Consider the following 144179-nt stretch of genomic DNA (forward strand, 5'->3'; position numbering starts at 1 on the left):
GTCGAAAGTAAAGCCAAAACAAACAGCATGCACTGTTTGAATCAGCAAGATTTCAACTCTCGAAATCGTAACTACAGGAACAGAACTGCCACGCGAAAACGCGCCTACCCGACTCACTAATGTGGACAGTCCCGCCCTGACCCTACCTACTTAGATTTAACACACATACCAGAAAGGAAGTTACCTACGTACTTGACCCTATATTTAAAAAATTGCAAAACGCATTCTCTCAAACACACACTCCACGGTTCTCATTCTTGATGTCCGAGCGCAACCTAAACTAGGGAGGAAACCCCGGGGTTCCTCCGACACCCGAACATTGCAAACATTCACACTCTAAGATACGTACCAGACCCTAAAATCGACTGACAAAGGCTAGTGATCTTTGTTTACTTATATTATATGTATCACGTTATTTTCATTTAACAAGATCTTTGGTAAAATATACTATTCTATGAATGCTATTGTCGTAATCGACTTCCTTCAGTTTGCTCTTGAAAATCAAGAAGCTATCTGTCATCAAGTATGCAAGATATATTTTATGAAATATGCAAAAAATATCTATAAGGTGAAATAAAATTATCTTTGTAGATTATAATGAATATTTTAAACGACGTAATCCCACATCCTAACCACAAACACACATATGTGAGAATTACGTCGCGCACGATACACTAGCCAATGTCAGTCGCATAAGTATATGATTATAAACTAAATCATCGTGCCCATTGCCTCCACTCACGCAAGTAACACCTGGGCACTTGGATGAGATTAAGTAATGAACACGGAAAAATAATCTGAAAATCCTGACTATAAAAAATGGTCAGAATTTGATTCATAACATAATAACGGACTAGATTTTCTCATTTCATTTTTATATTTGAAATTGATATTTAGAAAATGTATTTTAATGAGAAAGGTACACTAGTCAAAATTGAATTATATAAGAAAAAAAACTCTACTCGAGACTTTATAATAAATTACTTTGAAAATGTAAGATGAAGTATTTAAGCAAATTGATCAAAAACCCTCGGGCGATTCCGTCGTCAAAGACTGTTTTTAAAACGTGAAAATAGTACACAATGTTTGTTGCTTTGACTCTAGAATGTATCCGTCGCGAAATATCTTCTGGCACATTAATCTAATGGTATATTTTAATAAGTAAAGAAAGACTTTGTGTATCGAAGATATCGAAGATACACAAAGTCGTCAAATCAATTATGAAATTGAATGTAATTATTGAAGAATATAAAAGACAATCGAAAACTACATTCAACACTTATTCCAAAATGAATATAAGAGGTGATCGAAGCAAAAATTTATGGTTCTCTCAGACGAGACATAATCTCAGAGAGAGAGAGAACGAGAGACAGTTATACTCATTTTGAAATGAATGTCGTATTAAAAATAATTGATTATACTATGACATTTTCATCTTAAAAATCGCGGTGTGCAAGAAGATTCTAATTATAAGCAAAAGAACCTAACTAAGATAAAACAATATTTGTTACTACTCGCAGGTATAAAAATGCCCGCGGTCACTACACTTGCCAAAGAAAGCACGTATACAACCAGTCACCCTGATCGATTCGGACCTTTCGTCCTACGACATGATTGGGGACTAGAGGAATCAAAATCACATGCGACTCACCGATCGTTGGCTATGTTGGAGACTACCTTTGGGACACGTCTAGGATGTCACTGGCCAAGTCGTCTGCCTGGTCCTGTAGTAGTTATAGATTTGGAGACTAAAAAACTGTAAAGGATAAGAAAACAATTATAATTTCTTGTTAAAATTATCGAGTTTTAATTTCATATAAAACTCTCAACATATTCAAAACTGAGCGATACTTACATTTTTCTCTCGTGGAGAATCGCTCAAAACTCCTCTTCAGTGATGCACTGATTCTAATACCGATAGCGAATAAATTTAATTCTCAAAAAGAAAATTTTTAAATATGTGAAACAGCATTGAATTTTTAAATAATATACGCGTCCGAAAATCAACATCGACGAACAAATGACTCTACAGTCGCGATTCGTAAAGAAAAGAGCCCCGATGCTCTGCAGGACATTTCTATGTGCGCAATAAACACTGACTCTACTTTCGCGTGTCCCTAAAATCCGAACGATAATTTATTACAAGCAACTGTGCTTCGAAAAACACGAAACTCTAAACGACACAAGCACTGAATTTACTGACCGCATTGCGCTCGGTCAACAACATTCCTGAAAGAAACGGTGGAAAGGGAACACAAAAAATACATGTAAGCACGCCTGTGCTTTCCTACTTTCTTTTTCTTTCTTTTACTGTTAGTTTATCGACGGAAATACTGTTATCCTTTTAAAACTACAAAGACAGTTCTTTGTTGTTTGTATTGTAATTGTAGGAGATAAGTGCTGAAATTTTTCGGCGAAATTAAAAAATTTAAATTAATCGATTGATGCCTAATTCTGGATTGTACTGCTTTCATCCCGTTAAAAAATAATAAAATTTCTGTAATTTAATTTTCTGTCCCACTTCCTCTTGTGTTCATTTCTAAACTCGATGGTAACGTTGCGAGTGACACGAAAATGGTAATGGGGCTCTAGAGCCCCATGAAAATGGGCCGAAAAAATACATTGGGTGAAAGGTCTACTCGTATACCTCGTCTGTGATTTTGCTTTTAATGCGATATCAACAAAAGTTTCGATCAAAGATTATTTACGCATTGTACGGTCGTATGATCCTAAAGTCAAGATATTTTTACCACAGACGAGGTATATGAGTGGACCTTACATCCAATGTATTTTTTCGACACATTTTTATGGGGCTCTGGAACCCCATTACCAATTCCGTGTCACTCACAACATTACCAACAGATTACAGAAATGAACACAAGGGGAAGTGAGACAGAAAATGAAATTGCAGAAATTTTGTTTTTTGAATTTTCAGAATTTGACACCAATTGATTAATTCCATTGGAAATATAAAATCATTAAATATGGTCTTTAAACTTCATCACAATTTCAGTCAACTATTATTTTTGAAGTAGTACTGCTTTGATGAATTTCTTGGTACTCTTTATGATTATAAAAAAATGTTTAATAGTATTAAAATAAGCATGAAATATCGGGGAAACATTTCTAGCCACACATTATATGTTCGGTAAAGAATTTTTTTCTCAAAAGTGCATAGGATTTCAAGGGTATGTGTATTCACAAAAAATAATTGTAATTGATCCCCGCAGCCAAAAATAATTTTTCCAGAACGATTTGAAAGTTTTTAATTTTGTCGACTTTATCCACCTACTCGAATTTTTTTCTCGAAAATGCGTAGGATTTCGGGGGTGTCTTATCACCAAAAATGATTGTAATTGACCCCCGCAATCGAAAATAATTTTTCCAGAATGATTTGAAAATTTTCAATTTCGCCCAAAAATTTAGGCACCTACCCCCCTGTCGATTTTTCTTAAAAATTCGTTTTTGATTTTTAATAATTTTGTTTGACGCCCTACAGAAAAGTTGTCTAACACTTTTTTGTAGGTACCCATGAGCTCTACTTCAGAAAAAAGTTTCATTGAAATATATTCACAATTGTAGGAGTTATGACTGTTTGAAAATTGGACCATTTTGATGGGGTTTTTCTCATTTTGCGAGGTCAGGGACCAACTTTTCGAATATTTTTAGAATTTCTACAGATTCTACATAAAAATACGCGGCATTTGGCTTTTTGAACATTAAAATCGTCCAATCCGTTCAGAAATTATGACGTTTTAAAGATTCGCATGAAAATTCAGGCAGACATTTCTGGCCAGAAATTAGATTTTTGGTAACGAATTTTTTTCTCGAAAGTGCGTAGGATTTTGGGAGTATGTGTAATGACCAAAAATGATTGTAATTGACCACCGCACCCGAAAATAATTTTTTTAGAATGATTTAAAATTTTTTAATTTCACCGAAAAATTTTTGCGTCTACCTCGCATCGATTTTTCTTAAAAATCAATTTGTCAGATTTTGTGACTATCATATCATGTCACATCCTCGGAACATGTATTTTGTGTTATTATATCATAGTTTATTCGAAAACCGTTGTACATTATAATAAAATAAACTAATAAATACTCCTTAAAAATAAATGTTGCTTCAATTTTTTACTTACAAAACCTATAATTTCACATAAAATTATTTTGGAAATACATGTGTGACCAAAATAATATATTGTATATTACAAGTCTCTAAAATATAGAGAAACATACAGCATACGTTAAGATATTTCACAATGCGCGCGAATAAACATTATTCGCGGAAATCTTTGGTTTCATTTCAACGTAATAAGAATAGTTGAGTTGCAGAACGACGTATCGATTGTTCACGAAAGCTCGTTTAAAAGGGTAGGCGTTCCCTTGAAAAAGTACTGGGCAGAGGGGCGGTTTCCCTGCGGCCTTCGCGGTTCCATTGTCCACCACGTCCCATAGATCGACCATCTGACACCCGATCGGTCTAAAATAGAAGAATTCTTTAGTGTAAACACGAATCGAGAAGCTTCTTATTTAATTGTGTCTACTACTGCAACTGTTCAATTACACGTTCGCGAAGCCAAAACATAGCGGCTCTTCCAGTACAACGTAATCGACGCTCATGTTCTTCAGAGTGAAGTACACGGACGCGACATCTTTTCTACTGAAGATCTCGTACACTTTCATCGTTCGATCCCTGAAACATAGGGCAACCGACGATACATATCGAAACGATGAAAATGGAGATACCAGGATCACTGAAACGATCAGTGTACCTCATTTCTCTGCTCTCGTAGTAAGGATTGTTGACAACGGGCCTTCCTGTGGAGAGCATTAAATTCGCCATCAAAGACATCTTTCCGGCGAACACCGCGTGTTCAGGAGTGTTATTCTTTATCCAATAGAACAGTTCCTCCTGTTCAATATTGCTGTATTCGCCTATAGCACAAGGCAAGTAGGCTTAAGGACGACGACAGTACGTGTATTCCGGACGTTTTAACACGTTGACTGCCCACACATCGATTTCAAACAATTGTAAACTAGATAATCTAAAAGTTTCCTTAGTATTTATTTTTTTAATTTCGATAAAATTGATGAATCCTATCATAATTTATTTTCCTTAACCGTTTGCACTCCATTAGCGCCGCTACACACATAACATGTACCTATCATAGTCCATTTCAAACTTCATTTATGGTAATATAAATTGATATTATTATTTGATTTTTAAAAGTTGCACCACAAAATTGCATTGATATTACTAGTTGTTCGTATTAATAAATTCTTGGACTGCAAAAGGTTAACGTCTCGACTCAAGAATTCATTTTTTTAACTTCAAAGTGAAAAATCCTGCTACAGATATGTATGCGACAGTCAAAGTGTTAAAGCTTCGCGAGAACGGTATCATTACCTATGATACTACGTTCTTCCCTGAGATTCTCTAAACCATGATAGGACATCGCGGATATTAGTAAAAGTATAACAGCTGTCTTCTTCATGTTATTCTTCAAGCCAAGTTTCTCTAAGTACCTATTCGAGCAAACTGTGCCAGCTATTATACAGAGATGGGGATTCATGAACAGTTTTAGCCTCATAATGAAAACTGCCATAATAATGAAAGCACCAGTCTGTAGACCGTTGTAGGCTAGATCTGCATCTACGCACTTAGGGTAACCTTTGACTATGTAATTTCTGTACCAAAAATAAAGCGCCAACATACCGGCGAGTATCGCGGACGATAAAAGCAAAGTCTTTATGATCGCCTCGTAGCTTCTGTACTGCAAGAAATCGAACTCGGCCGAACACGTGTACAGCATAGTGTGAAAGTCCTTGTAATCGGTCAATTTTGCTTTCAGTATGTTGAAAACATGCTCGTCGTGTTCGGACATAAACTTACACGACTTCAATAATTTCGTGCATACGATTACGAAAAATATTTCGAGACTCGTTTGTAGTTTTGTACCCATACGCGACGATTGTTTGTGCAAAAGGCTTGAAACCGTACTGGTTAACAGAAGGCAGAAGTACAAAGAGGAAAGTAAAGACGTATCGTCCATCACGACGATTAATATTATCATTGGCCAAACGTGAATTCCGCAAATGCATTTAAAGAGATCGTTTGAGATTATTCTCATCCATTTAAGTATAAGTAGCGCGATGATTTGCGTGGCAAAAATAAAATGGGAAAATTGCCAACAGCGCAAACTGATTGCCGTCGATATACCCATCGTCTGAAAAAAATAGTCACGCGTTATTGCATTGGAAAAATTTTTCCAATTGATCGAAACGATCGATCGAACGCCTCGACGCACCAGACATAATTCCTTCGATACTTTGTTCAAGTTTTGTTGCGTACCCTCTCGAAGAATTATAGTCAGTATATACATCTGGCACAGTATAAAAGGGTATGCAAAAGTTTCTCGCAGCGGCGGTGTCCACTGGACACGCGTGCATTCATTGTGATTGTAAAAGAACAGTAGCACCGTGACGATTCCGCTGCTCACGCTGTTACTCAGGTACACGGAGTAATAAAACAGTATGGCTACCGTGAATATAGTAGATAACCACACAATCTCTAAATAAAAATAAATAGGAACACCTAGGCCTTCGCAACTTATCACCGGTGGCATACCATCTCCTCTTTCTATCTGAAAAAAATTTCTCTCTAGTTATCCTACAGGAGAAGCCATCTAGATTGTTTCTTCCAATCATAGAGAGTCGATCAACAGGTTGAGTGCAGAGTAAATTTCGTTCAAATTATTATGCAAAAGTTTCCATCGTTTTTATAGTAGATTTCACTATTAATATGTTATAAGACATACAATATTTTTAAAGGGGGGAACACTTATTATTTTAAGATTCGTTTTATTTGGGGGAACACTTATTTCGTTTTCTCGTTAATTTTTCATTTAATTTCTAAAGTTGTTGTCGACATAAAACTGATATTTTATTTTGAATTAGAATAATAAAGTACCATGGATGTTTTGTTTTGGCTGTTTCAAAGCTTTCCTATTTCTTCTTACGTAACAGTTTCGTTCTAAGAGGTTCACTAGCACTATACGAAAAGCAACATAAAAGAACAAAAACGCATTGCAATATCGTCTGTAATACAGAATCATCTATATTTGGGCGATGGAAATTTTTGCATATCTCTAATAGAAATAGATGATACTTCAATGGTGTACTTATTAATTCATAATATTTACCTACAAATTTTAGGATTTATTAATGGTAAACATTTTAAGATAACGTTGTACGTACATACATTAAAGCGCCAATCAACGGTAATTACTCAACCCATTAATAAACAGACTCTATATACCGTGTTAATAGATTTTGTAGGGCGTAATTATACTGTAGGGCGATCGAGAGAAATTCCAGCGAGATCAGAGGTAGGAAGGGGAAGCTACTCAATGTTACTCGTATTAAAAATTTTTTTATCCGATCTTGTAACCATCAAAGTAACATACAACCTCATTGTAAACTTTTTCCCAATATCTCTCACCGTTCTTGAGATATTCGACGAGAAAGATAATACTACATTTTCTTTAACACATTGTCTGCTACGCCAATATTTTATCCTCGATATTTGTTCAAATTATAGTAATATACGATTATTCAACGGTGTATCTGTTATTTTACAACATCCCTAATTACAGTAGCGTTATTTATCATTTCAAAAGTATTAGGATTTTTCCAACGCGTTTAAAATACTCACCAGTGACCACCATGACAATCAAAATATTAAGAAATTATTTCATCTCCTAAAAGTAAATTATGACAGGGAGAAAAATAGGTTTGTGTTACGGACGATCTATTCTACTTGTACACAAAGATTCGTAAGTTTTTGAATATCCAGGTTTTCAAATTTCAAATATTCGATCAAATAGTTTTTCAGTCTCGACGCATACTTCGACTGGAATTACTTTCCATCTTTTTATATTAGGTTTATATACCTAAAGGTGTTAATTCTCTAAATCTTAAACCTTCAGCAATTAACCCCTCACACAATGCATTTGTATAATTTGCACGCGTCATATATATCAGTTTCTATATTGTTCTAGAGCATAATTTACGATTGGCTGCTGTTTTATTATAATATTGGTTAATGAAACTTTATTGCCATGCAAAAGTAACTAACAGTTATGCCATCATAGATTTCTATGGTCACATTCTATAGAATACGTGCAAAGAATATATTTAAAAAGTTATTTTTAATACGTTATCGAAGAAAAATGATTAAACTTAGAAAATAATTTCAAGTTAAAATTTTAAAAGATGTTTCTTGATACCTTTATTAAAAATATGTTAATTATTCGTAATGAAAGCGAAGAAAAAATCTGATGGGTAGTTGAATTCAAGACCCCTTTTCTTAAAAAGTAAATGCTCTACATGCTCGCCCAACCCCATTTTCAAAAGTCTGGCAGCTACGCCGATTAGTAAACTTTAAATTTGATACGTTGAAGGGTTAAATGCCTTAGTGTGTGCAAATTTAATAGAAATAAGTCTCACTTGCCAACACTGGTCTATTGATATGATTCCTAGACTTTTAGCATAATGATAAAGCCACCCAGCTACCAACTGTAAATAATTAATTGTTATTCTTCCAGACTTGTACGCTACCTGATAAAAACCCACAAGCTGGAATAAAATACCTCTGGCAGTAACCTGTACTTTTGAGTAGCATCAATAATATTTCCATATTCTGAAATGTTATCGTTGCTGATTTTGTTTAAACCCTCCATGAATGTTTTTGACTCTGCGATTATCTTATAATACGAGTAATACATTCCCTGAAGTAAAAACAAAAGAAGTCATACGTGATGTCCTTACGAGAACTCCATCGATGCATCAAATCTTTGGGACAAATACAGTTTACTTTTCCCCTTTGAATTATTAGATTTCTTCAAAAACTAACCTAAACTCCACGAATACGAATCGTATGAAATTTTGAGTTAAACATTTTGAAATTGATTTCTCGAAATGAACAATTGGATAAATAACTTTATAAATCGATTTATAGTAAAAAATTCAAACTAAAATAAAGACATCGAATTCTGTTTTATTGAAGATATTATGCATTTTTTAAATAAATGATATGGGGAAAGTATACTGTATTTAAAGCCCAAATGTGATGGGTACTCGTACCATTTCCGTACGAAAAGACATTTCCCTCTCGATTTCAGACAGATGCGAGAAATGCCGATCATTTTCGAAGAGCGTGGAGACATGCCACCGATGAAAAAATCCAAAACTCCAACCTGTCGCAAAAAAATGAGAGAATTTAATGGCATGTTGGCGAGAAAATCATAAATTCTATGTCTTTCAATGCGGAGAGACACGTACCAATTAAATTCACTGCCAATTGATACAGATCGATGCTTCCACGATGCGCTTTGGTTCCTACTCTACGCTTCCTGTCACTTTCCGTCGCCATTTTTGGAAAACAATTATAGTTCCCATAGCGCCCCACACAAACTGCTTTGCGCGCCACTTTCCGCGTCATTTTAAAATGTCTATCGCTCATCTAAAAGTCGTTCTTTGTTTTTTTTCATTAAAAATATCACACGGAGATTGTGAATTATAACCTTGATATCTGAATAAAAACAATAAAATAAGTATGCACATTATTGAATATTCGTTCAGTATGAAACACATTAATTTACGTGAAACTTTGGGCCCAAAATTAGCAGAAATCCTTACCTGAACAAAGTAAGAGGACAACGTATATCATGCACGAGTAAAAACATGTAAGTAAAATAGCGGATGTATGCACATACATAAGTACACGATTAAAGAGTAAATAAAATAAATATGCATAGGTAAGGAGGAGAACAGTAAAACTAACAGAAATACATTATCACCACTCAATTATAAATACTTTGCTACTATTCTTGGTCCTGATCTCATTTCGCTTCGCGTGTACATATTATATATAGAATAGAAGCGATTTAATTAAAAATATAGAAGGAATTTAAGTTCCTTTAATCTCCTCGTTTAGTCTTACCAAGCAATTATTTCGTCAAAGAAAATGAAACAAGGTACTTAAGTTCAATCGTACAGGAAGAGGTTCCGCGTTTCCGAAAAGGGTTTCCCGTTTCTCCCAGCATCCTACCTCGACTCAGGACGGCTAACAAAGATAGGGATCCCGAGTCGAGATCTTCCACTGATTGGCGCACGACACAATTGCCGTGCACATCGAAATATTTTCAGAAAAGATGTAAAAAAAGAATCGAGTTTTTTGAAATTTTAGACAAAAACATCTCCTTAAATTTATTACTGTAAATTGGGGTTTCATTATCGCAATAAGGAACACACACACGAGCCTCAGGGAATAAGCAGACATAGTTAAATTGTGCATGGACCTGTTGGAACGAAATATAAAAAATCCAGAGTTGGGAAAATTTCATTTAAGAATAACGAATAAAAATTTTAATTCATCCGTAATTTAAAATCCATTAACAGATTCGTTAGACTGACATCCAGGCAAACGAAGTCACGGATAAAAGTTAGTTTAATATTTATTTGTTATCCGTGAATAAAAGTTGCCCGACTCTGTATGTACCTTTGCAGACTACGTAGACGGGATTTTCGAGGAGCGTTTTATTCTCGAGGCCGGAAATGAATTTTCGTCGACAGAAGGCAGTTTCTACGGCCCTGAATGCGCACGTATAGCAAAGCGTGCATTGGCACTCCCGCTATCGATCAGTCCCGTGTTAGTCCACCGTGACATGGAGGATCTCCTGCTGCAGATCGTCCGGGAATCGAGCAATGCGAAGTTACAAAATCTACGAAAATCAGCACAGGAAGCGTATGGTGAGTCGATCGCGTCAAATAATTCAAAACCGAATATTATTCGTGATGTCGTTGCCAAGAAGTATCGCTAGATTTCCCAACGATTCCAACTTAGCGGCCACGACTCGTTTAATAATTTACTACGATACAAAGTGAAATGCACACCGTTAAATTCCCTTGTTTGCATTCGATCGTGCGTGTAATCTTCGAATTAATTCGGTGTTCTCAGATGAAAAATTCGGTACTTTCCAGACTTCCTGGACAAGCAGCAAGGGTTGCTACGCGATCCACCCCACGAGCTGCGGGCAAAATGTCTACACACCTTTCAGCTAGCACTGGAAACGAAGAGAAGCAAATTCGTCGCGTTCGGCCTGTCCGGATTACACGTTCGTAATGGAACACGTTTTTTTAATCCTATTCCCCGTTCATATCGCGTACGCGTAAAGGACACATCCGCCCGTGTAAAGGAACTTGGCGATAACGCGACAGATACCGACGAACAGCTGTGACACTCGAAATTTTTCTCTATCAAACGTGTCTTTTGCCTTGAATATCGTTATACTATTTTTTTTTTCGTCATGACAGAAAGAACATTAATGCAAATTTAAGATTTCGTAACATTTGGAAGTGACACTCAGGGAAGTATAGGAAATCATTGATCTTCCACGCTTGAACCTTGAAGAAAATAGGTACATCGCAACTTGTCCATAGAAATGATAATAATTGATATCATGCACGGTACGAGAAATATTTTTATAAAACTAGTATTGAAATATATATGAAGATTTTCTTAGAGAATAATAGAGAAAGTAATAAATGTCTTCTTACACATAGATTTGATTAATCTTTCTTGTTAATTACTTCTCGTGTTGTTATTCATTCATTGACATTTAACGTATTCAAGAGCAAAAAGAAAGTAACAAGCTCATCACCACTAAATTCAAAGAACTTTAGATTAGGAACCATTACAATTTCTGGTCACCTAACAGCATGGATTCTCAATCTTCGTAAAAATACCTACTACAGACGCAAAAAAAATTAGTTTCCTAATATCTGTTTGCATGTTATAATTTCAAATTCAAGTTGAGCTTCATAATTTATTCTATATTCATTTTTTAAATGCAACAATTATTAGTTTCTGGTTATCTAGCAGGAGTCTTCAACTTTTTTTAAAGGCACGTGCTACGAATACTAAAGTATTTCTTAATATCTGTTTCCATATTACATAACTTCAAAATTAATTGGTATAATTATTATTAAGAAACTCTCGAACAGTGTAGCTAAAATGTGAATTATCTTTTTGAAAACCGTCTGTTCAAAAATTGATACAAATGCTGTGATTTAATAATATGACTATTATGATCATTTGCTATAGTATATCGCGTAAATTTTGCTTCATAAATATTCATCTGCATCTATTTTGTATATCGAATTCCTTTTAATATACTTTTTTCGTCTCTACAAGAAATTGTCGAAGAACCCATGCTTCAAAACTACTAATTTAAAAATTATTGCCATTTAAATACGTACAATGTAATTAAATTTTTTAATTGAAATAATGCAAACAAATGTATAAAATTAATATCAAAACGTGCATTTTAAATCATTTGATTTTACCATACGACATTTTTCTCTATCCGCAAGCATTTTACAGATATAGCTTGTCTCCGTTGCACAGGAGACCTTGTATACTTGCTCTAAAACATACTCTTCGTTCGAATTTTCATAGTCCATATTCTCGAAAGCGAAAAAATACTATTCTTCTTTATAGACTTATTTTTCTAGATAGAATACCATGATTGCCGAGATATCCCAGCCCCAATTTTCCCAAACGTCCCTTAACCAATCCTAACATAACGTTCTATGTTCAGAGGATGTTGAGGGACGACAGATTTCAATCGCCCTACGAGCCAGAGGACGATTCCCTCTGGCTACCCGCGCAAATGTTGCATGCGATGGGTTCGATGTTGTCACAGTCGGACGACACGCAGACGGATATGCTAAAAGTGAGTCGAAACTCATAATCATAGCAAAGACGATACTAACGTTTCCATAATTCTTCTCAGGTTTTATTGCAAGTCGCCTGTTCCTCGTATTGGACGATGAACGGCCGCTTGATAATCGCCATCCTCACTACCTGCTACGAAGCTTTCGAAAATGGGAATCAAGCGGTGAGAACCGCTGCCCAGGCTGCGACCAGTCAAACACTGCGATCTTTCTGTCTCTTCTTAGGTAACTGAAACAATCATTTCAAGATTTGAGGCTTTCTTAGTAGTAGTTAACGTTCGTGGTTCCTGGATAGATGTATCTAATCAAAATCTTATCCTCGTCGATCTGAGAAATTGTTGATGTTACGGAGATTCCCTGAAATCGATAAATTTTGTTTTTTCTCTGTTAATTCCCTGTTAGAGTTGTAAATTCCCTGAAATCGACTTTGGAGTTTTCTCTATTAAGTTACAAATTTTATCACCAATCTGATTATGTCGAACGGCACGAACGTACGGGATGACCTGATATTTTTAATACGAATTCGACAAAGTGACGTTTCGCTGGCACGAATCGTGTGCAGATGTCTTATCGGTGGCTCGATCGCGTAGCCCGACAAAAGTTTGATCGATAGGCTTCTTGTTCGCGTGACGGTTGGAATGCGGTTTACAAATTCCGTGATCGTCGCTCTTCCTTCGAGACAACTTGTCATCGGACTTCCACGCAAAATAGCAATTAAATTGGAACGATGTTTGTTTCAACACAGACGAGGAATGTCAAGAAATGGACGAGAACGCCAAGAAGAATAAAAATGTTTGGGAAAGGGGGGTCTCCTGTTTCAATGAGGCTCTACCGATACTACAATACATTTGCAGTAAACTGGACGAGGCTCAAAAGTAAGGGGAACAAAATTCATTCCGCTGCACAGTGATCTTGGGTGGTCAAAATTAAAATCGTATTTATTTCAATTTCCTTTGACACCAATGTATTCTTTCTTTAATGTATAATTTTAAGGCTGGCATTAGTTTCAAGAATGACTAGACTAATGAACGTACAAAGAGTCCTAGTATGGTGTAAATACCTGAAACTACAAAAGTTTTGTAAAAAAGCATATTCGTACGAAGAAAAGCTGCATAATATAATATTTATCGATAGAAAATGAAAAGAAAATCTCTTGTTAAGAATAGAGTATCTATCTCGTCCCTGACTGTATATAATAAGTAATTTATAAAAATAGTTTCATTTTTAGAGTATAAGGAACGTTGTCAAATCATTGGGGAAAACAGTTTTTTCGAAATATCGGAGTTGGAAAATCGGATCTGAAACACGCGAAGCTACCTTTCGAACCACTGTGCGCTGAAATGCCTTCGAATGTCTGACTTTAGGAAATCCTATTCCAGCAATGGCAGAAACGGTAACACAGTGGTGTTCCTATTGGAGTGTCTGCACACGCTGATCTCGTCCCTGCCGCAGAAAATTCACACGAATGCACACTTCACCACCTTCCTCTGGCAGAAGTTCTGCCCTGCGTTGATCGCCTTTCTGGGCACACCTAGAGTAGACAAAACCTTCATCTCCAGGGAGGGAAAGGAGAACGAGGTCGGGAGAGGCTCTGGATACCTGGCCACGTCTTTGAGCTTCGACAGCCATCAGGCAAAGACCGTCTACAGGCACGTCAACCTTCCTAAAAAAAATAACTGTGAAATTTCCATCGTTTCGTTACAATTTTTTCTATTTTTAATAATCACCGAATCTTTTATTTTTATTTTTACGTCAGTAGTTTTGATTATTGATCCTGTTTTTGTGTGCATCACAGCTTGGAACAAAGGTTGTAATAAAATGAATAATATTAAATGCAATTGAAACAAGCCATTTAGTATTTTTGTATAATGTTTCGGTCATCTTCGAAACTATCGAAATAGAATAATTCGAATTAAATGAACATTAAATTATATACAAATTAGTATTCTAGGTTCTTTTTAATTCAATTATGATATTCTAATAGTTTCGAGAATGGCCACAAATACGTTAACTAGAAATAACGAATGGTTTGTTACGACTACATGCTGTGTTAAAAATTAAAATGTTTATCAGTGGATGAGTCATATCAGCACGTGCTCGACATTATTCGAATAAACTCTAATAACTTGCTTCAGTTTACGCGGCTACAGTTTATCCAGACAAAAATGTCTGAATTTATGCATTTTTTAAACTTTTTCTTACGTTCATTATAAAGATGTAGAATTTGTATTTTGGCATCTTTGTTCTGTACTCGTCAGAAAGATATAAATTGGCGATTCACGTGACCCAATTTACGTTACTCGAATTCTTTATTTATATAAGCTTTAGCAGATAAAAATGTGTCGAACCCTGATGCATCTGTTGATTTGATTGCTATTGTTTACAGCATCGGGACGGAATTGGTGCGACTGGTAGGCTGTGTAGGTCCTCTCCGGCCAGTTCTGGAGTCCGTGTTCCACAGGATGTTGCTGTATCCGCCTCCCCAGCAGCGTTTAGAATCCCTGAAGGCTCTGAAGGAGCTTCTGCGTAGTCCTAGTCGAATAGTAGACTTTGCTGGCCCGTTGTTGGTGGAGGAAGACAAATGTAGCCATATTCAAAGCGACATGGCTCTAATGAGGCTGTAAGAAATAGTTTTTGCCCGAGAATATTCTGAATCCTAGGAACGGACACCATTTTGACTTTATTTTTTATTTTTTCTAACAGTGCAATGGACTCGATCGAGGAATCGACGACTGGTGGCTTGAGTATATTGCACGCTAGCGTGTCGTGCGTGGTTGCTATGTTGTCGGCGCTTCAGGAACTGTGCGAAGGAAAGGCCATTAATCATACTTACACGTGCACGATCAATAGTCTCTACGACGACCTGGAATCCTGTGACTATCGGGGACCTCTGACCTATCAGAGCATGGCACGGCTTCCAAAAACTTATAGGTAAACTTTGAATTAAACACCACGTTTAGGAGTCTTTGGGGAAGAGTACAAGCTGTTAGAATTCCTCTAGGTCTGAATAATCGCTTGTTTGAAAGGACCAGCTATAAGCAATTATTCAAATAAAATTTAACGAGAATTATATCAACGATGTTTGAGAAAACAATTTACCCTTTATTGATCTATTCCTTCAATGATCCGAACTGTAAAAAAGACTTTTATAACGAGAACTATAAGTCATCTTTTGCATTATTCTTCTGAAATTTTTTTGCGTCTTCCGATTACTTACACCCAGGCAATTATTCAGAGAAAGTTTAATGAAAATTGTATGAATGGTATTTGCGGAAAAAATTCGTTAATTTATTTTTAGTATTTTAAAGACCCTTCACCAGTTGGACGGTTTCTTCCGCAAGAAAGTTGAGAAACGGATTATTTTCCCCTATAATAGAGTATTTGTTCTAGCAGTTCAAATTCTTTCCCATAAAAAAAACTCCCTGGACAGAGTTTAGCAAACTATAGCAGTCCCTCGTTAATGTTCGCTAGTTTTTCCTTTGATATTGTTGGTGGAGTCATGGAATTGTAACAACGAGCTGAAAGTTGCAAGTCTGTTCATTAAATGTTCGTACATACTATTTTTTAATTGAACTACTATACGAAAATCATACAATTTGTAAAAAGCTACATATGTGCTTTGATCTCTGAATGAATTCAGAATCTGTAGAGTAAACAAACGTTGAACATTTCTCTCTATGTCAGTGTTTTTTACTTTTACTTGCAATGCGATCAAACCTAACACAGATAACAGTTAAAAGTTCCCAGAATAATATCTATTAACGATCACTGTACATGGGACTCTTTGTATTTACTTTTCTCGATTTCAGAGAGCAATTGGAGCTGATGAAGAAGGGCATAGGTTCCGATTCTGACTCTTCGGGTCACGGACCATCGGAAGATGGCGACTCAACGGACACAGAGGGTCCTCAGAACGAGTCCGATGAGAACCAAGAGGAGAACAGCTTGGAGGACAACGACTACGCCATTGAGAACGAAAGGGAGAGGCTACGATTAGAGAAGCTTCCAAAGTGTCTTCACGTGGGTCGTCAAGTAGCCCACGACTGTAACGTGGACGTGGAAAGACACAATGCCAGGAAGTTCGTCAGGACTCTTAAGAGCGATCTGATCCCCATGGCGTTGAGCCTCAGAAGCAATATAGAGGTAGACGAGGCGTTGCAAAACTTTGCCTCGGAGTATTGCCAAGGTACCAGAGTAGTAATTATATTACATATTACTAAGCGGCTGTGAAATGATTTTGGAATGTAACGTGTTTAGGCGTCTTCACGGCCCAGCAGAAACTCCAAGAGGAAACTGACACCAGCACAGACTCTTGCGCTCTGATCACGATCATGAACGCGGATGGAATCTACTTGGCCACTTACGCAGCGTTGCTTCTCAACTTGAAATTGATTAGGATCAGTTATTATCACGAAGACAGCCGCCAAGTTCCCATTAGCGAGGTATTATCGTCAGAATTCCCATTTACAATATTCACTTCTATTCTTATTGTTTGTTTTCTGAGAAAAATATGTAGCCTGTCTTGCCTAAAACGACAAATCTCACAAAATTTGGTATCAAATTCTGGTTATTCTACAGGGTGTTCGGCCACCCCTGGCAAAAATTTTAATGGGAGATTCTAGAAGCAAAAATAAGACGAAAATCAAGAATATCAATTTCTTAACTGAGGCTTCATTAAAAAGTTATTAAAAAATTAAATTCAAAAATTTCAAATCGTTCTGGAAAAATTATTTTCAGTTGCGGGGATCAATTACAATCATTTTTGGTGAATACACATACCTTCGAAATCCTTCACACTTTCAAGAAAAAAATTCAATAAGGTGCCTAAATTTTTCGACGAAAAAAAAAATTTTCAAATCGTTCTGGAAAAATTATTGTCGGTTGCGGGGATCAATTACAATCATTTTTAGTCATTAGACATATCCTCGAAATCCTACCCGCTTTCGAGAAAAAAATTCTAAGAGGTATGAATTTTTTCGACAAAATTAAAAAATTTCAAATCGTTCTGGAAAAATTATTTTGGGTTGCGGGGGTCAATTACAATAATTTTTGGTGAATATACCTACCCCCGAAATCCTACCCACTTTTTAGAAAAAAATTCAGTACGAGCGGAACTTAATAACTTTTTAACGAAGCCTCCATCAACAAATTAGTATTCTTGATTTTCGTCTTATTTTGCCCTCTAGAATCTTCCATTAAAATTTTTCCCAGTGGTGTACACCCTGTATAGCAAAGATGAAAGAGAATCTTCAGTTTCCACTGCTTTAGAACAGTCTAACAATGCGTATTAAAAATAGTTAAACTTTAGACGCGTGCAATTCCGAAACTACTAGAGTTTTATTAATAATTGAGCCATTGTTAGAAGCGGCAAGGCCTCCCCTTTAAAATGGTTTTTGGTTTTTGTCGATCCGACTTCCCGTTTTCGAGATATCGTAATTTATGTAAAAGGTAATTTTTAAAGTTTCGCTGCCTCTCGCTTCCCCGTGTTAGAAAAGGCTATTAACGCGTATTAAAAATACTAAAAGTTTAGACGCGTGCAGTTCCGAAACTACTAGTGTTTTCTCCATAATTAAGCCATTGTTAGCAGCGATAAAGCTTCCTCTTTAAAATGGTTTTTGGATTTTGTCGATCCGACTTTCCGTTTTCGAGATATCGTAATTTATGTGAAAGAGTATTTTTCTTAATTTGACTATCGCTGTCTTCGTCTGACGCGTCGCGTAGTACCTCCTTGTCGCACGTGAGACGTGACCGAGTGACCTAGTTTCGGGCGTAATATTTCCAAGAATTTACTACGCACTGTTTACTAGTGTCACGCGCGCGAGACGAATGAACTCGCGAGCGCGCATCGAAACGTAAACAAACCCTATCTCCGAAACTAACCACCGTATCGACTTGAAATTAAAATCGCTATATCTCCGGAACTAATAAAGCTATCGACAAGTTCGAACGCTCGTTTTAAAGGGCATTTCATCCCCTATCCGATGACCATATCAACTATCATTATTTATGTTGTCTTCTATGTTTATTTTAACATTTATTTTGACTCTACATACCCAAAGAAGTTTCGGTAATTTCTACTGATCCTACGACTAGTGTACGATAAAACTGGACCATAAATTGTTTATTTAATTGAAAATGAATTTAAATACAGGATGTTTGCGTAATTACTAACCAGTACTTTTTCTTAAATAGTTGTTTTTTCTAGAACTAACTAGGGTATCGATTTGGAACAAAATTCGTTTTCAAGGGCGTTTTATCCTCTATCCGATGAAAATTAAAAAATTTTCTAACATAAAAGAGAAGAATATCTTACGAATAAACATCAAAACACAACTTTCTATACTTATAATGGAAAAATTAGAAGTATGTTGCCTCGTAAAAGAGAAAAAAAAAGTCTGGTCATTTGGCAAACAATTAGAATAGAAGTGAATATTGAAAAATCTATTGTACGTATACTATAAGAAAAGTTGTCAAGTTAATTTTAAAAATGGTCATTTGACTGTATATTTAGTGTTAAGAACAAACGAAAGCATTGTTTGAAAGCCAACAAACGTCAAGAGAAAATAGATCTGTGCAAACTGTTACAAGGGTTTATGGGACAACCTAGTACCATGATTCTCGTCGATTTTGACGAATCCTCGTTTCAGGAACAATTTGTGGAGGAGGTGCACGGATCCGGAGTCCTTGTTTATTTGTCCGCGACTTGGCTGTCCGAACTTTATCAGCAGGTGTTAGCCTGCAACCTGTTGGAAAAGTGTGGCTACAATCCTCGCTACACGGAGAACAGTGCCCTGATAAACGTCCTTACCGGTGAATGAACGTCTTAGGAATCTAATAAAGACTTAGAAGTTTCTTATATTAATTTTTACCTTTGTCTTTTGTAAGATGTTGACGGGATTCCTGGTAGCCAGAGAGGCGGACAACTCTTGTCCGATTACATAAGGCTCGAGAAGGCTCAACTGTCCCGCAGCGAACCGACACCGGAAGCTGAAGCTGGCGCGAAACTCTCCAGGAGGGTACTGACCTGTTGCTGGGGAAGCATGATGACCGTTTTGACGACAGGACTGAATCCACCGAAGGAAGAGAACAACAAAGGCATCCTGAACAGGGATGGGGGCAGGAGGAGCATCAGGGATATCGTCATTTTGTCTCTGGAGGGTCTTCACAAAGCTGCCATTTTAAGCAACATACTTGGTTAATAAAATCCTTCGACTTATCGAGAACTTTCTAACAAGGAGAGTGCAAAAACGAAAGGGCAATGTTAAAAATGTTTGGTATAATCATTTAAACAGCTGGTTATAATTCCTTCAGTATTTTTAGAATTGTCTCATAATTTTTCAAATTCTCACGATTTAAAATACGCATCTATCAGGAAATGTGAAGAAGAAAAAATTATCTTATATGTCATTAAAGTCTAGTTATCTCACTTCATGAACAGTAAAAAAGAAGAAAATAGGAATACGTGAAAATATTTAAGAAATTTGCCCCAAACGATACAAATTTTCTTTATAATGGTCAAAAATGGGTTTGCATCTCTCTTGCTGCAAGGTCTTTGACTATCAATTTCTTTAATCGACAAAGTTTTCAAAGGCGTTAAGAAATTTCAAATAACTCAAAAAATATTGATTTCGTTCGAATCTATCCGAAGGTCACTCTCCTTGCAAGATGCACAGTGATACGTAATTGTTTTTACTTCGTTATTCAGGGCTGCAGAATCGTTGCGATTCCATCTTCGCTCTCCTGGTCAAAGCCGCTTGCACGGAACAGTCTATATCGAAGATCACCCGGACGAAGGACGTCCTACGTCTGAAATTGCAAAACAGGGCTACCAATATTCACACTTCGCACGCGTTGAGCATGGACGTGCTCCTGGGCAAGGGTTTGGAGCTGGGTAGCCACGGCAGCGATTGCTGGCCGCACGTTTTCACGTGAGAAATCGTTCGCGCTTGCCCAACGTACGAGAATCCGTACCGAGGATTTTATTTGTCCCTTTCAATTTTCTGAAAAGGTGCTGTTTGTACGTGAGCAAGCTGGAACACGATTTCTTCGGGAGAAATCAGAACCCGTCGCTGCCGAAAACACAGCAGAAGAAAGATAAGAAGGATGTCCCGAACGGAGATCCCAAGGGAAGCCAGGACAAACTTAGGCTCAATTTCAACATCGTCGACGAAGAGGAAACCTGGTGAGGCGTCGTCTACGAAATTCTTGTTCGTTATTCGAACAGTTCGTTTGATTGATCGAATCGACGTTACAGCGTCGACGTTTATAGCTTCCTCTCGAGCCCCTACACGCAAAACCCTAGCTCGGACGCCATTCCAGAGATTATCCAAGAATCGAACGCGGACAGTCAGTTCAACGGCATTTTACCCGCGGACTATGCGGCGAAGATCGTTTGCGTTCTCTCGCAACAAGTCGACAGACTGTTCGAGAACGCCGCGCTGAAGCTGAACCTTCGAGCTTTGTGCTTGTTCCTGACGGCTCTTTGCAAGGCCAGCAAAGCTCAGTTGTTCAAAACCACGGACGGTGGCAAGGACAACAAACGCTTCTGGTGGAGGAAGAGCAAACCCAGAGAGAACGAGATGAACGTGCTGCTCCTAACGCGATTAGGAGAGGTTATGTTAAAGTGCGTGAAGAGTGGCAGGCCACTGATTCATATAATGAAGGTGAGAATTTTAGTAGTATCGACGCACAGTGTGTCGCGCATAGGGGAATTAGAAATCATTTTAAATTAATTTTCCACATCAAACACATTAATTCCTTGATGTATTATTTAATTACTAGAGGTGTTGAAATATTTGAAAATTCAAGCTATATTTGGATTGTTTAAATCAAATCAAGTATTTGATTTTTTATGTAATCTTCGTTATATATTTTTACTTAATTATAGTACTATATTTGAGTTAATAAGTTCATTTTTGCTTGAACACATTAAATCATGACAACCAAACCAACAATGATGGATAAATGGCCATAACACAATATAAGAAAGTGATCAAAATATTTATAATTTACAAGTCTAAAATAATATTACTTTAACGTTATGGTTAAAATATAGTACAGTGTATATTAAATTCGAGTTTAATACAGTGCATATTCAATTTATGAAGTATACACCATGTTTCTTGTTGGTCCAACAAACGGTCTTAAGTAGATGGCAGCCATTGTACATAGATTACAGTTTTTTTTGCTTTTTTCCTTTATTGGATACACTGTGCGACGATTTCGATGAGATTTTGCAAAGGGACTCGGAACGAGGGTAATCTGAAAACTCTTATCCCAGGTTTGGAGCATTTGGGGCCCACACTTCATGGAAGCAGCCTGCCACAAAGATCGCAGCATCTCCAAGAAGGCGGTTCAATGCATTCACGACTCGATGGCGGCTTTACTGAACGAACAAGTCGAGCTGCCGCACTTCCATTTCAACGAAGCTCTTTTCAAGCCTTTTGAGAACCTCTTGTGCCTAGAACTCTGCGACAGCGATGTGCAGGACCAAGTAGGTCGTTTTGCTTCGTCAACCTAGTAGCGAACAGATTTGGAACTTGTCTTCAAAATTAATAGACGATTTCTTCAATTTTTTTGGCTTGTTACTTCACGATCCACAAAATAGAAAATTGTTTAAAAGAAATAACAAAAAATTTCAATTCTGAATTCATCCGAAAACACGATAAATTTATCCCTGCCAGATCGTCAGCTGTATCTGCGAGTTCGTCGAGACCAACCGAACAGAGATTCGTTCTGGATGGCGACCTCTGTTCGGGGCTCTGCGCGTAGCCTCCGTCGGTAATTCAGATTCCGTCGAATCGGCGCCACTGCTGGAGGTTTTCAGGGTCTTCCTATCAACGGACAATACGTTGGTCTTCGCCAATGCGGCGTTAGATTGCATCCTGTGCCTGCTGAGGCACGTGCGTGGCATCGGCGACGCGGAGGGTCACCAGGACGAGCAGAACCAGATCGATATAGCAGAATCGAGGCGCATGAGACTGTGCGTCGAGAGCCTCAAGTACCTTCTGAGCTGCAACGACATTCTGGCCTCCATGTACGGGATGCCAGCCTGCCCCATCTTCCATTCTGCCCAGAGGATCCAGGTCTCGACCATACCCCAATACGTCGACCCCAGCATACCGAACTCTGAGCTGATCAGATTCGACAAGCACGCCGAATCGTTTCAAGAAACTATGCCCGAACGGCCGCACGACGTCTTGATGGACAACGTTCACACGGTCACCACTTTGCAAAGCATGGACAAGCCCAGTGGCATCCTGAGGGTGTGGTACATCCTAATCGACGGTCTGGCTAGCGCCACGATGATATGCCCGAAACGTTATCAGCCTCATACCCTGGAAACTTTGTTCCACCTTCTACGAGACACGTTGAACGTCCCTGGACCAACGTTCGGTCTTTACTGCGTCAATCATTTGCTACTTCCGATGGTTCAGAATTGGCTGAGGAAGACGTCCAAGATCTTTAGGGGCTGGGACAACTTTGCACCGAACTTCAAGCAGTGTTGCGGCCTCACGACGGATTTGGTTGTCGATTACTTGACTCATTTGCAAGGTGATTGAATCATACTTGCATTCTTTAAGACCCGTCCAGACTGGCAGACAATTGTCTGCGAACAAGCGACATACAAGCAACGACTGGAAACTAGTTCCGTTCGATATTGTTCACCAACAGACTAGCTAAGAATTGCCGAAAATTATTTTCTATGAACAAATGTCACTATTTGTATGCGTCTCCAGACTTCTGTTATGTTCGTTATTTGCATGTCGCTTGTCCGTGAATTGTCGGGCCTTTAGGATAAAGTAGAATAGGGATTTATAGGTGCAAGTAACTGGGCCTCATTTCGTGACTTCTAGGTCCCGATGTTGTTCGAAACGATGCCTATTTGTCAGCCACGACGCTGATGTTGAAACAACTTTTACTGGTGATGGCGGAATGCGTCGTTCAGCCCACAGAGAGCATAGCTCGTTTGGGTTGCGCCTGTATCAGGTAAGCTTTTATCTTCGTGAATCGGCCATGGAATTATGTATTGGATTATGGGGAACAGAAGTATATCACACTCTTATGCCTTTCGAAAATATCTTTATCAAAAGAGTAAGATATATTTGAACTGAACGAACTCTCGGGAATGACTAATTTTCCACATTTTGAAGACTTGGAATAGAATTTGCAAGGTCCCTTATTTTCGATGCTTTAAACATCCAGCCCTCGGCTCTAAAACCTAAGTTCTAAGAACTAGTTCTAAAGAGAGATTAATTTTTGTAAATAAGCTCGTGGGGTGTACGTTGATTCAACACACTCTGATCTAGTCAGCTACCAATTAAAAGCTCCTCTTAATTGTATGAAAGACCCCTGGGAATCAACTTTAATGACTTAGTCTTGAATTAAGATCACTGGCTCGAATTCATGTTCCCAAATCTAACGACAATTGAACTATATTCCTAATACTGGCGTACGATAAAAGGAGAATAAAATAATAATAATAATTCTTTATTTAGCGGGTCGATTCCTCTTTCTATACATTTAAAAGATAAGAAGACTTAATGAAGCGAAAAGTAATCCAATGAAACCTCTAGTCTCGATGAAACTAAATTTCATGTTTAATTTCAATTTTGTGAGTTAAGGTCATTTCAAGGTCATGTCATTGTACATATTTCTTTCATTAGTTTTACCTCCACAAGCTGTCAAATTACTTTCGATTAGACTACCTTCCCACAACTTGATAATTTGCAACAAACGAAATGAAATGGACTTTTAACTATGACTTCTGTCAGACATCGAACTATCTGGGTATTTTCTACAGTACCCTATCATTGTTTGTAAATACTGGCACGAACGGGGACAATCTTTAACGAAATACACGATAAATAAATCGTATTGCGTTTCTGAGTAAACTTCAAATTCGATTTTCTCGAAAAAGAAGCCACGGATGAAGAGATTGTATACCACATTTTTTCTTTATTCTTTTACGACTTATATGACTTCTATCAGACATCGAACTATCTGGGTATTTTCTACAGTACTCTATCATTGTTTGTAAATACTGGCACGAACAGGAACAATCTTTAACAGAATACACGATAAATAAATCGTATTGCGTTCCTGAGTAAACTTCAAATTCGATTTTCTCGAAAAAGAAGCCACGGATGAAGAGATTGTATACCACATTGTTTTTTTATTATTTTACATAGAATGGCTCCTTTAGAATTACGATTCTCCACCCGCCCTGTATAGCATTTGGTAGCGAATAAACGCAAAAAGAAAGTTTCGTCCCAGGCCAGCACCTACCGGGGCACTGTGTGTCAATCGGAAAGGGACGGCGCTAGCGTGTCGAGATAGAGTAGAACGATCAGAAGAGAGAAAGGGTGAATCATAACGCGGAGGTTCGATGGAATGTACATCGACGGAGGTTAGATATATCGTCGTTACGGGCGTAGCGTGCGTGTAAGATGATAACGAAGCTTGACAGGCTGTCCGGTGGGATAAGGTAGCCACCGACACTCGACACCCCCGGAGCGTCGTGCCAACAACACACTCACACAAGGACACGTGAGTGTGGCACACACACGTTACAGCCCCCGTCTCGGGCATTCGTCTTTCTCTATCTCTGGCACGGCTGTATCCACTCGCGCGTTTTCTCCGTATTAATGCACGGCGTACGTCGAGCTGTGTAATTCAATCCTGACCGGGGTCGGTCGCGAGGTATCGATGTACAGGCGTGCGCGAAGTTTAAAAACGGGACAGGTTCGCGGGCAGATAGCTAGCCTGGCAGTGAATGACGAACGGGATCCTGATCTGAAATTCTAGAGTCACCCACTCTTGGTAGCAATCCGCTTCTCTCGGCGACCCGGACTTGGATTCGTTCCTCTCGCGCTTGCTTAGAGAGAAAACGAACCCTCCTAGGGGTCTGAACTTTGGGGGAAAGAACACCAATCGTCCGACCTCGATTTTAATGTGCTTTATGTATGTAAAATATTAGGCGTAGATGCTCAACAGTTTTTGAAATATAAATAATTCAAGTTACGTACCTTGATACCCTTTTAAAAGATCATTGATGGATTTTAATTTAGAGACTTTATAAATGAAACGTGGATAAAGTTCAGAAAGGTCCTAGGGACCGATCGTTGCGAGATTTGAAGCAGCAGGGGTGGATGAAGAATTAATGAAAAAAACTTGCCATAGAGTACGTCGTTTTTTGTAATAGTACTGTACTCAACTGTCGAATGACGCATAACGGTATCGAGCCTCGCTATAATGACCCGTTTGAAATTTACCCGTCTTTTGTTCAAGCTGCATTACATTTTAATTTCGGTGACCAAAAATGATTAAGTTACACCACCCGATACACTGTACTCACGGCAATGTTGAATAATAAAACCTCAGTTCCCAATCCCTGGATAAAATTATTCTATAAAGTGTCCTATAGGAAATTGGTTTTATGCCAAATTTAAATTTTGTTAGCCACAAAATGTTAGTTTGCAATATATTATTCTAGTTCAACTTAAACGCGTATAGTGTCGAAATGAAAAGTAACCGAACCTAACCTAATATCTCGAAAACTATTAAATTCCTGAAGCTAAAATTTTGTATTTTAGATCCGTATCTCTCCCCCTCCCTCTTCCCTAAATTTTGCGTCAATCGACCACTGGGGCTTTTTGGAAGTACATCCTGGAACGTAAACAGTAGTTTACGAGTGAATCTAAAATTTGTATTCGCCATTCGAGAATAACATTTGTCTTCAAAGTTGAGATTGAAAATACGAAAAACTCTAATAAACAATTTCCAACACCCTCTCTGACACAATCATGCGCATAACGTAGTGTTTACAGTTTCTTATAAACCATGTTTACCCATCTTGCCCCAACTTCCCCTACCCGGCCCAATAATAACAGTCTTTAGTACTTTGCATGTATCGATCGTCGGTGGTTCTTAAGGGCTATAACAGTAATAAGAGTTTGAAGACTGACATTTGAAGAGGCGAAATCTCGTTTTGCACAGGCACGTTCTCGTGAGCAGCGGTCCGCTTCTCACCCCAGAACAATGGGAGGTCTGCGGCGTCGCCTGTTACCGCGCTTGTTCAAATTCTCTGCAAGAATTGCACCAGCTGACCATGGCTTTCTCACCGAGATCAGAATCCTTTTACGGTGACGTTGCTCAGGTCAAGGTTGCCGCGCGACGGGATGCAACACTCGAGGAGTCGGAACGGCTACGACAGCTCGCCGCCCAGGTAGGTTGCCCCAATGTTGCTTCTATGTTTGAACATCACTATCTGGAAGGAAATATTTCACTTCTGGCTGTTTGACGTTCGTTGTGCTTCTTTGTGCCTTCACATTCGCCACGAGCTCTCGGCTGAGTGTATCCATTCGACTATCCTGACTATTCGGTGATCAGTGGACAGCACAAACTAAAGACTGATCCTTGTAATCGATGTTCCCTATCTTGCATCGAAAACATGGTGTTCAGGGTTGTAGGGTATTTGGAACTCGAGAGTGTGCAGGTGATTTCTAATCGTACGTAAGTACACGCGAACAACTCGAGAGGAATTAAATTTGGTATCATATTTAGCCTGGTAACCAGGTGGAACCACCTTTGAAAATAGATCCCGAAGTTCGTAATTTTGATATCTGCTGATAAAGGATGTTGAGAATCAGGGGACTGTAGACGATACTGTACTATTTTTGGACATCAGCATGTTAACTCTTATGTTAATAATCAGGGTACCTTATTTATCTAAAAGGTTAATAATCACCAAAAATTTTCAATTCTTATTCCTATTAGTTAAAATTTTACATGTAATAAACGATTTCGATTGCCCCTGTATTTGATCACCCAAGTGCACCTTTTGCGCCCCCCATCAAGAACAGCCTTGCATATACGTATAATAGATAGCAACACAAATTTTGGATATACATATAGTGTGAAATGATATTTGAAACATACCCATCTACGATAATTGTGTAAATATACGATGAACATATCTATAATGAAGAAAATAACTTTTCGGTATCCTAAAGTAACTTCTTCTTGCTGCTTTAAAATTACGATGTAAATGTTCTCTTTGCAAATATATCTTTTCCTTCTTTGGCACCTTTAATATCTCCTTTCTTTAAAGAGATACTGGTCTTACTTAGCACAGTTAAGCGTCTTGTACAAGTTTAAGTTAGCCACGTTATTGCATGCAGTTTACGAAAAGTGTGCGGTTGGCAAAGAGTTAAGGGCTCAGAGTATAGCAATTGTAAAACATGTCGGCGGCTTGTATCCTTAAGGCTATTGCTTTTCCACTCGAACGCGCGTCGAAGTATCCTTATAATACTTCGTCCAGAAGCTTTTCGCGATCCCTGTTGCCAGCAAGCATCGAAGTTACGAACTTCGATTTCATTTTTCGAAGACGTTCCTCGAATCGCACATTCTGAGGTTCGAAGTTCCCTAGAAGACTGAACATTGTCCTTTGTCGCTTTTGTACAAAATCAATTGACCATTCGACCATTTGTTCTCGATTGTAACTTTAGCGATCCGTTCGATGCTCTTTGTCAAAATTCCGTCGTTTCGGCGAGGTCGATCGATCGTACGCAAGCGAGTTCACGTATTTTTGTTTTTTTTTTTTAAATTTGTAACGTTCAAGTAACTTTGCTCAGGTGTCAATGTGAATGTGTGAGAGAGCGTTGTGCGCATATAGGGTGAGTCAATACGAACTATTGTCTAAAATGTTTTGGTATCTATTAGTTTTAATAAAAAAACATTTCGATAGATTTTGTTGTATTTGGAGACACTCGTAAGATGAGTTGAATCCTTTCCTTTATATTTGCTTTTTAATGAGACAGTAAGGTGACCAGAGTTTTTTGAAAGACAATGCTACATTGTAGCCAATAAGAAGATAAATTTAATGTTCTATAAGAATGTGATTGTTTTACGGAAAATGCTAGAAGAAATACTTCTACTACTTTGTTTAATTTTGAGGTTCAAGTTCATCTTATTGTAAATCGTTGGATTCGTATTTGTATTGACTACTACGCAGTACTGACCTTTAAAAAATTTAAGATTATTTTAATATCTCATTAACACGTTGATCATTACATCAACCATATATGGATAACAGAATTTTTCACTGATGATAATGAATCTGCATAGAATCCACGAATTTCGATGAAGTTACAAAAATATTTTACAATTGTTTAGAAACTAAATATTGAACTCGTAGAAAATTTCAGTTTGATATGGTAGACAGTGCTAAAAAACGAATTCCATCTATTTCGTGAGATTCTTCAAATACTGCAAAATCCTTTGAAACGTTTTTTAATAAAACTAATAGATCACAAAACGTTTTAGATAATAATTATTATCGACTGACCCTGTAGAGAAATAACTATAGGGTTTTCCAATAACAGCTATAGAACTTTGAATTGAAATAAAATCTACGAAAGATAATCTGGTGCTCGTTGCTTCATTTTGATGTACATGAAATGCAATTTAAACGGCCACCACGATTGCGTTTAGTGGAGCGAGTAAACCCAATTTTCAATTACTCTGGCACATAAATGGAACTCTATCTCGCCAATAACACGAATTATGTTTGCTTTGAGATCATCAATATTTATAGTTTGTTTGAATAATCGTGGCACCACAAGGAAAAATCTAATAACGTCTTGTCGCGAGATCTTGATGGCCAATTGACAGCTGAATTTCTCGAAATAATCTTATCAAAGCAATAGTTTCAACAAAATTCGACAATTTTACTTAGTAACAAAGCTATCGATTCAAAAGCGAGCTTCGTGTTTTTGGAAAAATCAGAATCAAAGCCCAATCAACAAATTGAAGTTGCATACGAAGATCAGCAGGCTTTGATTCTTGAGTTAATTGGATCTTGTAAGGACGAAGATCTAAATCTTTCTAAAGAATTCGCCACGCAGAAGTCTGAGACTAATTCTTGACAACGTCCTAAAACCGATAAATTTGTATTCTCAGTAATATTTCCCCTTACGATAGCAATATTCTCGTCATTTTTTGCACTACGTTGATCAACAACCGAATCAGTGACTTCGAATTTTTCCACTAAACGACTAATTGTGAGTTCTGTCGGTCGATTCCGTCGACCGTAATAACGTTGTTCGAATCGAATAAAAATTTTGATAATAAATCTTAACTTTGAAAGCACTACCGTATAGAATTGTCATGTGACTCGAACAATAAGAAATATGGTGGCCACGACGATTGAGAATTCTATCGCTCTTGTTGGAAAGCCCTATAAATTGGTAATTGCTTGCGAGAGAGACACACGTGGTGCCCTCCTGACCTGACTTGCTCTCAGGTGAGCCAGCTGCGCGAGGTATTGTCTGCCATCAAGAGGCAGAATGCGGCGTCACTGCCGACGACACCTTTCCAGGATTCGATGACCATTGAGACGACACTGCTCGACCAGCACACTACCTCCTACTCCGTCGGTTGTAGGCAGCACACGACACCCCCCGATTACACTAACACTTCGTCGAACACGGGCCCCCATTGGCTCTAGCCGCCCACGGTAACTCACGTCATGGATTTTAAGAAAAAAAAAAAAAAAAAACAATACCAACAAAAGAATTAATGAAAACGATAGGGCAAAGCAAACAGACGAACGAATGTACCGCATCGATTCTTCTTGTACCGACAACGGAATTTGGAAAATTATACGAAATTCTCTACCGAGGGATGAAAGACTCTCGCGACGCGATCGTCGTCGACAGGCCTGCTATCGATCCACGTTCATCGCGACGAAAAATCGACTGCAACCGCTTTCTGCCTTCGGAGACCGTTTCTCTGGAAAGGAATCCTCGCTCTCGCAAATTGTGATCGTAGACGATTTCTCAGATTCTCTATATAATTATTTTTCCTTTTGCTACGCCGTGCCTAAATGAATTGTGCGCTTTGCGTGTGTTCGAGCTTGCATCTATATGGCTGATGGCATACAGTGGCGTAGAATCCAAGTTTTTTCCCCCGAAATAAGTACAGTGGTGTCCAGATATATGACCAACGATGAGACGTTATATGATCGTATATCCGGAGAGGTGGATTTCCTAAAATTGCACGATACTCGGTCACCGGGTAGTGAAATATCGTACGACATCGAATATCCGTAAGAAATGGCACTAATACAACGGCAAAACTTTTTTAATTTTCATTCTTTTCTCGTAGAAATTTGTTAAACAGGTTCGTTACACTTTTCTGATTAAAACGAAACCAAACGCGACGTGATTTCGATACTATTTACATACTTATTTATTAGAGGTATGCAAAAGTTTCCATCGTTTGGACATAGGTGATTTTGTATGTTTTTAGCGTTTCAAATATCTTCAAACATGATTTTCATTTTAATCAGAAAAGTTTCTCTTGGCATGTTACTCAATCTTTTATTAATCAAAATTCGATAATGAAAGAGTTTTATAATTACACTAGATTTATAATACCGATACTCTGGCATTTATTCATTTGTGGCTGGTTTGTCGTCGTTGAAAAATGACACAGTACATTGTTGATTCGTTTATTGTTATGATTAGAACTATTGCTTCTTACTTTTTAATTTTTTTTTGTTACGCAAAATTAATGAAATCATATACATTGTTATGTCTTCGCTAATTCACCGTAAATTATGAAATCATAAATTTACTGAAATAATGGAGCTGAAAATATTACATTTGCATAAATTTAAGACTGCTTAATGTCGTTTGCGTCTATTTTTCAGTAACAGCCTGCTAAAATTGTAGATCTGGTAAAAAGCTATCGAATATAGAAGCCGAGAAACGTGACTCTTTTTTTTGTATTACAAAATTTCCACCTTTAATTTGTGTTTTAGAAAAACTATAGCCAATATTTTAATTTAATTTTAGAGACATAATAGGGACTAGAATTGACTGCTTGGACGAAGTGTTACAAAAAACAATTTTCATTCTAATTAGTAGCTTTTTGCAATTGAACATACACTCTTGTCCACCACGCAAATAGAACTTTTTTAAAAATAATTAATTGCCTATACGAATATTACAAAACTATTTTTTATATTTTATCCATGGCAATAAACGAGCCAAAAATTATATACAATTTTAGCCAGCAGTGCAAATAATGTTGAGGCTTGGCTCGACCCACCATCGCCAGAAACGAATAGATCGTGGTCACATAAGCGGACAAATTCGTTGTCATATATCCGGACACCACTGTACGTGTAAATATCCGTTGCGTTCGAGACGATTACTCGAATTCTATGCCGCTGCGCAGCGTTACAATTAGATGACTGTCAGAGTGTTCGAAGGGAAAAAAGATATTAACGAAACGATAAAACTTTTGTACGAGAGTGCACATTGTCGAGACTCTCGTGTCACGTTAAATGTGTATTTTTGTACCGCTCGATGCACACTGTGTCAAATACAGATGCTTTTATTATCTGCTGATTGGTTCTTGTATTGCACCCTCATTCCTTTTGAACGGCCTTCGCGACGGGAGCGAATGAGAAGGACGGGGAGGAATCGAAGTAAGCCTGTCGACGCTGAGACGAAACGATTGGTAAACCGATCACCTCGTTTAGATGTTTGCACTCGCTGGTAGAAGGCACAGGTCAGGCTGCAGAACCTCCTCGACGAGGTCCTTTGTCACAGAATTCATCCTCGTCCATGGAATCCTTCAAATTCTTCCATGCATTTAATCTACAAAGTACCGTAGACCTATTGGCAAACAAAATCATTCGAATAATTAACACGTTCACTGTCACGGTGGTCACCGATGGCTGACCCTTTGAACTCGCAACGTGTTGCTATATTTATTACAATGGCAGAATAAATTTCTGTTTCTCGCTCTAATTCGAACAAACGTCGACTGGCGTGGCAGTGAACGTGTTAACGCGTCTGGAAAAATTGATCGGAGCATAGAAGGACCCCGTCGTTGGCCGAGATATCATTTAAACTTAACTTGGCACGGTCTTGCGTATCACCATTAAAATCCATGGCTTGAGTCCATGGCTAGAATTTCACTGTCACATAATATGTACGTGATGAGATATACGACACCTATTCTAGAAGCTGCAGCTTTCGTAGAATGCACACGTATTTAACCGACCGATCGAATTAACGAAATCACGTTAGGTCGAGCTAGAACCACCGTCGATTACGTTTTACGATTAATCACGAACGGACCGTCATCCTTAGTCACGACATCACGATATCATTGCAACAGGCTCCAAACGTCACGCACGATAGCTTCCGTAGTTCCTCGAAGATCCCTAAAACTACCTAAACCGTCTAATGCGCGAATACCAAGTGTCCTTCGAGGATCTACGAAGAATCATGCGATGCAATGTCGCCCTCGATCGCCGAAGAGTTGACGTTCTTATGCTCGTCTCTTCAGGTGTTCCTCCTTGAGGAACAACGCACCGAAGACACATCAAGAACGTCCGACGACAGATCGTACGTGTTCCTCTTATATCCACCTTCGGTGGCCTCCACTCTCAACCCCGACCTCTATATTGTCAGAGTTCAGCTTAGAGCACTGGTGGTCGGTCTTTTGGTTCATCAGATGCTCCTCCATTGCATCGCCAGTGTGCTCTTGCAGGGCGCTGATTCGTCTTTCCCCAGGTACGTACTTTTCTCCAACAAAATTACACGCTGATCTTTGCAAATACACTACTGCACGGTTTACTTTTGCTAAAATTTGCACGGATAACTTTCCATTATTCATCCCACCCACTCAACGTCTCGAGCTCAACGAGACTTGACGCGACAAGAAAGGAAAGAGAGTTTCTTCTATAAAGCACCAACATTTTTGTTTGATATTAATGAAAAACTTTGGTACACAAACAAAACACTTCGTATATGACCGAAATTTATAATTAAAGCATTGTTTTTCATTTCAAGACCTGCACCAATACTTTTGTTCTGCACTACGATTCGCAAAAATAAAAATTTCCTGCCCTGCCAACGCCGTCGTAATTTCGTCCAAATTTTTAGTCTGTCGCACGTCATTCCGCATTCATCGTCATCGGCGTCGCCAAAGCCCTTCGTGCAAGGTTGTCTTTCGTGCCTGACCAGCCATCACGTGGACATTTTCTTCTCCGCGTTGGACCTCTCTTACGCAGCTGCCTTGAAGTTCGACTGCCGCCCTGGTTTGAAATTCTTGGTCCAGAAGGTGGTGAACCTCCGACAACCGGCGAACCTCTATCGCCAGGCCGGAGCAGCCTGGACCGTTAAGATAGTCACACTGTTCGAGCTGTGTCTGCGCGAAATGGACGACACCGAGGTGACTCTGGAGACGGTGAAATCGATGCTGACCTCGAGACCCGACGACAAGTGCTCCAAGACACCGAGCCTAAGGAAGCTGTCCAGGTACCTGAGACAGCTGCGCAACACGTTCGATGAACTTTGCGAGAGCTACGTGGAGGTGATCCTGGACGAGGACGGAAGACACACCAAAGTCGACAATTTCTCGGAGAGGAAGATATTTTTGTTGGTAGCACAGCCTGACGACTTTCCGGAGATCACGAGGAAGGAACCCATCAACGATAGAGCGATTCTGGCGCAATCACCGATAGTCGATTCGAAGGATCTGGCGGGCCAGGGGGAGCCAGAGGATATCGAGGACTACAATTTCAACCTGGACGACGAGAGTGGGCTGGAAGAACTCGGCCCGGAGTCTGACGAAGACGCTAGGCCCTTCCGACTGTCTGACCTAGTGGTGGAGTACTCTACTGACTCTGGTCCCGAGTCCGAACCGGAGACCGACGACTCCAGGCCAGTGTCCAGGTTGGGCTCGGTCACGGACAAGATCGTGTATCCTGATCGGTCCGGCGGCACTTCCAGCGAGGGATACATCGACGAGAAGTACAGTTCGACGACTCCGGCCCCGCCGCGGTTGATCAACAATCGCGACGACCTGTACTACAAGCTGAGCCCGCTGAGAAGAACCGAGTCCGCGGACTCTTTCGCGACGAACGCGCTCGAAGCAAAGGCGACCACTGCTAGTTTCACGTTCGACGAGTTCTCCGGGTATCGGAAACCGAGACCAGAGAGAAGGAAAAGCGACGCCTGCTTACTGGCTCGTAGAGACTTTTCTAAATTCGTCGATGCCGGCGAAACGGACGACGAGAAATTTGAACGCTTCGATGCGGCAGCGTTGAGATGCAGATCGGTGATGGAGCTGAGGAGGACACGGGGATCGACCGTGTCCAGCTCGTCCAACGATCTCGAGACGCCTCCTCGCGTGTCCCTGAAGATCGAGAGGAAAGATGAAAAAGGATCTTCAAAGTTTTTGGACAATATCGACGAACTGTTGCGCGATTACGAGTACAGCAAGAGAGGCTTCAGGACCAATCCCTTTCTCAAGGGCGGCGAAGAAGAGTCGAGCGTCGACAACCAGGACGTTCCGACGCGGGAAACCGCGTTCCAGAGGAAGAGTAACATCTACAAGGACAGCGAGGCGCACAGGAAGGCCTGGGCCGAAACTCTTAGCACCGTGTTGGATTGGACTTTGGCTTTGCCGGTGAGTTGGAAATATTTTCGATAATTTTCCCGTGGAAAATCAAGAACTTGTACCGATTATTTTTCGATCGTATAATACTTTCATAACTCTTATAAAAACCGATATCCGAGAATAAAGGTATATTTACCTACAGTTATTCCTGCTCATATTCGTACACTATAATGAAAAGAATCTTGTTTCTTATGAATTCTTTTCATTTATTTTTATTAAATGTTATTTATTGCATCGCGTTACTTATATTTATAAAGAAGTCTTTTTATGTTTGTTTTCTGATATTAACGGGAAAGTAATGCCCAATTACAAAACCGATAGAGATGTATAATATAAATAGTAAACGGTAATAATTGCCAACAATACGCAGTGTTCCAAAATGGTCACCCATTCAAGTACTATTGGGAGACGAAATAATGGCACACTACCTACAAACTAAACAACTCAACAGGCTCCACGTAATCCCCTCCATTTGTTAGATTCTTGGTTATTATTGAGTAAGTCGATCACGAATCAAGCTAAGAACCAAGATCGAGCCAAAAACCTAAACAGTGGAGGGCATTAGGGTTTAGCTTGTGGGAAGCGTGCTAACAGCTCGACTCCCAGTAGTACCAACCGCGCCCAACGTTGCTTAACTTCGGTGATCGGACGAGAACCGGTGCTTTCAACGTGGCATGATCGTTGGCAAGTTTTGTTTTTAATTTATTCAAATACAAACCCTTAAATATCAATGTATGAATAAATGAACTTTTACTAGTTTCAAAACAAACGGTTCAATTCATGAGAAACAAGCTTCATTTCATTTATAGTGCATTATCATTACAGAAATCACTAAATATTTACAGGTAATTTTTCCGGTTTTTAAATTTCATTATAATTTTCTAGATTATTTTTAAGCCGAGGTCAAAAACCGGTATTATTTTCTCGTCTTTATTATATTATACTTAACGGGAAGTCTCTCGTACCCATATAATACTGAGATTGCTATGATACTGAAACCAGAATAATTAGTATAATAATTACGATTCACTCGATAGATACGATTTTCTAATACTTTCAATCTAATAATCTTAACCCCTTGGCGTTCATATATTTTTTAAATTTAAATTTTTAACTTTTAAAGATAAAGGCATTAAAGTCGAAGGTCTCGTCGGAAATATTATAAAAACTTAGGAACGAAACAAATGAAAAAATACTAAAAAACAATTGTCAATTTTTAAAATACTTTTTGAAATATTTCCAGCGAGAACAGATAAATAAAATTTACTCGACTATGATTGCGTTCACGAGGTAAAAACGAAAAACTGTTTACAGGATGACCAACTGACCCCGTTACTTCCGGTTTTCGTGAGCGGCGTGCGAGTTCTCACGAGGCACGTGGTGGACCACGTCCTCAAGCAGCGTTTATCGGCCCTTTTCCACCGAATTGCCGTGTTATACGGGTTAACGAGCAATTAGGGGCAACTTCAATACATCTGGGAACAGATGTATTTCCACAAATCGTTCTGAAACCATTTCGGTGCCTACCAACGAACTCAAAAATGTCAATAGGACACCGAGTGAACATTTCTGTTAATCATCGAACACTTCGACTCGAGCAGCAACGTCTATTCAACTCCACGAACATCGTCGAATATTTATAAATCTTCTACATCTTCGCTCTCGAATATTCGAAGTATACTTTCGTACGCTAAATATATTACGAACAACAAAAGAACTGCGTTAACACTTCAATGGCCGCACGTTTCGCACGAAGACTATTATCTGTTGACAGTCAATCTGGTGGAAGCTCCCTAACTCTTTTTCGACCCGATATTTTCAACTTCAGTATTTTATAGATATTCAAATATTAGCTCCACAAGCAAACAGACGAATATCAATTTTATTCAATTGTTGATATTGGCGTAAATATTGAAGATAGTATCTTCGATATATACTATTTCTTCAGTCTCAGACACTTTCGTTACAAACTATTTCTGAATTTATGGAAGTTGAAATTTCTGATTAATTTCTTTGAATCTAAATCGACAAACTTTCAACTGCTTTCGTACGAGCAACAAAGTGAAGTACACGAAGATGCTAGAAATATTATTACAAGGAGTTATAAATGTTGGGGTACCATAACGAGTATACGAAATAAAAAACCTCGACAAACGTAACACCACACACGCGAAACAGTGGCCATGAAAGTGTTAAGAACTGTATTTATAATCGAGTCCCAAAGATCGTTCTTAAGAGAGGAGCAAAGAATGAATGGACCTAAGGTGGAAGATCGAGGACTATTCGAACGCCATCGTCCCTAACGAAGTTGAACATCGAATTCGAGTTTCAGATAGGAGTTCGAGGATCCCAGGTTCGCCGAAAGCGGCCGGAAGTGCAGTGCACACGACCGACAATAGCTCATCCTAGCGAAAGAAACGATGTCCCGTTTTCAGCTTGTCTCTAGTTCACCGCGCGCCCAGACGCGTCGACACGGAGAGACAAGGATTTTATTTACGATCCACTCTGCACGCACATCTCTCGATTCTCATTTTATGCTCTTTGCGCTTAACTGTAGTTTGCGGTCCAGTCGCGGAGTCGAATGTATCCGGAGCCTTGCTTCCAGCGTCGGGCGAATACGCGAGGCGTCGCGACGATCCCGATCGACGTCGCGAGCTGGTACCATCCCTCGAACTTTCGAGAAACAGCGTACAATTCTTACCCAAACGAAAACCCAACAACGATTCTTGGATGATTTTACCCCTTTTTAAGGGAGGGACAGACCCTTGGAGTAAACCCTAATTCCGAAATGGCGTACAGGGCGATTCTTAAGAAAGTGTACCTTCGTTGCAGGAAATAATTTTACTATTTATGTATTATTTCGTTGCGTAAGAATTGATCGAGGATTTATAAAAAATTGTTGTTTGCAACTTAGGACGAAGATCGCTAAATTTTGGAGCTCTCAAGCCAGAATGAAAGAAGGTAGCGTTTCTGGAAATTATATTTTAAAAAATCGAATCTAATCCAAACCTAACCCCATATTTGAATACATCACAAAATACGATATGTTTATATCGTCAAAGGTTGCTTCTGTGCCAATCGTTTACGTTTTTAAGCAGTTCATCTTCCTTTTACTAATTTGTGAAATCTAATAATTTCAAGTTTTTTTGGGCATCAAAGACTAAAGTTTGATCCAAACGTCGACAGATATTTTAGAATCGTCCTGCACACTTTCTTTTCAATCGTCAGCTGTATTTCCCTCCTTTACCTAAAAACCAATCCAAACGAATATCCAGGAATTAGTCTATTAAGGAAAATGGAGAATGGGAGTACTTATTAAGTTAAGAATTAACGAATGCTGTTGAATCTGGAAGTTAGAGAAACGTTTAGAGCAAAAAGTTATTATATTATTCGTGCGAATGGAGGGATTTCGAGGAATCCTCCCGATTTTGCCAAAAAAAAAGAGAACTGCAGAACTGTAGAACTGCAGCACGCGACAGAAAATAACAATGTTATATTTTATTGTAAATAATACTCTTGCTGCTGGTCCGTAGCGACTATCAACGAGAGAAGCTAGATATTTTTATCGTTAATTTTCATATTCTGATCTTTAGCGACTAGTCGACGATTTTCAGTTTATTTATTGCTTCGATATAATATATTATACATATATTTTGTATATCGTTTGTAAGTTAGTGAGAAAGAAAGATATAATTACCGACTGTTGTATAAATCGACTATTGCCACGCGAGTGTCTCCATTCTGTCCTGAATTCCATCGGTGTTATAAGTATTGTTGAATGTCAGATCGTTTAATGAAAACGCGGAGGTGTTAATAATTGATAATAAAACGTGCCTACGTAGACCCTGTTTCGTTTCTTTGTATTCTTCCGTCGGGGAGGATAAATTTCAAGATTTTAAAGCTGAACGTTTCGCCTAAGTGTACACAGTATGAACGAGTAAAACGTACATTTATAACGCACTGTTGCGGCAGTATTTTAAATTGTTGTACTCGACGGCCGAGTGAGAATGAGACGGCGATTAACGAACAATTGAAACTGCATGGACAAGGAATGTACGAACGTTGAATAATCAATTACTGCGAGTTAATAAAATTGTACGATCGAATATACGGTGTTGAAGTTTGAGAAATTTGATGCAGTGTAAAACTTTTAATTATATTACAACGTACGCTGTATCCAATTTCGCTTCAGTAGAACCAGACTTTTTTCCCCTCCACTCTTTGACACATCGACTGTCACGGTGGTCACCGGTGACCGACACTTTAAACGTATAATATTAAATTAAAACACTTGGAACGAGCAAACATTTGTAAACTTTGAAATTATGTTACTGTTATCAATAATGCTATAAAAAGAGAAATTGAATTTAATATTAACAAATGTTAAGCACATTCCTAAACGTTAAAAAGTAGCATTATCGATCGAACTTCTTCTACGAAATATGTTTAACATAAAGTAAAAATTATATTCTGTTTCTTTTTCATATTTACAACTCAGCGATTAGAAATCTTCAAAAAAATATTATGTAAGTATTTGTTCTTTTTTAAAAAATTCTGAAATTCATAGGAATAGATCAAACGTCACCAGCAGAAGAATTTTAACTGTGTTTGAAATTGATCGTTACTTCTTGATTTATTGTAGACATCTTACAAAATGGCCCCGTAAATCCGTAAGTTCTTCGAATTTGGTCCCACAATTTTGAAAGCGTCTGTTCTTAAAAATTATAAACATTGAAAAGTCGACTTTTCGAACCTGACGTTTTAAGGCTCCGGATTTTGGAGAACGGGTCCAAGTTCATTAGCTGACTTTCGGCCAGTCTTTGACACGAACCGCGATGGATGTCGTGTGGTATCGAAGGTGTCGACGATTTCTTGCGAGACGAAACGCGTTTTAGTTCATTTTAACGGGCGCAGAAAAGGGCGGGAGAGACTCTTCGTCTGCGGTCGAGTCATCCTCGTAAAGAGGAAAGCTTACGAGCGACGGCCGCCTCTAGGCCTATCCCATGCTTTTATTCCTGTCGTGACGTTCCATTCGCCGTGGCAGTAAACATCAGCGAAGAGGAAGCGTAAGAAGTCACCGGAAAGCGTTCCGTCCGCGAAGAGCAGACAATCGACGCGGGAAGGGCTGTATTTATTTTCAAAAAGTCCACGAGCAGGTACTTCTACAGCGAATGCTCCTCTGTTTTATAGAATCCTTTGTCCAGAACTTTTCCAATCTTTCCACGCGGGGATGACAACTTCATTACGTATTGCGTTGAAAGGCAATGGATAATGAATATTGATTCTAAAAAAGTTAGTGGAGAACTGTATTACGTTTAAAATATTCTGAATGTTGGAAGAGAAACATCTAAACGCGTATCTGTGACTTTTTTAAACTTTATGAAATTATTTTTCAATTTTGAATGAATCAATTTATTTTAATAAGGCCATAAACGACACTGAATGATAAATAACATTGGTTCTAAGAAAGTTAGTGGAGAATTATGCATTATGTACTTTTTAGAAGGTTCTAAAAGTACATTTGTGCTATTTTACGTATTATTAAATTATTCTTCAATTCATTATTCCTCATTCTTCTGGAACGAAAAAGACGAATTTAAATTTATACAGAAAGTTAATGGAGAATTATGTATTTTATATTATTTAGGAAATTCCTAGCCTATGATTGTGTCTGGTAAAATGAAAATTACGAATCTGGTGCTTTGTTCTTCATCTTGTCAGTTCTCAAATCTCTAAAATAAAAAAATTCCAAGTGTGTATTTGTGGCATTTGAAACTCCACGAAGCTTCTACCTGTACGAAGAAGATGAATTTTAATTCAGTACTGTCATGGAATAATGAAATGGCAGATTCTAATTCCGAGAAAGATACTAAAGAAATCCATCTTCAGAATTATGTAGTAGATTCTAAGTAGATACAGTGACACAGAAATTAGTCGTATAATCCCGTATTTTCTTTTACCGGATTTTTGTGACAATACTTTCTACAAACCGGAAGTTTCAAGGAATAAATATATCTTTGTCGTTTATTTTTTTTATCGATTTGCAGAAAGGAAGAACGCGGCCATTACAGTTTGGTAAAAGTTTAAAACCGGGAAATGGACAGCGCAGTTGCTTCAACCTCCTCATTAGAACGTTGATTCTAATCACGAAGATTGCTTCTTCGTTCTATACACGTAGCTCGACGATCAACGGATTATCTATTAATTCCTCATTCAGACAGTAATTTCGCTTGAAACTCAAGATTTAAGTAACTTTCTACTGATCGTTGCAATCGTTGCTCAATGCAGTCTTTCTAAACTCCAAATTCGTTGGAAGCAGCTCTTTAACCTCGTTCGAGGACTTCGAAATAAATAAAACCCATTTTCCGCGTACTCTTTGAAACAACTACACAACGTTTCAAGTTTCTAGCTCTCGAGAAGAATGAAGTAAATTAAATCCAGTCGAAGGACTTCGAAAAACATCGAAGAAATGTAATCGATTCTACAACTTTTAACCCGTTGACGCTCAAATATTTTTCAAACTTACGGTTTAAAATGTGCAAATTTTTTGTTTGCATAAATTCATGTCTTGTGGATGTCGTTACACGTCTTATGCATCTCTAGCGATGCACAAGTATTGTGCGTATTTTTATTTAAGTGTTTTATTTAAGTATTCTAGCTAGATTACAGAAGATTCTGCAAAAGAATTTGTTATATGTATAATGCAGTAACGATACCATAGTAGCAATAACAATAATAGTAACAAGAAGAAAAGAAAATAACGATAACAACGATAGAAATAGCTAAACTGGAAGACAGTGAAGTTATATAAATCATAAAACGAAAGAAACAATCATTTATCCATGACATTATAAAAGTAAAAATATGACTCATATTGCGTGTCACAGATTTTACCAAAATGTTACCGAGCAATTTAAATTTTTTTTTATGATTATATTAGCCACGTTTTGAATATTGAATATGTATATTTACGTATTGAATATGGACTAAGTAAACACTGATAGTACATACAACCTTTGACATTTTATTAGTTTTTCAGCTTTTGAGTGCAACGTTTATTGTGTTTTGCACTGTGAGTGGTTAAATTTAAAATTTAAAAATTCGCTACGAATCGAAATAAAATACACTTGTTGCACGATAATTCTCCGACGTTACATTGGTGATTCGTGAAACGTTAATAGAGTCGAAATGTAAAGTTTAATCGCACCAATAGTTAATAAACTTAGTACAATCAGGCTTTCATTTGTTTCTTTTTTCACGATTTCGAAATTTCATCGACTCGAAGAATAAGAACTTTCACTTTTTACCAGAACGGTGGAAAAAGGTGACAGAAAATGGTGAAAAATTCTTCGATTAAAAAGTATTATATAGATTGTAACATGTTAATAAAGATATCTCGAATAAAATATAAACTTTTGCATACACCGAATAATTTACGTACGAAATGTAAATAGAAGTTAATAAAGTTTACCCGACTCTGGATCGAACGAGCTGTCATATTGGACGTTTCGTATACGTCACGAACGTTAGGGGTTAAGGAATTCGTAACTTTTGTGGCGTAAAAATGGCGGGAAGGGGGGAAAATTTTAGCATAATTTTTAAGATTTAATTTTACCTCACGAGAGATTCTGGAAGCAAAAACGACGGTCCGGAAGAGTTCGCCAAAGTAAAACAGGGACAACAAAGCAGGGTGGATTGCTAATAAAGGGAGGTAGGACACTGTGAGCCTGGCCGGTGTAGACCGCAACTATCCGTCCGTTCGTCATTTCCAGCGTGCTTTAAATATTAAATAGAGCTCGCTGCGCTCGTGAAAAGGATTATCCGTGCCCCCTGTACCGAGAAACAGAGACAGACACAGACAGACCACCGCGCCTCTGTGGTTTGCTACCACGCTGCCAGCCGGATAAAAATTTTTCTACTTGAAACTACCGGAAAGGATCTATTCATCGTATTTCCTCGCTAATGAAGGGGATCTTTTGGTCGTTCATCTTTCTTGATTCTTCCTTCGATCGAGCTGTTTGTGCCCCGTTGAATTCACACAAACAAAGTCCTACCGTAGCTACATCCAAACACAGAGGCCATTTTTACTTCTGTCTTCGGATAATGCTAATTGAAATTAGTCTTCGACAAATTTTTTCGGTGCTCTAAAATGTTCTTTGTTCAAAAAATAGAAATTTTGTTCGCAAAACCTTCAGTACGTACTTTCAACGTGTGATATAGGACAAAATCGAACTAATCAATTTCTTTGCCTCAGTGACTTGTTGGACTCACTAGTGTTTGTTCAAGTTATAACGGTTGCAGAGTTGAATATTATAGTTCTACAGTTGGCATTTCTTGGTAAGCAAGAAAGTTTAATTTGGATAAATATTATAGGTGATTTAATGTAAGGGTCGAAAATTAATTTGTAGGAAATTAATATGAAAGAAGTGGACAAGTTAATTTCCAACGCGAGATGTTACGGAATATAAATTTCGATAGGGCTCATGAATTTCGACGAGGTTACAACGGTTAACACTACGATAAACGCTAAGATTAAGTAAATTTAAATTGTCTGAAACAAAACGTTGACCTCGTAGGAAACTTGATGGATTCGGTTATGGCAGTCAGCGCGTTGAACGAGTGACACGCCCAAGTGGGAATGTGACTATAGTCGGCTGGGCGCTCTATTGAAGCTGATAAATCTGGTGAACGGTGGGGATTCAGGAACCTGTTCAGGCAAGATTTTATTTCTTGGAAAATATCTGTGTATTTACAACGTTACATGGACTGTCTACCCGCTGGCTCGGTTTACAACACCGAATCGTTCGCTACTCCATCCCTATCGATCCTCTCAATCGCGATCAAGCAGTCCAACGAGATCCTTTCCAACATCTCAGACACTCTCGCCAGTTACCTCACTGTCGTCAGTATTATTCCACAAAACACTGATCACTCGCGCCTGGGCTTCGAAGCATCGAACATTCGAAAAAGACCTTGAGACATAAAATCTCCCACGAAAACAATCTGATTCCACCTGTGATCTGGTCGATGCGTTCGTTTCTCTCAGAGAATCCTTCCGCGACCGTGGAAACCATACAATCTGCAACCCACGAACACTACAGAGTCCCAAAAACTCAAGTTCTCCTATTTAGACGTTCTTTCGAACGTCCTGGCCGCTTCGAGCGACGAATCTTTCGTCGATATCACATTTATAACACCGGGTACAATTTCGAACGTTTACGAACTCAGCATCCCTGTCGTCAGGATCTCCTCAATAGGGCCTCCAGACGTCGTTCCGTTGTTCGCTCTCCTCGCCCAGGACCCCGATCTCCAGTCTGTTGCTGCTGATGGTGAGGTTGCTACCTGCTATGGTGACTTGTTCGTCGGTCAGGTCGCCGTGAAGGTGAAGATGGATCTGATTTTGGTTCACCGTGCTGTAGAGTTGCGGATAGAGAACCATAGGCGCCGGACTGATGTAGTTCTGGCTAGGGTTGTTATAGTAGCCCTGGTAATTAGGATTGTAGTTGTGCGAGGCGACCGGAACCGGCGTGGCTGGTGTCGGTGTCCAAGAACCATAGTGATAGCCGGGACTGCCACTTCCTGTTCCGCCTCCCGTAAAGATGTCCGGGTCGCTGGACTTGCTGGGCACTAGAGGCAGAGACGTAGATGATGTCCCGTGGCCTGGATACATGGAGACGCAGTTTGGAGTGTAAGTGTCCTGCTGGTTCTCCGACGAAAGCACTGTAAGATCGAAATAGGCTTTGTCCTATGGCATGGTCAGGCGGTTCGAAGCTGGGTCGAAGCGAGGTGGTTGAAGCTGGTGGCTGATGGAGATTCAGGAAGGTTATGGAAAGCAAATGTTACGTGTACATTGCTAATCCAAGACACGAAATCGATTTAAAGAATCGCAGAACTGTGAACCGATGGAGATCAGGAGGCACTGGGAACTTGGCAAACGTCGAACGATACACTCAGCGAAATTTCTACGAGAATCTGATTTATATTATAAAATTGTATGAACACTGCAGCATCATCATCGTAAAATAGTGGATGCAAATAAATTTGCGTGTTCTCAGTTTGGAAACAGAAATAATAAAATGCTGACCGAGGTCAGAACGAAATTCGTATGAAAAGGATTTGTTTTGTCACGAACAAGAAACGTCATCCGTATCTCAGAAAGAGTGAGTATTGACGTTGAAATAGAAAATTTTATAATATTCACATTGCGATATTGTAAATAATTTTGTATCAGAATCCCACAAGGAAAAGTCTGATGATGAAATACAAATACATAGATGAGTACTAGGATGCAGGATTCCTCCATTGGAGAAATAGCAAACAAGATTAATAAATTTAGTACTAGTATACAGGGTGTTCGGCCATCCCTAGGAAAAATTTTAATGAGAGATTCTAGAGGCCAAAATAAGACGAAAATCAAGAATATCAATTTCTTGATTGAGGCTTCGTTAAAAAGTTATTAAAAAATTAAATTAAAAAATTTCAAATCACTCCGGAAAAATTATTTTTGGTTGCAGGTGTCGATTACAATCATTTTTAGTCAATAGAGAAAAAAATTCTTTACCGAAAATATACTGTATGTCCAGAAATAACGAAGTTACCTTTTACCTGGAAACACAAAACTGCAAGAATTCGTGAAGAATCACATGATCCAAGATATAGAATGGAAAACTAATATTTCCTCCCTCCAAGACACACCCCATTATCTAATTTAATTACTGCTATTATAGTTTTGCAAATTATAAAGATCTTAGTGAATAGAAAAGGACTATTTGAGCCATCGAAAAATGAAAGAAGATTCGGTCGCCGATAGCTGTCAAAAATAGGAAAAATTGTAATAAAAATACGGAAATTTCATTGAGTGCATAGTATACTAGATGGTTGCAATCGTGAGATACAGCGGATTGACGACTGTTCCGAGCTGTTTGCTCCGTGGCACGTCATACCGCTCTTGCAACTCTCGATTACGTCACACAGAGGAAGAAGAGAACGCGTTCCTCGAATGCCTCCTGCGTCACAACAGTATCGGGACGTTACGCGTCGGTTTTTTCCTTTTTCAGCCTGACGCGGCATGCTCTCGCGAACTTTTCGAATGCTCACCAGCGGGTAACGGCACGGGTTCCGTGGTCGGGTGGTGAGAGAGGGATTCTCCTGGATAGGAAAACGCGCCGCCAGGTATCGGCGAAAAGGAACCACCGCTGCTCACCGGAGGCGCTGGATAAGATGGCGCCGCTGACGAATAGGCCCATTCTGTGGTGCCTGCGCCCGTATCTGCAACAAAATGTAGCGTGCTTCGTTAATTAACTGTTCTGCGTATCCCTTTGCACAACGCGAATGAATTAACAAAATAGCAACTTCCGGTTCCTGCAACTCCTCGGATGAGATTTTTATTTTAACACCTTAACACTTCGACAGCCACGTCATCCATATATGGGTAACAGGATTTACCATTATGGAACTAGAGAAACTAATTTTCAAGTTGAGACTTCGAGGGAAATAAATTTGGAAATAAATTTTAGGTTACGTATTTAGTTCACGATGGTTTAAACTCAAAATTTTGAGTGTTGTAAGTAATGTTAAAAACATTAAGTGCCTGGTTTTGTAAGAGTTTTGCGCAGGTGACGCAGTGAGAGAGGCTTGAACTTGAAAATATTTATGTATATAATAGGTACAGGTGAGTACATTACGATGCAAAGAATTCTTTACCTTGGCGTCGAAGCCATCGTTATACATTCGCCTTCGCGTTTTCATTATTTCGAAACTCCTTTCTACCAACTTTTCAAAGGACCGAACAAAAAGAAATCTGACGGATTATCGACGATAGGATCGCGCCAATGCTTTCGACGACTCAACTCGCGGCAATTACCCGATATTAATTAACATCTCGTGAAATATTTATCGCGGCCCGTCGCGACTTCCGTCGGACGTCCAATGAATGTCCAAATACCCCGGCGGGAACAGCGAGACAAGCAGCTTGGTAAAAGTTACGGAAACAGAGAGGAAAACGTTGCGCTCACGCATTGAGTCATCGATGATTCGGCGAAACTTTTTTACCGCCGCGTTGCTGACTCTCGATCGTTCATCGACAACGAATCAGAACCGATTATGAAATGCATATTCACGGCTCCGCGAGATCGAGAATAATGTTTCACGAAAAAGTCCGCGCACCGACACACAATACCTCGTGTCTTTTTCTTTATTCCCCTCGATGAGCCGTTTCAGCTTTCATTCGGCATCTGTAACACTAGAGTTTGCTTCCCGTCCCTGACGGCCTTCGTCTTATTATAAAACAACGTCTATTCCCCTAGGTTTTTTTAAATTTTTAAATTATTTTATTTCATTTACTTATCGTCCTGATGCAATTTATTAACGTACCGCTCGAGATATCTACCGGAGTGCAGTAACTAGCAAAGTATTGGTTTGCGTAATTGAAAAAGTTGAGACGAATCAATCCATTAACTAATGTGAGTTATCGAGAAGTCGACAGAAATACCTACATAATATCTTCAAAGTTTGCTGATAAAATGTTACAACACCAGTTCCAGACTGATCAAATTTTGGGCTCCGAAGCTTATTTTCGGTCAAGGTTCAATTTTTTCAAACGGAAACTCATTTTTTTATCGTTAATTTGTAGTGTACGTTCGGATAGGTTATTAGGGTATCAGTTATTCGATTGTTTTTAGAAGATACCCACGCTTTCTAATGAGGCAGATAAGGCCCGTAACATCTTTTAAGGTATACAGGGTGTTCGGCCACCCCTGGAAAAAATTTTAATGGGAGAGGCTAAAATAAGACGAAAATCAAGAATACCAATTTGTTGATGGAGGCTTCATTAAAAAGTTATTAACGTTTAAAGTTCCGCCCGTACTGAATTTTTTTCTCGAAAATACGCAAGATTTCGGGGGTATGTCTATTCACCAAAAATGATTGTAATTGAGCCCGGCAACCGAAAATAATTTTTCCAGAACGATTTGAAATTTTTTTTTTTTCGTCGAAAAATTTAGGCACCTACCCCCTGTCGATTTTTCTTAAAAATTCCTTTTTCGTTTTTAGTAATTTTGTTTGACACCCTACAGAAAAATTGTCTAATACTTTTTTGTAGGTACCCATGAGCTCTACTTCAGAAAAAAGTTTCATTGAAATATATTCACTATTGTAGGAGTTATGGCTGTTTGAAAAGTGGACCATTTTTATGGGGTTTTTCTCATTTTGCAGGGTCAAGGACCAACTTTTCGAATATTTTTGCGATTTGTATATATTCTCCACCAAAATACGCGTAGTTTTCTTTTTTAAACATTAAAATCGTCCAATCCGTTCAGAAGTTATGACGTTTTAAAGATTCGCATGAAAATTCGGGCGGACATTTCTGGCCTGAAATTAGATTTTCGGTAAGGAATTTTTTTCTCGAAAGTGGGTAGGATTTCGAGGGTATATCTAATGACCAAAAATGAGTGTAATTGACCCCTGCAACTGAAAATAATTTTTCCAGAACGATTTGAAATTTTTGAATTTAATTGTTAATAACTTTTTAACGATGCCTCCATCAACAAATTGATATTCTTGATTTTCGTCTTATTTTGGCCTCTAGAATCCCTCATTAAAATTTTTCCCAGGGGTGGCCGAACACCCTGTATAGATTGATGGAATTTGAAGCCACGAGGGTTAGACTTAGAGTCTTAAGGGTTGATGTTAGGTAGATCTGTGGAGGATTCAATGACATCAAATTTAAAAGAAAACTATTCATATCTGATTAAAATTACGACAAGAAAAAATATTCTGAACATCAAAACATTGATTATCCTCTCGTCTCTAAATCTCAAGAATCCTTCTAGGGGGTGTGTAACTTTGTGTGAAATAACTAACCCCTATCATGATTACGTAGTATCCATAAGATTCGAAATAAATAATTTAAAATGTGGTTACGCCTAAAAACCAGCGTGAGGCCCCAAACATCTTTCAGGTTCTCAATAAGTCTACTCGAGTAGGAATTGTCTTAGTATACTGGTTCAAAAAATTCTTAACGTCAGAACTGTTTTACGATTCAACGATGCCTCGTATCGCTAAGTTCTACTTGTAATTCATCATTTACCGACGACGAATGATCATATAATGCTTCCTTTCCCATTCGAAATGATAATAAAGAGGTATTATAGATTCGCGATAACGTAACGTATCGATGATTCGACGCGAACTTGACTGCAAAGTTCAAGGAACCGTCCGTCTCATAATCACAGAGCCGCATACATGATGTCTAGATTCCTTTAACGAGAGGAGCTGGTGGAAAGTCCAGGCATTGGTAATTCTCGGCGGACGCTCGATGACAAAACGCGCGTCCATCGTCCAATCGGTTCCAAGAACACCTCCAGTCTCAGAGAAACCTTGCAATTTTCAAACTTTACGACTCGTCTCCGCCAAAGATTTGGCAGAAAATAAATTTTCTCGCCTTAACTTTGCCCGCTCGCTCGAAGACGTAGCGACAGATTTGAACGAACGATGAAAATTAGTATTTTTTCTATTCCTACGAAGATCGATTGTAGGGTCCGTAAATAAATTTACACTTTATGCATTCTATAATTTAACAATTAGTAGATGCATTTACATTTGGGTTAACGCTAGATTTGTAGACATTTATCGTGTATCTATTCCTATTAAAACTTGTTATATTGATAGGCACATTAAAGTATGTTCTACAGTAATGATTCTTAAAATGAACCCAAACGTGATTCGTAAAGTTGAAGATCCACTTTGATATGAATATGTATTCATACCATTCCATCAAAGAAGTTCAACATAAACTGCTAAGAAGTAATATCTGTGATTTCTGCCACTTAAAGTAGGACGTTTAAAGTTTGTCAAATTGATAGGTTTCGTAGATCTTGAAGAAACTTTTCAAAGACCTAACGAAGTAGGAATTCAGTGGTATCGAGTCAGGAAAATCTGGAGATTAATCGCTGCTATCTTCCGTGAGTTAACCATATACTAGGCAACATATTTTTACTGTTTCGAACATCAGAAAATTCTTTAGAAATTATTCGCCGTTAAATAAACAAAACAAAACAAAAAGGGTTAAGTCTGAATGCTTTTCTCGAATTGACTGTAGTCGGTATAGCCAAGAAAAATATTTCTTCGAAGGAATTAAATAAAACGAAATATTTTTACGTTCTGGGACTTTCCCTGCTTTGGAGAAAATCGCGCAGAATCGCGAAAGTCCACCAGGATAAAAGCGTTTCGCGTCGATTATCTGCTCGCGAGCTCCTTTTTATCCGTTCGAAGCGAGAAACCTATATTTCACGGAGTTAATGGAAACCAACAGGTTCGCTGCAGCCGGGTCAAGGCGGGGAAGTCGCAGAGAGAATTGATTAGAAAACCGTCGATTTTAATAGCCGATAAATCTCGGGTTTCGCCATTGACTCGGCTGCACGCTTCGTAATTCCAACGCTTACGAGGGGCTGCAACGCGCAAGAAACAGACGGCGGTTTTGTAATTAACGGTTGCTAATTCCCTCGTAAACCTATAGGCAGGCCTTTAGATCTGCATTCGAGCAGATTAGAGTCTTTCGTATCGAATTATTTCAGATGTCAGCGCGGGACTTCGATGGACAATACACAGGTGCATCCATAAGAGAATTACATCGACCGTACCACTTTGATCTTAAGCATATTTTTTAAGACAATAAAATATACCACTGTAATCTTAAAGCACGAAGTTTGTATCATGACACACCTTCTCGTGTATCTTTAATTATTTATACCTTAGAAATTATCGAGAATCTATGTCTAATATCTTACATGCATCAAAAAGGGTCTTTCTACAAAAGTACATTAAAACCAGAATCGGACAATTTGTGTCTCTTGTAAGTACGTAAAATATATCTCACTTATTGATTTTATATTGTCTCTTTAAAAATAGTGTGCTTCAGAAGCTATACTAAAACTGTTTTCAGTCGATCGGTTACAACCTCCTGAATGGTGATTATGGTTTCTAAACAACGATCTTTGTGGTAGTTTTCTAGCTTTGAAAAGAAGCAAAGTCTCGTGGACTCAAATCTGTATGTTGGGCTGTGCTGTTAATCATTAGTAATTATATATAAAAAATGGAGAGCGATTTATATTTTTGAAAATGCCTGACACGATATCGTAAACTTTAATTGGCCGATTGATTTGAAATTTATAATAAACTAAGGATATTCAAATCTGGAATGTAATTTCATTCTTTTTAACCTCAAAGACGGAAAAGACGAGGAAAAATTGAACTTTAAAGTGAATTAACAATTTTAAAAAATTGAGTTATTGCATTTTTTTTAGTTCAAACTACAACTGTATCCTTACTAAGTACAATACATTTCGATTTCTTCGTTTCGGATGAGCAGAACATTCGCTCTGATATCAGCCATTTGAATCTGTTTTTCAAAAGAGCCTATATACACGTGTCATTATCGAATTCCTACATTTTTTACTATGTTATATTAAAAAAATTTGTGTGTTTTCTCAAAAAATGAGTAACAAAGTAAGCGAAACTCTCATATCGAGAAGTCTCATAGCTTTTCATTAAAAATTTGCAAAGAATCCTTATTTTTCATCTACTTTATCCGAAGTCCCCCTTAAGTTTGATAAAAAATTTAGTTGCATAACCCTGCTCAATACACTGCTATCGAATCGCACCTGTTATTTCATTCGAACTGAAACTTATACTGGAGATAGAGTACGGCTATACGTTTCAGTAACAAGCATACAGTATTGCCAGAGAATAGAAATCGGTCTGATTACTTCTTAGACGCAACTCGTAATTTGGAATCAAGCTTCTCTGTCAACGATCCATTTGCCCAAGGCGAAGATAGTCGATCTTCGAGATGAGGTCGAGGTCGCTGGTGGTGGGTCCCCTGGCAAAACTGTCGTTGCGCCTACCGGGGCCGAGGAAGGTCGAGGTCGTTTCGGAATTCTCAAAGGGGACCGCCTCGGGGATGGGGGCGTGCGGGTGATTACCGAAAATGGCCGTGTATTTGCCGCAATTACCGGAACAACGGTAACAAAACAAAGGCACGCCACTGCGGGTCGGCGTTCGGGCGACCATCTGTTGGATAATAGTCCGTTTCGAGCCTCTTCAGGAAAGACGAGGAAGAACCCGGTTCTATGAACTATAGGAGGAAGGGAGATCGATTCTACGGAGAAGAATCGGCAGGAAACCCTTGGCTGAGGATCGTCTCCTCTTTGACTCCTTTCATCGGGTGAATGTTCCTGCTCACGAACAACTTGGACGCTGGTCCTGTCTATTCTCGTTGGCTTAAAAGTAATTGCGTTTATTCCCATCTCTTGCAATACAAACATCATTCTAAACTGAACGTACATTGTATATTCTGATAGGCTATGGTTCTTGTTTTAGAAAAAAACTGTACGCAATTTCGTTATGATTTCAATATGGAAAATGACAGAATCGGTAAGTTTTTTACCAAGATTTGTTTCCACCGTAACTTTTATTACCAAGTTTGCTATCCCGTTCTAGCGTACGATAAATTAAATGTGGAAATGTTTTAGAATACAATCTTTTCGTCGTTGAGAGGTAGTACCGATTGGTGGTAACTATTTTGGAATTTTTGAAAATTGTAATGAAATAGAGAAACAGAGAAATCCCTCGTAAATGTTCGCTGCTTCTTTCAAGATTTTAATAGATTATTGTTAACAAAAATAATGTTATGTATCTTATACAAATATATGTATAATCACATTTTTATATTTGCGTTATAGTCCTACTTTTTTCTTAGTTTTATTGATATTTCTCACCTTACTAACATTACTATCACGATAAGTATATAATTTATTTTGCATTCCTTTTCTAATTCTTATCATACCGTTTCTATTGGAAAAAACTCACCAATGCAATTAAAATAATTCCACAGTTGTAAACTGGAAAATATAAAAATGTTATTTATGTTCTTTCGATGATTCTGATCACGATTTATAGATAATCGCCACGTCGAAGCAGTTCTAGAAATTGGTGGGGATAACTTTGCGAACAATATCGAGGGACGAAATAGCAAATATTAGCGAAGGGCCATTCTAAGTCCCGAAGTTAAACAGAGATATGAAGGAACTTCCAGGAGTTTGAGGTGTCTTGATTCGCAAGAAGTTAAATGAAAGACGAAAAGATTGTACGAAACCTTGCACGAGATAAGTTTATCATTCTCGACGCTGGGAACAAGTGTTAAGCATCACGATGATAATTATAGAAAGGTCACCAGTAAATTGTTCGGTATGACGCGGAACAAGAGTAAAGTAGATCGTAGATCAACGATCCATTCTCTCAGCTTTCCCATCGTTGACTCAGCATTCATTGATCGCCTTGGTGTCGTCACGGCGCTGGTCACCGTTCAACCGACTCTCAGGAAACTCTTTCAAGAATCGCAGAGGTGTAACCTCGCCGCGTCGATCCTGACCGAAGGAACGCACGAGTCCTGACCAAAGGAACTCCGAGTTGTTTACTACTTCCTTCTCTTCGTGTCTCTGTCTTCCTCTTTCTGTGTTGCTTTGCGGGTGTGAAACCACAGTGAGGTGGTTTTGGTGCTTAGTCCCCCGACCAGCCATCTACTTAACGAACCGTCCATCGACCGCCGTCATTTCGTCGTTTCTCGGTTTCTCTCCCACCTAACTCTGCCCCACACCCAGCTTCGCGCTACCGCTAGCTGGTGATTCGATCGACCTTATCTTCGTGCCTTGGTCATCGCTCGAGATTCCTTCGTTTTCTAATCACCCCAAAAATCGCGGGAACAGCTGTCTTGGAATGTTCGAACAAAAGTAGTACTACTGTCGCTTCACGTAATGCGTCAATCAGCATTTCCATTAGTCACCGACAGAGGTTTCTTAAATCCTATCTTCTTGCAGCACTCGATCTTCTTAGAATATGGAAATTCGAGCATGGGGCTAATCGTGACATCTGTTATCATACAATAGACATTGTATTGGTGCCACTTAGGCTTTATAAAAGTGCTGTGCACGTTGTCGACTTCTCTGTACAGTCTTGTGTCGGCAGTTAAAGCGAACACGTCTTTCTTCTGTCATAAAGTGTTGTGAATATACAATTGTGATCTTGTCAGTTATTTCACCAACCAACAGATCTGACACTTTATCTAACGAGACAGCAAACAAAAGCAACAAACTAAATGTTAATATTGAGTGTTGATAAATACAAACAGAATCTGTCTGTTGTCTCATCTCGTTGGGCAAAGTTTGAAAATCTCACGCAGACTGCATCTCAACCCTCTCGGCGCTTTCCATATCACTGAGGAAGGGTGCTTAAGCGTTCCAATCTTGACTCCAAGTACTATTGCAAGTATAGATGTTTTCTTTTGGGTTTTACTCATTTTAGACCAGTTTAACAGAAGTCCTGGAAGAATACTGTCGGTGTTCCAGGTAATCTGGTGCTCCAGGATACTTGGGGATAGAAACCTCCAAGTGGAAAGCAACGTAGCCTGGCAAAATTGCAAATCCTTTCCTGAATTCAGAATTATCAACCCTCTCGACGCTTTCCATATCACTGAGGAAGGGTGCTTCAATCTTGACTCCAAGTACTATTGCAAGTAAAGACGTTTTCTCTTGGGCCTTATTCATTCTGGTAGAGCCTACCAAAAGTTTTGGAAGAATTCTGTCGGTGTTCCAGGTAATCTGGTGCTCCAGGATACTTGGGGATAGAGACTTCCAAGTGGAAGGCAACATGGCCCGGCAGAATCGCGAATCCTTTCTTGAACGAGCATCGTGGAAAGGGGTGTCGCCGTCCGAAAGAGATCGAACGTTAAGAACAACGTCGAACAGACGAAGCCGTGGGGCTTCGTTTCCCACCGAGATAGATGCTCGTTTGGTCGTGTAACGTAAGTCGATATTGCGTCGTCTCGATATTCCCGGTCGACACGAATGTCGACACACGCGTACGCGCGTGTATGACACATATCGGCCCGTCCACACCCGTAAACCTGCATAACGTTCCGAGGAGAGAGAGAAGTCTTACGCATACGAGCGGCCCAGGAAACTCTTGTTGCCTCGCATATCACTTACCATCGGCGATTTCTTCTTGTACCAAGTATCCTGTGCCGAGGATAATGTTTCTCTCCGATGTCTTTGGGATCCGTGAAGAAGCTACCCAGCTTGCGCGCACTCCCTGTCGCAACTGAATAAAATTAGACTATTTTCTTCGTCGCGTTACTCATTTTTCTTTGGGACTCCGTGACACGACCCGAAGGTCAGTGTTTGATAAACCAGTTTAATCGTATGTTTCTTCGGTAAGGAAGCAGATCCGTCAGATAGTGGTTCAAAACTTAGAGTATCTCGAGTTCTGCTGGTTCGTAAAGGCAAAGTTGTATATTTATGATAATAACGATCACAATCGAAGAATTTCTCACAAAGACATTATTCGCTATTTAAGCATACGTCTAGATTTTAAGATGAATTACGACCATCGTTTGAGGTAGACAAAGCTCAAAAGGTATTTTTCACAAACGTTTTTTCTATTCAAAGGATCTTAACAATTCTGTTAAAATTCCTTGCCATTATCCTATCATAATCTATCATAACGCATGGTTATTCAATTTGGTTTAATATTAGAACCAGCAAAATGGAAAAATTAAAATTTTCTGTACGAAAATGCCTTGGAATATGCTTAGGTATAAATACATATCACCAGACTCCAATTTCACTAGATTTATCAGCAATCACAAATTTTACGAACGAGTTAAAATCATTTAGTCAATTAGGTTTGTTTTACTATACATAAATCTTAAATCGAGTCGTGATAGATATTATGTATGTCACCGTAGCAGCGTCATTGGAGTGCAAAGGGTTAATTTTTAACGAGTCTGACAGAATATACTCCTCCAGAATCGTTCATTTACTTAAACAGGGAAATAAACTATATTCAAAACAAAGGCAACTTTCCATTAATATATCATAAATCAGAAGGATAACTCCAACAAATTGGATACTTCAGCATCAAAGAGAAATGCAAACAAACAATTAAATAAGCTATATGTACTACCATGTGGTAGAATACTAGAAACTATAGTACCGTGTGGACAATTTCGCGAGTTACTCTAATTGGAAATAGCTGAAACGAAATATGAAGAATGTCTCGAACCGCAAAGTGTTAAGCTTTCCGGTGGCTTATGGACGAGAGTGTACGTTCTTCGACAATTCGTACTTTTCAAAGTCTGAAACGTGAGAAAGCACCGGACACATTGAAAGACCATAATCACGCCGTTTTGTAACTCGATCGATCGCGGCAGTTTCGTCGATTTTACCGGAGACAATTCTCAGTTCGTCAATTCCTTAAACGTCGACGATCTCAATGACCGTTACAGGCGATCATGCTCCATCCTGCTCTGCGTTTTCGCGACCTCGCCGTTTTCCATTCACGTCTCGCGCGTCCATTCATTCGGTCGGTCTTCTAAAAGACGGAAATCTGTTTAGCGCGGTACCTCGCCGTGTTTCGCACGCACGCATCGCCGCAATTTGCATTGAAACGGACAATGGACGTCAATACCTTCGACGCGGCTCGAAGAAAAAATCGACGCAGTTCCCCCACTTTATTTTTCTCACGGTTCTCCTGTTTTTCCCTTTGTCCGACGTCTTTCAGGACGTCTTTCGCAGTCCTCGTTCATCTCACGCTGGCGTCGTTCGCGCGCAATTTCGAGGGTGAATGAAGAGCATGAATGGAGGGCCCCACTGGCATGCCCGGAAACTCACGGGCCCCGTGTGATGATGATGCCCAGCGATTGTGCGCGATCGCTATCGCTCGACACGCGACCCACAATTACTTCTTTGTTTGTCAGCTGTTATCTGGGATCCTCTATTTTCTACATAGACGTGAGTATTCTAGTCCAGAGTATTTTTTTTAGTCTTCTTAGGAATTTTTTTTACAAAAAAGGTATAAATTTCTTAATTTCGACATTTTGCATACATATTTATCAATGTTTCATGAATGTTCACAATTTTTTTTCAAGTGAAAATACTCAAAACTGACTAAATTATATGTCTATGGTTAGTATGATGGTGTGTAGCAAAATGATAAAAAATGAATCTTCTTTATTGTTCTTTTAGCTCGTTAAACATGAAAAGAAGTCAAGAAAATCGATTTTCAATATTCAAACCGCCACCATTTTGTAAATTTTCACTATTTTGTTTTCTGTTTTGGTCCAGACCAATATTTTTATTCGTTAAAATAAACAACGTAAAATCAGGTATTCGTTATTTAGAATAGATTTATCGAATAATATTTGCTCCATTCTTTGAAACTTTTCAAGTTTCGTTTAGTTGTAACGATATTTGGGAGAGCAAAGCACTGGATCAAAACTAATTTCAAATAAAAATTTAAATTTTGAATCACCACAAATTCGATTACCAAATAACGAATGAAATTTTCACAACTCTGATAGCTAAGCAGATCTTGAACGATCTATTTCATGCTGGATTTTTATTTTTGGGGCTTCTTAAATACATTTAAAAATTCAAAATTCATTACCAGTGTTTGAATACTTTGATAATGTATACGAAACATTGTAATAATCAGAATATTTTAAAGATTGTGGAACTCTATGACGTTTACAGATTTATATTTAGATCGACTATAGTAATTTCAAGAATTTCCTGTACAAGTAAGTTGTAACTATAACTTGGGAACCTGTTCGAATACAGCACATGTTTACTCGAACTGTTTTCATTGTTTTTGTATCTTAAATTGACTATTGAAGTAGCTGTTCCGCGTTAGAATTCACCATGAATAAACGATCGAAGACTATTCAGTGTGACTAAACAGCGGAAACGGTGAATTAAAAAATCAAAGGGACTGGCAGTTATTCTTTCGTCTCCCAAATACTTCTCAGTCTCAAAGGCAGATCGCGTGTAGCCAGATTTCAAAACGTCGCTTTAGAGTCCATTCAAGCCCCGAATCTCCACAAATAATTGCACAAATGTCTCTGAATTCTCTGGACGCACCCTCCGTTATTATTTTATTTCTTATTATAAACGGTAAGAGCCCTTTCGTGAAGGTTAGATTACAGTAGACTCTGGGTCCATTTTGATCCAAATATAAATTTTATTATTTTACTTTTCAGTACAAGGTTGTTTTAAAAATCTTTATTCGTTACTATCGTTAACTTTAGAAGCTTATTCAGTATTGTTAGTGTTACTTGTTAAAAATGAAAACTTCTCGACTCTGGAATCAAATTTACACGGATCCAAAAGAACCAGGAAATCACTGTTCAAGATTTAAATCTCAAAATATAGAAATTTTCTGTTAGTTTCTGTGAGATTAGGGGTGTACAAAAGTTTGGAAAAACATTGGGAATGTATTTAAAATGCATTTACTATTATTTCCAATACTGCATTCTCCTAGAGAGAGGAATTTTCGAACATTTTCTAAAACTGCCACAATAAATCATAAATATCTTCAAAAACTTATACCTTCTCACTAAAGCACTATCGAATATAATTTTATACGAACTTTTTTTATGTATTTGACCCCAGTAACTCGAAGTATAAGTTTGGCCTCAACCTTTTTGGACACTATTTACGAATATCAAATGTAGAAATTAAATAAAAAATTGATGGAAGAACGCATCGATGACTTGTGAAACGTTAATAAAGTTGGAATGGCCACTTTGTGTTTGCTATTTTTCAAAGAATAGATCATAAAGATTGCAGTCAGCGAGAGATTCACGAGTTCAGAGAAAACGACATCGGTCGGTAATCAATTTATCACGCTCGGATCGGACCGTTGATTGGCGATCAATTATGTTTCGATTGAAAAAAAGACAAAGCCGCAGGCGAAAGAAAGGCCGTGCGTTCTTGTCGCTCTATTGGTTCCTCGTACGGGGCTTCCTTAGTCTCGATCCTCTGGATTCTGTTACAGTTTAGCGGCGAACTCAAACGGATCGTCCGTCGATCGCGGCTCGCTTTTTCAGATCGAATCGTCGCCCGGAACACGCTTTTTCATTCGTTGATCTTGCACGTACGGAACCATTTTCCGGTTTCGTTTCGAGTCGCCTGGCACCCACGGTCAATTCTCCATTCGACAGTTCAGCGAACCCGTTTACACGGTGTCAAGTCGATCACTGGGATTCTTTATGATGGACCATAGAGAGCACATCGGCTTTTTCAAACTGAACTCGAATTCAATTTAATCGCTAAACTGTCATTTAACTCTTTGACAGCAATTTGTCACGCGGTTTTACTGTTTCAGTAAAGAATGCATAATTTTTAGGATTATTTCTTCAACTCGTGATTGTAAAGTAATGCAGACGAATCTTTAAAATGTAATATACTAATGTTGTATTAATGTCACTCGATTATGTTAACGATAAGTGTCGCGCTGTGCAATCGTTTTGGAGTACAAAATTTATCGGTTCAGAAGTTGTCTAATATTTTGAAAACATCAACATTAACAATTATAATTTTAATCATAGTACATGCAAAACTTCCAGGATTATTGATTAGAAACAAAGTGATATTTCATCATGATACCTCAATGTTTGACATGAAGTAATAAAAAATTATGTGTATTTGGTTGGGAAATTTTTTGTTATACTTATTTTATTCTGCAGATAGTACTCTATACTATATATTAACGTGCTAAAAACAGTATTGAATAACATTTTAATGGAAAATCAAAACAGTTTTATGATAATGGCTTTGACGAACGAAAAACGATCGAGGATCTATTACAAGAACCTTCCTGGTGGCTCGTAAGCCGCTGCGATACAAGCTTCGATTGCGTAAAAAATTCGTTATAGTTCACGCCCACCAGCGTAATTCAATTTGGCTCGTATTGTTCGACATCTAATAAAGAAAACGAAAAACGACAAAGAGGGCGATAGACGACCAAAATCATCCGCAGGCAAAATGAGAGAGGATATCTCGAGAGATCAAGACGAGGATCCGTGCCCTTTCGAGCGTGGATCACGTAACTACCTTCTCTTCTCGATCGTCCCTCTTTCTCCCTCCTCTTCCTTCTCACGATGCCTTATTCCTGGCTTGCTTAGCCTCTTCTCTATTTTTTCCTTGTTCTCTCCCTTTCTCTCGACACAATTCAGCCAATGTACCTGCTGGATGTTACGAGTACAGGGATTTCGTGTATAAAAAAGAAGCCGGGAGCATGGGCTTCCTTTCGATCCTAATTCGTCCGCTCCGTCAGTACTTCCGTTCACTATTCCAGCGGCCTCTTTGCCCTCCTTCCATTCCAAACGATCTTCATTCTCTTCACTCTTTGTTTCTTCGCGCGAACGCAAATGAAGAGTATCGGAAGAGAACAGAGATCGTGCATCCTTTCGTCGGAATGATTCCGTGGTTTGTGAATGAAAGTACCGCGGAAGATCCTCCGTTATTCGATAATACAATACCTACTTTCCTGCCATTGATCATTTTGTATTCATGTTAAAATGAAAGGAAAAGAATATCAATATTGAATCCACTATCAAGTAAACTTATTTAGTTATTTTTAGAGAGATTTCAAATAGACTATAAAAAACATTAATTATATTACTACATTATAAAATTGATTCACTTGATCATTTTTATTCATTCAGCTTATTTTTATGTTCAGTTTATAGAAAATAAATATTTATTAATTCTCTCGTATCTCTCGATACTTTTCAAGCGTAATATTCAAGATTTTCGATCTTTTCCTGCAGTCTGTTCGACATTTTTTCCTGATGACGAGAGATTTCGATGCATGGTCGACGTTAACGTCGATTCCGGGATCTCAAGCATTTACGTGATGAAATTCAGGGAATTATCTATATGATATCGAAAATCAATAAAGAAACAGGTATATTCTAACAAACTCTGTACTGGGGGCTTCAATAAATTTTACAATATTTAAATCCATCAAATAAAGTTCAAAATTAAAATCAATCAAATTGGAAACTCCTATTTACAAAGCAAATTTTTTCAGCAAATAATGGATTATATTGATACCTAAATACATTACAAATTATAATAACTTATTTTTAGTAGAAGCATACACACATATATTACTCTATAATGCGTGTTGTCATTTTTTACCACATTGACTGCCATGCTTGTTTTCCATATCTAATGGAAATTATAGTGTCAAAAATGGAATCATTCAATACTTCTAACAAATTTTTTATATTATAGCATTCTTATATTTTAAAGCGAGTGTGACCAGTGACCGCCACAACAGTCAATGTGTAATAATGAGGGAAAAATAATTATACCGTCTGTGAGATTATTGTTGACGAATGGAACTAATTGCTTGGATGTTCGTCGATGTCAAAGGGTAAAATTAAAACTCGGACGATGCGGATCCAAATTCTTATTTTCGTTTTCGTCCATCAGAAACATATCGTCGTAACTGCGCGGTTGTGATTTATAAACCGAACGAGCAGCAGTCGCGGCGAGTTAGGAAACAGTATGGTAATTCGCCGTACTTCTGCGAACAACGGCGATTATAAGGAACATGGCGGGACCTTTAAATCCTCTTGCAAAAGCCAACGTCATTTACGGTTTAGAGAAATAACGGGAAGAAACGCGCGACGAATCGAGAATGAGACGAGGAACTCGTTATTAGAAGCTCTCGAGTTTCGTGAAACCACCTGCTAACTGACCTTTCGCCAGAAATTCTTCCCCTTTTAACCACTGACGACCATACTTGTCAATCAAGTCAACTGCATACGCTGTTTCATGCTGCGTGCCAGCATCGGTCACTCTTTTGCAAGCAATTTTTCTATATGTTAATTTTCCTGCAGATATTTTGTCCCTCGAAACGAGAAACACTCGTTTATTTATTTACATTATTTTCAGAATTATGGAAGGAGCTCGATAAATGCAACTCCGAGAATTATTTTAGAAGTGCGATACAAAATTTAAATACAAAGTTTTTTCTTCATAAAGAAAATATTCTCGAAATATTTTATAATACACTATTCTCGCTTGCAATATTTTTCTTATCGATTGGAGCATAAGGTGGCACAAACATAATTTTGTTATTTTCAATTTTTGTCTTATTTTAGCATGGAAAATCATCCCTTAATGTTTAGACCTGACTATATAATTTTGACGAGCAATTAATGGGAATTTCCGAATTACTTAATTTTGAGTAACTAAAAGCTGTTCGAAAAGACCTTAAAATTGACTGGGAATATACCGATGGGTTTTTCGATACACTTCTTAGTAAAATAATTCCCTGAAAGGTCGGTTTGTTTCTTTTAAATAATGATACGGTAGCTCGGTCGTTTTTGTTGGATTATTTAACCGCACTGCATAAACAAATTCGATGAGTAACCTCGTGGCGATTCGCAAAAATTCCAGCGCCGGATCGGCTGGGGCTCGCACGTCGGCCAGCGCCGAAAATCGAGGCGTCTGGGCAATCAGGATACTCGTTCGAATCGATTTGAGATGATCGAGGGACAATCTCGAGAGAGCAAATCGATCGAGGTCGATCTGCCGACTCGAAACGTTGAAAGAATTGAGCCAGACGAGCGAAGCGAGAAAGCGGTTCACGATCCAGAGGATCCTGACTCCGAGATCGTCATCCTACCGAAACATCGAAGCAAAAACTTTCGAAAATTCTCGGACAAAAAGTCTCCTGCTTTTTGTAATAATAATCGACTGCCTAGTCGACTGAAGAAACGGAAAAACAGCCTTGTATTTCGTTGTTAACGCTCTTTTATTTGGAACGATTTTTTCAACCGAAAAGAAAATCGAGATGCAATCAGCATGCACTTCTAAACCGCCTGATTGGATAATCTTCGTAGTCACTTTATTATTCAAAAAATTGCACATATCTAGAGAATTAATTCACCCAAACTCTTTGGTAAATTCTGATCTATCCAAGACAATTTAATCCCATAATTTAATCTAATTTCAATAATTTAATCTCGAATGACCAGGAATTTGCAGCAGCCAATATCGTGGGAAAAGCATGGATGCGTTCGAGCGAAAAGTTCGATTCAATCCACCCTCCGGAGAGTAGCACTTGTGCCAAAAACTCGTCTGTCTCATCCTAGATGCTCGATCTCCATTCATCGTACACCCTCCGGCAGTGAAACGACGAAAATAAATTTGCCACTTTCTTCTGTGATCCTATTTTCCTCCAGAGACGTAAATATCTACTTGTTGATATCCCATTTACAAATATCAACCAAATTAATACGATGGCTAATAAAATTGAAGAAATTTTAAGTTCGTAGTTCAATATTTTGTTAATTAAAACACGAGGAGCTTGTGAATGTACGATGATGCGAGCAAGTTTAGTTTTGATCAGAAGCTTATGTCGATGTCAAATTATGACACGAAAGCATTAACTTTGCAGTTAATAAAAACTGTTGAATTAAATATAGTCGCACAGGAAGCAATGAACCTCAAATTTTACTAATTATGACACGAATATAATTCGAGGGATTTTTATGTTGTGTTAAAACGTGATTTCGATACATCTTCGTATTTAAAATTTGTGTTTGAAGTTATTATCAGTACAAGTTATAGAGTAACGAGAATTCAGAAAAACAAGGTTCGATACTTTATTATAATAACTCTAGTATCACTTTACTCTTCAAGTATATTATCCTTTTCGATACATACGTAATTACCAAAAACATACAATCTATTCTAATTCCTAGAATAAGTTGTTTTCAGCTATTTAAATTCTCATGTTCCTATTGCTAAAGCAAAGGGGTTCATTTGTTTTCCAAAAAAACGGGCTCCAACAGTACAAATATCTTGGTGCCAGTTTATCTTGGAATTGTACTATTATACTATACTTGACGACTTAGTACTACATATTTTTATCATTAAAACAGAAGAAAAAGTTACAACTATGCATTGATAAACAAAGTCCTATATTCCACCAGAAAGAAATCATTTTGCACTTGGAGGTTTACTATTTTCCTTAAGACTTGAAATCACTGATGCTCAGCCAATTTGTAGATTTGAGAATAGTTTTCAACCCTTCCAAGTCCCAACTTCCTATCTCCAAAGCAGAGGAAACCTAGTTTCAGTTATCCATCAGAAAACAAGTTGGTTCGACCGCAATTTTTCTGGTAGCAGTTAATTCTGGAAGTTTATCGCCTGCCGGAGATTTACGGTCGGCTGTTGGTGTCGTAGCCACCAGGAAAGGGAAGGACATGCTTCCGGCTATCTGCGGAAGGGTCTTTCAGCAGATCCTGAGCATTCGAAAGGAGGTGCACGTGGAAACGGAACGCTCCGCTCGGCCTGGTTATTATCGCGGTGTGGGTTAAGGGGCCACTGCGGGTTTCCTTAAGCCGTCCACGAAGTACGCGCCTGATTGGACGGACACGAAGGATGTTGTAACACCAGGATACGCGATAAACCGACGGGCGATAAAGTTCACCGAGCACCGCAGCCCGGAGGATTTCTGAAATTCCACTTTGCGAAAGGCAAAGATTTCCTAGCAAAGCTTTGCTCGAGGAACGCCGGACGTCGCTGTCGAGGCTTCCATCTTGCCTCGGGCTCCTAGGGAACTTCTTAGTCCTGGTCAACTTCGTCCCACTCCTAAAACTCACCAGAAATGTGTCAAACGGACGCCTTTTGAATTTGAAGATTGCTGGAAGACTAAGTAGCTCCTTGTAAACTCGACGAGCAATCTTCGTTGACCAAATTCTTCGAATTCTATCATTAAAATCTACCTTTTACGAAACTCCCTTTTGATGAAGGGGACCAGTCAATTAAAATACATACGATAAATGTGACTTGGACAAAGATGTGGAGTCGAAAATAATGGGTATAAACAAGTTTCATGTAGGAAGATCCTCACTTCTCAGAAACACAGAAAAAAGACCTTTAGTGTACCCGTTTGGAAGATCGATGATGAAAGAAAAAGGAAAATTGACTGAACTTTTTGGTGAGCTGCTCAAAATTGATTCTTTAATTCCTGTTGAAGATGGTCGTCTTTGATAATAACTTCGTGACCTTCGTGAATTTCTATCGTGTTCCATCGATTTCGTTTTGACGTCTTAATTTTGATTTATTTTGTATCTTTCGTTTTGATTTATTTCAGATTGTCTGTTGGAGATGAGATTATAATCTGTTTATATTTTTGGTTACACAGACCACAGATTGGTGGATCTCTTTTTTAAATGAAGTATTCATGCGTAAGTTTGCAGTGAATATAGTTGATATTTCATGCGTTTTTGTTTTCTCGAAGGCAGTTGATATTATCTTCCGATAGTTGTCTTCCACGCGTCCACTTGAATTCCAGAAAATTACCCATGGAACGACCTGATACGTTTAAACCTGTATTCTCCAAACTAAGCGCGTGACTCTGATTGGAGGGCTACGACGAGGGAAATAAGCACCAAGACGCAACAACAGTCGTGGCTGTCTAGAACGATGGTGCCGACGGATTTACGAGTTTAATTAAGTTCTGCGGTCGCGTTCGTCATTTCAGCGAGCATCGAAGACTCGTTTGCGACCAAGTCCTTTCCAAGAGGCACGAATCCGGATAAAGAATGTCGCGAAGTTTGCGTTACGAACAGAAATTTATGCGAACGATATAAAAATACTTTCTCCGCGAAGAAGAGAAAAAAGAAATAGATTCAAAGATTTCGTAACACACGACGCGTTCCCACGAGTGAAAACCAAGTAATTTTTGGCGCGTTTAGAAAGGCGAGGATGCCAAGAAGGGTGTTAATTACACATTCTCTTAATGTGTCAGAGATCCTTTAGCATTCCCATAATAAGTTTAAGCCGCGTACGTTAATAACCTCCTGATAGGGTATGATAGGGGGTAGCCATGTTGTGAGGGAGGCTCGCGAAAGGAGTGTATGTGACACTTTCCTAATTGCCTCCTCACCCTTTAAGAAAGGCGCCTAACCCTAACCCTGATTCTCACCTCGTTGTTTTCAGACCTCCAAAATGGAGAAATTTAACCAAACACCGTACGCGACACTATTCAAATTAGAAACACAAGACGATCGAACGTTTCGACAGCTTCTTCGAAAAGGATCGAGTTCTCCGCGTATTGGAAACAAGAATAAACGTTCGTTTCTACGTTTCATTGTATGGACGTATGAAAATTACCGGTTCTGCGCTTTGCGTAACGTAATAATTTGCTTTCAGTAATGAAGGAAATAGCATTAAACACCGTGGTTGAGAATCAAAAAGAATATAATGGTTGGAACGGCTGTTTATAATGACGACATTGCTTTTATGCTACGATCGCCGATGTGAACCACCTACAAAGTCAATTTTTATTTTATACTTATTTAAGATTCCATACTTAAAGTTATAGAATCCATAAATATTATTTGCTAGCAATATTTGTTGAATTTTATTACTGTAAAGATGTAAATATACAGGGTGTTCGACCACCTCTGCGAAAAATTTTAATAGGAGATTCTAGAGGCCAAAATAAGACGAAAATTAAGCGTATTCGTACGTATGTATCGCAAATTTCAAATCGTTCTGGAAAAATTATTTTCGGTTGCGGGGGTCAATTGCAATCATTTTTGGTCATTAGACATACCCGCGAAATCCTACACCTTTTCGAGAAAAAAATTCGAGTAGGTGTGAAATTTTTCGGCAAAATTAAAAAATTTCAAATCGTTCTAAAAAAATTATTTTTAGTTACGGGGGTTCTTCACAATCGTTTTTGGCTAATAGACATACCCTCGAAATCCTAACCACTTTCGAAAAAAAAATTCCTTACCGAAAATATAATTTCTGGCCAGAAATGTCTGCTCGAATTTTCATGCGAATCTTTAAAACGTCATAACTTCTGAACGGATTGGACGATTTTAATGTTTAAAAAAGTAAACTACGCGTATTTTGGTGGAGAATATGTACAAATCGCAAAAATATTCGAAAAGTTGGTCCTTGATCCCGCAAAATGAGAAAAACCCCATAAAAATGGTCCAACTTTCAAACAGCCATAACTACTATAATTGTGAATATATTTCAATGAAACTTTTTCCTGAAGTAGAGCTCATGGGTACCTACAAAAAAGTATTAGACAACTTTTCTGTAGGGTGTCAAACAAAATTACTAAAAACAAAAAAGGAATTTTTAAGAAAAATCGACAGGGGGTAGTGCCTAAATTTTTCGACGAAATTAAAAAATTTCAAATCGGTCTGGAAAAATTATTTTCGGTTGCGGGGGTCAATTACAATAATTTTTGGTGAATAGACATACCCCCGTAATCCTACCCACTTTCTAGACAAAAATTCGACAAGGTGTAAAATTTTTCGACAAAATTAAAAAATTTCAAATCGTTCTGGAAAAATTATTTTCGGTTGCGGATGTCAATTACAATAATTTTTGGTGAATAGACCTACCCCCGAAATTCTATTCACTTTCGAGAAAAAAATTCAGTACGGGCGGAACTGTAAACGTTAATAACTTTTTAACGAAGCCTCCACCAACAAATTAGTATTCTTGATTTTCATCTTATTTTGACCTCTAGAATCTCCCATTAAAATTTTTCCTAGGGGTGGCCGAACACCCTGTATATTCCAATTAAAAGTAAAAATCTAGTTAATAAGTCGTACTTCAAACGATAGGCCTGAATGAGTTAAGAAACATATATGACCTATTATCTTTATAGAAGGAACAAGAAAATTTTGTATCAATTTATTTTAAAATAAATACTCGTATCTAAAAATGCAAAGGAGTAGGAAAATCTTTAGATCTTTGACTGTTCGAAAGTAGAATTGCATTTTCAACTGTAAATAGATGTTTTAAAAAAAGTGCAAGATTCTCAGTTTTTTTCGTCGAGATGGTCGATGTAAGGACTTCGTAATATTTACCTTTAACATTATATTGTAAATGATAAGAAAATGAAAGAGAAATATTTCTACAATAAACTTCGAAATCTATAATTTCAGTTACGATTCGTTTACGAAAACGCGCTTTCTACTCGTTAGTAACGAAGAAAAGAATAAAATAAATCATCGAGGTTTATTAATGCCCCTAGTTAAACACGAAATTTCACAGTTTATCCATCGCTACGTAAAGCAATTATCGTGTCACAAAAACTCTCTGGCTGCTAATTTAATTCTTCCCGATTAAAAGGGTTCACTTTCCTAAATCTGATGAACAGATTTACCACCCAATTCAACCTATTTTACCATACATTATATGTTTAAACAACTACTACTGTGACACTTTAATTAATACTCATATTACTTGTTAACGCCCACATTTTTGCTTATAACTCCCTTGGAGGAATTAATTGTAAAATACTTTACGTTGATAAAGAAAATTTCAAACATATTGCAAGTTCTTCTCTTGTTTGACAAATCTCACCCATTCTTTCAAGAAAGCCATTACACCGTCACTATAAAACTTCTTTAAATTTTTATCGAATATTCAATAATGTTTACCAATTAAAAAGTGTTGCAATGCACAAAAATAACTGATACATGGATGTGGTAACATCCATACTCTTTTTTTGTATATATATTAATAATTTTAAATATTGATTTTAGTAGTCTTTGACCACAGTATGTGTCGGACGTAGTCATATCATTGCTTCTTTATAATTTGAAAGACAGAGTACCATGATGCATAGAAGAAATTTAAGATGGTAGATTAGAATATCGTTAGAGTGGTTATCACATAAGATTGTCATATAAAATCCATTTCTAATCCACGCTACCATCAAGGATTCCGTAAACGTAGCTTGAGGAATAGCGGTACGAATTTATGGAACTACTAATTCTAGACGCGCAACCCTGAAAAACTGCGTCGCGGTTTGATAACAAATGACGAAGATTTATCTTTCAGCAGTATCGTTTAACTAAAATTCCCAACCGTTCCAAGGGCGGGGAGTAACAATTCCGTACAAGCACGCACTAGCCTTCCATTAAGTTCCGCGCAGCGACGGGCAAAATCCACGGCGAAGGCAAGAAACGTTGCGGGACAATCAGTAGGCGGAGAAAAAGGCCGAGAAACAGCCAGAAAGGTAGCCGCATTCTCTGCTATCCACGGAGGCACGTGGGAATCACAGAATCAACCCCTCTCTTCGACTTCTGGCTCAGTCTCTTTGTATTTTTTCAGCCTGCTGGCCAATTACTCTCGGTAAATAGGTAAAGAGATGTGCCTTTGTCCCTTTCTTCCCTGATCATCTCGCTAAAAGTTATTACTACCTTCGTCGGGGGTCGCCTGGTCATTTTTAGAAAATCCATCGAATGAAAACAAAGCAAGTTTTTATCGCGACAAAGAGAATAGACAACTTTACCAGTTGTTGCACAGTTTAAACGTTCAGAAACAATAACGTGAATTTGGTTGAGAAATGTCACAACTTTATGCCTCATAGAATACCTCCTACAATTATCACTTATTTTATCGGTTGCATCGCTTTTTCATGGGTAAACAATTTGAAATCAACATACTCAAGAACAGCGTTGAACAATTGCAAGAAAGAAGTTTCGTAGCGATGACATGATTAGGAGAGAGTTACCTAACGAGAAAGTGTTTACTGTTCTTTATTCATGATATGTTTGAAATGAAGCTAGTAAATTTGAGGTATTCGAAAGATTACTGATTCCCAAGTTTCGATGATAATTCCTATCTTAGGACTTCTGGAGATCAATCTGCGATCATGACTGGTATGAGAGTCCCACTTGTTGAGTCCCACTTGTTCATGTCCAGATTGATTGATACTAGTAGGTCTAGGGTTTTCAGAAAACAATTGATTCCCAAATTCCTCTGTCTTCTGGCATTCGGTTAGCCAATTTGAACAATCTTCGGTAATCTAAAAGTTCCAATTGCTGATGGCGCATTACAGCCTCGTTCACGATGTCTTTGGAACATTGTTCAGCCAGGTACATCGCAAATCTAATGTTCCGCGCAGTCGTTTCGAAACCGACTCCTTCGTCCAGCGTCGAAAGCAGCGAGGAAACAAGACAAATCCGCCGGTTTCGGTGTACGCAAGTAGACGTTGAGGCAGACAGAAGGACTCAGCGGAGAATATACAATCAGTGTGATTGTTTGACACCCCATAATCAGCGTCCTTACCCCTACCACGTCAGCATCTTTGTCTCTCCTGTCCCCTCTATACCGCGTCGTCTCTCCATTTCGCTTGGACCGACGCTACGGCGAAGAAGACTCGCCATCTTTCTTCTTCCCTCGCATCAACTCATCGGGTACTCGGGCCCGCTGCCACTGCCGGAGCCTCATTACCCCGATCACGACTCGAGATGAGACTCCAGGGAAGAAGACGAGAAACGGACACGGTTATATTATAAGAGACAGGAGTAATGCTCGCTTCCCTTTTTTCTTCGCTCGGAGACCTTCTGGCCGAGGTCGTTGCTGCCCTTCCATCGGACACAGTGTCCTCTCCTCTGCGTTTATGATGCGCGTAAGTGCGTGTTCCTTCGGGTCGCGAGTCCTCCATCTTTCCACGGACAGAAGCTCCTTCTGTGCAGAAAACTGGAGACTTGCGCTAAACTCCAATATAATTTGTTCTCTGTCTTTTTCTTTAAATTTCAATTTGCATTTTTGACTTCTTAGATCATCCGAAGTGATAAAAAAAAATTTAATTTAGACGGACCCGACGAATTTCATTCATATTAGCATCGCATTAAAAAAGAAAACAGATTTACAATTTCGTTCGACCTACAAACAGCATCTTTTGTACAACTTTGGCAACAAATTTGAATAGTTTGTAAACGTTGCTCGAGCAAGTATTTTTACAAAATTAAATGGCAAACTTACCAAATACAAATTCGAAAGGGAACAAGAAAAGTGTCAAATACGTGTATCGAAGGGGAATTCAAAAATGGCGCGTCCCTCTTGAGATACCCTTTAGGTAGAGCGCTGGAGATTGTCGAACGTTGCTTAGACGGTTCAATTCATACGGTAAACGCACGACCGATTCGCGATCGTCGTGTAGGTGAGATTCAGAGAGCAATCGGAGACCAGGAGTCGAGAGACAGAGAGACGAAACGGCGAGGCAGAAGATTGCCAGGAAGATGACGATGAAGAAGGAGAGATAGGTTCGATTCAACAACGTCTGGCATCGCAAGCGAACCGAGCCCGAGACAAAAGGAGGAGTCGGTGCGGCAGTGAAGGGCAAAAACAACATGGATCCAGCTCTGGATCGATCGAGAGGCGATCGATCGACCGATCGATCCCTGGTATTACGCAGACGTGCACGTGAGCTGTACGTGAGCGGCGTTGTAGGTTGCCCCGACGCCTCGAGAGAGGGCCTGAATCGGTGGGCAACTCGAAAAGAGCCGAGCTACTTGAAGGAGGAGGGCCAGAGGCGGAGGAGGGAGGAAGAAAATTGCATCCACCAACACTCGGCTCGCTCATTTCGCACTCTATGCTCGTTCGTACGTGTGCCCGGCCTCGGATCTGCTCATTAGGCGCGAAGAAGAAAGACGAGACCATCGTGGGGAGGATGCAGAAAAGAGAAGAGATGAATGGGCGACTAGTAAACGAACCATCTCGCGCTCGACTATTTCCCATTCATGTGATAGGTGTGAAAATGTTCGCATTACGCGTGGAGAACGAGAGAGAACGAATTTAAGCGAGGGAATCTCGAGGAACAGGTAGAAACGATTTGCAGATGGGTTTCTGCGAGCATCAGCCTGGAGAAACGCGATGCTGGATAAAGCGGTACGCGAAGGATATTACACGGAATCTGGGTCGTTTAGATCGAAAGATACATCCGTTCGCTGGATTCCCAGCGGAAGGAAGAATCGGATACTTCGATCAATCGCGTATTCCGGCGTTCAATGCGAAGACTGGTTTCTATAGGGGTTTTCGATTAGAGCAATAGAACTGTCAATATCGACTACGTCGACATGCGAAGCAACACTCACTGTTTGCTTTAAATAGTATACAGTTGTCTAAATTGAGCGTCGTATTTGTAAATTTACATAAAACACTAACTATTACAGAAGGTCTAAGTGAATGAAGCAATGATTTTTTTAACCGGGATATTAGCGACTTGAATTTGTTAATACGTTCACTGTCATGTCAATTTTACACGTTTATCAACAAATAGAATGACAGTAGCATTATTTGCTACAAATACTATGATTGTTCAATTATAAACAATTTTACAACACGATGTAAGTTTAAACTGTCACTAGTGATCACCGTGGCAGTCAACGCGTTGAATAAAAAAGTTTACGAATTGAAATATTTCCAAGAATATTTACACATGGACGTTACCTGTTTTAATAAATTATATACATTAATTAATAACAATCCTATGGGCCACTAGTAATGCATTTTTTCCTATCAGATTTAACGAACAACTGTGACGACAGGAATAACCGTCATTAAATATATTATAGAACGACAAATATATTTTCGTTCTCCGCTAACTTCACGTACTTTCCGCGCGAAAATCCTTCCGATCGTTCGCGATCCTACTGTTGTTGAAAGTTTCCACCTACGCCGAACTCGCCGTGTCAAAGAAAAGACACAGACTTCCGTCTTTCGCTACTCAAAGAAGGCAGGCGAAACTCTGCCTTGGATAAATGAGGTAATTACAATGGTGGCCGATCTGGGAAGGTGACACGGGCGCAGCAAAGTTCGCCCCGAAGGCAGCACACGGGGCTGATCGACGAAGAGGGTGGCAGAGGTCGGAGGCGGCGGAGATTAGGGCAAAGAGAAACCGCAACGTAGCTTCAAAGAGGTCTTGCCAGCCAGGGGCGCGTCTACTTAACTTTGATCAGGTCGAGACCGCTGATGCGAGACGAGCCGCGCAGAAATGAAGTGGCCGCCGACCTTTCCCGCCTTTTTGCGTCTTGAATTATCGGCACCAGATATCTCGACCTCCAAATATCGCTGGGAATTGCTACCGAGCAACTGTTACGCGAATTGGCCTATCCAGTCTGTCCAATCGACCAAGGCCCCTTCGTTTCGAAAAATATACTCCATTTCGAATCGCGAAAAAGTACTCCGTTGCTCTCGCGACGGGTTAACTATCTTTAGATTCCCATACGCTCCGATTCCTTAAATTTCAAACGTGGTTTTGGGTACATTATAGGATACAATAGGTTGTTGCATATGAAATGTCCGATTCGATGCTACTTGAACTTTTTACATTATTTAATGAGTTAAAGATATCTATTATACAGAATGAATCACGTAACTTGATCAGCTTAATTTATTCTGTTATTAGTGATTCAAAATGTTTTTTGTCTACTATAATATGGTTTAGGGGGAGCTTTACGATGAGTGTCATTCTTAGTTCTCGAGTCAGTTAGATTCTTACTTTCCATGTCTATTTATCTATCGATAGTCTTGGATGAGAGAAACATTTGGCACAGATGCATGATTCAATGCATTCAGACAGAGTATTCACTGTTTTGCAACCTTCGTTCATCTTCGAAATGTCGATAAAATACCTATTTCCCTTTTATTCTTATATTTACTCTCCCTCCCTTTTTCTATGCATATTTCTTTCATCGGACTGCCATTTCATCTATTATGTCATCTCATGAGTTCGTGTTATTCGACTTTCACGGATTAAAATAGGACATATCAAAGTATCAATCACTAATTTCAATGAAAGTTGGCACACTGACACGACCAAAAATATTTGATGTTGAATGGATGAAATTCACTCTCCAAATAGGGGTAAATAATACTGGAAAATTGTGAACGGATGAATTTTATATGTTTTATGGCGAATTTAACTGTACGGACGAATTGGTAAAAAATGCATTTGTTCAAATTATATATTGAAAAATGAACTTAAGAAGAAAAAGTTCCAGTAGAGAACTTATGGAACGACCTAGTATTTGCCTATCGGTGGCTTCGAATGGGATAAACGTTTGGCGCGGACCTCGATAAACTTCTTTTTCTCTGGATTCCAGCTATCGCGAATGTCTCGGAACAAGGAAAAGTGACGGACCGGTCGCCGGAAACGGTCGAATTCCGCGGGAATCCTGTTAACCAACGAGAACGTAACGCCACGAGAGGAGAGGACACTGTTGCCTCGTGCTAGGGAGATTCAACGGCGCTCCGTGGCGGGGATCAGCAAAAGAAGAGATGGAAACGGCAGGTTGAATGTCGTTATTACGTTGAATTAGAGGGTGCAGAGCCGGAACGAGGTATGAAACTATTACCTCGCGAAACGGCGAACCTCTCCTGCCTCTCGATTCCGCGCCATCGCTTCCCCTCCGCCCGTAGAGGGGGTGGGTGGGGTTGGCGCGTAGTTTTGAGTCGCTCCACGAGCCACGAGGATACTCGTCGGAAGATGATGATGCCCCCAAGAATATCCACTATCGAACGAAACAAGCAAACAGATCGGAAGACAGCGGCTTCTCTCGACTGTTACTTGGTTGAACGGTAGCGAGTCCGTGAAAGACGTTGATTCCAGGCGCGAAATCCGACGGTGCAATTAATTAGCAATGGGGATCAAATGTTTATGGATTGTTTTAATCGATCCGTTTCGTTGCAAGGTGCAATCATATCGAGAAATCGGTACGACCAACTTGTAGTCTCGAATAGGATTCGATTTCTAGTTCCCTGCTGTTGAATCGAATAATGATAGACTAACCCTTCGCGTTCCAAACCAGTTTTGATTTTTCGTTCGGCTACTTCCACTTACACCTGACCTTTTTCTACACGGTGAAAGCGAAGGATACAAACTATATAAAACGTAATTTAATTTCATGTAAAAAGATACCATGCAAAAAGAGGGTCAAGCGTAAATTGCTTATGTGTGCTTCTATATTTTAGTAAAAACGCCCCAATTTATAGCAATTTAACACCATTCCTAACGTGGTTTTACGCACTTATTTCGATCAAAAAGCGCCTTTCGATATCTCTGCATTTGGATGAAAATGATCGTAGACGTAATTGTTAAAAGAAATATTTTTATAAAGTCAAAAAATTAATCCACGAAAAATGATTAAATTTAGAAAATAATTTCAAGCTAAATTTTAAATGTTGTCTTTTGACATCTTTGGTAGAAAGTAATTATTTGCCGAAATACCCAGTTTGGATATCGATTGTATAGTTCTGTGTTGCACCAGATAAGTTTTAACTTCGCATTGTATGTCACAAAACTACACTCCTTGAAGATATGTAAAAGTATAATAGGACCAAAGATTTAGTTTAAGTGTCTCTTCCCTGACTCTTAGAATATTTCCCACCCAACAAATCTTTCTCACTGAAAGTAATACTCCCTCAAAAAGCAATTGCTTCCAAACATTTTGGAAGTCACGTACCTCCTAAAAAGAGAGAATCTTTGTTGAAGATTTATAGGCAAGCATTCTTATTATTTATTTTAATTATTTCACGATAAAGTTGCTTTAATTGATTCTTTGATAAATAAACTCTGGATTGGAAAACCTTGATTACAGGACTATGGTAACATTTACCTTGGCTATCAACGCACCTGTTAGTGCAAGAAGCATGAAGGTTCTACATATTCCATTTGCTTACCTCCAATATTTATATTTCCCAACACATAATAATATACACTAAAAGAAAGCAACAAAAGCTTTTTAGTTAACTTCAAGCGTTTATCAAAACACCATGTACTTTTCATTCGATACTATTCGCCAAGTTATTTATGACATAATGGTCATTAAAATAGATTAAACTTCCATACAAATGGCAAGAACGAAGTTTAAAAATAAGCAAGAAGAAATACAATACATACCGGATGTTGAACAAAAAATATTCGAGGTACCTAAAATAGTTAAAAGGCGTAACGTTATTAACAAATCAGTCTTCGCTATTTTAAAGTTGAACTATCATACGAGAATCATGAAATTTGTAAAAAACACATCTATTTCGAATTCTGAAAAATTTTAGAACCTGTGGTACCACCAATTAATGATTAACTACCCTCCTACAATTTGACCTACAGGGATTAACGCGTCGACCGACCCACTTGTGGGACGATTTATTTTTTAAGCAGATTCTACACCAGCAAAATGACAGCTTACGATAGATTTTAATTCCATCAAAACCGCTGACCTCGACGAGAAAAGGTGATCGAATTAGCGCAGAATGACCTCGTGGGTTATGCATAATTATAGCTGCGTCACAATGATACATAGAACAGATTGCAGAGATCGATTGCTATGAATATTTTATCGTCTCTCTGCGCGTTCGAGTCGTATTTACGATTCCAGATTCGAGTCACCGGCGCGTTAAAATTGAACGAATCTGCGTTCGAGGTTCCGGTAAATTTCCGAGTAGCCTGATCCGCAGGAATCGAGCCAGGTCAGTGAATGAACATCCACAGATCCGGAAGCAATGGTAGAAGTAGCAAGACTCACCGCCGTGTTGAGGGCTGTGCTTGTAGCAATCCTGATGAGCCGAGGAGCCGCCGGTAGCCCCGAGGTGTGTACTGGAAGCGGGCGATGCGGTCGGGTCGGTGTTGTTGGGGTTGCTGCAGGCACCACTAACCGAATTCGCGGTGACGTTGTTGCCGACGTGATGCTTATTCCTCCTGTACGGGTCCGGTTCTCGTAGGTAGGGGGTGAACGGGCTCGGTGCGTCGGGGAAGGTTCCTCGTGCCAGACCAGGGACTCGTGGCAATGCAGGAACTCGCGCCAGTCCAGGGATGTGTGTCTGTCCTGGAACAGTTGTTTTTTGAATCGCGTCACGCTACAACAACAAACAACTCGTCAGGTGTTCCAACTCATCTTTAGGGGTAGTTTGCGAGACAAGCACATTTATTTTAAGTAGTTAAATAGTATTTTTCATCCTACTTTCCACCACTTTTCTGGTTCGCCCATTTTTCTATCTCTAGAGATAACCCGTAATTTCTAATAAAATTTAAGAAATTTACTTGACTGAATTTTTGAGAATTTAGCATAGTTTCTTTATATACATTTCAGGTATCTATCATTTTAATTTCTATAGTACGAATAAATGCATCATAATTGTCGATTAAGTACTAGCCAGCAATAATTAACTGGTTGCAAACCTTTGCACTTAATTTTCGTTGCAGATAGATTAAGAGGAACTACAGAAAATAAAGCAAATACTTGCGAGCATGAAAATACCAACGCTTTTCATTTCTAATTTTACTAACACAGAATACTAAAATATGCTCAATAGAGAGAAAGCATGGATAACAAGGAAAATATATAGAAGGAATTTTTAATTGAAACTGGTCTGTTGAAGGTTACACAGCCATACGTACAGTGAGACAGACAAATAAACATTGCAATACAACAATGAAAACACATTTTATGCCATCCAGGTATGTTAATTACCTGGGATCTTCGTGAAGCCTAAATTTGACTAAAATCGTCGTTTGGCGATCACTATGCCCTATCAAACTCGATTCCAAAACGTCCCGACACCAATGTACAAACAATTTCTTTCTAACGCAAACAGTGGATCCCAACTCAGAGTGCTCTATTTGCCAAAGACACTCGTCAAGAAACTCGAATCTTATGGGAAATGTCTGTTCTTGGGCTGGACTCCTTTTCTTAGAGGTATCCTTTCAAGACTTTTGCAATGGCGAACGAAAACAACGGCGTCCAAGCGTTCGCTGGAAGGGGTCAAGGGTCAGATGTTTGTGCAATTAGCCCGATAGAGTGGGATAATTAAGAAACTCGACCTGGTCCGTGTACCGATCGACTTCAATAGCATTCCTCGCACATTCCAGCCCCCGTGAATTGATAGAACACCGAGCCAAGTATCGCAGCGCCTACATAGTACAGCGGACACGGCGACTCGCTATTGTGTCGGATCGCAATATGCATGTAGCCCGCGCGTGTCGTTATACGGCGATGCACATTATGCGCCACGTGCATAGGCTCGATTGCTTGCATAATCATTGGACAGGATATTTAGCGGGAAGATGACTCGACTACGTAACATCGGCATTTTGTCCGCGAAATACCGCACGGATCGAGCCCCTTTAACGGCCATTCTCGCAAACCCTTTGGGCCACTTCGAGGCTCCATCGTTCGCATCCCTCCGCGAACAAATCCGTGGAAAAACTGTTTCTCTACTTCCACTGATCTGTGAAAATTTAGCCTTCGGGTTGAGGCACTTGGGAGAGACGCAGTTACCAAATTGACACGAAATTATTTATCTCTTTGTTAGTGGAAAAATCTCCAGTATGTACAAAGTTGATGCTTCTTACTCAGATAATAAACCCTTCGTTCAAATATGATCGTTCGCGGAGAAATATGGGAACGATGTTGGGCAAATTCTAGATTTGTTTGTAGACGTTCGTAAATTAAAATCTATTAAATTTAATCAATATATATGATCAGTTATAGGTATAGTTCACCCTACTTTAAATGCAATAAATCGGAGAAATTTATATTGTATACTTTCTATCGTTTGTTTATGTTTGATTAGGTGGGTGACCATATAATTGATGCATATTCAAGCCGTAACCTTGCAAGTAAGCAGTAAAGCAATCGAATGCAATATGTATTGGTAAGGGTTGATGAATACCACTTGATGAAGCTAAAGGTTTTGTCAGCTTCTGCAACGATGATTTGAAGCAAACTCCCAAGTCACATATTTCAGATGTCGAAGATAAGACCGAGCCACTGGCTTTCTAGTCAAAACTAATTGGAAAAATGCTTCTGGACCTTACATATTTTATAATTTAATGTCATACCGTTACAAATCGGTTCGAGTTTGAAAAGGACGAGCGAAGCTCGCGGATCCAGTCGCGATCGACGTCGCCAATCGAGAGAAGTAGCGCGTCGTTCTGCTTTCATCTCTGAACGGGTCCAGTCGGTCGAGAGGAAGCCAAGAATGGGAGCCGAGGCGTAAATTGTTATTCCTCCGGCGGGGAGGAACCGAGACGAAGGGGACGAAGGAAGAAGAAGGCGCGCGATAAAGGAAGAAAATCGACGGCGTGGGGAAGGAGAGACTTCGGCCACGAGGGCGAACGACAAATAAAGTTCGACCGCAAACTGCACGAAATTGTCGGCGAGCCCAGATGGTCAGCTCCGGTGCACCAACCGATGCCTACAAGATTATCCCTCGCTACCGACTACAACGATCAGCCAGCCAGGAGAAACAAGGGAGCTCTGCCTTCGGCTCCACGACCGGATCCCACGACTTCTCACGTACCGGACGCTTGTAATGCACCAAACGTACCGGCCGACGCTCTTTTTGGATACCTCGATCGGCGTTTCCATTCAAGAGGAGCAAAGTAGAATGGGACGCAGAGAGGTACCGATAATTCATCTTGGATCCCCGTGTCTGCGAGGAGATCCTTTCGTACGGCGAAGAATATAAAAAAAAGTCAAATCGTGCCTTCTGACTGAGTCTCAACAGGATTTCGGTGTCTAATTATTGGGTCACCTGATAAGTTCATGCCGCTTTTTACGCCGAGAAACAAATGAATAAATATAATCTTCTTCTCTTTTTATCGTTTCTTCCCATTTGTTAGGTAAAGCCATTATTGCATCGGTGTAAAGCTTCTTGGGTGTTTTATTAAAATATTCTTGGAGACAACTTTGCATATGTTCAATATTGGCGAACTTTTTGCCTAATAAGAAGTGTTGCAATCCCCGAAAAAGGTGATAGTCAGACGGTGCATTAATTGGAGAATATGGTAGGTGTTGCAAAATTTTCCATCTAAATTCGTGTAATTTTTTTTGCATCATCTTTGCCACGTGGGGCCTCGTATTTTCATAGTGGATCAGCTATTGCTTCTTTCAATCTGTCCAACTGATTGCAATATATATCTGAGTTTATTGTTGAATTTTCTGGTCGTAACTCAAAATATAGGACCCTTGATGATTCCACTTGAAGAGACAAGTAAACTTGGGAGGTAGTAAAGCATCGTGTGAATAAAACTACCTGTCAAATTCATTTTAGCCCACTAGCCAAATTGCCCTTTGCTACCAGATATACATTTTATTGTCAAGAACTTAATTCTTCATTACTTCGGTATATAAACACCGTATAATAGGATAAAAATTCAATTTCCCTCTTTGAAAATCAAATTCGCCCATTTGCATATATTTTGCAATGTATCGATCGAGTAAACAGATTGCCATCGATAAGCGAGCCACCATAATTTTAGATTACTAAGTATTTACAAAAAATTACTCTTTCTTGTAAATTGTACAAATTCTAGATAAGTTATTAAATTACATACGCAATGAGAAAGGTACTACTAAATAAATGTGACCCAGAAAAATTTTTGCCGTGTCTTACGTGAAAAATTAAACAAGCAAATTTTTGTTTTAAAATGTACTCGTTTATCAAAATATGAACCTTCACATTTCACAATTTCTTTTCAACGATGTAATAACTTATCGATGTCAGTTTTATAAAAATCTGTTGTTTTACCGAGGAAAACCTTGACGCTTATTTTTTGACGTTTGTGTGTATCTGTGTCTCATTCAACGAACTATTATGATCAGGAATTATGCATATTTGTCTGAAACTAGTCCCGAATATCAACGTAAATTCTACCTTGAGAGTGTTTGAAAGTTCGAAAGAAGGAAAAAATACATTTGAAAGACGCCATACTAGATTCGCTAAGATACCGTCAAATAATTTGGGGAATTCCATGGATTCTATGGGAATCATGTCTGATAGAGCAGAAACAAAGAGTACTTCGTTTGGTAGGAAATACATATAAGGTCACAGTATGCTTCTTGGAACAGTGTTATCGGTTTCTCGGCTTAACTATATTTATCACTTCACTGATTACTTTGTAAGTTAAATGTTCGTTGCGCGTCCTTAGATATCTGGTTACTTATTCAGGAAGTGAAATTAAAGCACCTGTTTTGGACACAGCGTTACCCTAAATCACTAAAAGATTGCCGAAATTAAATAATAATGTAAATTCGTAACATGAAGTAAATGATAAAATTGCAAGAGCTGTACGTAATATCCAAACAAACGCGCCACATTATATCAAGAGAATATTAAGAAAACACTATCTCTCCGAATAGTACTATCTGTTTCTAGGTTCAATTACAATTTAGCAATTTTACTATGAATTTGGAAACTGAATTCTAGATCTCTCGTAACTTTTTAACAAGGTATCGTTGGACAATTTATTTACCTTGAATCTTCGAGTTCGATAGGGGTGCTCGAGAAAATTCTAAGTACTTCGAATATTCCTACTCGTTGCTCGATTTAGTTAGTTTAGATAATACTGTCTATAAGTTTGACCAAAAAGATAGGAAGAGATCACTTTGTTTCCTCAAATCATTCTATTATCTTTGGTGTTTAATTGCATTTACTAACTTTCTCGACTATTTTAAAGCCAGGTTTTAGTCTTCTGGTGTCTTTTTTATCATTTTAGCCACTACTTATTTAGAAAGAACAAAGCAGGGCTAGATTTAGCAGTTCAGAATTCCCTAGAGAATAGACTGAGACTATCTTATTTTTCTAAATATCTTCTAATACTAGTTTGTACATTTTCACAACTTCCATTTGAAAAGAGCAAACTGTAAAAGCCTGTAACAAGGTATCGTCTGTTAACACATTTTGGACCATTGAAATTATTGAATAATTCATCTTGATTCCTCGAGTAACTATAATACGTTTCTACCATTCATCGCCTGTAGGTTTAATCGCTTCTACGAAAAATGCTGGTCACGATTTCTGCCTGAAGAAAGATCGTCGAAGCTCGACTGAATTATCGCGGTAAACAGTAATCGCGTCTCGACTTTAGTCATCCTGGTTCGAAATCCTTGACGATCGTTTGGCCAAGTGCAGGGGACTCGGTGCGGCCCAAAATGTACCTGATATCCGAATCCAAGAGCGGAAAGTTGGTTAATTACAATAAACAAGAACCATTGTGATATAACACCTTCGCCGATTGCCCCTTTGGATTCGTGGAGCATGGTGAAGCAGAGAGAGAGCAATAATTCCAATCTCCGCAGCACGAGTGGTGGGCTTATCTAATCAAAGTGTGGCGGCCCCGGAGGACGGAAATAGCGTGGCTTTTTCCTCCTCTCTAATAACGGACCTCTCCCCTCCGCTCGTCTTACGTCCTCCTTGACGTTTCGAGAATTTCGCTCAAATCTTTTCTTCTCTCTCCTCTCTTGCACAACATTTCCATCGATGTCGAACATTCTGCATTCTCCTAAAAAGACGACTTTAAATCCGTCCTGTTTGAAACGTTGCTCCCTGGAATGGAGTGTTTCGTGTCTCGAAGGTGATCAATCTCTCTTTCTTTCTAATATCCCTAAGATAAAACACCCAACATTTGGACAGATCCCAGTACTTGAATGTATATAATGTTGATTATTATCTCTAATGTTCGTGATGTCCACTAAAGAATAATTTCATTTGGTTCCTTAATTATTTAAAAAAATGTGTTATTTTTTGTCAGCAAATTCGTCACATTTGTGGAAAAAAAATTCAAGTACTTATGCCAGGTTGGTTTTCATTGCTTTCATAGGGTCTTTAGATGATTTGTTAAGAAATTTCAACTTGCTCTTAAGCGAATCTAAATAATAATTGTAATTCGTTATAATAAAAATATTTTTTGGAAGATAGAACAATTTAACATTATTTGTTTCAACGAGAGATCGGAATTAAAATTCGTATCATTTTTAATCACGTGTCCAAATGGTTTAACAACAGTCTAACAGTCTTATCGTTGAGTGATTGCAGGAATTTATTTCCAATTATTATTTCACATTTTCTCAATATATCCTTTGGTATGTATGATATCAATCACGATCCTGTTCTGTATGTAACTCATTCCGAAATTCACGATCTTGGAGAACGATAGTTTTTCCAACATCCATTCAGTTCTATAATATCGTTCCCATCGGCTGTATTGTTCAGAGGTCATCTGATTGTACGTTCCAGCCACGAATTAAGACTGATTTTCCAGCGGAACAATTTCAATCCTCGTATGACCCTTACACTCTGACAGTAGTTGGATTCCGAATTTTTTTTCTACGAGGATGAGAAATCATTTCGGGTACGCTGTTCCCTTTAATCGACATTCCAAACGCGGACCAATTAACGGTCAAGCAAATTCAATTTCAACTTTTGACTGACAGCGGCCATCGATATTGTACTGGCGGGAATGTTCCGATGATTTTGGGCGACGGTAGGCGACCACTTTGTTTCGTGATCCCTTTCTCCGTTCGTTTGACTCGTTTTTCCGCGTTGCTTCGAATGCTTTCAGCACTGACCGACAATTCGAGGGGGATTCTCGAATAACAGCTTCAAAAGTAACTGATATTTACAAATCTTTTGGAAAAAAGCTATCATATGGTCAAATTACAGAAAACAATTTTTGTTTCGTACAAGATGCAATGCTAAAGTTTCTAAATTGATAATAGAACACCCCTTCTACTGGTTTTAAAGTAAATCTTGTCATGTTTGCTACAAGTAATATGTCTCTGTATCTGTCCTGAACAAGTAATTTTATTGAGTTGTTTATATACTGAAGAAAACAATATATTTTCATAAACTAAATTTGATAAATTATCATAGTTTCAAGCTGGAATACAAGAATATTAATTTCCAATCTTAAAAAATTCAAAGAACGAGACCCCAGTAGAGAGAAAAGAGAAATAAGAGTCTGCTACATTCTTGCAATTGTTTCTGGTCAAAAAAGGTATTGTACAAATTAACTATCCACTTTAATTGCCAAATTGCTGCAGCTTCGATTTTCAGTCACCTCTCGCGTTAGTTCTTCGCCCACGTTTCTTTCGTGCAAAACAAAGAAGATAATTTCAAAAACAAGCATCAAAGTTTAAAGTCATCTTTCGATCGGTCGCCCGTTCGTATCTCGCGACCCGTCTCTCTGAAAAGCTCCTAATGCTTTCGAACGGTTCCGGTCAGTCTATTACAGCCTTGGGAAGTCCGTTAATCCTGTTACGTGTCGTTCCTGGCCACGGTAGCCGCGTTTGCAGTATTTACACGCGCTGACGGCCGGCGAATTACAGAAATTGCACGATTACCGGCTCGCCCCGAAACGGCCAGTCGAAGCGAGGGAAAGAGAACCAGCCGATGGACGAGACGCGAAGAGAGAGGGAGGGTTGGTGATTTTCGATAACAAAAAGCTCACGATTATCCACGCAATAATGATAGCCGGCAGGTGTCTGCGGAGCGGCGCGCTTCGCATCGTTGCGAGCACAATGAAAGCGCCGGTTGTTTTGCCCGACGGCGCCCGTACGCTTGCTGGTCGTTACATAGATTGTCCCTGGTGCGTGCCAAGCCGAGGAGACACGCCACCGCTGCCAAAACCCGTATATGCAATATGTCGTGATGCGTGTCCTATCCGACAGGAGCGCCGGCCTCCACGCGACACGTCGTCCTTTTCATTCTCCGGCCGGAATTAGATCGGCCCCGACGTTTCCAGACTGGGACCGTCTTCACGAACTGTGACTCGTCTGGCTTTGGTCCACTTCCAGGCTACCGCCTTCATTGTTAGGGACCCCTGATCGTGGAAGATGGTGTTTCGACATCGGTACATTTTAGGCGATTCAGCTGCTCAACGATAAGTTTCTCATTAAAAAATGAACAGCGGAATAGAATTTCGTCTTCATCAACTGTGATGCATTTGACTTACATCCTCTTTCAGTCTACCTTCAACGATGTTAGGAGTTCTTGTCAAATATTGGAAGGATTTAGTTGATTTAAGGGCTTAATTGTTGATTTCACGTTCAATAATAAACAGTGAAATAGAATTTCATTTTCATCAACTGTAACTCATCTGACTTAGAGCCCCTTTTAGTCTACCTCCATCGTTGTTTGGGGTCTTTGATCGTTAAAAATAGTGTTTCGATATTGAAAGAATTCAGTTGATTTAGAGACTCAATTGTTGATTTCATGTTGAAGAATAAATAATAGAATAGAAATTCATCTTTACGAACTGTGTCTTGTCTGGCTTTAGTCCACTTCCAGGCTACCGCCTTCATTGTTAGGGACCCCTGATCGTGGAAGATGGTGTTTCGACATCGGTACATTTTAGGCGATTCAGCTGCTCAACGATAAGTTTCTCATTAAAGAATGAACAGCGGAATAGAATTTCGTCTTCATCAACTGTGATGCATTTGACTTATATCCTCTTTCGGTCTACCTTCAATGATGTTAGGGGTTCTTGTCAAATATTGGAAGGATTTAGTTGATTTAGGGGCTCAATTGTTGGTTTCACGTTCAATAATAAACAGTGGAATAGAATTTCGTCTTCATCAACTGTAACTCATCTGGCTTAGGCCCCCTTTTAGTCTACCTCCATCGTTGTTAGGGGTCTTTGATCGTTAAAAATAGTGTTTCGATATTGAAAGAATTCAGTTGATTTAGAGACTCAATTGTTGATTTTATGTTGAAGAATAAATAGTAGAATAGAAATTCATCTTTACGAATTGTGTCTCGTCTGGCTTTAGTCCACTTCCAGGCTACCGCCTTCATTGTTAGGGACCCCTGATCGTGGAAGATGGTGTTTCGACATCGGTACATTTTAGGCGATTCAGCTGCTCAACGATAAGTTTCTCATTAAAGAATGAACAACGGAATAGAATTTCGTCTTCATCAACTGTAATTCATGTGGCTCAAGCTATCTTTCACTCTACCTCCACCTTTGTTAGGCGTTCTTGATTGTTTAATATTAGAAGGATACAGTTGATTCAGTGATTCAATTGTTGGTTTCATGTTGAAGAATAAATAGTGGAATAGAAAAGTATTTTCATCAACTGTAATTCATCTGGCTTAGGCCCCAATTAAGTCTACCTCAATCGTTGTTAGGGGTTCTTGATCGTTAAAAATATTATTTCAATATTAAAATATTTCAGATGATTTAGGTTTCTTATTGACAAATAAATAGTGTAATACAATTGCAATTGAAAAGTTTAAAATTGTTGTTTCCGATGACAGATGGTCTTTTTCGCAGCCCATGTTTAAACACTTTAAGCAAGTAGATTGTATTTATATTTTCAACTTTTTCTTTTAATTTTCAGCTAAAATATTTGCAACAATTACTCGTATTAAATTTTCTTGTAATTATTTTTCTTTTCACTGAAGAAAACGCAACCTTCGGTCATAATATTTAAATATAATAATATTGTCTAAATTATGCTCGTCTCGATCATTGTCTTCCTTTTTAAAAAAATTTCAGCCTGCTAGAATTCGGCTTGTTTAATTCTGCTTCGTTTAAAACTAGTCCACGCCGAAGCTTTTTCATTCTCTACAATTGACAAGAAATCGTATAGAAACCTCGACAGGACCTTGGTATTAGCATAAATGCAACGCGTTAAAAAATGAAAGTGAGCCGGTAACAGGTTGTTTAGCCATGAAATATTTATTCCAAAAGGTGATTCAGAAACGGTGAGGATAACTACGCGGGGACAGGTATCGACCAATAATGAAAATAATTCCGTTGAATCCGCGCAAGCCAGAACGATTAAACTTCAGCGTTTTTTGATTATTCGTCGTCGGTTTTATATAATGGTTCCACAAAATGTAAATTTATTTCTCGGAATATTTGTCGACGAGACTCGTTTAAAACAGCAGATGATTCCGTGTACGTGTTCGGAGATTCGTAACAGTTGTTCCAGCTTAAGCGAGTTTTGCCACCTATTTCTGGCTTCGTCCATACGAACAAAAAAATAAAATGTCTGTTATTTCGATATCAGATTAATAGCCGCTGCGGAGTCGACCGCGAATACGGCAGCTTTTTGCGGACGTTTCGCATTTGTTGTATAAAGTATTGATAGGCGTAGGGCGACGCGTACCCGTTGGCCTCGCAGATTTTTTTTTTTCGAAATGGTCTACCGTGATTGATTTTACTAACGTTTTTTTTTTATCGTTCGTTTTGCTCCCGGCGAGCAATCCCTAGCTAACAGAGAAAACTATATAATATTCGTCAATTTTTCAGCGGTCGCAATGCGCGTATTTAATCGCCAAATTAAAGTTTTACAAAGCACCGAAGTAATTATACGCTATTTACGCATCATCGCCAAAGAGATGACAGCATTTTTCCACGCACTTAATTTGATATGCTTCGAGAAAACGGAAAAACGGATCCTTTTTACTCGTATTAAAAGAGTTGGCCAAATAATCAAGAAATTAATAAATAAAAAAACGGTGCTTTAGCGATGGTAAAATTATTCTTACGAAAAAGGGAGGCTCCTGGTTACGGTGTACTGTGGTGTATTTTCACAAGTGAAATAGAATTGTATTACTCAGGTTAAGGAATCAATATGAAACAATTTATCCTAATAATGAAAAAATTCTAGAATATTTTATGTAACTGTTGCTTATTTTTTTCGACAGTGATCACAAATCAAGAAACGGCTATTTTCCCTCCCCCGCACGCACCACCAAACACTTTATAAAACAGAGCTCATGCTTACATTAAAGACACAGTTATGCTCGATCAGGAGGATACAACCAGACACGAAAGAAAAACAAAATAACTTTCGAATGTAGCGAGATTTATGAACTCGGTGAAATTTGTAAAAAATTGCGGTTTCGGACGGTACAAGTAGTAACCATAGATAGAACCTAATAATAGATAGTAGTAGCCATAGACAGTGCAGATACTAGTAACCACAGGTAGTAACAGATAGTAGTGACCATAGATAGAGCAGATACACTGTGTAAGTGTGGTTCTCTCATTGGATTGATTACTTCGATAACTGCATAAATTTTCAGCCTAGTTTTACTGCAATTATCGAAGTTCCACTGCAATTCAGAACATCAAATACACAAGTATATTAACGTTACTCACTTTCCTGCAGAGCATTATAATGACGCACACAACGATCAATCGGAATTCAAGGGTGGAAAATTCCAAGCGAAAACGAATTCTCCAAACATTAGAAATTTTATGTATTATAAAAGGAATATGCAAGAGGTATTTTTGTTCTTTTATGTTGGTTTTTGAATAATGCCTCTATAGAAGAAGCGTCACATATTGGACCATTTTTATCTGAATGATTTCAAGCAGCCAAAGTGAAACTTTCATGATCGCGATGCTGTGAGTGGTTAAATTCAGGTCAAAATGTTACGACAGTTCTATATAATAAACAACTTCAGGAATTAGATACAACATTCGTGAGGAAACAAAATATTCGCGGTAATATGGAAGCTCATGATTCCTTTAGAAGAATCTTTCCACCGTAAAAATCGTTCCATTGCCAGAACAAAAAATTGTTTCGATAATAGGCTCGTTAAACTACATTTGTGGAAAATTTCAAATTCTTTTGAATTTTCAAAAGTACGTCGACTCGAAAAAAAAGACTTGCTTCATCTTTCGCGAGAACGGTGGGAAATGCTTTGATTAAAAATTATTATACGGTTTATAACGTATTAATAAAGACATCTCTAAAAACGATGGAAACTTTCGCATGCGCCTGGTAAAAGGGCGAACATCGTCGAATTAAACGACAATGGTTCCCGGTTATTTGTATATCAAGCCCCATGTCGCCAATACGCAACATGCGAGACCGGTTATTAAGCATGCCCAAGCATCAATAATTAACGGATATTTTTGGAGGTTTTCATAGGTATATTACGGTAAGTGGATTACTTTTCGCGCGTTAGTGTGCCCGGGTAAAAGCATTGTCTATGTAGCACGACCGGGTGAATAGCTAACCCGAAACACGCATACGCGCGGTACGCACGTCGACCACTGCATCATCGCGCACCATCTGCTCGGTAATGACTCCCCATTACCGCGTATAGGGACTTTCGTTGAATTATCGGTACATTTTCAGGGAATCCACGCTAGCAGCAGCCGGTGGCCGCGGATAGATCTCGCGGATAGATCCGCGGGGTTACGCAGAGTGCAAAATGTTCTACTCACTCGTTTTGGAACGTGGTTCTCTTGGTCCATCCACCGTCACCTTGATTGCTCTGGTGTAGGTTGCTACCTGGGGTGGTGTCGTTGACACCGTTATGGTGATACTGAAGCTCTTTCCTGTAAAGAAAAAACATTTAACACCGGTAAATGATGTGGTTACACCCTAAACAAATACCGAACAGTGGATGAAATTTCTGTAACAACGTTCTGATTTACTGCCAAAAGTTCATTTGTTCCATAAATACATGTTGGCAGCAAAGTAAGATGATAGAAAGTGGTCATTTTTGGCCTCGTCTGGAAATGAAAAATTCTTGCAGGACTATTTACAGTGTCATTCAAGGAACAAAAAATATCCGTATCACTTTGCCGAGAAACGATGGGAGAGTTGTCGAAAATGGATGCAAACATGCGAGTGTGACATGATCGAAATGATCTAAACCGTTAGACTTCACCTTAATCTTCTTCGATTACTACATTATCTGTTATTTATTTTGCGATTTTAAAGGAAAGCAGGGTGGTGTATTATTCTATAATAATCGCAGTTTCATAATATCAATGGGATTTTAAAGTTATTGTGCGTTTAACTGTAATATAATGAGAAAACAAAATTTGCAGTTTGCATATTTTGCAACATTAAATTTTTTGAAGACGCTAAGGGTGAATTGTGAATTCAATGTTTATCTTCAGGTTAAAAAATAAAAAGGGTATCTCATATTCCTAGCATTTTCTCTACAATAAGTGCGATATAAATGTAATATAATAAGTGTAATATAACGTAATTAATAATAAATGTAAATATATTATAAATGCAGTATAAGTGTAAATATAATAGTAACCGGACAGTAATCGAACAGAAAGATGGAAAAGATTTGTGCAACCTTAAATAAATAAAAGTAAATCAGGAATAGAAGTTGGTTGCTATTCCCACATAGCAACGATTTTATAGTATTTTGGTTTTGCTCGACGTCAATTTTCATTCAATTTACCTGCTGATTTTTTCATAAATTAATTCAAAGCTGGATCGATATCTGACAATTTAGGTAAGCTTGATCACTGTCACACTCATACGTTTGAATCCAGTTTTGACAACTTTCCTATCGTTTCTCGGCAAAGTAATAAGGACATTTTTTGTTCCTTGGATGCCACTGTAAATGATCTTACAAGATAATGGTCTTTATAAAAACTGCAGTATCATTAGCGTAAAACGCGTATTCTGACTTTAGAAACAAAAATATTAGTATGCTGATCAAGTTAAGAACGAAATTCGGATAAATATTCGAAATAAACAATATTATCCGTATTTCAAAATCACTCTCCATTCGAGAAGCAGCAAACAAGATTAATAGATCTGATACTTGCGTAGTAAAACGTTTCTCAGATTGTAAACACTGGGTACCTCGAATTTTTCAATCGCTGGTGGCACACTTTTCATTCAAACTGCGATAAAACGCCAACAAAAGATCGTAAATTGACTTTGAGGTGGTCGCTACAAATAGGAAACCTTTCTCTACAACCACATTGTAAAATGAATTGCAAAAAGAAATAATTAAGAGCCGTAGAGTTGTTTGAATTTAACGAAGTTTAAAAAAAAAACTACTTTCAATTGTTCACTCTATTGTTTGGTATAAGAAAATGTTCGAGAAACGATTCTTCGCGTACGTGAAAACAAAAACTTCAAGTTTTAAAACGAGCTCATGTCAGATGATTGTCAGACTTTTATACTTAGAAATTTAGCAATTCTAGAGGTTAAATTGAAAATAAATAGTAGTTAAATATATAAAAATAGGTGGCCATAGTTTATTATACTAATCAAAAACTCTAACCCACCAGTTCCTTCCAGCAATTTGGACGCGATGTTACAATCAGTACAGTCAAATATTTCCCTTACTTATCAACAGAAGTGTGTCAGCAAATTCTCTGACAGAAGAATAATGCGCAAAAGGTCTTGGTGCGTCTAGCCTAAGGGATGATAATTAATAAGCAACGAAACGCTAGTTTATCACTGAGACCAACAGCGAAAAATCAAACGATAGATTCGAAGACTGTGGTCAGAAGGGACTCTACCGAATCTCGATCCAAATAGTTTACGATTCCAGCAATTACATCAGCAACCATTAGATGTCTCGAGCGACCGCGAGTTTCTTCGACTGTCCAGACTTTAAGGGGAAGCGAAACGAACGCTCGGGGGTGGGGCACCGTTGTACATATATCACCGACGAAGGTCTCGAGGTTGAAGGTCCGGTATATTAATTCCCTCTCCATAAATGTCCGTCGCAGAGATTGACTACGCTCTCTTAAACGGGCTCTTCGCGCGCTAATATGCATTCGGTAATTCGCCGCTCGAACGAAGGAGCCCCCGTTGTCTTTTTTCGGCCGGCAAAGTCAACTGTGTTATACACCTTAGGTCCTTTCGGAGTTACTTTGTGTCGGCACGGTTTGGCCACTTAAAAATAGATTGGCTTTTTAGGAAGGAGGTGTTGATGGTATTGGGAATGCACGCTTACAAATAGGCAACACCCGAACTTTCGAAATTTTCGGATCGGCGGCAAGGCTTAGGATCCTTAAAAATATTCAAACACGTTGACGATTTTTATGAAAGATCAAACGATGCCCACAATTTGCGAGTTGTGGAAGGGCAGAAATGTTTATTTTATTCGTTAAGTGTAACCAGAACGGTTGTGGTATTACAAAATCGTACAAAGAATTGTACATACTTTTATAAATTGGAATATAATTTACGCTTCCTTTTTCTATGGACCAAGAAGGAACGAAAAGGATGCGTCGAAACCAATTGTAGAAGATGAAAGGTCATATTCGTTTAAAAATATCGAACATTATGAAAAGAGACGTAAAGAAAAGAATGTAAAAATGTTTAGACTACAAACAAAATGTGTTTCACAACGTCTGTAAAATACACCAAAATAGTGTAATAAACATTAAAGTGGTATAATTTGTTAATTTAGAGGCTGAATATCTAAATACTTTCTGTAGAGATTAAAAAACTGCAATTAAATTTGTAGAGTCCCGTTAAAAAGGAAGGATGCAGTAAAATTTTTTAAACGCATCGATACGTAAAGCTGAATAAAATAGTTTTTGCCTTACGACATTGTTTTGTATCGCTGATCCTTTCAGAGACGTAGCTTTTCTCAGTTACGTGGGACGCCTGGTACAGGCATTGTTCCGGTTCCGTCCCGGAGGATTCAAAGTCTTGGGCCAGGATCGAACCGCGATAAAATGGGAAGAAGATCGTTCGTTCGCGCTAAAGAGGGGATATCTAACGTGTCGCGGACATGTAGTCGTTTGTGTTGGCGTAAACGTCAACGATTTGTAATTGTCTCCCCTTGGAGCGGCCTGGTCCACCTCGCTGTGTCTGTCAACATGATAACCGGCATCAAACACCCCCAACCCCGCCGCCCCCGGGAGCTGCAACTGACTGCAGAGAGGCACGGCGTTATATCCTAGTTATAGCATGCCCCTCTCCCCCGCGTGCAACCGCTCACCCTCTTCCTCCGCCGCCCCCATCGCAACCCCCTGAGCCCGCGGTGGCTGTCGCTCTCGCGCCCGTCATTGTATCCTTGTTATCGTCATCGTTCCGGCCGAGCGCAAAGTGGCTCGTTTCGGAATACCAAAAATCGCAGCGTGTCGCGGTTGCTCTTTCTGGCTTTCGTTTTAAAATCGATTAGCGGCATCGATCACGGAGAGCCGCGTCTGTCCTTTCGGGGCATCGCGGCCCGGATGACACGCGGCAAACGTTTGCAACTGATGGGACGGTATTGGAACCGATGCTTTTTCCAGATACGATTTACAATGTAGATTCTCCAAGATTCCCGTCCTACGAGATCGGAACCAAGATTTTTTACTAAATCGTTCTTTCAGCGCGTCTAATAGAAAATTAATTTCGTCCAGCAGACATTTGTCCACAACATTATAAGACACTCCGAGAATTGCTGGGATAAGAATTTAAGGGTTGTTTTTACAATTTCTATGCAACTGAGAGATCTTTTCACGCGTATTTTTATGCCACCGATTTATACTTCTAAATATGAAATGACACTGGACTTTGGCAGATTCACTTAAATAGGCTCAAACCATTACACAGGCTCCAAATGGAGTGATTGATATAATGGGTGAGAATTACTGGACGAACACCAACGTATTATTATTAATCACCAGTTATTCAATTTACTTTTTGCTTGTAGGCAGATTGTAAATTTTATGGGAAAATAAAAAGAAAGTATGGAAATTCCTATCCAATAACCAAAATCTGCATAGCAGCAAATTCTTTTTCCGATACGTTAGACTTCTTTTCAAATTCATCGATCTAATTCAGAAAAGACTTGTTTACCATGTTATAAACCATAATATTTGTATTTCTTATTGATTTATTTTTTTATACTGTAGTATCTGTGTACTTTAATGGAGTTACTCGTACAATAAATTATTATTATTAAAATGTTACGATGGAAAGGCATGTTTCATTAAAGTCTATTGAAATAATTCTTTTGTTAATCTTACCATTTTTATTTGTGAATATCTAGATTTTTAGGTAAACATGTTTGACATCAAAGTATTACTTTCTGCACTTTACATCGTCAGTCACCGATGACCGGCGTACAGTGGGGCATTTGACTGGAAATATTATATCTCCAATTTTTCATGTTACGTTATTTTATCCTCACACAATTCCATCGATATATTTGTTCTTTTTACATATTGCCATTTAACTTTACTAGTTATAAGATACCAAATCCTGCGATTGGTTTCTCAAACACTCTTAGAATCCACTTCAAGATTTGAAATTTTGTAGGGTTGGATCATCTAGATGACAGTACTTTGTAATTATTTTAAAAATTATTATACAACACAATATTTGTATATTTTACTACGTATGTGTCTATCTCTAGCTTCTTCAGTAGCAACCAATTTTTTTCTGTCTTCAATGAAAGTAAAGAGATCACTGCATTGTATTGCATTCGTCTTAAAATAAAAAATCAAAATGAAATATATTCGATGAGGCATAATTTAAAGAAGTTCAATGCAATTAAAGTCTAATTTGGCACAATTCAAACACGTATTTAGCTTACTTAATTTCATCATTTACCATTTAATTTAAAAAACATCAATGGAGTTGTAAACTGTAATTTTAGTTTTCAATACTTTCGAAAACAATATTGAAATAACAAATCCTTTTTTAAATTGTAGAATATACTTTTCCACAGGTAGTGAACCACTAGTATCTTGAATATTTTTAAATTTACCAACTTTTGCAAAATGTAGAATCGTGAAAAAGATGATAAACCCTTCCTGCTACAACTCTTCTAGACAGGAACTTCCCCTTGAATGCGAGTGTAAATTTTGTTCGTTAACAAGAAAATGCATTAACAATCAACGTAACTGTTCGTTTTTGCAAACATCCCCAACGTCCTACCCCAAGGTAGACCTAGATCGCGATCTTCGTGGACAGAGTTGGGACTCGATAACCGGACACGTTTGTTTCGGCCTGCCAGACAGGAACACGGATCGCCGTTGGGAGGGACGAACGAGCAGTTCTGAAACTAAAAGTGCGAGAAAGGGGTCGAAAGCTCGTCGAAGTCGTATCGCGAGCGGGCGGAAGAAGGGGCCGCGCGCGACACCCCAGTCCTCCGTTCCCTCTACCGGCCGAGTCCATCGCATTTGGGGCTAATAATGCCGCACGGACGATTCTCCCCTCCCCGGTCCTGCGGTTAATACTCGATGATGGGAACGGTCATCTGCAGAGACAGGACACCCAGGCTGTGCATTCGCGAACGACGAACGGACAGACCGACAGACAAAACCGGGCCACGCGTATGTGGCACCTATATAACGTGCAGCATCAACGGGTTCATCCAGCAGCGCGACTCACGGCCTGGTTTCGGTGTGTCGGTGCGTTTCCAACGCCGAGGATGAGATTGAGCGCCATCCCAAACCGCCCACACAACCGTCCGAAACCACTCGAAACCGTCCGTTAATACTCGTGGCACCAGGAGCGAGAGGAGGGGAGACACGAGGTCTCTCGCTCATCGTAGGGCTAGCTGGTCCACCAAGTGGGAGCCAGAAGCTGGGATGGAAAACGAGGGGACACGGCGGAACGGGGACGGAAGGTCCCGAGTCTCGCAACAGGATGTCTCTGCAATTGTCAAATAATTACTATCGGTGGTAATTTCAGCCGTGTCGATATAGACTGCGGTATATTACTAATTATAGGCACGGGCTACCTCGGAACCGACGATGATGGAACGCCCGTTCAGCCTGGCGAGTCCCTCTTTGATCCGGCGCTACTATCCACCTTCTCTCTTTTCTTTCCGTTTACGAGCGCCCCGGAACGCCGTGCACCTTCCAAGGAAGGTGATAATTGCGACCATCCTACCCTTCCGCCGACTTTAATTCATCAACATTCTTTCGGATTACTTCATTGTTGCATTCGCCGGACGCCTAAACCCGCTTCCATGCGGCTCTACTTTTCCTCCCGCGAATCGTCCAACTTTTCCATTAACAATGATAGAACGTTCGTAGCAAAATTTTCAAAATAAATATAATATTTGATTCATTAATACAGAGTGAATCTCGCAACACGATGAAAATAACGATGTGTTTGATGTATGACAAAATGTTTCAAACAAAAGTTACGTAGCTTTCAATGGGACATAAAATTCAGAACGAAAAATACAGCCGTTTATTGTTAAAAAACATGTTGCTTTTATCATTGGTTTATTATCAGAATGCAAGAGGTCTTAGGACCAAGCTTTTAGGAATCAACATTGAAAGTTACTTTTATATCCTATGGTAGAAATCTTAGATTTTCGTGTATCATGAAGCAGGGATAAGGAATTGATTTTTTATTTCCCCTCAGTACCTCCTATTTCACTTTGTTTGTTATTGGTTCGATAAACGCATCGACAAGAAATAAACTTGATATAAACAATTAGTAACTCGGAGCACAAAGCTTCAACAAACGCAGTTTCGTCGCCATTGATGTTTTCCTCCACCGAAGAATTCAAAATTTTTAAAACAGTTACAACTGAATGAAAAATACCAAGGAGAGCGCAGGTTTTTCGAAAAACGTGTCCAGCGAATTTCCTCTGGCCAAGTTCTTGATATTGGCGATATATCGGGGATCGTTGCGTCGTGGCGAGATTCAATCAAATTAATAAGTCGCGGAAACAAAACCTCGATGATAGGAGGGTAGCCTGGTCGTTCGCGGCCAGTGCGAGAGCGCACTATGGAGAGGGGCGGTTTGGTCAATCGTCGAAATTGAGTATTACGGATTATCGAGGAGAGATAGAACGAATAAAAAAATACTCCCAAAAAACTGAACAAAGGGATCGAAGGATTTTGACGAGGGACGTGTCTCTTTCGCTAATTGATTCCCCGGGGTTAGCGTGTCTGGCGTCAGAAGGATGGAACTCGCTGACCCTGCACTTCATGATGAAATCAAATGAAACATAGATGACGTTATCGAACGCTTGCGCGCGTAGTCCAGCTCGTTAATTCATAAATGCATCCTCCGGGTGCATGGGGTGCAAAATGCATTTGCAGAACCGGACGAAACTACCTGCCGGGACCCGCGCGCAATCGTCGTCGATCGACGCGTGTCCCTGAAAACCGACGGACTTAATCCGCAGGGAAACGGATTGTTTAAAAACGTTGGTAATCGCGAATAAGCGAAACTGCCACCGTGGTTGGCTCGGTGATTCCATTTCGAAGTGACGAGATACGCTCGTGGTTTTATGCGAGCTTCACAGAACGAGATAAACAATATTAAGAGATTCTAAAACATCCAAATAATCTCAACGGGGATCGGGAATACCACCAAGTCCTACTTAGGTGTATCTTCCTCCTCCAGTTTTTTAATAAATCAGCTGAGTGTAAAAGAACTCTCTGATATCGAAGCCTCAAGTCTCGAATATTAGAAACTACGTATTTTTATAACCGAATAACTATTAGACACGCAAAAATCGGGGTCTAAAAAAAATGTGCTTAATATGGTCTACTTAAGAAACGAGTAGGTTTTACCATATATTTGGAAAATGTTTTTACAAGAGAAACGTAGAAATAGGTACGCTTTAAAAATATTTAACTCTTTGGGGCATTCCGATTATCAGAGGCGACAAACAGAGTTTATTTTACTAACCATATTGGGTATTTCTATCTAAGTAAGAAAAACTGTCAAGGTATTTAAAAAGTTTTCGAACAATTTGGGTTGCATTCGAAGCACTAGCGAGTTTCGCGATTCGGTTCTTTCGTCGTGTTTAGAACGTAAAAGGAAAATGACCTTTTTTTAATCCAAAGGATTAAATGACTCGCGAGAGTGAACCGGATCTGCTTGATTTTGGGAACTTAGCCTCTCTCCCTAGCCGACGGACGATGATTTCTGATTAACGGCCAGTTGTTTCGGATGCTAGGTCGGGGCTACCGGCGGACATCGAGTAATGACTCTGGGGGCGGCGGGAGCGAGAGAACTCGCGGCCGCGGAGGGTTGAAAAGCGAGGTGGTCCACGGGGGGAGGTCGAGGCCAGTTGATGACGACGATGATTACAATAACCGTGCTTTTAGAGGGTTCGAAATCACGGCACATGCCTCTCTCGTGCAGACAATTTACTGGCTGCTTTTTGCATCACTTACAAAGTAAACTAGTTCTGAGGATCGCGCAACCCTCAAACTAAACATCCCTGATTGATCGTTTTATAACCTTCACAACCTTTTGGCAATTTAACTTCTGTTTCAACTCGTATCTATTAACTCGGATAGGTTTTTTCAGAACTAAAGATTGTTTATGCACTGTACAGTATTCCATGCTGTGGATTAAAACATAAAGATTCTTTCGTGGCCTGAGAGATACCAAGCTCAGTGTCTAAATCCTAGAAAGACCATTTAAAAATTGTTTTAACCATCGAAAGGCGAATAGTTTAGGATGAACACGAGTTATTTTGATGCATAATAAAATGTCCACATTACGCGAGTTTTAAAAAGGAATCGCTCATCAAGTTTTAAGTTTGTCGTAGAAAAAAGTTCGACTTTGAAGAATGCTCGAAGAAGTCCATAAATTAGTCAATAATTGTACAAAGCTATCGAAGACAAAATATATTTGTATCGAGTTAATTCTCGACTACAGCTGGGTCAAAATAGTTCTGTATCCGCTATACGAAGGCTAAATAAGTTACTTTTCTTATCCTACTATAGTTACGAATGTTTAATAAAGAATCTATTAAAATTAATGTAAACGTTTCGTTCATATTTCTGACATTTAAAATTATCGATATACTCTTAAAATACGCTTCTTTGAATGTCGCTTTTCGACCGGAAATACAGGTGATCTCGACAAATCCCAACTCGGTCTCCCGCGTAATAGCTTAACCCTCGGTCTTTCTAGAGTCAGACCTAGTAATAATTTTTCTAGGGTTGTAATAAAAGAGGTAGTAGGCTAGAGGTGTAGGGTGTGACACAGTGAGCAGAAAAGGAATGTTCGGAGGATATAGTCGACGTTTCAGAGACTCACCCCTGCCGCTTCTTCCGACGAACCTGAGGTCGTTGAACTTGGCTACTTGGTTCTTCATCAAGGCAGTGGAATTCCTCAGTTCGGCGCAACAGTTTTCGTCGTTACCCGCTCGCACTGTCACCACAGTCCCATCGCCGACCTCGCCCAGGGCGACAACTTTGAACGCCACCGGAAGCGTCTTGTTGGACCGCCAGTGAGTCGGCAGTTCGCTACAGAGAAAATACGGTGATCCTGAGGACAGAAACCATAAATGTTCCGGCTGCTTCAGTATCCATAACGACTCGTAAACTAAACACGAAATATCATAGTAAACTTTGAACTTTGAAATCATTTACATTTCAGAGTTTCGTATCGGTCGTTTATCGTCTTTTCGTTACTCTATTTAACGCGTAGTGATACTAATCTAGTGATAGAAGAACATATAGGAAACATATTGTTCAGAATAATGAGACTTCTATGAGACTTTTTTTGGAGAATAAAACACATGAATAATAATGTAATATACGTTTAGTATCTTAGTGGCTTCATTCAACGTCTAACTTGATTTTGATTATTGTATGCAGTGAAATGTAAACGCAATAATACGAAACTATGTTTTACAATGTACGACCGAGGAATGTAAACAATTCTATTATACAGGATAAAAACATATTCTATATGATTCCATATAGTTTGAAAAATTATGTTCGTAGTTTTGGAGTTTATGATTTTTCGGTCACCATATTTCGAGAACCGCAATAGTATACAGAATCTATGTTATAGTTATTTAAGAATAGGATTATATTAACATGGGAAAGTAATGTTTTATTAGAAATTTGAAACGTTAAAAGTAATTGTCGAGAATTCAAAATATTTCAATAAATATTCATCAGTTTACGTTTGTTAATCGATTGGTAAATGTTGCCGAAATAAGTAAATTTTGCGCGTACTGAAACGACAAAACGCTTAGGCAAATAATTTCACTTATTGCTAATACATATTTCACATATATTTGATACTACATTCTAGATTTGTGAGTATGCGCGTGAGTAAACAAATAAATAATTAAAATATTAATTAATGAATTATAAATAAATTTCATGTGGTGCAAAAGAAGGTCCACAAATATATTTTTAAAAATTTCCCTCTTCCCAAATAAGTCTTCTGGACCTGCCTCTAGTTTCTATAAGATTTTAAACAGTTACTGATATTTTCATTAAACTGTGTCAACACCGAACTTGTAAATATCTATTAGTAATTAATTATTTATAGGTTGAGAAAATCTGGCAACAATTCGCTAAACCTAATGCGATTTACAGGATTCGAAATATTTGCCACAAACATATATGTATATTTAATATTGGTTACTAAATACAAATAGAATCCTTTGTAACAAACTTTCAATAATATAATTTTCCAAACTATATACAATGAGTGTTTAGATGACATAAACAAACTACAGAAAATGTATCCATAAACGTGAAATAACCACAAACAGTTAATTCATAAGCGACGAATAGTTGTAGAACAGACACGTATGTATAAAAAATAAACAGAAGAAAATATATCATTGGTAATAACTAATAGCAGACATTAAATCCATGTACGGCGAATAGACAACAACTCTATAGACAATAATTAGTCGGAGACAATGAAACCATACACAGCAAATAGTCATACAGAAACTATTCATAGATAATAAATAGCCTTGGGCGATAAAATCATAGGCGTTTAATAGTCGTAGGTCGTAAGTGTATAGCAGTTGTAGATCAGAAATAAAATGATAGCAAATCGTTGGCAATCGATTCATTAGACGGGAAATAGTTGGCATTAAATTCATAGAGAATAACGACAAAGGACCGATACACATAGATAATACATTTTTATATAAAAAGTAGTTATAGAAGTTTACTCTATAGATAATATTCGTAGATAAATGGAAAGTAGTTGTAGTCGATTAATCTTTAGATGATAATTTTATCATTAGACGATGAAACCTCAAACTACCAATAGACATACGTAAATTAAAATAGATAAGAATACAAAGCGATGATAACTCCGTAGATAATATCGTAGATCGTACAAACCTGTTCGAACCAATTCGCCAGGATGTTCGGCTTGTGCCTCGCCGACGAGCCTCTCGGTCCACCAGAGCTCGCCGACGGCGGCACCCTCGCTCATCTCGCCACCACCACCCCCGGCGTCGGCGTCGTCGGCCTGCTGGTACCTGGTGCTCACCCCCTGAAGCGGCGCCAGTGAGGGGCCGCAAGGGCCGGCGCCTTCGTGGGATCCAACGGTGGCGTAATTCTCCCCGCAGCCCACGGAACCCACCGGTAGATGCATCCCATCGGCCAATAGCCGCCCCTCGTCGCCAAAGCACGCACCTTCAAGGCAGAACGTCGTGATATCACTTGCCTCCTCGACGCCAACACACTCGCCGAAGCCCGCGAACACCTCCGCTACCAGGTCCTTATGGTCCACCAGCTAATTATCCGCTTCTTTTCGACAGCTCGAAAACCGATCCGGCTGCACGCCGACGCGTTCATCGTATCTTCCGTGACATTCTCGGTATTCACCACGTCCCGGATGTTTCTCCCGATTCCATGGCGAGCGTGGATCATTCTACTGGTTTCCCGCCAACGTCATGTCCCCTGCTATCGACATCGATGCAACAGCGACCGAGTTAAAATTCCTAAACTCGCTTACAACCCCCCCACTCTTGACGCGTTCTTGGTCCGCGAGGTGTCACTGGTCTAGATGACGCGCGATCGGTGACCGAATTACTCTCCAAGCCACTTAATCGACGGCGTAACACGTTTTTAGCGGGTGGCGCGAGATCCTACAGGTTGTTGGACGTCGGAAGTCCTCGATCCCCGGAGGCTCGACCGTGCACTCGCTTTCACTCTGTTCCGCGAGCGATCGAAGGCTGTTGTCGAGATACCTTTCAGGCGCGAATACTCGCATCCGGTGGTCGAGTGGAAGTCGATCGAGAATCGAGGAACGACCACGCGAACGTCAGTCGCGGTCGACGGTGCGCGACGTAATGCCGGCGGCGCGACTTCGGCCGCATGTTCCGCGTAAGCGGCCCGGGACGGCCTAAGCTCGCAATTCCGAGGCTCCCCACCGTCGACGGCGTCCTCCCGCCGCGTCCCGACGCTCCCGTATCCCCACTGGCGTCGGATCGCCCGCCCTCCGATCGCGGACTCGTTTTGCGACCAGCGTCCTTCGCGATTCGATATTCCTCCGGCTCGTTCATTAACGAGCGACACATTCGGAGTTAATTTTCCATTTCAAATGGGAACCATCTTCCTAACCTTAGAGATAGCTAAAATAGCGAATCACCACCGATTCCATCGCGTTCGTTCCCAATCACGATCATTTTTCACGGTGATTCCTGATTTTTCGTGATCGCTTCTGATTAATTCCTTCGATGCCAATCGATGTCCTAACCACAGCCCAACGATACATCCTTTTAATTACTTAACTGACGAGCCACGGATGCTCGATAAGCGCTGAATATGAAATAGGAATTCTTTTCATTGCAGTAGATCGAAAGTGTCGCATTCGATTGTTACATCAAAACATAGATTATTACTTTCAAAGTTACGTTGGCTTCTTTAGTACTACAATATTAGGTTGATCCATAAGTTGTGCGGTTCATTTTATATTTATTTATTTATTATACGGGTAAAAACCCATTAGTGCACAACAGAAGATATAATAATATTTTTATAATTGAGCTAGAGAACAGTAGTTATAGAACTGATGTTGAAACTTGTAATTTAATTATAAATAGTAAATCTGATTTTTGAATGTAATTCACAACATTTGTCTATCGACTACATATTATACATCATTCGATAGCTGTTATTTTCTTTCTCTGACTTATTGTCAAGTTCTTCGTTCTGTGCAAATAGTAAAAAAAGCTGTGGTCAAGAACTTTGGAGTCGCAGGATAACAAAAATAGATGTCTTCGATATATTTTACTGTATGACTTCAATTGTGGTTTTAAAACAGTTAAGGCTGCTTGGAACATTTGTGTCATCTTCAAAGATGACAAATCAGTACATGGTTCTTAAATTAATTGTACCTTAATCAATTGCGTTTTGGTTTACCGTTTCAGTTAGATGAGGAATCTATGAAAGGTATACTTTTTAATGATTCATGACAATCAACTCGTAAATTAGCCGAGAAAGTGCGTTGCTCCGATTTTTATTTAAAAGCAGTAACACAAATGCAGAAACTTGGAACAAAAATCAATGGATAATTGAAAAACTACACGAACATATGGACCAACATATTATTGATAGTACTATAGTAATATTTGATTGTTTTTAAGAGAAAAAATTGTATGGTATTCTCTTCCTTTAGTACACTAAGAACGTGCTTATTTTGTTTGTTTACTTTGCCTTAAAGTCCATATTATCCATATTATCCATATTATCTTCTGTAGAGAAACGTAAAATAATACTGTTTTGATTAATTAATGGGAGAGCATAACAGTTTTTTGCAGGTGTCGTCAGTATCGTCGGTTTAAATGCAAATACACTCTTAACTTGTATATTCTAAACCCGAGGAGTTTCTATTCATTACGATTCGATAAAACATCTTTCGATTTTAGAATAGAATCTTAAAAATTCGCGTAAGATTGTGTAAAAATGTAAAAATGCTGTTGGCAATAGCAACGTGTCTACGCTGCATAACAGCAATAGAGCGAGAAAATCATTTAATATTGACGTCAATTTTGTATTCACTTAAGAAAAAAATGGATTATTTATATATTCACCTAATATACTTTTGTTATAAAGTAGGTATTGAAATAGTAAAGAAACTTTTTCCTAATCGATTTTAAGCAGCGTGATGAATTTACAATTACTTAAGGAACTGTCCTTTAATTGTCTGAAGAAGAAAAAAATAATCTAATTTACATCTTTCTTAGAATTTTACTATAAGATTTATTCACGTAAATTGAAATTGGGTCAAAACTTTTATCTACCACAAAACTGATCAAGAAATGTATTCTTTTATGAAATTATGTATTATTTATATTATTATTTTTATTACGCAATAAACTAGAATAGATAATAAATAAATATGTCTAGAAATGTTTTCTTGAAATCAATTTGTTTAGTAGCTATAATATACTATGCCAATAAATAAATAAATTTTCGAAAAAACGAGACATTTACATAATTTTTATCATACTCTTTAGAATAGTAAAATATAAACTTTTTTATCTTAGGGAGTAATATATAAATATAATACAAACAATAAAAAGGGTTCGATGGAAAAAGTTTCTCTATTTTCATACACAATTCTGGTGCTACCGATTATCTAATTAAATATGTAACAGCAGATTATACTGTAATAGTTTACCGTTTGCAAAGATGTTAAAGTATACTAGAAAGTAAAGATGCGTGATTAAAATTGATTGCTTCAATAATTAACGAAGATGTATTATTTACCACGGTAACTTCCAAGGATTTCTGAGTCATTGATCAGTAAGCATAGCCCATGCATACATGTGATTATGCGCAGTTTAAGTAATACTCGTCTATTTCTGTTCGTTTATATTAACGTTCGATAATATTTCTCTAACAAGGTTTATTATTTCCAACAAGATGACCAGAAAGTATACGTCACACATAGTTCATATGTGGTTACTGTATAGACTCCCAAAATTGTTGGAAACTCTCCAGTCACCAGACCTCGATCCTGTTGACTAAATATAATTTTTAAATAAAAGTAAAAGAAGAATGGGAAAACCAGTTCAATCTATCTTACGATACTTAAATACGTTAAATTTAAGAAATTAAATTACTAACCATAAATTTGTAAATAGCTTCGTTAATACACGTGTTAGTTTAATTTTGTGACACTAAAGTTAGCGTATTTTTTGTTAAATAAAAAGGAATAATTAATTTCATTCAAAACTTTTTCTTCGAATTATCTGTTAATATGTTTAAATAAAATATGTATTGCTTTTTCACTTTGAAATATGTGTATCAGAATTAATTTTTTTGGATCGACGCGTGTACAATAATACTTGTAGGATAATTTTAAGCAAGCTTCCAAAGGATAGAATGCATCGAAGGCCGTTCGAACTATGTGAAAGGTACGTAAACGTAACACGCGACGTTATTATATCGCATTGCGGAAATTCCTGTGTGTCATCGTAGCGTATGACAAGCAACTGTCCCTATCTGTAAATTTATTCGCGTTTAATTAAAACCAGACCCAACCGATAATTTTTGTTTGCATTTATAATAAATGCTCAGTCACCGACGAATACCGGGAATTATTTCACGGCAATTAGTCGTTTCTCTGCATAATCTTTCGGTTAGTTGTTACGCCGATAAGGAGGAAGTAGTATCGTCTAAATTCCCCGCGTTATCGCGTTATTTCCCAAGGCGGGCCAATCTTTCGGCACCCGCGATATCGTAATCGTGTCGCTTTCAAAATGGTTACTAGTAGACAAAAAAAATGTTTGCAAATCATAGGAATATATAATTAATATAACAAATTCGTATTTATATGTGAATTCGATTACGGTTTTCAAAATATGGCTTTTTTTCTTCTACAATTTTCTTTCCATTTTTATCCTTAATCTTCCTCCTTGATCGCTGTTTCCGTTTTTTAACCGATCGTTTGTCAAATTACTTCCAATTTCCTCGACATGACCCCATACGATGAATTTGTCATTTGGCAAATAAAAAATCCCTCGTATCTAAGTTATCGTGCTACAACAAATGGAAAAAATTGTGGGAATAGAGAATGAGGTGGCTGAAGCACTCTTGCTGTCAACTGCCCCATCTTTAATGCAATAAAAAACTACGGGATCACACAAAGAAATTAGAGCTAAAAAGGAAGATGTTTCGTCGACAACAACTCCGAACCATGAAAAATGTTTTATATGCTCTAAAAATAACAAAGGCGATAATTGTCAAAGATACGTATTTATCGATATTTCTTGAATAAGCAGTCTTTAGAGTTGGTCGAAGAATCATCGCATCAAACGATAAATGACAAGAAAAAAGGAGACGCGTACGGGTCAATATTGACCCAATACGGACCCCCGCGTGATTAGCAGACTGTCGCTACTCGGAGGGTCGAGCATAAAACTGAAATAGGTGACATTGTTTCGACAGCTTCACGATCGAAGGGGTTTAAAGTATACGTTACAGGTAATTCAGGGTGTTCGGAGGGATGATTCCTCCACCGTGGTGAGGAACAAGTAGCACGGCGTTCCAGTGTTCCAGCAAGGCGTAACAAGTGTCCGTGTGACGTCACGCGGGTTTCTAGAGGCGGAGCTTATGATTGGGGGAGCAGGTGGGGGGGTGGGGCTCTCCCACATCGTGGATCGTTCGCCCCACCTCCACGATTTTGCTCCTTCGTGCCACCGCCACCTTCGACCTCCTTCTTCCCTCCCTGGCGGCCTCTTTTCCTCTCTTTTGAACTTTGTTCAGCGATCCCCCTCTCCACCCCACCAGTCGCGCCTCCATCAAGTGAGGAACTGAGTAGTACCGAGCATAGCCATTACAAGATGCAATCCGAACATAACTTTATGGACTTGTACATTTGCTGGAACACTTATCGTTTAGACACATTTGTAATAATTGCATAGGCAGAGAGAACAGTTTGAATCTTGAAGAGACGACGATTGATTGCATAATAATCATTTGTGATAATTTTCTACGAAGGATCCATAACGTGTTTTGTCACATCAATTATGAAAATTATTTATTTAATAAGAGTACCAATGTGTCATGGATTCCTCTGGCTCTTAGTTATCTGCTTTAAACATACTCGATATCGTAGCTATTCAACGTGTTCTTATCTTGCATCGAAACGAGACGTTCGATTTTAAAGTGTACTCCAAAACTGAAAGTCAGAGTACTCCAAAAAGTAGATCTCTGGTTTGAGACAATCATTCCTTGGTAAAGTCTTTGGTTTTCAATTTTTTGAAGAGACTTGCTTTTACCTTGGTCTCAAATTACTTTGTTAAACTGTTAAAGTAGACATTCTTGGTTAAGATTTGCTTTAGTTCTTTGGAAGCATTTGTGATCTTATGTTAAGGATTTATCCACCTAGATTCGAAACTTGTAGCTTTCAATAGCAATACCAAAGTAATTTCCCCTAACCTCGAATTAAAAGTTACCACTATTCCAGTTAATCATTATTCATAAATGTCTTTATGTATTTATTGTTGGAACTACTCTGTAGAATATTGGAGTACCAGGGATCCTCAAATATCAAAGGAGCACAAAAGGATGAAGATAAAGGTTTTAAACAACTCTTTTACATATATAAGGATATTGTTTGCGAAATGGAAAAATTAATATATAATAAGAAATAATAAGGAAGGTAAAGGTAAAGGTTTATTTGTATCAGACCAATGGAACCAAAGAAACCCGCCCCATTATGCAACGAGGCAAAGCTGGCAGTGTCATTTTTCACGTAACTGTCATGTGAAATGTCAGATTTTCAAATCTCGTGAAGATATTATATTGTCGTAAATATTTTCTGAAGTAAATCGAAATTGCTCATCTGTCATATTTAAAATTCAATACAAACATTATTTTCAATAAACAGTAGAAAAAGTGTATAAAACTATAGCAAAATTTCGAACAGTAAGTTTCAAACACAACAAAAGTATCACTTATATAAACAAAATCGTTGATTTCCGTCAGATTAAGGAAATTGGAATTTCTTGAAAAATACTTTGCAATTTTTAGGATTTAATATGATGCCCAAAAATTAGAAGCTCCAGACGAATATTATTCATAGGTCATAATTTTAAGGTAATCTTAAAATCACCCCCAAATAAATAACTCTAAAAGAAATCGTGTACGTTTTTTTCTAAAACAAAACCTATCAGGATATACAGTGAATTGGCGTTTAAAGTGAAGTTAGTTACGTTAGAAGAGATGTATTGGCAACTATTTGGGAAAAAATCCCCAGTTACTTTTTGTCTGAACCCAATACAAACAGTCTACGTAAGTCTGGTCTTATTGTAAAGGCAGAATACGGGTCAAAATCGAGCCACCTTTGTTGGCGGACTGTTCGTTCACCCTGTGGAATCGGCCAGGAAGTCGTTGGACCCTCTTGGGTAACAGTACGTCGATATATCAGCGGCCTTTTCATCCCGACGAAGACTATAAGAATTTTCCCAGAACGTACGCACGCGAAAAGATTGTAAGGCGCTTTAGAGGTCTCCGGTGGCGTGTTCGCCGCAACGCTACCGTTTATTGCACTGTGGTCTGCTAAAGTGCAATCGAGGAAGCAAATGCGGTTTCACTCGTTCGTGCGGACTCGCAAGAATGTAATTAACCCCTCGGAAGTGCAAGGTGCTTTGACCCGTGGCAGATTTCGACCGGCCGTTTTCTTATCTGATCGGCGTTAAGCGGTGCACGCCGACCCGGACACATTGCCGTACGGTTTCGCCGTTTCACACCGATCTACCGCAAAAATTGAGACCGCGTGATGTGTCGTGAAACCACAATTACTTGCGCGAAAGACGCCCGGGGAGATCTATCACGATCGTCGCGTGTATTTACGACGATACGATCCCGATTTACTTTCATCCACAGTCCGCGACACTCGATTAAACGCGATAGAATTATTTAAATATTATCCTGAACTCAACCTCTGTTTCACGGAATTGCATGCATCTATTTTGAACAATTACGTATTTAGTATAGACACGTTTATGTTTTATAGAAAGACATACGAATGTGTCACTTGAATAATCGTATCTCGTTTTACCACTGTTTCTGTTGCATTATGCCTAGTAATAGTTATAATACGAAGAATTTCATGACATAGAAGGTCATGTTAAAGAATTGTATATGAAGGAGAAACTGAGTCAGTGAAACTGAATTCTGAAGGAATGAGGAAAGTTCAAATATTGAAAGAAGAGGGATATTCAAATAGGGGGATAGCCAAAAGGATAAGTAGAAATGAGTTTGTTCATTTTCACTTAAAAAATAAACCAAGTTACGATAAATTAGATACAAAGAAACCCTGTCACCCAAACTTATTCTTCGGATATCTTCAAATTCAAATTACAGTGCGAAACAAATTACAGAACAGGCTAGTGTTTTAGCTTCTTTACGAGCTGTGCAGCGATTTAAAATAAAAAACGCTAACTGTTACAAGAAAAATTTTGAAAAACAGCCATAGTTAAAAGACCATAAAAATAAATTAAGGATTGAATTTGCAGAGAATCATATCAATTGGACATCTGAATGGGATAATGTCGTTTTCAATGACGGAAAGAAACTTAATTTAGATATCCCTGATGGAAGGAGAACAAAATTGTATCCCGTAGACAACGTAGAGAAGACACTCCAAAGTGTCCTACAAATCTCAATAAAAAAGCAATAGAAAAAAAAACTAATCATATCAGTGTATACCCTACTTCTTCCCCTACAAATTTTGTTTCGAACATTTTTCTATAGAAGAAATGGTTTTCGAGTAATTAAGTTGGCAAATCTTTGTGGACCATCCTGTATATGTCTACACTTTTCACAGTCAACGGGTAAAAAAAGTGTCTCAAACATTTTTCAAGTATTCTAAAATAGAGAAATTAAACCTACAATTATTATGAACAATCAAAACAGAAACTAAACCGGTAGTTTAAAAAAATGATTATTGTGCAACCATAACGTTTAAAAACTGACATTTTTTAGCCATGTTGTTTTTAGACAAAGTTTCTTAAAATTATTTTCAACTTAAGTAACAAAGAAACTTTTCGTTAATAATTCTTTTTACAGAAATTTGTAAGGTAATTGTTATTTCTTATTCCTGCGTGAAAGTATACATAAATATTAATAATTAAATATGTAATTTCATACAAATATACGAATTGCATAGGTGTTGCGTGTAATTTTGTGTTCTCTCTTTTTTTAATTTAGTGGTTTATCAAATCTTTTCATATTCCCAAAGACACAGTGGACCAGTGAAATTAATTCACAATCACGTAAACTATCATGAACCTTTGCCATAAAGAAATTGAGACCATCAGTTTTTAACCGTTTGTCGAATCTTTTTCTGTTTTTATTTCCGGCCAGAGATGCAGTGGAACAATGACATTAATTCACAGTCACGTGAATATGTGTGCCTACCTTAATCCTTCGCCATGAATGAAAACACGAAAAGATTCGACAAACTTCGAAAAATTGATGGTCTGGGTTATCTTTGATACACATTTCAAATAATAAACGTGGTAAATAAATCGCTACTCAATTGGTTCTTTCGTTTTACTTAACAACCACGACACTAAATTTACGAAACCCGTTTTAGGTTTACCAAAATAGAAGTTCTTATCGGTGGATTTCATTCTATTTGCATTTTGTAATTTTGTTTCAAAAGTACTGAAGAAGAATATAATTAATGCTTAATACCCACTGATTTTCTATTATTCTGACTCATGTTTACAAATGATTATGAAACTTAATATACATAGAGAAAAAAGAGTTATAGCATACAAGTGCCAATTTTAACACTAGAATTACGAAATTTGATGGATCTTAGATTTTATACTTAAATTCACAGTAAATATTATTTCTTAGCAATTTATGTTTTCAATTGATGTAATGGTATGGATATCTTAATGTTAATGTTGCATGCTTCAATAGAAATAAGTGTACAAACAATGTACGTAAATCTAGTGTTAATTACCCTCAGTACTCTTCTATACTTGGATCAAAATTACCAAAATTGAACATTACTGATTCCACTTTAACACATGATTTCTTGTCGAAATAATAATACACGTAATGAAAACTGAATTCTGGGGACCTTAATATCTCTTGCACTGATACTTTAAGAAAAATGTTTCTTTATTATTTGCAGTTTCAATCCAGATAAAATTCAGGAAGTATCGTCTACTTCCGACTCGAGACATTATTGGCTTCTCTCGCCAAGTATACTCATTCCATGAGATTAGGCGTTTGTTTCTCAGGCTACTCGAGTTTCCGTATGTAATTTTCTTTTAGTAAAACGGGGATCGTGCGATATTCCTGAAGGACGACGAGATTGTGTCCAGTGGACGCCACAGGGTGAACGAGATAACACAGATTAGCCATTGAAGGCGACGGGAAAAATGGAAATTTTTTTTTTATGCTTTTTATCGGAATAACGATACCGCCTGGAAACGAGTCACTTCCAGCGCCACCGGAAGGGCTTCGTAAGACACAGATTATCGGCAGGTCGTTTCTGAGAAAAAATGTCCCCTTAGAAAGAAATTCATCCTGATACCGAGTGCACGGTCTTCGATAATCGAGTAAGCTTTGATGCGACGCCAGTTTTTATGAAACTGCTTTTCAATTTACCATCAATAGAATATTGTTATACACTGATAGAACTTATTTAATTTTAATGATTAAATATTTGTTCACCTATCGGAAAACTGTTCTTTCAACTCTGAAGCTACTGCAACTAAATTATAAATTTGAACGAATTATTCATGTTCATGTGTTAATTTAGATAAGAGATAATTGTAATTTCAATTCTGAAACTTGTAGTAATATTACATAGTAAATCTGTAATTTCAAATATTAGGGATAAGGGATCATCGATTTTTCAATCGTAGAACCACTATGAGCAAAATACATAAATTGGGGTTAATCTTTAATGTTCATATATTATTTCATCTAAAGTTAAAGCATTCCTTCAGATAAAAGACAATAATCTGGTATATTTTATTCACGTACGGAATAGCTATGCTTCCAAATGCTAAGCTTTTAATAGAACAATACATGTATGTAAATTGGAGGGAATTTTTCAAAATAATTATATAACAAATTACTTTAAAATACTTCTAACTGAAAAATTTCAAATAAAAAATTATTCTTTAAGTTCAAAAACTACCATTACCAAGGCAGTCCCTTAAGCAAATAAGTTTGTACACATTTTGCAGTCTGAGACTATCAATGTAGTAGTTTCATTATAATATTTTAGTAGTTATATTTTAGAGTTATTTAAATTAGGACTGAATTTTGAACAAATTATAATTTCTTCAATTCTCAAGCTAACTTTGATTCAATTTTCATAAAAATTAGCACGCATTTCAGACAAATGTTTCAAGTTCTTCCGTCGGATCTTTACAAATATTTGCAGGAAGCTCTCAGTCTCAGGGAACGACCATATAACCAGGCGTAAGTTAATCTGCCTTTTGCGCGAAAGCCGAGCTAATGAACTATAAATAAGGGAGGTATACTTACGGCAAGTGGACAGCCACACTTACTGACCCTTCGTAATTAAAATCCCGTCCTAAATCAGGACTAGGGACACGATTAGACGACCTCTCCTCCTGTGTCCGACGAAGCCCAAATCCGTGGCCCTTACGTCCACCGACCCTTTCACCCCTCATTCTTACGTCCACGCACGCTGTCACCATTTTACTGTATTATTAACGTCGGTTCTGCAAGCTCCCTGTTTCCATTAAAATGCTTTATCTCCATTGATAGAATTTAACTACTAATTTAAACAGTTTACGTTTACTCGATATGACAAAGACCATAATAATTGTAATTCCTGTGACTTTACAACGTCAAGAAAATATCCCTTACTTAACTAATCAGAAACTACATGGATATTTAGACAGAAGGTTTATTTTTGTTATTCTCTTTTCTTGTATATTGTTTTATACATGATTCTATCGTAATATTAGGTTTTATTGCATTTTTATTGTACTTATGCTTTCAGTATTTCCTATATGTTGCCAACTGTTTGTCAAATGTGATTTATAATTTAAATCCTCTAATCAAAGAACGTAACGTCATTTGTAATTTTTGTTTACTCTATTTTGGTGTTTTATTTCCATTTTTGTCTCATTTTAACTTTATATATATTTTTATTTTTACCGGGTAAAGGTAAATCGAGTCTGCGACAAAATTATTAATATCTTTATGAGCAAATGCTTGCTCATACGGCAGAAAAATTGGGTATACAGGGTGTTCGGCCAACCCTGGGAAAAATTTTAATAGAGGATTCTGCAGGCCAAAATAAGACGAAAATCAAGAATACCAATTTGTTGATGGCGGCTTCGTTAAAAAGTTCTAACAATTAAATTCAAAAATTTCAAATCGTTCTGGAAAAATTATTTTCAGTCGCGGGGGTCAATTACAATCATTTTTGGTAAATACACATACTTCCGAAATCCTACTCACTTTCGAGAAAAAAATTCCTTACCGAAAACATAATTTCTGGCCAGAAATGTCTACCCGAATTTTCATGCGAATCTTTAAAACGTCATAACTTCTGAACGGATTGGACGATTTTAATGTTTAAAAAAGCAAACTACGCGTATTTTGATGGAGAATATGTACAAATCGCGAAAATATTCGAAAAGTTGTTCCTTGACCCCGCAAAATAAGAAAAACCCCATAAAAATGGTCCAATTTTCAAACAACCATAACTCCTACAATTGTGAATATATTTCAATGAAACTTTTTTCTGAAGTAGAGCTCATGGGTACCTACAGAAAAGTATTAGATAACTTTTCTGTAGGGCGTCAAACAAAATTACTAAAAATGAAAAAGTAATTTCTAAGAAAAATCGACAGGGGGTAGGTGCCTAAATTTTTCGACGAAAAAAAAAAATTTCAAATCGTTTTGGAAAAATTATTTTCGGTTGCGGGGGTCAATTGCAAGCATTTTTGGTGAATAGACATATCCCCGAAATCCTACCCCACTTCCTAGAAAAAAATTCGAGAAGGTGTGAAATTTTTCGACGTGAAAAAAAATTTCAAATCGTTTTGGAAAAATTATTTTCGGTTGCGGGGGTCAATTGCAAGCATTTTTGGTGTATAGACATACCCCCGAAATCTTGCGCATTTTCGAGAAAAAAATTTAGTACTGGCGGAACTTTAAACATTAATAACTTTTTAAGGAAGCTTCCATCAACAAATTAGTATTCTTGATTTTCATCTTATTTTGGTCTCTAGAATCCCCCATTAAAATTTTTCCTAGGGGTGGCCGAACACCCTGTATATTTCGCCCTCCTCGTTAACTATGCCTTAAGAAGAAAAGAAAGTGTACATCGAATGGTTCATCTTTGCGTGGCTTCAGCGGCGCTTAGAACAATTTCAGCCCAATAATAATAGTGTCTTGGTACCGGGACACATTTCCATTAAATAAAGCAAGCAAGAGTGGCGGGTCTTCGTGACCACGTGGAACAATTTTTGCCGTTTTCGTTTCCGTCGATGCAATTCCGCTTTCGTTAATTCGTTTGCAAAGCGTGCAGCTAATAATACTCGTCGGGGTGGCCACGCGATAACGGGAAGGGGTGTGCTCGATCAAGGAACACCCAGGACCTACCGAAGAGGGTGGCAGGGTTGGAAGACAAATGATTGTATGACATTTTCTAGCGTTTCTAATTTCACGGATAATTTCTAACATTTTTCTTCGTCTCTTGTGTTCAACCCCTCGCGGTCAATGACAGCTAACTCTTTGTTGCTCGAATTTTTCTACACTATCAAATCTCTTGGAACTTCGTACTCGATGATTTTTGTTGCTTTGCCAGCTGATTATGAATTTGGAGTCAAATTTGCAAATTTAGAAATTACCCAACTAATATTATTGTTTGTCAAGCAATATGCATATTTCGTAAAAGATTCTACTTTACAAAAGTCACCATCCATATCTTGTTTCACTTTTTTTATGGAGGGTCCTTAGCTAGCACGGTTTTTTGAGATATTGTTTTTAGTCTTAGAAAACAATTTTTTAAGAAAATTCTGCCTCGTGTTTTTTGATAATCTGCCTAACAGACCATATTTTCCAGCATAATACTTAATAGATATAGGAACATAACGTAGAAACTCTACAGGCAATTAAAATCGTGGTCAAATTAATATTTTTTCATTTTATGTCGCAAGAAAAATCGCTCTATTCAATAAAAGAATTCATTACTTCATAAACATACATTACGACAATCTAATTTACCTTTTATATGCCCGTTTTCCTTATATGGCCCATTTGGTATTTTAATCGTTGTAAATTTTGTTCAAAATGATCTTAAATCTTTATGTATCACCGAAGCCTATAAAGTAGAATATATCTAATAGTTTAAATCGGCCAAACGATTGTTAATTTAGCCATTCAACGAGCAAAATTTTATTTCAATTACAATCTTCTCTTCTCTGGCCAAAAATATGAAATAAAACTATAATCCTTTGCACTTGGAATCAGAATGTCCTTTTTTTGCAAACGTTACAGTCACGTTCATTTTCGTGTTCAATTTAATTACAATCCACGATTCAATTTGAACATTACATCGTATAGAATGCGGTACTTTGGGAAGGCAACGAGGGAACAGGTAGGTAGGAAGGAAATAACGTAAAGGGAAGTGATAATTATAGGTACAACAAGCCGAAATCTCGAAATCCACTATATTAAACGAATAGAGGGCAGAACACGGCACACGTACCATTATCTTCCACCCTCGCGCCCCTTCTGGCTAGCCATACTTTCCACGACCACCGACGTAGATACGTCCACCCTTGTATGGTCCGTTAATAAGCTTAATAAACCCCCTGCACGACTGCCTCTCTTTCTACTGTCTACTGTATTCTAGATTCCGAGGACACAGGGATGAGCTCTCGATTCTCGGTCCTTGGTACATTATATTCGACATTCCGTCGCTCCATTCGATATCCGGTCTGAAAATATGTTCGTAACATATTTCAGGGAATTAAAATGAAAAAGGATTCCACTCTTTAAAATCATTATTCTCTTATAGGATGAAATATAAGTGCGATCTAGAGACCACATTCGTATAGAAACGGTAGAGAAATTAATAAAAAAATTTGCAACACTGAGAAGAAAACTACTGTAGCTTACTTTCCTCATTTATTTGCCCCGGATTTTACGAAAGTGGTTTAAATCACATATTTTCCGTTTCACCAAACAGCCACCCCGAACAATTTGCCTACTTTTAGCAAATAACAAAATTAATTAAGTGAATCTTGCTTTATTTAAAGAGACAAATATTATGGTATAAAAAAATTGTATTCAAGATCCTTTTTTTCAAAATTTCGAGATCATCGATATTTTTCTTACCGAACTATATATTTTTACCACCGTGAAAATGCAGAGAAGTATTTCGTTTTATATCTTTAAGAAAAACATATTTCCGATTTGATAAGTAATACCTCTGAAAATAGCAACTGTTTAGCCTACTTCAAAAAAACATCTCATACTCCTTGTCATACGTAAAAAATTGAATGGAGCAATATACACAAACGATACATTTTTATATCATTTTTAGATTTTGTTGATCCAATTAGAAACCGTCGTATTTTCGGTCTTATTTTTTTCATTGAAAATTACTCATCGAAAGATTATTTCAAATTTTCTGTGAAATTCTGCATAATTATAAAGACATAAGGCAGAAACTGACAGACTTCAGCCTTTTTATTTATATATTCTTCTCTAAATTCGTTTGTGCAAAATCGAATACGCTAAATTGACTTTTAAATATATTCATACAAGCAATACAAATTTCTATTTCTAATTACTGCACACTAAGGTTGATTTTTTACCTGGACTACCGTAGTGCTTTGATGAAAGCTACAGTTTTGCATCTAAGATGGAGTGCTTTTATGCAAATTGAAACACGTTTGACCGAAGTATAGCAACGATGTACGCTAAACGACGAGACTGGACCGTCGAAATTTATCGCTTCTGCCTCTCTGCGCTTAGTGGAACGGGGAATGTAAGCCCGTCGTGGTCCGGCTTTGAGAAGGACATCAAAAGGATAACAATACTGATATGAGACATACCCTTTCTGTCCCACTCTCTTGCTCTTCATCCTATTTGGACGAACTAGCTTTAAAGCATGAGCTTTGCCGCTCGTTTCAACGGGATTGCGAAGCGTAAATTAAGAATATTCGAGCCGAGTATTAAGCATACCTCCGGCCTGGATTCGACGTGAAACGCACAAGATACGAATGATCAATATTGCCTGGGCTTCAAATACAGAAAAATTCTCTTTCCTACGCCCAAAGGGTTTTCATTTCAGTCATGTCTCAACTAAAATAATTATGACTGATTTAAAGCAATGATTACCTAGGTAGTTGCACGGTAATTACGTATTACGATTCTATTTTAAAAATAATTTCACGCGAGACGATATTAATTCACATAAATATTGTATCTCCTGCATAACAATGCAATTTAAATTCAGATTTCGAGATATATCAAGGAATTTTGATCTTATACTGTATCGATAATTCCAGTCTGAGTTTAAGAATTACAGGTTGACAGAAATTCCCACGTTTATCGACCTTTTTTATAGCAATCAGCAGCCGCAAATGTAACTCGATTACTTGGTGGTAAATTTAACAACAGTTGGAAATGCATGTGATGCATTTTCTGTGAAAAGTGCTCTGTATAAGCGACTGTTGATATAATAGTTCTTTACCCGCACCATAGACTAACCACAGACAAGGTATACGAGTAGCTCCATTACCATTTCAGTGTCCCTCGCAACATTACCAACAGGCCATAGAAAACGATCATGGCGCTTACTATGGTAAGAAATGAAATTACAGGAATTCCTATGTTTTTTAACAGATGCCATTAGCAATTTAGTCGTCAAAAGTCGCGATTAATAATCAAGAATAGTCGTCTTAGGCCGCGGAAAATTACAGCTGATACAGCTGACTCAGCTACTTCGTGATTTTTGAAAACTACCTCAAACAGCAAACGCGAAACAATAATCGCAACGCTGAAAACAATTTATTTACAACTTGCAACGCGATCAGTATTCGTATTAATCGCAATGCTAGAGGCAAACGCAATTAAAATTCATATTTCGCGACACTAATAAAATCACGTATTAAATAATGAGCAACTCTGAATTTTTTAATGAGCTCAGCAGTCCCAGGTTGCTTTTTAATGCTGGACTAGGCACCAAAATTATATTTCGGCATCTTATTAGTCGAAATTCTCCAGGGTGTTCGGCCACCGTTAAGAAAAAATTTAATGGAAGATTCTAGAGGCCAAAATAAGACGAAAATCAATAACATCAATTTCTTAACTGAGGCTTCATTAAGAAGTTATTAACAAAATTAAATTAAAAAATTACAAATTATTCTGAAAAAATTACTTATGGTTGCAGGGCTCAATTACAATCATTTTTGGTCATTAGACATACCCTTGAAATCCTACCCACTTTCGAGAAAAAAAATTGAGAATGTGTGTTTCGACAAAATTAAAAAATTTCAAATTGTTTTAGAAAAATTATTTTTGGATGCGGGGCACAATTATAATCATTTTTGGTGAATAGACCTACCCCCGAAATCCTACCCACTTTCTAGAAAACAATTAAATACGGGCGGAACTTTAAACGTTAATAACTTTTTAACAAAACCTCAATCAACAAATTGGTATTCTACATTTTCGTCTTATTTTGGCTTCTAGAATCTTCCATTAAAATTTTTTCCCAGTGATGGCCGAACACCTTGTATATTAAAACATGCGTGATCGGTGACTATTCGCAACGCTACTCTAAAGGCAAACAAACAGAATACAACCGATCGCAACTCTAAAAGTAATCAAAATCGGTTCTTTGTATTTGCAACGCGATAATATTTATATTTCGCAGCATTAAAGCAATCCGAGATCAGTTCTTCTACGCAACACTACCCTGAAAGAGAACACAAAAAATCATCATCGTTCGCAACTCTAAAGTTAACTATAAAACTAATTATTTGCAAAATTGTCTAGACAAGCAACGCGAATAACATTTATTTTTCGTAACGCTAATAGCAAACCGTTATCAAATTCTTACTCGCGACACTACTCTGAAAACAAACGCGAAAATACTCAATTCGCAACGCTAAAAGTAATTGCGATAAGTTTACAATATTCGCAACACTATTTAGAAACCAAACGCGATTATTCGTATTTCGTAACGCTAGCGTAAAACGCGATGCCCAAAAACACTGGACGTTGTGGTACAAGTACCATCTGAAAAACTACTAAATACTAAAACTACAGACGAATATAGTGACGCAATAGAAGCAAATAATGAGTCTCCATCCTCATCCGAAGATGAAGATGAAGAACCATTCGTTGCAGCCCACTCTTGAGACAGTTTGTCAGGGCCTCTTCGACTTCGAGAGTCTCTTCCTTCTTCGGCGGTCCTGCCAAAGCCTGAAACTTAATACTAGGCTCGAGATTCCATGCAATACACAGTCCTCCAACAATTATACGAATCGTTATCGGACCAGGTGTGCAGAAACTCGAGCGGAACGAGCGTTTCGAAGGGGGCTAACCACGACCGCGAGCGCGAAGAGCGACTGTAAAGTCGCGGCGATTCCAAGAATCGAAAGCAACACCAAAACAAACGGTACAAACCGTTCGAATCGGCTAACTTTTCAACTCTCGAAATCGTGCTACAAGTACAGGACTGCCACGCGAAAACGCGCCTACCCGAGTGTCTAATGTGGACAGTCCTGCCCTGATCCTACCTACTTAGATTTAGCGGACACACCAGAAAGTAAGTTACCTACCTACCTAATGCTATATTTAAAAAATTGCAAAACACATTCTCGCAAACAACCACTCCACGGTTCTCACGCATAATGTCCGGGCGCGACCTAAACTAGAGAGGATTCCCCGGGGTTCCTCCGACACCCGGACATTGCACACATCTTTCACTCTCTAAGGGTACGTACCAAAGCCTGAAATCGTCTAACACAGGCTAGTGACCATTGCGTATTTATACTAGAGATAATATTTTAATATAATATACAATCTTTAAATTATTTAATATAATATAAAGTTTTTAATCAATTATACTGTATTTGTTACTTTATTGTAGTATGAACTACTACAATCATCGTGTACTTAAATGAATATCTAAACAATGATATCAATAATTTGTTTGGTAAATTGGTAAACAGAAGTTTAATGTTGCAATTTATAGAAATGTAACGAATTATACTGAATTGTTTAAACGACGTAATTCCACAACCTAACCACAAACACACACATGTGGAGATTACGTCGTGCACGAATCATTAGCCCAGTGTCAGCCGCACACATATAATTTATTAGAAATTTTACAAACTAAATCATCGTGCCCCGTTGCATTCGCTCATGCAAATAACACCTGGGCATGTGCACGAACTCAGGCAACGAGGACGGAAAAATTATTCTGGAAATCCTGACTAGGAAAGTGATTAATTAAGTATAACTAAACGGTATTTCTTATTTAAGTTTTAATTAAAATGACTCGATTTGTTATATATAATATATCAATAATATAATATGTTAATACTGAATGCTGTTATTATTAAAGAAAATTATTCTAACTGAAATTTAATTATTTGATAGGAAAAACTTCAAAGAAGATTCTATAAGAAAATATGTGGGTTTGAAAATTTTAGGTACATCATTTAAATAAATTTATTGAATTATTAATTCAAGTATTTAAATATCCTCGGTAGATTCTGTCATCAAAGCATATTTTTTAAATATGTAAATAGTAGATAATGCTTGACTCAAGAATTTACCCGTCCTGAAATGTTTTCTTGTACATGAATTGAAGCATTATAATTTTCAATACGCATGGAAAGACTTTGATATTTTGTCAATGTTTGGTATATTCATCAATATTCAAAATTATATATCCAATAATCATTATTATAGTGAATGTAATTAATTTAGTAAAATAATGTATTATATTATGAAGCTTTCATTTGTGATATTAAAAATCGCGGAGCACAAGAAAACCCTAGCCTAAACTAAAAAAAATATAATAGCGGTCACTATATTCGTCAAAAATAGCACGTATACAACTGGTCACCCGCGTCGATTCGGACCTTTTTGTCCTACGACGTGATTAGGGACCAGAGGAATCAAAATATCATGCGACTCACCAATTGTAGATTGCAAGAACCCGGGCGACGATGTTGGTTAGTAGGAGTCATCAGCGAAGTTTGCAACGAAGTCAGCATCAATGTCAGCAGCGAAATCGTCGTCGAGTTTCTCTGGATCCACAAGTACGATGATGAGATGTCAGGATCCTGTAGAAAGAAAGAGTAAATGTTTTAACGAAAAGGTTTCTACCGTATTTGAAAATTTGATTTAGGAAAATTTGAATCAAACAATTTTTTTTAAGCAAACTCGGAACAAAATACGAAGGGTACTTACATCTTTCGCACGTGGGCATCGCCAAATACTCCTTTTCGCATAGATACATGTTTCTTACCGAAATGTGTTCACAAACTCTCAAAGCATTATGGCGTCGCGTCGATTGCGTGACCGTAGTTTCACCACACTTGAGCGTCTCATGAGTTATAATCGTAATTACGGGCTATAACACGAATAAAACATGAATTTGTTAACCGACACTTATTAATATTGTATAAATGCATCGATGGAGAATGACGAAGAGAATAGAAACGGTTAAAAATGAAAAATGTGTATGACCGTAGTTGAGCGTCCCATGTGTTTGAATTGTAATTACGGGCTCTAACAGTAATAAAACACAAATTTGTTAACCGACGCTTATTAATATTGTCGAAATGCATCGATGGAGAATGACAAAAAGAATAAAAACGGTTAAAATTAAAAAATGCGTACCTAATTAGACGCGAAGCTGTCAACACACTTATCACACCACTTTCCACACGAAGAATGACGAACAGGATCGGACGCGTCTCCTGCATGAGGAGTGGGGAGTGGGGTGAGAGTCACGTAGTCCGTCTCGACTCCCGATGCACACTTCGAAGGAAAGGTTAGACCTTATATCTGGAATAACTGAAAATAAATAAAGGAAATATATAAAATAAATATAATAAATACAAAAAGATACCAGAGAAACAATTACTTAATGATTTATTACCTTTATACCCTTGTGACGTCACGATGCGAAGCAGCCAATCAGTGGCGCTGCTTGAATGTCGAACATCGATCTATCATTCGATATGTACATAATAAGTAAATCGATTGTAATATGTAAATATATTTATTTTTTAATCGAAATTTTAATTAATGTTTTTGATATAAATTTTGTTACTGCAACAGCAGTCAAGAAATGTGTATAGAATACACGATAACATTAATTTATATAAATAAAAATGTAATAAATTCTGTTCTAGTCTATTACACGTCTGTATCTATTTCTTGTGTATTCTACAATATTTCTTAAAAGTAATTTTATTCTTACCATTGCTCGCATTCGTAACCCAGAGTCAGTAATCTGACACGCTTTTTCTGCTTTGAACGCTTGGTTAGGTTGTGTTTATATTCTCGGTCGACCGGCCGCTCGACTTCACCTTGGAGCTTGTCTCGCGAATTCCTTCTCCGTGTGACACGAAAAAGAATTGCTTTACGCGTCTTCACTATGCATTGTCTGTGCCCTTAATCCGTGTGTTACGTAAAAAATGTTGCGTGTGACGTCTACTCCACACTTCGTCTATGTTTGTACCAGATTCCTTACCAACTGTGTCAAGTTCAATGTTATCGACACCGCGTCAAAAAAGATTGGTATGTAAATCTAGTGACAATTAAAATAAATATCCTTAGAAAGTTTAGTAGAAAGAAAAGAAACTTTTATATGAGAAACTGATTGAAATATACGTTGAAAGTTAATATTCACACATGTTATAATTGTAATTAATATATTTCACTCGATCTAGTAACTTGTACATCCAATAACAGATCGATATTCGACGTTCAAGCAGAGCCAATGACTGGCTTACATTGTGACGTCACAAGAGTATAACGACAATAAATCATTAGGTAATTAATTGTTTGTTTGATATCATTTTGTATTTATTTTACTTATTTTCTGTATTTCTTTTATTCATTTTCAGTTATTCGAGATACAAGGTTTAACCTTTCCTTCGAAGATATACTTCGAGAAATCACCTCACCCCGCGCCCCCTCGCCCATTTGCGCGGTAGACGTGTTCGGATCTGCTCCTCATTCGTTCCCTGGAGACTGGTGTGATGAGGTACTGTGACAGGCTTCGCGTCTAATTAGGCATGTACTTTTTAATTATTATCATTTTAATGTTCCGAATCGCTCGTAATACTCGCTATCGGTGCATTCCTGTAATATTAATACGTTTCTATTATAAAGTCATACGGAATCGCGAAAAATTTTCAACCTATTTCGCGCGTGCTCTTCCATATAAGCATCGTCAATTATGATATTTCTGAACGTAATTATCAATTCATAGATTATATTTCGTGTTCAGTTGATGTTCAATTAAGGTATAGATACATTTATTTTGACACATTGAGCCGCAATTTTTGTTTTATTTCTGTTACAGATTTTGTTGCAATTCGACTGGAAGAAGGGATGCTACCGGCACGCCATGAACGGCATTATGATGAGAAATCGAAAGTGGAAATTCAATATGGCTAAAATCTACTTCATTATAACAAGTGAGTATGCACCTATATATATTTACATATTTTTGTCTTTTTATCGATGAAATTTAATACTAAATCGATAAATAGACAGGTCTGAGTGATTACTTACTTATTTTTTATTTCTAATTTCAGATTTTTTTTTCAGAAAGTCTGATGACCGCGCGCAATGCGGTCAGTAGAATCAGTGTTTGTCTCGTAGAATAGTTGGTTGCTTTTCGAAGCAGAATTGCTTCAATTAGAGTATCGTTTACAGTTTAGCTACACGCGAAGGTCGAGTCAGTGTTTCTTGCGTAGTTGTAAATTATTTTCATCGTGGCTCTTTTCTTTCTAAATCGCAATAGAGTCACTTCATCACTAAAGAGAAGCATTTGGTGATGCCCACGAACAAAAAATGTAAGTATCTTCGTACTTTGTTCTGAGTACGTTTAGAAAAAAATTGTTTCTTTCAAATTTTGCTACATTAAATTTTCAATATTAACAGAAGTTTTTTTATTAATATTAAAATCTCCATAATTTAACAAATAGAATATCATATTTGTCGTTTCTTTTTACAGAATCCTGACATCCCATTCACGTACCTACTGGCGGAGTCACATAACCTCTTAGACGATTTCGCCGCTGACTGTGTTGCTGTCTACATTGCTGACTTCGTTGCTGATTTCCCCGATGACTCCTACTAGCCAACATCGTCGTCTGAGTTCTTGCAATCTACAATTGGTGAGTCGCATGATATTTTGATTCCTCTGGTCCCCAATCACGTCGTAGGACAAAAAGGTCCGAATCGACGCGGGTGACCAGTTGTATATGTGCTATTTTTGACGAATATAGTGACCACTATTATATTTTTTTTAGTTTAGGCTAGGGTTTTCTTGTGCTTCGCGATTTTTAATAACAAATGAAAGCTTCATAATATAATACATTATTTTACTAAATTAATTACATTCACTATAATAATGATTATTGGATATATAATTTTGAATATTGATTGTTCTTTATATTGTTCATTTCTCGCATTTAATTATAATTTCATGACTTTGTATCCATGATACCAAAGTCTTTCCATGAGTATTAAAAAATATAATGTTTCAATTTATGCACAAGAAAACATTTCGCGACGGATCAATTCTTTAGTCAAGCATTATCTACTATTTGCATCTTTAAAAATATGCTTTGACCACAGAATTGCCCGAGGGTTGAATATTTTAATCAGATTGCTTCAGTAAGTTATCTTAAATTTTAAAAGTAAATTATTTTGTTATAAAGTCTTGATTGAAGCCTTGCCCCTTAAATAATTGAATATTATTCAGGATAATTTTCTTTACTAATAATCTTTGTCATTATTAATGTGTATTAAACTTGTGCTTTTCATTTATGACAAGTAGAAAATCTAGTAAAAGAAATAACGTAAGAAAATATATATAAATACTATTTCGTTATTCGCTAGTATTTGTTATAATCATTTTTTCTAGTTCAGGATTTTCAGGTTATTTTTCCGTGTTCATTGCCTAATCTCACTCAAGTGCCCAGGTGCTGCTTGGGTGAGTGAAGGCAATGGGCACGATGACTTAAATTTATAATAATAATCTATATGTGTGCGGCTGACAATGCTAATGTATCGTGCGCGACGTACTTTCTACATGTATGTATGTGTGGTTAGGCTGTGGAAGTGCGTCGTTTCAAAAGTTCATTATTTGATAGTTCAGAATTTTGTAACATTACATTTTTATCAATTCTAATAATAATAACAAATTTACCATTTGTTTGGCAATAGTAGATATTGCATACACAACAGTAATATTATAGAATGCTTAATAGATTAACTTCTCAATTTTACATACAGGGTGTTTAACTACCTCTGGGAAAAATTTTAATGAGATATTCTAGGGGCCAAAATAAGACGAAAATCAAGAATACCAATTTGTCGATTGAGGCTTCGTTAACAAGTTATTAACGTTTAAAGTTCCGCTTGTAGAACAGCAATCTACGAACAGCTGCCTGCACGTGATAGTGGTTCTCATTCAGAATGAGAAACTCTGCTTACTGACGTATCGACAGTTTTACAGTTCTATGAGTGAGAACCACTATCACGCGTACGCAAGTATTTGCAGATTGCCGTTCTACAGCCGGAACTTTAAACGTTAATAACTTTTTAACGAAGCCTCGATCAACAAATTGATATTCTTGATTTTCGTCTTATTTTGGCCCCTAGAATCTCCCATTAAAATTTTTCCCGAGGTAGCCGAACACCCTGTATATTATATTTTATTAAAGATTATATTACATGCATTAAAATGTTCCATGTAAATGCTTATATAGTATACCATAAAAATACGCAATGAACACTAGTTTTTGTCAGCCGATTTTAGGACATGGTACGTACATTTAGAGCGTGAATGTTTGCAATGTTCGGGTGTCGGAGGAACCCCGGGGAATCCTCTCTAGTTTAGGTCGCGCCCGAACATTATGCGTGAGAACCGTGGAGTGCTTGTTTGCGAGAATGAGTTTTGGAATTTTTTAAATATAGCGTTAGGTAGGTAGGTAGCTTAACTTTCTGGTATGTGTGTTAGTTGTAAGTAGGTAGGGTCAGGGCAGAACTGTCACAGGTCCTGTACCTGTAGTTCGATTTGAAGGATCGAAACGTTAGCCGGACCAAACGGATTGTACCGTTTATTTTGGTTTCACTTTCGATTCTTGGAATCGCGCGACTTTATAGTCGCTCTTCGCGGTCGCGGTCGTTCGCGGTAGGACCCCCGAAACGCTCGTCCCGCTCGAGTTTCTGCACACCTGGTCCGATAACGATTCGTAGAATTGTTGGAGGACTGTGTATTGCATGGAATCTCGAGTCTAATATTAAGTTTCAGACTTTGGCAGGACCGCCGAAGAAAGAAGAGACTCTCGAAGTCGAAGAGGCCCTGACAAACTGTCTCAAGAGTGGGCTGCAACGAATGGTTCTTCATCTTCATCTTCGGATGAGGATGGAGACTCATTATTTGCTTCTATTGCGTCACTATATTCGTCTGTAGTTGTAGTATTTAGTAGTTTTTCAGATGGTACTTGTATCACAACGTCCAGTGTTTTTGGGCATCGCGTTTTACGCTAGCGTTACGAAATACGAATAATCGCGTTTGATTTCTAGTGTTGCGAATATTGTAAACTTATCGCAATTACTTTTAGCGTTGCGAATTGAGTATTTTCGCGTTTGTTTTCAGAGTAGTGTGGCGAGTAAGAATTTGATAACGGTTTGCTATTAGCGTTACGAAAAATAAATGTTATTCGCGTTGCTTGTCTAGACAATTTTGCAAATAATTAGTTTTATAGTTAACTTTAGAGTTACGAACGATGATGATTTTTCGCGTTCTCTTTCAGGGTAGTGTTGCGTAGAAGAACTGATCTCGGATTGCTTTAGTGCTGCGAAATATAAATATTGTCGCGTTGCAAATACAAAGAACCGATTTTGATTACTTTTAGAGTTGCGATCGGTTGTATTCTGTTCGTTTGCCTTTAGAGTAGCGTTGCAAATAGTCACCAATCGCGATTGTTTTAATATAGAGTTTCGACTAATAAAATGCCCAAATATAACTCTGGTGCCTGGTCCAGCATCGAGAAGCAACCTGGGACTGCTGGTCTCATTAGAAAATTTAGAGTTGCGCATTATTTAATACGTGATTTTATTAGTGTCGCGAAATATGAATTTTAATCGCGTTTGCCTCTAGCATTGCGATTAATACGAGTACTGATCGCGTTGCAAGTTGCAAATAAATTACTTTTAGCGTTGCGGTTTGACTATTTTCGCGTTTGCTTTTTAGGGTCGTTTTCAAAAATCACGAAGCAGCTGTTCTTGATTATTAATCGTGACTTACTTTTGACGACTAAATTGTCAATGGCATCTGTTAAAAAACATAAGAATTCCTGTAATTTTATTTCCTACCATAGTAAGCGCTATGGTCGTTTTCTATGGCCTGTTGGTAATGTTGCGAGTGACACCGAAATGGTAATGGGGTTTTAGAGCTCTAGAGAAATGGGTCGAAAAAATACATTGAAAGTAATGTTTGCTTGGCTACTTCGTCTGTAATATAACGTTTTCTTGGCTACTTCGTCTGTAATGTAACGTTTGCTTGTGTACTTCGTCTGCCATAATTTTAAATGATGCACCATCGATCGAGTCCACGAATTATACACTGCAGTTCAAGATGCAACCACCGATGTCGTTACCGCTCTCATCCGGATTGCATTTTGAATTCATCTCATTGTCAGTGTGGGAAAACAGGGAAAATTAGAGGGAATAAGCGCGCGTGGTTTCCGATGTGTTTAGTACATTGTTTATTTAATTTATACATGGTTCCTCCTCTATTTGAAATTATCATCGTTTTTTTTAGTTTTCCGAGTTTTAATATATCAATTTATTCCTCAGTTCTTAGCGCATTTTTGTTTGAGGTTTTATGGGGTTAAAATACGTTAGTAAATTCTTACAAGCTTGCAATATTTCTATTAGCAGATGTATTTATTGTGACACCTTACAATTAGTCAAGTAATTTCCAAAACTGTTAGTGGTTAACACAATACCAGCATGGTATACATCTGTGTATGCATCTGTATCTAATTATCTATTTTCCATGAGTTCGTATGTGAACGTAGTATCCTATTTTCAATAAATTCAAATTCAGTTTATCGTACCATCCCCAGTATAGGTTAAATAATTTAAAATAAATATATCAAGCGAACGATAAATATTTTCTGCCCCCGACCACAGAGGATCAGCCGATTCACTTGAAATATTTAAAACGATGTCAATAAGTTCAGTTTATTCGTAAATTTCCCATTTTTATTTGCAACTTTTATGTTCAACTAGGGAGATTAAACTTTTGCAAATGGCGGACTGTTTTTCCAATTACAGGGAACTACCGCAGAATTATTTATGTACCTCGGGTTTGAATACAACTGTAATTTAATTAGATTATTTCCTTAAAATATTACTCAAGTTTTGTTTACCCAGGGATATTTTTATTGCCAATCACTTTAGTTATTCATTCATTTAACATAGATCCTTTTGAGTTTTATTCAATAGTTATAACATAGATTCAAAATATGAAACAAATTAGTAACTTATGGTTGCTGCGATACAATGAAATCGCTAATGAAGCAAATATCTGCATATTCTCGATTCGTAAATAACTGAGGCATTTCGAAATCCAACAACTTACACGATGAGACCCAACAATTTACTAATAGTACTGATGATAATTATGTTCATAATGTTTGATAACTTCAAATAGTAAATACAATTTAGACGAAAACAAGTTAAATGTAAATATTTATTACTACGTTGTATTGCAATAATCACAAGTTACTTGTTTCCTATTTCGTATTTCGCCCAATCACGTTGTCTTGCTTTTATGAAAAATTGGTAAAGACGCGGGGCAAAAAATGTACTCGTACGTTTTCCCTGCTGCATTGTCACCTAATGCATTTCTCCAAGATCACCCCATAAAAATTTAAAAAAAATATCCAGAGATTTAAAGAAAAAGTAGCAACGTCCGGTTTGAGACACCTCTCTCAAGCATCAATAACAGATCCTCAGGACACACCTACCCCAACTAGCAGACTTTTTCTTTCTCTCTAGGTACGCTAAATCGCCGGATCTACGCGTCTTGGTCTCAACCCCCCACCCTCTTTCTCCACCCGGTGGCGTAAGCTACATTATACGATATCCGAGAAAATCGAGAGCACATCCTGTCGAAGGAATGCGCCGCTCTGAGCCCCGGGGCCAACAATGGGGGCCAGGTTTTGCGCCATTATGTCGCTAGGGGATCGCATTACCGGCCGATACGATCGCGCGCTTTCAGCAGCTTTCAGATCCTATCTTCGGATATCTTTTTCCCTCTCGGTGAGCGCGGAACCCGGCCCGGAACCACCGAATTTCGCAACGGCCTCGGAATCGAGGGTAATTACGCGGACTTACCCTCTTGGTGTTTCGTTTTTTCTTTTTTTTTTTTTTTCTTTATTCGAGTACTCTTTTCAGACTTCTTCCGACGCGCGTACCCCTCTTCTTCCTGCGTTTGTTTCCCTAGAAGAGGGGCAGTGATTGCTGCGCGGTACTTGGGGGCTTGCGAATTATGAAAGGTGAAGTGGACTTGGGAGGGGATCGATGGAAATTGTTTAGAATTTAACATGACAAAAGGGGTAGCGTTCGTGATACACGAAATGGTAATTTACATTGAATCGTACGGAATTGATAAAAATTTATCAGATTTTTACGGTGTAAGGGGTGTCACGTTGCATGTAGAATGCAGAGGCGGATTGTACACACTGAAACGATAAAAATGGACAGTAGAAACTTTTGCACGATAGGATATTGTTTTTAACGCTAGATCTACCAAGGGGTCGAAACGATTTGTTTTGATATTTGTAATAATCATTTTTCATTTCTAGTAAGAATATCTTACTTTCTAAACTTTTGTTCAGAGCTCAATCATTTTGAGCACACATAAACGATTAACTCTGTAAAGTAGTTTTACTTTTTTCCTGTTTTGAGTGCAAAATTCATAATTTAGTATACCTACGTAACTAATAGGGTCGAGTTTGATGCATTATTTCGAGAGCTGTTGATAGCCTTACATAGCTTCATTTTTAGCTAATAATTAATCAAGAAAAGTAAAGAAAAAATTGTTACCAGGAAATAAAAATTGTAAACATTCTTTCAATTGTAAAAGAGTTTTGTTTTGAGCTTAACAATTAAATGAAATTTGATCTTTTTAAAATTAGCGTTTTTATATACTGGTCTGTGGTTTGGTTCGTGTGAATTTATATTTAGTATGAAATTCTATTTGTTATTCTCCTACGCGGGAACTTCGTTTCAGTTTCAATGTTACACAATGTGTACCTACGTGTTTTAATTAAATTAATGTCAATATTTGTTGTTTTTTGACCTTGTTTATTATTGGTAAATTAAATAAAGACCATTGTGAATTGGTTTGTGTCTATTTTTATCCATGTGTACTGTCACTTTGTTACGATTTTCAACATGTATCAAAAATAAAATTAACAGATTTGTGTAATTAGTACGTGACAGAATAGTGAGATATTCATCAATTTACTCGTTGATTTTTTAAGTGAATTCAAATCAGTTTTTGGAAGTTATTTAGTAGTGAAAACCTTCTTTATTATTACATATATTGTACATGCGTTTGCGTTTGTTGATTTTTTCTAATTATGCAGGTTAAAAAAGACTAATTTTTTTACTTAAATATCCGTGGCTGTTTTACTTCCATTACCACAATAGATAATCGAAACTCTGAAGCATGTAATACGACTTTGCATAAAATTACACAAGATATCTTGAATCAGACTTATTTTTTGATATCAGCTATATCCGCAAAATTTATGAAGAATACGAGTAAAAGTTGATCACCATCTTTATGAAGAATACGAGTAAAAGTTGATCACCATCTTTATGAAGAATACGAGTAAAAGTTGACCTATCTTCGTCGACTGACTATTAAATTATAGCTTATTTTGGGTTGCAATTGATCATTTACGTTCCGAGTAGACAGTAATAAATGATTGAGAGTACAAACGTTGAACGAATTATTAAGTGAATTATTTTTAAATGTTTTCATCTTTCTTTTTCATCCGTGGCTGTTTCATCTCCATTACAACCACGGATAATCGAAGCTCCACAGTGTGTAGTACGGTTTTGCTATTCACGATGTTCCGCGTCCCTTTGGCGTTGGGATTGTTAAATTTTGGCGAAGCTGGCTTAAATACGGCTCTGCCTGTGTATTTACCGCCGCGGAAACGACATTATTGGCGATACGATCGCGTGCGCTTTTAGCAGCTTTCAGATTTTATCGGCGTTGCGCATGAATAGTCGATTTTTTTTCGGCTCGCGTAACCAGAGAGCAACTGATTCGCAACCAGAGCGAAATGCCGGAGAGTACGCCGATCGGTCAGCCCGTCTGTGTTTCCGCTGTTTCCCCATCGTTTCGGTATCGACGCAATGGCTATCATTCGACCGTTCCGATCTTCCGAAGGACGCGCAAAAATCCCGTCAAAAGAGGGATTTTTCGCGGTCTGGAAAAAATTTTTAATTTTCCCTTCAGATTCCCGTACTCCTACCACTGATTTATCTGTTCACGCTGATTAATCCTCGAATTCACCAAATTTTTAACTGCCTTTCAAATTACCACGAAGGAACTCGTATCTTTTTCCTTTCAATTTGGACAATTTTTAAACTTTTTTTAGTTTTTTTATTGATCATTCACATTCTTGATCAGAATATTTCTGCACGACATACTAGAATTTTGTTGCACTCTAGTAACGTAGTAAATTGTAAGCTATGTTCGAGGTATCAGATTGTTATTCACTGTAAAAATTTTTATAATGTATTTTTATTTCGTATATACTATTTGATAAGCCATTGTAATTGTCTTAAAGTGTCTCTGTTTGCAAATTTTCTTGTACTGTATAATGTATTTTTATAAAGTCCTGTATCAAGTTATAATTACTTCCAGTTTAAAGTTTGTGCTGAAAACAGACCTATTGAAAGTATTTAAATGTTTGCAATCTACGTAAAATAAAATAAATTCTTTAAATTTGTGTTTGTAAGAACAGACTGTGATTAATGTACAAAAAAGGCAAAAGTATACGATTGCAACATTAAATTATTCAAAGAAAATTCGAAAGGATAACGGAAATATTACGTTTTTTTATAATCACATGCTTGAACGAAAAGTTTGAACTTGATTTAGAATTCTCTGCGTTTATTTATATATTACTCGTTAATGATTCACTATCTCCAATTTATACCCATTTGAGCAATAAAGAGTTATTGGAACGTTGTTCGTGAAATTTTACGTAGATTAACAACGAGAACAGGGCAATTGTGAAAATCGTGATTTATCTTGCTACAAACATACTTAAGAATGCTGCAAGATCAATATTACTAATTATACAAGCAACAAATATTAAAATTAGAGGCTTCGCTGTGAAACACTGCAAGAATGTGAAATTGTTAGGAAAACGAACGAAAATTTCTAACGACTTATTATCTAATATTACATGATCGAAGAAGAATTTTAAGACAATTATACGCTTACACTTATACGCGGAATATTCCAAGGAAATGATTCGAGTGAAAAAAAATACCATACAACTCTTTCCTCTACAATTTTTTAAAATCTTTTATCAAATTCGAAATACAACCCGTTCCAATAGCGTGACGTATATTAAGAGATCGAAAAACAAAGTTTTCGCTCATCATTATGTTCTCTATGCTTCGTATAGAAGTATTTAAGAGTTCAGTAGGTTCGACTAATTCATCTTTAGTTTAGTTACTAATTAATTCTTGTGCGTATAAGTAAGGGAGAATAATTTCTTACATGAAAGATAAGATATAATTCGTGGAACAGAGGATCGATAATAAATTTTGCTCAATTCGTTTCGCAAGGAAAAATAATGTAAACCCTGAAACTTTTTAACACCAAAGATCATTCGTCATTGTCAACGTAATCCCAAGTTTGCCGTTTACGCTTTCCACTCTCAAGAATCTGCTTTTTAGCACCGCTAGAATGCGTCAAAAAGATACTAACAAATACAAACGTCGCGGCGGTTTCGCCACAAAGCGTAGATAATTACTCGACCAGCAGGGTCGGCTGACAAGAAATCACGGCATCACTGTTCATTACGTACTTTTTGCCGCGGTTCCTTTCAGCCGCGAGTTTTTCCACGACTTTTTCCGCGAGTTTTTCCGTCGTGTCGCGCGCGTGTCGCCGCAGTACTTGAAATTGAGGGTTTGTTCCCGGTCCGCGCTGGGTTCCTTGTCGACGGGAAAGAACGAGAAAAAAAATTTTCCTTTTCCACAGGGACTTTACGATCCCAATAAAATAGCCGCAGAGGCGGCCTGACCGGAACGAAGGAAAGCACAAGGCACGAAGGAAGGAAAAATCGTCGGCGCGTTCGCTCAGCGCCTTTTTAACCCGAAGAATCCCATAAAAATTAAAAGCGTCGTCGGTGCACCGAGCCCCATTGTCCTGTGGCCGCCGCGTTTCCCATCCAGCTTCTAGTGTTTCCTCCTTCGTTCGTCTTTTCCTTTTTTTTTTTTTTTGCGTGCACCCGCCTCCGCAAAAAAAAAGTTTCGAGCCTCGGAAGAAGCGCGAGTGCGCGCGGTTCCGAGGAGAGAAAAAAAAAGGAGTCTGCGAAGAAATAACACGTTGCTTTTTCAGGACGAGCGGAAACTCGCGCGCAGTGTAAAAAAAAAAGTCGGGGAAAAAAAAGAGCAAACAGGCAAAAAAAAACATGGAAAAGAGCGAGTTGTCTTTTTCCCGCCACCCTGCCCCCTCCCCCCCTCCCCTCTCGCCAACCGTAAAAACGAAGCAATCGTCGCCGCTGTAACTCCGTAAATCGTCGCACGGTCGTATATCACACCGTTTGAAAAATAATATCCGCGCTTCCAACCCCACCCTTCCTACGGTTGCTTCTTTTTTTTTCTTCTCGTGCCTCCCCTCCTCCCCCCTGCACGCCAACGGACACGTCGATTTCCTTTTTCTTCCAAAGCGCTGCGCCACGATCGCCGCCCATGGTACGCGCGCGACACTTGAAATTCTAATTCATGCAAATTCACCGTCTAACGGAGTAGAAATGTTTTCCCTTGTATTTTAATGAAAATTTACCGGCCCACCCCTGTCGCGTTTCTCCCGCAATCTCGACCCCCCGTCGCTACTCTTCGACGAATATGAAACGACACTCTCGCGAAATCGGAGAACGGAATACTTGAAATCAATTCTCCCGTTCGTTCGTGCTTGTTTGTTTGTTTGTTTTTTTTTTTGTTTTTTTTTTATGCAACGCGGGGAAAAAAGTTGGCCGTTCGTCGAGCTGGAATGTAACTCGCGAGTAACTCGACGAATTTTTCATGAATGAGTCGCGCGAACTGTTGCTCCGCCTACCTTTCTCGCTTTCCCGACCGAAAATTCGGTCTAACCCCCTCCCCCTCTGTTCTCCTATCGATGTTTTGCGGCGTGCATCGACGATCCCTGAATTTTTCCCTAACACTACCGATATTTTAACCTTTCGAACGTATCGGGCTCTATCGGGAACCCCAATCTCATTGTTTCGTAAATAATCCGTTGACTTTGTCGAATTAGATTAAAGTTCGTTCAAATTAAATTGTTTTTTAGTATTGTTTCGTTAATTTCATTCCAGCCTTTCTGTAATCTTTCCTGCGAGACCTTTGATTTTAAATAGGCGTACCTTTAAATTTTGCTTCTTTGTACAATTTTACTTTTTGCATATTTATTTCGATTTTATACGAGCGTTATAAAATGTACAGTAGTAACTTAAAATGAATAAATGTAACAAAGGAAGCTAATAAGGTCGAGTCAAAGAAATGTACCTGTACCATAATTTGCATTTTCCATTTCATGTCTATACGAACAAATTAAATGCGATCCATAGACTAGCGTCACATTATGTGCAACATACTATTCAGAATATTAAGTTAATCTATTTAATATTGGGTTGGTCCATATATTCAGACAATTCTTCAGTTATTCGCTGATTTTTATTACTGCACTTATCCTATTATTTTCAAATGATGGAATAATGTATCTTTTCGACTAATTCACCAGTTGGTTATCGTAAATTACTATAAAGCAGAATTTTATATAACTCATCACTTATCACAAAATAACCCTGCTGGAGTTGTAAGAACCATCTATTTGCTGCTTTATTAATCTGCAACTCCAATATTATTGATAACAGCTTTTGTTATTATTAACACAAAATAGAAAACTTCACAATAAACTAAAAGAAGAAAACAAAAGCTATCCAATGATGCATAATATATTGTGTAGACCAATCTAATAGAAAAAGAACCAGTTTGAATAATATAACAAACAATAATTCAGTGTTTTGTACATAGAAATAACATTGTATATATTCCAACAAATTCGATGATCAAAAATATACTTTTTCGTAAATGTTGATAGACTTCTGTTAAGTTGAAACTTCAAAGTTATCTCAGCTTCTTTTATCATTACCATAGCACGGAAAACTTCACAGTGATCTATAAGAAGCAAACAAAAGCTATCCATACAGTCGATAGACAAATGTTATGAGTTACATTCAATATGAAAACCGCACGAATGTATGGACCAACCTAATACATTTTATTTGTACAAAGGTTTGAACATAGACTAAATAGAGTCGGTACAAACGTCGCGTGGTCCGTGGTAGACTTTTCTAACCGAATGATGGCTGCGAACGCGTTAAATCCGATACGCGAAACTCTCCAAACAGAGCAGAAAGCCGTTGTTAAGCGAACAGAGAACGAAACATGGTCCGATTGTACAAAAATAAAAACTGGTCGTGAAATATGTTAAAGTCGAATTCAAACGCGATCGTCTTGCTATCGTTAGACGGCTAGCATGTTGTTCGAACGAAGTGGCTCCAGCAATTTTTCAGCGCCCTAGCTAGACATGCAAATGGCTTTTGACTGAAACGAAGTAAGCTCGGATGAATTCAATTCCCTTGGCACGAAGAGATACGCTTTTTATGGGTGTCACGTATGCGCTGGAAAAAGTTCTAATCGATCGACAGTTCTATTTCAGCCTGGCGGAAGGCTCGTATATATAGATCCGCCGCTGCGTATCAGCGAGCCCGTGTTTAGAAACGCGCGAAGAGGAATCGAGTGATCTACTGCTTTTAGGTTGTGTTTACGCGACGATCAGCGCCGCCAATTTCCCGCCGGAGAGTTTCCACGGAGAAAGCTTTCGAAATGGACGTGCAACAGCTGTTACCGTCACTCCTGATGGAAACTGGCACGCGTTGCCCGCCCGTATAACGTTCACGAGCACGTACGACTTATGCCTGCCTACAAACGACAGTCATCGATTGTTGCACGACCTTCCATGGTCTTGCACCAAGTCTTGCTAGAACTTCATCGACCCTTCCATCCTTCTTCCTTCCTCTCTGTTCCCGAAATCGCTCCAGGATTCCAGCTGTTACGGTTACTCTCGACGATTAGAAAACACGATCTGTTACCTCTCCTGAGGGGTAAACTCCGCGACAATACTGCACTACTGGTCAAAATTATAACTTCTGTTCGTTTTTAACTCGTGGTTAGAACTATCCTTTTACAGAGTTACGTAATTAAAAGATAAAGTCATACGAAGAAATTTTGTACTATTCCATAAACAATGAATTATTAGCTTTTGTAAGAGAAACCCTGTTTGCACGTTGGATACGAGTATGAGATCAGTTACGTAAAAAGCAACAGTTGCAATCATGACCAGTAGTGTATAAGACACTATATAAAACCATATAAATATTTGGCGTCACATAAAAGCAAGACAAACTTTCGAGACAATTTAATCAGAATTTCGACGTGCTAACACAATCGCTTCAGGCATACTAGAAAATATTAGTATTTAATTTCGAGGAAACAAAAGCTTGCTTTTTCATGTTACGAAAAGAAAGGAATCGAGTTAAGGGTGTAAAATAATTTCTGCAAATCGTTCGCGTTCTAAGAAATTTTCGTACGTTTCTAGTTGAGATTATACGTATATGTTGAGTGTTGAACTAGTTTGGAACTAGTTTAGGACTAGTAAAATCTACCTGGATTCTGAGGTGACCATTTCCATCGGATTGAAAGTTTCACTGCACAGTGAAACGGTTCAACCTCGAAATGTCTTTGGGTTTTCGGTCATTTTTTTGTGGACCAGCGATTAATTGATACTTTTTTCCAAGCGACACGAGCCGTCGGTGTCGATAAACCTGTCAAAGCTTTAAAAGAGACCAGAGCCGTGCGACCTAGTGGTTTGACTGAACGACCGGCGACGAATCGTAGAACCGGATGCTGTTGACGCGACGACCCTTGCTGACGATTCGCAGACATTTTCGAGAACGCTGGAGGGCCAACTGTTCGCGACAGTTGCGACAACAAGGGGCACGCGCGTCTAGCCGGAAGGGCCCCCCAGCGATCTCTGCGTCTGCCAGAATCTCGACTCAAACTAACAGTTTCAACGATAAATCCACGAACAAACTGATTTTACAAATATAACAATTAAATTGAAATTAAATTAAAATACAGAAGAACTTTCAATATCCGTACTAATAGGGAGACAAGTCTGTTTTGTTAAAGGTATATTTTACTAGTAGAACGAATAATAGAATTCTCGAAAAAAAGTTTCTCCCTATATTAAAAACAAATTCCTTTTCTAAGGCAACGAAGAGTAAGATAGAAATGTCCAAAATGAGCTCAAATATCGAAACAACAAATTCCTTGCTGTTGTTTGAAAAACTAGTGATTCGATGGAATAAGTATACAGGGTGTTCGGCCATCCCTGGGAAAAATTTGAATCGAGGGTTCTAGAGGCCAAAATAAGACGAAAATCAAGAATATCAATTTGTTGATTGAGGCTTCATTAAAAAGTTATTAACAAAATTAAATTAAAAAATGTCAAATCATTCACGGAAAAATTATTTTCGGTTACTGGGATCAATTATAATCATTTTTGGTGAATATACATACACCCGAAATTCTACGCACTTTTGAAAAAAAAATTCCAGAAATGTTTCTATAACTTTTTAAAAAGTAAAACCATTTTTATTTTGCAACGCCTTTTGTGATGTAAAAGAATCTTAAAAAGTATTCACTTTAGGGGTGAAAAAGTAGAAGATTTTAACTTTTGAAATCACTCCAAAAAGATTATTATGCGACTTTCTTTCACAGAATTATAATATTCCAAACACTGAGAACGTTTTAACCAAAATGTTCTAATACGATCGACAGTATAGATCGAAAACAATTTATATACTTCTCCCGAAGAAAGAGAGCTGTCGAAAGGGGCGTTAAAAGCGTGCTTCGAATCATCGCGAGATTACAAGGCAAACGATCTTTCACGGGTGTTCCGGCTAAAAAACCGTCAGCAATGAAAGAAAAAAAGAAATAAAAAAGAGAGGAATCTCGGAAAGTGCGTCGGGACGCTTTCTTCGCGATTCGATTCGATGGTTTTACGATGACTGGCTTTCGTAAACAGGTAACGAAAGGATCCGTCCATTGTCCTGGCCGCGGCATGAGTAGCAAGATCGGGGGACGCGGCAACGGCAGTGTTTACGGACAAGGCCCAGTCAGGCCCCCCGTCAGGCCCCCTCCGTCTTTGCCCTTTTTTTCGTCCCCACTCTCCTTTTGCGTCTCACTCTCACGAGCTCCCAGTAGCCGCGCCATTGACACGCAGAGTGACAACATAAATATAATGTCACGCTCCTGCGCCCGCCAATAGTCGGCATTCGGGGATCCTCCGGGGACCACTGAAAGGTTTCGGGGGCCCCCATTCACACCCAGAGATACACGGACGACGATTTTTATGGGGCGCATGAAAAATGAGGTTAGCCAGGCGCATTTATCGAGGCCCTTTCTGCGTCTTCCTCGGTGCGTGTCCGTGAAGGAGCTGGAGCAGAGCCTCTCAATATTTTGGCACTCCATGGGTCGGGGTTTCGTTTCATCGAAGCTACTGCTTTCGGTGGTGGATCCATTGGACGGCAATCCAGTTTTTGAATCGAGTTTCGGAGCACATATAGAGCTTTCCACTAAGAGCGATGGAACTCTGAATCGAAATAAAATGAAAACTACGACAGATAATACGGTGCTCGTTGTTTTATTGTTATGTACCTTAGATGACATTTTTTCGTAAACCAAATTTTCGATGATTGACACACAAATCAGACTGTATCTTTTTAGTAATGATGATTGCTCTGAGAGCTCCCATTTTTTTCAAATATCTATGTTGACAGTTTCATTAAAATGCTGTTTTTCTTTTAATTATAATATAAATTCATATTATTGCATCGATCAAACTCAACATATAATATTAAGTCGTTCCATAAGTTCGTACCAAGTTTTACACTAGAAATTATCCTTCTTAAATTCATTTTTCAATATATAATTTAATTAATCAAATGCACTTTTTACCAATTCGTCTGTACAGAGAAATTCGCGATAAAAAATATAAAATTCATCCGTTTACACCTTTCCAATATTTTTAATAGTTTGCGGCATGTTGGAGTAACTGTCTTACTGCCTCTACTTTGAAGATAATATTGTACAATATTTATGAGTTCTTTAGCTTTAAGTACATCACTTCCATAAATTAATTTCGAACAAACCTTAAGTAAATAAATTTCGTTTCACATCTACTAAATTACAAATTTTTCGAGGACAAACACCACGAGTTCATGGGACGACCAAATATTATAGTGCGATTAAGCTACCTTGTTTTTCTATGCTCAATCGTCTTTGTCTAAACCATCGAATACATGCATTAGAAATCGGTAACTGGGGACATCCAATCAGCGTGTACGCCAATTGTGATACAGCCTACCAATACGACATTGGGTTGCCAGCCCCATGTATCCACATTGGTCACTGCGAGGCATTTCTAAACCTCTATCGTCTCTGCAAGGCAGTACGAGTTGACACATAACCGCAACTCACACGGCAAACCTTAGCTCTTCTCCGCGATATGGGACTACCACTGCCACCGCGATGATCCAACCTCATTGGCTGGCACAGGGGGCCGTGTACCTTGACAGGGGACTAAGCACCCTGTCACTGTGGAGAACAGGAATGGGAAATATTCAACCCAGTCGCCTCTTTAGCTGACCCCGATGATACCGTTTAAGCCGTGGTGAAGGTCTTCGTGGTTCCATCAGCACCACTTCTAGACAAATTAACTTGCAGTTCTTAATACTGGTCACCTAGCACATCGGTTGTTTGGGGAGGCTACCCCAGACTGTCATCCGGTTTCCAATAACACTTACAGTGACTCGCGAAATTGATCGATATCTTTCCTTTACTACACCTTTTATTCGATCAAAATGTAATCGTTCATATAAATCTTTACAAACGTGTTTGAATCTTAAATTGCTACATTAACAAAAAAATAAGAAACATATTGAAAGGAGTGTTTGTCAGAATAATAATTAAATAATAGATGTAATATTGGATTTGATCAATAATGGGACTTAACATTATATAATTTTTAATATTTTGCGTATCCATCCTTGGCATCGATAACGGCTTGAATTTTTCTGGGTACACTTTCCACAAATTGTTTGCAAAAGAGTAGATACGAAATTTCGTTTAATAAAAAATTCATATAGGAGAAAGTTAAATCATCTTTTGATAACGTAAATTCTGTGTTTGGTGCAAGTGCAGTATGTACCTATTTGTGCTTGCTTTCAAATTGGACTATGCATTCCTTTCCATCATTCTTCGTATAAAAATTTTATGATATGATTATTGACAACGATATACTTTATTCGTTATTATAATATTCTTGTCCGAATCTATCAAAATTGAAAGAGATTGCGCCAGTCACGCGTCTTTGTCCTCGCCCTTTTCACCGTGCGAGCACTCGATGGGCATTATAGGGGGTACCGCGGGAATGTCCTCAATGGCTGAGGCCCAATTATGTATCCGGCCTATTTAAAGTCAACTCGATGAAAGACCGGAGTTTCTCTTTCGATTCCACGGGGGATCAGTTCTGCAGGGAGCATAATGACATCCGTGACATCGCTTACGTGCACCCCCCCGTGGTTTGCCACGGGACCAATGGGGCCCCATGCCCCACTGAGGATACCCGTGACGAGACATCTTCATTACTCTGTGGCCCTGGGGCCCGCTTTGCTCACCTCGTGACGAGAATGCCAACAGTTTCATCGTTTTTCTTGCCTAATGTTTTCGAGGACAAACCATTTCGTTTTAAATGGACCAAAATTTAAATTGGTATCATAGCGTGATATAAGCTGCACCCAATTCAGACTCAACTCAAGACATTTATCAGTTTTTTGACAATGCACAGTGCGACAAAAAATAGACAAATATTGAAAAATCATATTCGCATTTGACGTTTCATAGTTTCATAAAAACAATTGAGTATCTGTTATGCAATGAAACGTTATTTTACTTATTGTTAGTATTATAATAGGTTATCGCTTATTAACATTTGTTTAAGACATTTTTTTAGCATTGTGACGAAAATGCCTAGAATATTAATTTTATTTGTTAATAGAAATTATGTTATATTGTTGCAATGTTAAATATAAGAAAAACTTACCAGGAAGTCTCATTTTTTATAGGCTAAATTAAAGAGTTGACAATGATTAAGAATTGCGTTGAAATGACATACGACTATGAAAACAGAATTTATTCATAAAATAAGTATCTAGAGTAATAAATATGTATCTTCACGAGTAATTTTTACGGTAAATGCGAATGAACAGGAACAAATAAACGTTTGAATTATTGAGCAACAGATGCAAGTATTAGTTTGTTTCATAACACGGATTTTTTAAAATTATTTTCTAACATTTTAATCAAATTTAAACGTGTCAAACGTGTATATGATTTTGCAATTTTCGTCCATTTCGGCCCATTCGCCGCTGTATGTATGCATACTATAAACATGTGTACAAAATTATTGTGAACATTGCAAAGCTTAAACCATTAAGTCTAATATACAGATTGATTATTAAAACGAATCCATCGACAGGAATATTCAATTTACACGAAATTCGTGCCAACCAACGATACAACAATTTTTGTAAAATCCACCAACCCCTATTTTCGTTGCGTTGTTTCGTGATATTGGCGGATTGGTTTGAAACTATGGCAGTTCGACTGTGGGCGGTATCAGTGGCACCTGGAACACCAAAGAATGACCGAGAAGGGCAGAGATGGGTTTGGTAGAGGTAGCAAGGGTTAGAGGGAGAGGGTTGAAGGCGACAAGGAGGGTCCACGGTGCGGTGCCTTGGTGGCCACGGGTGCGGTACAGCTTCCTCCGTAACGAGGGCCAACCTTTATGACCCGTAAAGATACGTGCCGTCCAGTTTGACCCCCCCTTGACCCCCCTTAACTCCCCTCCCCCCTCACCCTCCAAAAGCCATTGCACACCGCCGGGTCTCGCGCGATAGCCATACGAGGCTACCGTAACGCCGAGCTCACGTAGGGACATTTTGGACCCCTTCGAGATGGCAAAATCTCCAACAGAGACTCTCCATATCCGGCTCCAACCCTCTCGATTGACTCCCCCCTCCCACCCCTCGCATCGAGAATTCTCCCGGGGGCAGTTTTATAATGCAGGCCGTGATTGTGCGTGATTGTTCGAACAGCGGCCCCGGTAGGAAAAGGATTTTATTCTCCTTTTCAGGGTTTCCTTTAATCCCACGCAGGAGGAAAGTAATGGAATTATCAGGTTGGAACGAACAAGTTTTTCGGATTCTTTTGTTTCCTTCGGTTGATTCGAACGGAATGGACTTTGCGTAATCTTGTTTAACACTTTGGCTACCGCGTCGGCCGTAGAGCGGACGAAATTTCAATAAGAACACTGGTATTTTGAACAATAACGGCGAGAATTTTGATAATAATGTTACAGAAGCGATGCGAAATAATTGAAGAATTATAGAAAGCAGAAAGCTAATGTATAGAATTTAAAGATGCAGAAGAGTTTTGTATGAAAGTAGTCCTTCAAATTTGTTTCAAGAAACTGGGTTTCTAATGTTACTGGTACTACCACAGTTATGTTTAATTACTTTAAATATTCCATTTCTTATACTACTAATTAATTTTTGCAATGTTGATTTTTCGATTTTCATTATTTTCTCAAGTAATGAAATTTAAATATCTTCGTAAATGAAGGCGTAACTTTTCTATTTTCTAAAATTGGGCCAATCGCTCACAGATAGCCAACAACTATACTATTTACATATCTTTGAAGAACACATCTAGAATTCAGAATTCTCAAATTCAGATTTAGTTATACAAAGTTAATTTATCTAATGAGAGATATTAAGTTTTCTTTCAAACGCTACAAACTTTATAATTTTCTAGTCTAGTTAATTTTAAAAACAGGGTTAGTATATCAGCGTGAACTATCTGACATTAAGAAAACAGTTTCGTGCAATCGGATGAGTGTGACATATTAATAAGACTCTACAATAATTAATAAACAATTAGAAGGATCAACATGAAAAAATAATTTTCTGCAATTTAAAGATGTCTATTAACATTCCAAAAGAAGTTCAGTCCAAATTAATCGTAGCTGTTCAAAAAGAAAGTCTTGTACACCTGTTAGACGAGAGTTCCCCGTGAAAGAAATAGAATTTCTGGAAGCGACGGAGACCAACGAATTTTCCAGAAAATCTTGGGAAACGTCTGTTTGGACCTGGTAATTCCAGTTTTCAACGTTCCAGTGAATCTCTGTCAGCCTCAAGTCGCATCCTTCCGGAGCCGTATGGCCGGAGAAGCTCGACCGTTCCAATTTGCCCGTGAAGTATTAGCAATTTTTTCCTTGCCGGTCGGGCGGGACGCGCTGGGAAAATTAGGGTTGCTGCATTGGTATGGAAGTGGCAGGCTAGCTAGCCAATGACTGGGTGTAGCGGGGTGTGGAGGCAATCGCGAATCAAAATTAGCCGCTCTTGTAGAGAGAGAGAAAGGGTTAGAGCGCGTGCGAGAGAGAGACAGACAGAGACAGAGAGAGAGAAAGAGTTCACTGTCGAAGGCTCGCGAGGTCGAAGGGTGCTAGCGCAGAGTTTCACCCCACGGTGGAGCCACTCACCCCCTTTGACCCTGTTTCCACGTCGTCGCATTCCCGTCTTTCCAGCGTCGAGTCCGAAATTACAGGCTGCAAGGCGCTGTAAATCCCGCTTGCGTCGAGAGGAAATGGATCCCAGTCTCGGGGAACGGTGCATCGGACTTGATTGCAGTCGATCTTCTGTTTTTACAGAGCCCTCCTGTAAAACGAATGTCCTGCTAATTAGCGACTCCTGTTTGTCAGCCGTCGGAAAATTATTCTCCGAGAAACGGGACTTCGAAGCATTTTCTCCGAGTGCGTCGAACCGGTCTATACAGTAGGATCTTCGACGTCGTAATTTGTAATTATGCAAGCCTCGATATAAAACCAATCGTAAAAAAAGAATAGCTTTCCTTTTTCATTTTAAATCATTGATAACAACGTTAGAATTTATGCATGTTGTCAGTTGTACAAAGGACAGTATGAAATTCGTAAATTATTAATTAAAATCGGAAAATAATATTAATGAGAAATTTTTGGAGGGAATGAAATTCCCTTTACAACGCTTCAATCAAAAATTAGTTTATGTTCAGTTTGTTAATTAATAATTTTAATACATTATTGCATTTTGTGCTATTTCGTTTATCAAATTTTTCATTTTATTGTCTGCATAATCAGCTATTTGCTTCAAACTGCTGCTCTCTTGTTTTGTCGTCTAGCTTGCGACTAGATCGAGAAATTGACTAGAATTATTTTATCATCTCTTTTAACAAAGTATAAGT

At 38.2% G+C, this 144179-nt stretch overlaps 3 protein-coding genes across 7 annotated transcripts; 1 reads left to right on the forward strand and 2 right to left on the reverse strand.

Annotated features, from left to right (window-relative positions):
• Positions 1 to 4076: 4076 nt before the first annotated feature.
• On the reverse strand, positions 4077 to 9435 carry LOC143351478 (protein C-mannosyl-transferase DPY19L1). 4 transcript variants are annotated; one of them, XM_076782999.1, is made up of 9 exons: positions 9345 to 9435; positions 9147 to 9259; positions 8654 to 8791; positions 8511 to 8579; positions 6311 to 6646; positions 5410 to 6229; positions 4775 to 4937; positions 4567 to 4695; positions 4077 to 4482 (listed from the first exon to the last, which is right to left on the reverse strand). In XM_076782999.1, the coding sequence occupies exons 1-9, from the start codon at positions 9433 to 9435 to the stop codon at positions 4257 to 4259; spliced, it is 2085 nt and encodes a 694-aa protein (XP_076639114.1). In that variant the 3' UTR covers positions 4077 to 4256. The 4 variants fall into 4 exon arrangements, with proteins under 4 accessions (XP_076639114.1, XP_076639115.1, XP_076639116.1 ...); XM_076783000.1 differs by lacking the exons at positions 9147 to 9259; positions 9345 to 9435 and having other exon boundaries at positions 5410 to 6646; positions 7717 to 8579; positions 8654 to 8734; XM_076783001.1 differs by lacking the exons at positions 9147 to 9259; positions 9345 to 9435 and having other exon boundaries at positions 5410 to 6646; positions 8519 to 8579; positions 8654 to 8729.
• A 1273-nt stretch (positions 9436 to 10708) lies between these two features.
• Positions 10709 to 39391, forward strand: LOC143347956 (brefeldin A-inhibited guanine nucleotide-exchange protein 3). The gene is made up of 22 exons (XM_076777644.1): positions 10709 to 10814; positions 11046 to 11179; positions 12665 to 12799; positions 12860 to 13025; positions 13546 to 13675; positions 14180 to 14449; positions 15187 to 15420; positions 15504 to 15731; positions 16610 to 16986; positions 17058 to 17242; positions 19448 to 19610; positions 19686 to 19994; positions 20506 to 20728; positions 20809 to 20982; positions 21055 to 21463; positions 22081 to 22293; positions 22484 to 23354; positions 23657 to 23789; positions 26799 to 27027; positions 33168 to 33394; positions 33767 to 35294; positions 36600 to 39391. The coding sequence occupies exons 1-22, from the start codon at positions 10730 to 10732 to the stop codon at positions 36741 to 36743; spliced, it is 6567 nt and encodes a 2188-aa protein (XP_076633759.1). The 5' UTR covers positions 10709 to 10729; the 3' UTR covers positions 36744 to 39391.
• A 4447-nt stretch (positions 39392 to 43838) lies between these two features.
• On the reverse strand, positions 43839 to 101518 carry LOC143351476 (uncharacterized). Of its 2 annotated transcripts, XM_076782997.1 has the most exons (7): positions 100524 to 101518; positions 98458 to 98688; positions 88944 to 89057; positions 76498 to 76797; positions 75873 to 75902; positions 46383 to 46553; positions 43839 to 45005 (listed from the first exon to the last, which is right to left on the reverse strand). In XM_076782997.1, the coding sequence occupies exons 1-7, from the start codon at positions 100777 to 100779 to the stop codon at positions 44536 to 44538; spliced, it is 1572 nt and encodes a 523-aa protein (XP_076639112.1). In that variant the 5' UTR covers positions 100780 to 101518; the 3' UTR covers positions 43839 to 44535. The 2 variants fall into 2 exon arrangements, with proteins under 2 accessions (XP_076639112.1, XP_076639113.1); XM_076782998.1 differs by lacking the exon at positions 75873 to 75902 and having other exon boundaries at positions 43844 to 45005.
• Positions 101519 to 144179: the final 42661 nt, after the last annotated feature.

The sequence above is a fragment of the Colletes latitarsis genome, chromosome 2 (assembly GCF_051014445.1).
Source record: "Colletes latitarsis isolate SP2378_abdomen chromosome 2, iyColLati1, whole genome shotgun sequence".
Lineage (NCBI taxonomy): Eukaryota > Metazoa > Arthropoda > Insecta > Hymenoptera > Colletidae > Colletes > Colletes latitarsis.

Bases quoted from the DNA above. Each gene is read 5' to 3' on its own strand.
- LOC143351478 (XM_076782999.1), bottom strand. From the start codon at position 9,435: ATGGCGACGGAAAGTGACAGGAAGCGTAGAGTAGGAACCAAAGCGCAT. The intron at 8,580-8,653 runs GTATTTTATTCC...AATTATTTACAG, and splicing joins AGTACAGGTTACTGCCAGAG to TTGGTAGCTGGGTGGCTTTA. The intron at 6,647-8,510 runs GTGAGACTTATT...AATTTTTTTCAG, and splicing joins CAATAGACCAGTGTTGGCAA to ATAGAAAGAGGAGATGGTAT.
- LOC143347956 (XM_076777644.1), top strand. From the start codon at position 10,730: ATGGAGGATCTCCTGCTGCAGATCGTCCGGGAATCGAGCAATGCGAAG. The intron at 13,676-14,179 runs GTAAGGGGAACA...ATCCTATTCCAG, and splicing joins AAACTGGACGAGGCTCAAAA to CAATGGCAGAAACGGTAACA. The intron at 23,355-23,656 runs GTGATTGAATCA...CGTGACTTCTAG, and splicing joins TTACTTGACTCATTTGCAAG to GTCCCGATGTTGTTCGAAAC.
- LOC143351476 (XM_076782997.1), bottom strand. From the start codon at position 100,779: ATGCATCTACCGGTGGGTTCCGTGGGCTGCGGGGAGAATTACGCCACC. The intron at 98,689-100,523 runs GTTTGTACGATC...TTCTGTCCTCAG, and splicing joins TGGCGAATTGGTTCGAACAG to GATCACCGTATTTTCTCTGT. The intron at 89,058-98,457 runs GTGAGTCTCTGA...TTTTCTTTACAG, and splicing joins CGTCGGAAGAAGCGGCAGGG to GAAAGAGCTTCAGTATCACC.